At 42.8% G+C, this 114,669-nt stretch overlaps 5 protein-coding genes across 9 annotated transcripts; 3 read left to right on the forward strand and 2 right to left on the reverse strand.

Annotated features, from left to right (window-relative positions):
- Positions 1–16,567: 16,567 nt before the first annotated feature.
- LOC121541871 (polycomb group RING finger protein 3-like) lies at positions 16,568–52,713 on the reverse strand. Its single transcript, XM_041851221.1, has 10 exons — positions 52,610–52,713; positions 37,941–38,044; positions 36,307–36,424; positions 35,716–35,812; positions 29,998–30,053; positions 29,504–29,611; positions 27,040–27,128; positions 24,250–24,387; positions 22,630–22,710; positions 16,568–21,298 (listed from the first exon to the last, which is right to left on the reverse strand). The coding sequence occupies exons 2-10, from the start codon at positions 37,953–37,955 to the stop codon at positions 21,251–21,253; spliced, it is 750 nt and encodes a 249-aa protein (XP_041707155.1). The 5' UTR covers positions 37,956–38,044; positions 52,610–52,713; the 3' UTR covers positions 16,568–21,250.
- Positions 52,714–55,426: 2,713 nt separating this feature from the next.
- Positions 55,427–68,714, forward strand: LOC121541858 (solute carrier family 49 member A3). 2 transcript variants are annotated; one of them, XM_041851200.2, is made up of 10 exons: positions 55,427–55,744; positions 64,093–64,251; positions 64,895–65,111; positions 65,404–65,480; positions 65,605–65,742; positions 65,968–66,084; positions 66,251–66,403; positions 66,746–66,903; positions 67,010–67,122; positions 67,699–68,714. In XM_041851200.2, the coding sequence occupies exons 1-10, from the start codon at positions 55,586–55,588 to the stop codon at positions 67,869–67,871; spliced, it is 1,464 nt and encodes a 487-aa protein (XP_041707134.1). In that variant the 5' UTR covers positions 55,427–55,585; the 3' UTR covers positions 67,872–68,714. The 2 variants fall into 2 exon arrangements, with proteins under 2 accessions (XP_041707134.1, XP_041707143.1); XM_041851209.2 differs by having other exon boundaries at positions 55,602–55,744; positions 64,895–65,029.
- Positions 68,715–69,156: 442 nt separating this feature from the next.
- Positions 69,157–80,372, reverse strand: LOC121541847 (nuclear cap-binding protein subunit 1). Of its 2 annotated transcripts, none has more exons than XM_041851189.1 (22): positions 80,199–80,372; positions 77,088–77,176; positions 76,848–76,948; positions 76,586–76,742; positions 76,368–76,475; positions 75,325–75,446; positions 75,016–75,085; positions 74,552–74,767; positions 74,336–74,433; positions 74,158–74,221; positions 73,952–74,062; positions 73,578–73,705; positions 73,408–73,482; positions 73,165–73,268; positions 72,698–72,820; positions 72,501–72,603; positions 72,217–72,310; positions 70,965–71,068; positions 70,571–70,688; positions 70,024–70,164; positions 69,717–69,830; positions 69,157–69,610 (listed from the first exon to the last, which is right to left on the reverse strand). In XM_041851189.1, the coding sequence occupies exons 1-22, from the start codon at positions 80,230–80,232 to the stop codon at positions 69,497–69,499; spliced, it is 2,388 nt and encodes a 795-aa protein (XP_041707123.1). In that variant the 5' UTR covers positions 80,233–80,372; the 3' UTR covers positions 69,157–69,496. The 2 variants fall into 2 exon arrangements, with proteins under 2 accessions (XP_041707123.1, XP_041707114.1); XM_041851180.2 differs by having other exon boundaries at positions 70,024–70,167.
- Positions 80,373–83,022: 2,650 nt separating this feature from the next.
- Positions 83,023–84,030, forward strand: LOC121546355 (thiosulfate sulfurtransferase/rhodanese-like domain-containing protein 2). The gene is made up of 3 exons (XM_041857567.1): positions 83,023–83,149; positions 83,274–83,412; positions 83,591–84,030. The coding sequence occupies exons 1-3, from the start codon at positions 83,051–83,053 to the stop codon at positions 83,815–83,817; spliced, it is 465 nt and encodes a 154-aa protein (XP_041713501.1). The 5' UTR covers positions 83,023–83,050; the 3' UTR covers positions 83,818–84,030.
- A 461-nt stretch (positions 84,031–84,491) lies between these two features.
- On the forward strand, positions 84,492–107,883 carry LOC121541838 (protein transport protein Sec24B-like). Of its 3 annotated transcripts, none has more exons than XM_045207093.1 (24): positions 84,492–85,073; positions 85,817–86,491; positions 86,622–86,786; positions 89,381–89,485; positions 91,614–91,697; positions 91,904–92,067; positions 92,288–92,472; positions 92,753–92,855; positions 93,432–93,558; positions 93,666–93,775; positions 93,907–94,019; positions 94,738–94,856; positions 95,167–95,222; positions 95,467–95,673; positions 99,321–99,444; positions 99,570–99,728; positions 100,007–100,180; positions 100,477–100,587; positions 100,685–100,860; positions 103,852–103,989; positions 105,123–105,227; positions 105,528–105,620; positions 106,342–106,445; positions 106,935–107,883. In XM_045207093.1, exons 1-24 carry the CDS (start codon positions 84,980–84,982, stop codon positions 107,047–107,049), a joined length of 3,606 nt encoding a protein of 1,201 aa, XP_045063028.1. In that variant the 5' UTR covers positions 84,492–84,979; the 3' UTR covers positions 107,050–107,883. The 3 variants fall into 3 exon arrangements, with proteins under 3 accessions (XP_045063028.1, XP_045063027.1, XP_045063029.1); XM_045207092.1 differs by having other exon boundaries at positions 84,493–85,073; positions 85,817–86,500; XM_045207094.1 differs by lacking the exon at positions 89,381–89,485 and having other exon boundaries at positions 84,493–85,073; positions 85,817–86,500.
- The last annotated feature ends 6,786 nt before the right edge of the window (positions 107,884–114,669 follow it).

Here is a 114,669-nt window from a genome sequence, read left to right on the forward strand (position 1 = left end):
TTAACGACAATTTAATAATTTTTGAAAATAATTGATCGACTGTGTACAGTTGGTGTAGCTTGCAAACTGCAGTGCCTTCGTAGTAACTAAAGTGTCTTCATCTGGACTGGAACATATACCAGTTACAATCAGTGTGGTTTAATACGGCACTTGACATTTTCATGAGCAGTCAGGATGAGTGATGAGCCATTGACAGAATAGTGGCTGTCATAAGTGATGCTATTCATCCGTGCCACCCAGGAGGCTGACATAAGGGAAGAGTTCCGCTCTCTCAAACTCAAATGAGCTTTCATCCCCTCTTCCCAAATACCTCTTCTCATTAGAAAGCCAGAGAGACTGCCGGAGAGACTGCCTTTTCAACACTGTGTTTAATTCAAACTCTAAGTTAATTTCATTCTTCTGCTTTCTTACGCTCAGTAACACTTTGGTATATGGACCTTATAAACTACATATAAGCACTTTGTGATATCCACATAAGGAGCGCTTATTATAAATAGAAATACTTAATGTTAACAACCACAGAAACTGCATATCACAAGGGATCAGTATCAAAACACTTCAGTCGAGCTGGATATTTATCATGCAAAAAGGTCAAACGAAAAACTCAAGGCGAGGTTGTCTTTGCTTCCATATCAGGCATACTGTACGTGGGCTGTTAATTGGCCACGACGACATAAACTAAGGAACAAGCCAAGATCAAGGAAAAGTACATTCGGGCATGTCGAGATCCCTTCTCATCTGATGCCATCTTGAACCATAGTTCCAGTCCAAGGTGTTCCATTCAGTTGTAAGAAGAGAGTCCAATAGAGGAGAAGCCCTGGTCTTTTGAAGCTGTGGGTGGACACAGCACCATGCATAGTCACGTAGATACTCCCTTTGATCCAGCTGGCACAGGTTGATGGGATTCCAAGGAGGTATTAGATGACAAAGGAGCTGAGCGGAGACATGGGCATTAATATTTAGTTCTGAGGAGGCCACAGCTGATGGTACCATCTGGCCACTGAGGCAGTCTGGGCTGGGGGTCTTCGAAAGCTGCCATGAGTCCACCATGATCCACCATGATCCACCATGATCCAATTCTGTGCCAAATGTTTTTGATTCCTGGGCTTGATTGGGTTGGTGGCTGCTGGTGGGCTTACCTGTTGTTGATTACTAAACCAAGATCTTGGACATGAAAAGCTGAGGGTACAGGTGCAGCCTTGTAGGAAGAATATTTAACATGACATGTTTGTTTGTTTTAAAGCCACACTCTGTAAGATGTGCATATGATCAAACCACCAACACAAATATAAACAATGGAGTAAATGTATCCCATTCAATGTTTTTATGCAAATATATCACATATAAATATATAAATAGCACTTGATGTATATGATTATAGCATCTGATATAGGCATATTTTAAAACGACATCTATATCCTGACTAACTTCAACGTTAGAGGTTGTTTGCACAGTCATTTCAACTTGCCAAAAGCACTGAGGTATTTTTGCACCAATATTAGTAATAATATGCAACAATATGAAAGTAATAATTATGTCTTGGTCTTCGGTGGTGTATGTGGACTAAGTAGAGAGGGAGCCTTTTGATGTGGTGGAAAGTTTTCTGACAGCCGAGTGAGTGAGGCTTCCACATGTCGGAGTCTGCTGGAGGCGGAGTAATCCAAACACCCCACATGAAAAGAAAGTGCAATTATAAAGCCTTATTCCAGATCAATTGGAGGCTACCGCCATTACAGTGTTCTCTAGTCTCAGAGTGGGTGTTGTCACGTGTGGGCGGGGGATGGTGTCTGTGTGAAAGGGTAAAGTTGATGAGCTATACTGTAGCTGTGGAATACAAACTAGGTTTTATTCCTCCTTTTTTTTAAAGGACAGAAAGCAATGAATTCTACTGAAAATCACTGAACAATAGTCATTTTTCACAGCTAATTTATCTCTAGAAGTAACCTTTCTCTAAATATATCTACCCATTGGAACTTCTGTCTACCAGGTGATGAAAGCATGCATTCTGCCACTCAATCAATATGACATTGCAAGACAGGTTAGTTATTCCACTTGTCATTATTGGACTTATCCTCAGCCCAGTGAACGAAGAGGATTAAGTAAGTAAAGTAGGTCATCCCAGTGCTGTTCACGCATTGAATGAGAAAGTCTATTTTGAAGATATGAGAAATACGTAAGAAGCCAGTTGGGGCACATGCAGATATTTCAATGAAGAAATGGAAATCTAAAGATGCCCCCAAAAAATGTGTAGGAGAGGAATTTTACATATTCCTCACTTAAATCCATATTTCACTCTCACAACTGCAGTGTAAGAAACGCCTAAGAAATAATCCACCCACACTCCACTTAGTTAGCTCATGAAAAATAATCTTTGATGCACGGCAAATTCCACTGTCTAACTCTGAGATAGGCTGTGTTATGCTAGTTATTTAACAGTACTACTTCAGCTCTAGCTGAGCAGTGAACCTATAGTTTGCCATAAGACGTTTGCTTGTTTTCCTTTCTCCGATTTAAAATCAGTGATATCCACATGTATGATGATGTCCCAGATGTGCTCAATTGGATTCAGGTCTGGGGAATGGGCGGGCCAGTCCATAGCATCAATGCCTTCCTCTTGCAGGAACTGCTGACACACTCCAGCCACATGAGGTCTAGCATTGTCTTGCATTAGGAGGAACCCAGGGCCAACCGCACCAGCATATGGTCTCACAAGGGGTCTGAGGATCTCATCTCGGTACCTAATGGCAGTCAGGCTACCTCTGGCGAGCACATGGAGGGCTGTGCGGCCCCCCAAAGAAATGCCACCCCACACCATGACTGACCCACCGCCAAACCGGTCATGCTGGAGGGTGTTGCAGGCAGCAGAACGTTCTCCACGGCGTCTCCAGACTCTGTCACGTCTGTCACATGTGCTCAGTGTGAACCTGCTTTCATCTGTGAAGAGCACAGGGCGCCAGTGGCGAATTTGCCAATCTTGGTGTTCTCTGGCAAATGCCAAACGTCCTGCACGGTGTTGGGCTGTAAGCACAACCACCACCTGTGGATGTCGGGCCCTCATACCACCCTCATGGAGTCTGTTTCTGACCGTTTGAGCAGACACATGCACATTTGTGGCCTGCTGGAGGTCATTTTGCAGGGCTCTGGCAGTGCTCCTCCTGCTCCTCCTTGCACAAAGGCGGAGGTAGCAGTCCTGCTGCTGGGTTGTTGCCCTCCTACGGCCTCCTCCACATCTCCTGATGCACTGGCCTGTCTCCTGGTAGCGCCTCCATGCTCTGGATACTACGCTGACAGACACAGCAAACCTTCTTGCCACAGCTCGCATTGATGTGCCATCCTGGATGAGCTGCACTACCTGAGCCACTTGTGTGGGTTGTAGACTCTGTCTCATGCTACCACTAGAGTGAAAGCACCGCCAGCATTCAAAAGTGGCCAAAACATCAGCCAGGAAGCATAGGAACTGAGAAGTGGTCTGTGGTCACCACCTGCAAACCAGTCCTTTATTGGGGGTGTCTTGCTAATTGCCTATAATTTCCACCTGTTGTCTATTCCATTTGCACAACAGCATGTGAAATGTATTGTCAATCAGTGTTGCTTCCTAAGTGGACAGTTTGATTTCACAGAAGTGTGATTGACTTGGAGTTACATTGTGTTGTTTAAGTGTTCCCTTTATTTTTTTGAGCAGTGTATCTTGGAAATATGCCTTGGCTGCAGGAGGAGAACCCGCAGATCAAAGCATCAGCATGATGCAGACCGCCTTATTTCTCACAGCAAGAACGTATACAGAGGAAATCTAAGAATACATCCAAGTATGGATGCATATGATGCAACTCTATGGACAGCATTAAAAGCCTCAGCCCTTCCAGTAAAGGTAATGTGTTTCAAGGTAATGGAACCTCCAGAATCACTGCAGGAGTGGTGTGGTTTGTTTGGAATACGAGGCACTGTGATGATCAAACATGCAGTAGCAAAAGGGGAGTGTTTTTCTAGACACTGTTTGGCTATGGTAAGAGGTGATGCAACGTCAACAACTTATTGAAGATACCAGATGCACTAGACTTCAGTAGCCTAACTCCCTCATTCACTTGACATTGTGAGATATTGAATTATGTTGTTTTTGTACCATGATGGCAAGTATGTGATCCTTATAGGGTGGGATTGGAGTCTTTTAGTTTTGAGACTTGGAGCTCTACTCAAATCGTTATTTCACTGCTTTGATTTTACTACCCTAATACTGTATGTTCTTATGAACATCTTCATGCATTTTGCCATTTTAACTCTGGATTTGTTTTTGTCCATATTTGTCTTTCAACATAAGAGCTATTCAAAATTTTGGAGAAGAAGAAAGAGATTGGAAACATTGTTAAAAGATAACTGCAAATTCCAATAGAGCTCTGTGCTGATGGCTTTCTCTACTGAGAAACGAAACATAGGATAATTTAAATTATGACCTTTCTGTAGCTCAATATTCCTCTTCTGTTCACCTCGCTCTGTGTTAGTTCTTAATGTAAAAGGGTAGTCATGAAGAAAACCTTTAGAACTGACCAGGAAATACCTTAATTCAGCATTATGTTAGCATATCTTCCTATTTAGGTACGCTATTTATAATGAGGGATGCCTGGAGAAAATCTGACCTCTCTGAAATGAAAATGGATGACCCTCCCCTATACCCAAAATAATATAACACACATGCATACCGTTTACTCACTCCTAGGACAGACCACAGCCTTAGATATGCAGTTTTAGAAACTGTTCTTCATTTGTAAGCATTACATGGCAAAGTAGCCAGAAGGTTGTGGATGTGCAGACCACCATGGACAAGGGTACGGGTGAAAATATCTCCATTATATAAAAGCATTGCATGAATCTATCATCTTTTTTAAACGCATATTTCTTTGCAGAATCTTTTTTAATACCACAACAGAGCATGACAACGAATGAGCACTTGCTGCAGCACCGGAGATGTTTTGATTTCTATACAGACTATTGTTAAAAAAGAGGATAGTATGTTTGGAACAGTGCTAAAGTTATCTATCAACTGTATAAAAAAAAAAGGTGCTACAGAACCAGCTACAACTGAAGTATCTGATCATCAATGAATTCGAGAAAAATACATTTGTTTTAACACAGCAGCTGCATATCATCAGGTAGGCCTACATGTACTGGTACTTTTTTTCATTTGGGAAAGTATAATTTTCTAATTTATTCAAGGCCATGATTGGGAATGCCTATCCATTTCAGTGTGTAATGCAGTGTAGCCTAGTTTTATATACACCATCCCAGCAGCGCAAAAACTCGGGAAGGAAGTACATTTTCTTAGAAATATAACTTTGCCCTGTGCTTCTCCAAGCATGCTCTTTGTATAGCCTTTGTATAGGCTATGGGTCGTTTTATTGAGACCACATTAGGCACACTTGATATTGTGCGCCCAGCAGAGAATCAGGGTTTAAAGGCAGCACACATCGAGATACTATAATAAGCAACTAATTCTAAAACAAATTACATGAACCTCCCCTGGACTAAGTAAGTAAATGCTAAACCGTCCCCATGACTGAAATTGAAAAAGCATGACCGTCCCCCATCTTCCTCCGGGTAACAATTGTGTAAATTTCAACCGTTGCCTTAGAGGAGTTACTACACCCTGTCCATGTACAGGTCACAGGTCAATAAATGTCCTTTTGCCAATCTTCCTTTTTTGATTACATTTGTCGAAATGAATTCTGTAAACAAACATACATCATTTTCAAAGAGTGTCGCTGGTGGTTTTATTTAAATGTCAATTAGCAACATATTGAAATGCTTATTAGGTTCACAAGCACTCCCCTTTCTTTAGGCTGTTGAGAAATCAAACACTTTAATTTTCCTTCTTTGAAGAGAGGCTAAGTACATATTTTAATGATTATTATTATTGAATTCTTCATTTAAATTAACCTATAACTGTCAGATGTGCAAAAAGATAAAGTGACAGTGGCAACATGTTAACCCCACCCAAGTCTGAATCATACATTTATTGATAAATGCAAATGTTATGGATACTTCTTCCTCTTAATCTCAGTTATTTGAGCACTGATTCTCAACGGATTTACTGGAGCCAGCTTACTGGCTGTTTCTCAAATATATTAAGCTAATAAATGATGCATAATTTAATTTATATTTAAATAAACACTATTTCATTAAATCAAATCCAGTCAATATTTAATTGGACCATTCATTCATACAATTTCTAGAAAATAAATTAAAAGCATAAACACCCTTCCTGCCTGTGGATACATTTTAATTGTATGACTATGTTTGTATATTATCGTGTGATGCATCTCTTGAATCTCCCTTGAATAAAGGGCAAGGATACATAGCAGTGATGTGTTCCCAGATGAGAAACTAATGTAATTACAGTAATATGTTACAGTTACACCTAGTCAGTAAAGCGGACAGCAAGGTGGAACGTGTTCCTATCTGTTCACCAAGTCTATTCTGTCAACTTTGAAACCCGGGGAGCCTGTCTGGCTGCCATCGTACACGTGGCATACAAACACAGGCGTCAACATTATTTTTGGAAGAACGCTGAAACTTTGATGTTGTTCTGGAGACCCTGTGAGCTGTGCATGTGAGCTGAGCTGGATTTGAACACCAGACAAGCAGCACTTCCAAAGGTGTGTGGATCACACGTAGCCTAATGCTTGTCAGGTTGCTCCACTGTTTTTCTGAGACGGTAAACTCGATAGTTTCATGTCGACTTGTCCTCAATGTCATGTTGGAAATGGTCTTAATTAGGATTCGTCCCACACACAATGCAAATGGTGATTAGAATCTACAGAATCTGCATGCTTAGATTAGAATATGTTAAAACAAGGCACAGCCTGCTACATTTCTGTAAATTGCATGGCCCGAAGCGGTTTTGTTATACTTAGCCACGGAATTGGGAGAGTTGGCATTAGTTAGTGTTAGCCTTGTGATACCAAGAGAGTAAACAGGTCAACACATTTCCCATGGTTGCTATGCAACTACACTGGCAAGCTAAAAGTACTCTATTAAATAGATTTTACAGTGCATTTGTCATATGCCTATGCTCTGAAAGCATGTGAATCAAAACACACATAGATTAGAAAAATCCAAACAGAGTATTTAGGGTATGGTATGCAAGTGCATCGCAAAGTTGATGGGTTTATTGATTCCATTTAAACTCTCCACCTCAGCAACATGGAACAGTAATGGGCACTCCAATGGGGCCAGACTCTGGTTCACTGAGAGAAGGAACTAACTAAACGGACTGAGGTGAATAAACCTACAGCAGCCAAGGTTATAATGGCTAGGGTCATTTTTACTTGTTTTTGCTGTTCTCCAAATAGCATTTTAAAGTTTTTAATTGTATAGAAATGCAGAAAATGAGCTTCAACTTTCAAAAGACCCCCAGACCTCACAAATTTTTTTAACCCTGCTTACGGCCCTGCTAAACACCTAAATCAGAAGGTATCGGTTCCCAAAGCTATCTATGAGATATCAACCATCAAAATAAACTCTGAATGGCAGCGAATTGACTCGGCTACAACTGCATCTTCCAGGCCTGCTGTATGAAACGTCTGCTAATTACCATTTCTGTTGTGTGTGAATGCTGCCCTTTTCCCCTTTGCTGTGTTTATCTAGAGACTGCTTATGAAAAGAGCAGCTGCATACCTTCAAAATAATAAATCCCCAGGAGCCCTAGCACAACGAGGCAACGAGGCAAAGATGGGTCTCGCTGTGGAAAAGTACCTGAGTGCTCGGGGGTAATCATTGCTTTTGGATATTCCTTTAGCTTGTGCATGGCATTTCAGCTAGCAAGGAAATAAGTGACTTTTTCCAACAGTGGCTTATAAAAATATGTAATTTATTGGGCTAACGCATTCAGAGGGCTTCAAAATTAGGTGTGACCTTTCAGCCAAACTGATTAATGCCAGTCACCTTGCTCGACTATGTTTTAACCTGCAGAAGTATTTTCTATAGAGATATTAAACGGTGCAACAGATATTAAATGGCAAGCTTGTTCCTCTAATGATACAAAGATAGCCAGGCAATCTTTGTGTCATTAGAGGAACATTAGCCATGTTGATTAGTGATACCATGATTGGTCCATTTCCAGTGAAAGGTATTCTAGACATGTCTCCATTGACACAGCACGTACATGCAGTAATCTGAGGCGTTGAGCCTCATCCTTTTGGGAATTCCCATGGATGGCTGCCTCATTTTGTTGCGCACCTGGTTGGATAAATTCTATTACAATCGAGCCTCTGGTGATTTTAATGTGGAGTTGATGCTGACTTCTTTGTAAGCAAATAAATGCTTCTCATTATAGTCCCTTGTTTATCTAAGAAAGCAAGGCATTCAGTATGAGATCACAGCAAGGCAAAGATTACCCCCATAGAGGTAGGTACATGTTTCTTTGTTTTCCTTACAACTCCATCTTAGATTGTTACTACTGCTTGCCCCCATACAATAGAGGAGAAAATAGTCTTGATTGCTTTCCAAGAAAACCTTTTGATCAAAATCTTAAATCGATATGCCACCAGCCACAAAGCTCTAAACAGAAAAGAAAAATGGGACAGCTGAAAGTACCACCTGAGATAAATCTCAAGGATCTTTTCCGCATTATCATTTTCTCTATCAAAACAGATAGACAATTTAAGGACTATGTCCAGCCTTTTCGCTCTGCCTGCATTAGAGATCGGAGAGTACCAAAGTCTTGTTGGAGTGCAGCCAAAGAGTTGGACTTAGGCTCAGAGATTAAAGGAAGGGATGGCTGAAGATATGAGGGGGACTGACATGTAGTACATCTAAGTTAAATACAGATGGTTTTGCAGTTCTGGATCATAGTGATCACCTCCATCTTAAATAGATTTGGAGTAACAATAAAAATGGCTAGAGCCCTAAATTATGGTAGGTTTTGATATTCAGTCACAGGGACAATCAGACACATGTCGGCTTGGATCGAATTTACATTGATGGAAATGATTAGAGATGCAGAAGAATGACTGTCATCTGTGATATCTGTCAACATTACCATCTAATCTATCTCCACACCGGGAGGCACCTCTGGCAGATCATCAACATTACATCAAACATTACATGATCATCAACACCTTACTTCATGTCTATCCAAATACATAGTTCTGCAACATTTACACTCCCATTTCAATTATATTCCATTCTTTAGACACTGTTCACTATACACACTGTGATGTCACGAGAGGCTGTGTCCTGGAGGGACGTTACATCCCCCTGAGGTGGCTGCAAACCCAGACAGCTATGGCTCCATCTGCTGGTATGGTCGGGAACTCCACCCCTCTATGGCCAATCTTCCCACGCAGCTGAAACAAATGAGGAGCTGATGAGCTGAAGGTTTGGGAAGGGAAGAGACACACTGAGGGAGTGTGTGGGGGGTGAAGAGACACAGTCTCCAACCTGGGCTCGCTGGAGGACAAGAGTGCTGCACGTCCACTTCCATGAGGAATATAAGGATTTGGAGATACTTACCTTTGGGAAATACTCACCTTTGGATATATGCACCTGTGGAAATACGTGTGGGACATTTGGAAGGACGTTTTGCTGGGTTGGCCACTAGCTGCAACGTGGAATACAGTAAGACTGGGGAAAAGTTATTTGAGCGAGTGAGAGTTATGATTTTGGATGTGGAAGAGACATCCCTGAACTGTTAACCCTTAAAGAGCCACAAGAGAACATAATTGTGTTATACTTTCGTTAGTTTCCCAAGACCTTTAATAAAATCCTTGTTTTGATTGAACCTGGTCTCCTTGCACTACTTGAGCAATCCCGCTGAAAGCTGTGTAGCCTCTCGTGACATCACAACACAAAGATATGTTGGCAACTCTCTGATCAAAACTCTACAGTCGGAGGATTTGATGTTGTCTGATGTTATATAAATAGCCTCCATCATGGTTGATGCTCTTTGACATCACTATATAAACTACACTAAATCCTTATTGCAGTAGACAAAATTGAGCATTTTATTGTCTGGGTTGGCAGCTTGTCTTCTCGTACAATTGGGTCCTGGGCTGTCAAATAAATTGCTTTGGAGCCATTGTCTCTACTGTTGCAGGCAGCAGAAGTAGCCAAAGTATTTTAGTGTGGTGCAACAGCGTTAAATTGCTTTAAAACCAAAGTGTGGAAGTACAGGTCAGAAGATAGGGTCACTAACAGGTGGATCGATAAAGAGTTGTTAAGGTCACAGAATCAATAGAAGCAACAGAAAAGCTGATTCATTGCATTGATGTCTTGGCTAGCTCTGAGGAAATTATGGAGTTGAAAGGAAATGGCCGCCGTCGTTGGTGTGAGATGGAATGGTTCTCCTCCCTTGGGGAAATGAAGCTCATGGATTCAGGCATGCCTAGTGGTTGCTAATGAAATGTTAATTTAATGTTCCCCCACATTATAGTATGATGCTATTTAGTTATCTGAATACATAGCCTACATGTGATTATCTATAATGGCAATGTAATAACTCAGAGTTTGGAAAACATGCATCCTATTCTCATCGAAACTATATTGAACAAAAATATAAACGCAACATGTAAAGTGTCGGTCCCATGTTTCATGAGCTGAAATAGAAGATCCCAGAAATTTTCCATTAGCACAAAAAGCTTATTTCTCTCAAATGTTGTGCACAAATTTGTTTCCATCCCTGTTAGTGAGCATTTCTCCTTTGTCAAGATAATCCATCCACCTGACAGGTGTGGCATATCAAGAAGCTGATTGAACAGCATGATCATTACACAGGTGCAAGGGCCACTCTAAAATGTTTTGTAACACAACACAATGCCAAAGATGTCTCAAGTTTTGAGGGAGCATGCAATTGGAATACTGCCTGCAGGAATGTCTACCAGAGCTGTTGACAGATAATTTAATGTTCATTTCTCTACCATAAGCCGCCCCCAACGTCGTTTAGAGGATTTGGCAGTACGTCCAACCGGCCTCACAACCGCGTGTAACCACGCCAGCCCAGGACCTCCACATCCAGCTTCTTCACCTGCAGGATCGTCTGAGACCAGCCACCCGGACAGCTGATGAAACTGAGGAGTATTTCTGTCAGTAAAAGCCCTTTTATGGGGAAAAACTCATTCTGATTGGCTGGGCCTGGCTCCCCAGTGGGTGGGCCTGACTCCCAAGTGGCTGCGCCCCTGCCCAATCATGTGAAATCCATATATTAGGGGCTAATGAATTTATTTAAATGTACTGATTTCCTTATATGAACAGTAACTCAGTAAAATCGTTGAAATTGTTGCATGTTGCGTTTATACACTTAATATACATGAGTATGTGGACACCCCTTCAAATTTGTGGATTCGGCTATTTCAGCCACACCAGCTGCTGGCAGGTGTATAAAATCGACCACACCGCCATACAATCTCCATAGACAAACATTGACAATAGAATGGCCTTACTGAAGAGCTCAGTGACGTTCAATGTAACACCGTCATAGGATGCCACCTTTCTAACAAGTCAGTTCGTCACATTTCTGCCCTGCTAGAGCTGCTCCGGTCAACTGTAAGTGCTGTTTTTGTGAAGGGGAAATGTCTAAGAGCAACAACAGCTCAACCGCTAAGTGGTAGGCCACACAAGCTCACAGAATGGGACTGATGAGTGCTGAAGCGCGTAACGCGTAAAAATCGCCTGTCCTCGGTTGCAACACTCACTACCGAGTTCCAAACTGCCTCTGGAAGCAACATCAGCACAAAAACTATTAGTCGGGAGCATTATGAAATGGGTTTCGATGGCCGAGCAGCCGCACACAAGCCTAACATCACCATGTGCAATGCTCAGCATCGGATGGAGTGGTGTAAAGCTCACCGCCATTGGACTCTGCAGCAGTGGAAACGCGTTCTCTGGAGTGATGAATCACGCCTCATAATCTGGCAATCCGACGGATGAATCTGGGTTTTTTCAGGATGCCAGGAGAACACTACCTGCCCCAATGCATAGTGCCAACTGTAAAGTTTGGTGGAGGAGGAATAATGGTCTGGGACTGTTTTTCATGGTTCGAGCTAGGCCCCTCATTTCTAGTGAAGGGAAATCTTAACGCTACAATGACATTCTAGACGATTCTGTGTTTCCAACTTTGTGGCAACAGTTTGGGGAAGGACCTTTCCTGTTTCAGCATGACAATGCCCTGTGCACAAAGCGAGATCCATACAGAAATGGTGTTTCGCTATCAGTGTAGAAGAACTTGACGGGCCTGCACAGAGCCCTGACCTCAACTCCATCTAACACCTTTCGGATGAATTAGAACGGTGACTGCGAGCCAGGCGTAATCGCCCAACATCAGTGCCCGACCTCACTAATGCTCTTGTGGCTGAACGGAAGCAAGTCCCCGCAGCAATGTTCCAACATCTCGTGGAAAGCCTTCCCAGAAGAGTAGAGGCTGTTATAGCAGCAAAGGGGGGCCCAACTCCATATTAATGCCTATGATTTTGGAATGAGATGTTCGACGAGCAGATGTCCACATGTTTTTGTTCATTATATAAGCTACAGTTATGTGCTATGAACAGTAATTATAGTAGAGAATGGCGCCGGAGGGGATGGCTGCCGTTTTACGGACTCCTAACCAATTGTGCTATTTTGTGTGTTTTTTCACATTGTTTGTAACTTATTTTGTACATAATGTTGATGCTGCTGTCTCTTATGACCGAAAAGAGCTTCTGGATATCAGAACAGCGATAACTCACCTCGAACTGGACAAATATTTTTTCTTTAATGAGTCTGACGCGAAGGATATAATGTTGCTCCCGGACAAGTCCCAAATCCCCATCATTCACATGAAGAAAATAAGGAAATACAGGGGGCGGAGATCAGGGTGCCTTGTGAGAATTAGTCGGCGAGTGGGTAACCCGCCTCTACCATCCGTTCTATTGGCCAACGTGCAATCACTGGAGAATTAACTGGACAAGCTCAGTTCGAGACTATCGTACGAATGAGACATTAAAAACTGTAATATCTTATGTTTCACCGAGTCATGGTTGAACGACGACACGGATAATATACAGTTGGCTGGGTTTTCCATGCATCGGTAGGACAGAACAGCTACGTACGGTAAGACGAGGGGTGGGTGTCTATTTGTCAATAACAGCTGGTGCGCAATGTCTAATATTAATGTAGTCTCGAAGTATTGCTCGCCTGAGGTAGAGTACCTCATGATAAGCTGTAGACCACACTATCTACCAAGAGAGTTTTAATCTATACTTTTGTAGCCGTCTATTTACCACCACAAACTGACGCTGGCACTAAGACTGCACTCAACGAGCTGTGTAAGGCCATAAGCAAACAAGAAAATGCTCATCCAGAAGCGGCGCTCCTAGTGACCGGGGACTTTAATGCAGACAAACTTAAATCAGTTTTAACAACTTTCCAACAGCATGTCACGTGCAACCAGAGGGAAAAAAAACTCTAGAGCACCTTTACTCCACACACAGAGACTCATACAAAGCTCTCCCTCACCCTCCATTTGGTAAATCTGACCATAATTCTATCCTCCCAATTCCTTCTTACAAGCAAAAACTAAAGCAGGAAGTACCAGTGACTCGCTCAATACGGAAGTGGTCAGATGACGCGGATGCTACGCTACAGGACTGTTTCGCTAGCACAGACTGGAATATGTTCCGGGATTCATCCAATGGCATTGAGGAGTATACCACCTCAGTCACCGTCTTCATCAATAAGTGCATCGACGACGTCATCCCCACAGTGACCGTACGTACATATCCCAACCAGAAGCCATGGATTACAGGCAACATCCGCACCGAGCTAAAGGCTAGAGCTGCTGCTTTCAAGGACCGGGACACTAATCCGGACGCTTATAAGAAATGCCCTCAGATGAACCATCAAACAGGCAAAGTGTCAATACAGGACTAAGATTGAATCCTACCACACCTGCTCTGACGCTCGTCAGATGTGGGTGGCAGGGCTTGCAAACTATTACGGACTGCAAAGGGCAACCCAGCCACGAGCTGCCCAGTGACGCGAGCTTACCAGACGGGCTATACTCGCTTCGAGGCAAGCAACACTGAAGCATGCATGAGAACACCAGCTGTTCCGGACAAACACACCAAGAAAGTCATGAAGAGGGCACGACAATGCCTTTTCCCCCTCAGGAGACTGAAAAGATTTGGCATGGGTCCCCAGATCCCAAAAAAGTTATACAGCTGCACCATCGAGAGCATCCTGATCGGTTGCATCACCGCCTGGTATGGCAACTGCTCAGGATCAAACCGTAAGCCGCTACAGAGGGTAGTGTGTACGGCCCAGTACATCACTGGGGTCAAGCTTCCTGCCATCCAGGACCTCTATACTAGGCTGTGTCAGAGGAAGGCCCAAAAAATGGTCAGACTCCAGTCACCCAAGTCATAGACTGTTCTCTCTGCTACCGCATGGCAAGCGGTACCGGAGTGCCAAGTCTAGGTCCAAAAGGCTCCTTAACAGCTTCTACCCCCAAGCCATAAGACTGCTGAACAATTAATCAAATGGCCACCTGGACTATTTGCATTGACAACCCCCCCTTTTGTTTTTACACTGCTGCTACTCGCTGTTTATTTTCTATGCATAGTCACTTTACCCCTACCTACATGTACAAATTACCTCGACTAACCTGTATCCCTGCACATTGACTCGGTACCTGTACCCCCTGTATATAGCCTCATTATTGTTATTTTATTGTGTAATTTTTTTAATTATTTTTTAAAACTCTATTTAGCAAATATTTTCTTAACTCTATTTCTTTAACTGCATTGTTGGTTAAGGGCTTGTAAGTAAGCATTTCACGGTAAGGCTACACCTGTTGTATTGGGCGCATGTGACAAATTAAATTGGATTTGATTTCGATACAGTAATTGCAGAGAACAGCACATAAAACATGTAACACTAGTTACAGTCAACCTCTGTATGTCAAAAGAAACACCTACTGACAGCTTGGAATTCGATTGCTGTGGAAATCTATCAAGTGAGAGAGTGGAGACCAGCACCCATCACTGTAGCCTCAGGTAAGAAACACAGAAGTACAGTAATAACCTGCAGCACAGGATGGTCTCGGAGGGAATAGTAGATGTGTTGTATTCTATGTTTACTGAGATTTATGAGAGGTGTATGAGACTGGTAAACTGCACTGTGTGTCTTCCCACCGGTCCGGAGGTGTGTGAAGTGTTGCTGCCAGCTGGTGTGAGTGTTGACAGCCATTCCCGCAGGGAGACGTATGCCCAGGGCACTGAAGATGATCCACAACTCCCCTGGGTGTTTTTACCCAGAGTTCACCAGGACTGACACTGAACACAGATTTACATCCAGCACATTATTTTACACATCTCTTCCGTAACCACCACATAGAACTTAAAGCTTCCTTTATGTTTTTGCTGTCGTGCTATTTTTTATATTGGGTTTGGACATGTGTATATATTATATATTGAGTCATACACAATACATTCCATAAGTTGTGAAGATAGGCTGATTGAGGAAGTTGCTTATGGCAACCAGTTACTGTCGGTGTTGAACAATTGCATGACCATATGACAGGGCCAACAGAGCTTTGAGAATACTAACTGCACACAGATACTGTATTTATGTTAACATTCTAACATGACTGTGCATGAGAAAAGACAGCATCTCCTTCACATAATAACAGTGAAATGGATATTGATGTTGATGTCAAGATTTGTGTAAGATATTCGTATACATTTGTTCTGTTCCGTTTAATTATTTTAAAGTAGTCATTAGCAGTCAAGTAGGGAAAAACTCCCCAAAGCATCACTTACCAATGGGGAAACAGATAAGCCATATGCCCGTCCTTAGAATACTAACACTTCCATTTGCAATGAAGTGCTTTGTTTTTCTTCAATGGTTCATTAGATCCCACCGGTTCCAGTATGTCTAGATAAAATGGGCAGATATGAAATGAGATGGGGCATAACAACGTTATTGGATCATTAACCAAGTCCACATTGGAAAGACATGTCTGCAGACTTTAGGTTTTCCAAGTTTTTGGAGTGATATTGGTGTCAGCATTTAGTACAGATCTCTAAAACCGTAGTATTGGTATTTGGATGGATGGACATCCCTGTGAGCAATCTCTTAGGGATCAGACAGAGCAAAGACACCACGGCGTTACAGACACTTTTAAAGGCATTTATTGATGAAATACACACTAGTTTTCAACAAAAAGCGTCCTTAATATTGTGTGTAAGAAATTCCAGCCCAGTTCTCTACCCAAAACTCATTTAATGTGGCAATGGAAACCAATGTATTACATGTGCAATAAAGAATCATAATTCAAAAAAGAGGACAAGCAAAAAAGACACCTGAATAAGTGCCTGTGTTTAACCCGGAAAAACAACTCTGAGGACATTTCTGTCACAGAGACAACGGCAAAACAAGAGAAACAAGACCAAAACTAAATCCAGCCATTTCATATCCGGGTGCATTAGTGTAGTCTGAGATTCCTGGTCACCCCCAAGACCAGGAAGGCATTTTTGTGACCTGAGGAATTGACTGGAAAGCAAAACAAAACAAAGTTCAATTGAGTTTTTACGCTGAAGCCTGGAACCATCTGAGAAACGTATATTGTGTATATAACCACATTGCCAGTTTTACATTTCTTTTTCTTTTGCCAGACCTTGACCCAAGAAGGAGCACAGCTTGTGTTGGTTGTATACAGAGAGCATTGCGCAGAGGTGATCACTTAGAATAATACAAAAGAGGGAGGACAGTTACAAATGCATAATTTAAGCCATAAAATATTATGCATGAGAGTCTTGTATGTTTTAAACAAACAAAAAGGTAAATCATGAACACAGGGAAGGATATCAAATCTCTTGAAATTTTTCAAAAACAAATAAGCTACTGTAAGAGTCATAACTTTACAGTATAAATAAATAATAATAATAATAATAAAAATAATAACAATAATACAACATTCAGACAGATTATATTGATGACGACGGCATTTACGGCTCATGAGGGCCTGCCACTGTGAAGGTTGGTTACTGTGGTTACTGTGAGGGAAAATATCACTGTAACTAGTTAGTCTATATCGAACCAACATTTATCTGGCTAATTAACTCACTTTGACATACAGACCACATCCCATTCCTCTTTCCCAGTTTAGGGTCCTAGTTGCAGGTGGTAATTTGACACCTTTGAAATGGACAATTGAAATGGAAATGATGTTGAAATGAAAGCCCATTCCAGACAGTTGCCCCTCAATCGGCACCACCCGTGAGATTGTGATTCACTGCACTTAGGCATGGCACCGTCAAGAGCCAAGCTGCCTTTCTGAGTGGGTGCAGTGGTGCGGTGCCGCCTTGGCCAGACAATCCATATTTTTGGAGTGTTTCATCCAGACTAGCCGTCTGAGTGACCCCGATCACACGTAGGGGTGGCCTGGGTGATTACAGGGCTTTACAGGAGAGATCAGGGGCCAGAGTAAAAAAAGAGCCATCACACTCTCAGAGTGGAGACTGTTATTACAGGAACAAACATGGCCATTTTGAGACCACCTGGAATACTTTGGTGTCTATCCAGGGTATCCAGTCTAAAATGACTGCCACTGTTTTAAGAAAATATTCTGTTAAGACTTAATTGCTCTTAAAAAAAAATAGATTAAAAGCCTCCTCAAGTACCATGTCTGGTTCTGGTCTTCATAAGTAGCATTATGACAACTCAATTCGCTGGTAGTCAAGTTCAGGCATTTAGACTATTTATCAGTTGCTTACAGCTCACCCCAACCGCAGTGTGGATAATTCGGAGATAACAAGAGAAGAGGTCAAATTAGAAAACAGGAGTCAAGTTGAGGCCTTGACATGCTGTGGTTTCCACACTGGCAACGGTTCAGTCTGGATACGAACCCCGGTCTGTAGTGAGCACTGTGGGGAAGCCTGTAAGCCTCTTAGCCTGGCTGTCAAGTGTAGCAGCACTGATGTCTCAATGTTGGGCTGATAAAAGCGTGAAGATCGATCCAATCCACTGCTCCGAAGGTGGAACCTGCTCCCGCGTTACTCCACACACCTATCAAGGTCTCCTGGGTATGAGTTGACTTTGGAAACATTCTAACAGCAATACCTCTGCCGACTGAATGCACCCGACCAATGTCTAACAACTGCTAGAAGTCATAAAGGTGTAGTGAGTGATAAAGAAAACCAACTGTGGTATGAGCTTTCTGTACCAATTACATAGAGCAGAATGAACGACTACAGCTAGGACTGGGATCCCAATGCTTTTAACTGAGGTTACTGTGGCTCGCATGAAAATACCCCAAAATAAATACACTCGCTCTCTCTCTGAAGCAGAATCATTTGGGTTTATAGCTACCCCAGCTTCTCTGTATTTTCAATAACACCAACTCCTTCAAAGTCCACAACTTTATTTACCATTCTCTCTGTTCCGTTTCCAGAGCAAGCCCGGACCGCAGGGAAAAGCAAACAAACAAATCAACAAGAAAAAGCCAGCACCTTTTTAATCTGCACAGAGAGAGCGAGAGAGACAGTTTGGACAAGAAAAGACGGGACTCCAGCATGTAGGCAATAGGCAGGTTGTCAAGAAGCCAGACTAGTGAGTGACTGAACTACTACAGCACTCGGAATCCACAGCATTCATTTTAACCCTCTGAAGCTGATCTGAACGAGATTGAGTTAGAGAAAAGACGTTAGCACCACACTCAGCTCCAAGAAGAAAGAAAAGAAGCGCAAGCACCAGCCTTCACGGTGGCAAAGCCCCCAAAACAAGACCCCCTCACCGCCCCCCATTCTGTCCCAGAGATCACATCACAGGGTTCCTGAACAGTACTCACATACATACAAAACAAGTCGAGAAAACAAGATCTGAATCTGATAAAAACACCACGTAACATGCCTTTGTTCCAATTATACCAGTTCTTAAAGGAAAACTCACCCCAAAACTATGCAAAATGCATAATACGGGGATGATTTCTGTAATTTGAAAGTTACATATCTTGAAAACTTGAGTGTTGACAAGCAAAACATTTTGGGACTATATCAACAATGAACTAATGAAACAAATACCAAAAGATAGTTTTGGGGTGGAATTTTCCTTTAAGAAGCCATAGGTACTGCTGGGAAGTAGTTACCTCATTGTTTTCTCTAATAGCTTTTTTGCAATACGTAATGATTCCATGGCTAATTTGAGGGCGTACTGGCTAATATGCTGTTCAAACAAAGCTAATACACATGTATGGGGCCTTTAACACAAAATTCATATGTCATTCACACAGGAGACAAGGGGTCAATAATGACAAATAATGCATGATTAATACATGATTCGGCTCTTGGATGGGGTAAGCTAAGGTCAAAGGCAGAAGGTAGTGATAAAAACAACAGGGAATGAGCCAGACAGAACTTATGCATATTGTGTTGCCATATGCATACCAAAATTATCACAACAAATACCAAGGTGACCTGTGTATAGTAAAAGTATGGGGGGAAAAAAATAATACTTATGTCAATATATTTATGCATTTACTGATGGGGTGACTGTTAACCAAATACAAATACATTTTGGTTAAGCTGGTTTCGTAGAGACCTGTATGAAAGTATTTTTTTATATAGTATGCACCTATAGAAACTTATTTGGACTGTGTACAAGACCGACAGCTTTCCTTGCATAAATACAAGGAGGGGAACCAACAGTTATTGACAGAAATATTGACAGTGCAGTGAGGTAATGCTATGTGAGGTCTGAAATGTTTTTTTAGGGTCCAGTTCAAGGAAAGGATATTTCAGTTGCACTGAAGAAAAAGGTGGCCATGACTATGAATTAAGACTGTTCCGGTCCCTCCGTGCCTTGGTTACCATAATACACAGTTAAGCCATTAAGCTCTGAAGTACTTTCTCCCCCAACTCTCATTAGATACGCTCAAATAAGCACCAATATTAGAGCCACCTCCCAAAGGTCAAAAAGTAGATTTTGATAATATCATATCAAAAAATTTATTAATTTAATATGCTCAAAAGAGTATTACTCTTCAATATCTGAGTGTGCTTCTTTAACATAATGAAGAAACTCAAAGCTCTTGTCATATTAATAACATCTCAATTTCATATTTGAATATCTGTTCCAAACAGCTCTCTATCTCAGGTCACATACTGCTGTGAAATAGATGATACCTCATCGACTTTCATATAGCTCACCACGTGGAAATACAAGGGGAAGTCAAGTTTTTTTTTCAAGCCTTTGGCACTAAAGGTAGCGATGAGATAAGGATAGAAGAAGTGATGTGCTCTGTACATAAAGATAACCCAGTGGAATACATTCTACTAAGGAGTAGTACGCTAATGCTATCAGAAGCTGGCTGCTTTCATAGACTGTCTCAAATGTATATATTGCTCATATAGCAATGCAACGTCATTTCAGACCCTTTTCTTTTTTACACGGCAGAAGATTTGATATATTTGTTTTGTTTCTCTCTCAGACAAATATCGGATGTCCTTCTATATACTGACAAGGAGTCTGCTCTGCATTAAAACTGTAATGTATCCTCCAATGCTACATTCAAGTAGCCCAACAATATAGCACTTCTGGAACCCTTCCTAACAGTCTAAAGTCTCTCTCCTACTCCTTTCAATCTCTCTCATAATGACATTTTATGTACAATATTGTTATATAGAACATAAATTACTACACACATTTTTGCCTATTCACAATCAACGTTCAGCAAACCCCGAAGCAAATAAAAAAATCAAATAAAAAAATCAGAGGACAATTCAACAACTCAATAAACAGCTTAGAAACAGTCTTATCATGTAACTTTATATATTTTCTGTGCTCCCAAGACTCATCTGACTTTAACCTGAAAAAGGAAATGAATGGTTAAAAATCCACGTCCTCCCTTTTTTATCAGTCAATGAGGGTCCGAGGAGGGAAGTCTGTAGAAAACAAAAAAAATGGTCGCACGATCCCCCGACATCTTGTTAATGTGTAAACAGAGCACCAGTAGTGTCTTGGTTCCATGTCTCTCACCTGTACAAAAGTATAAATATATGCTTTTTCTCTCTCATTTTTCACATATCTAGGACGTATAGTGGACAAAAAAAGGTTGTTTTTGATCCAAACCCGCCAGTGGTGCAGTATCTGTGCTGGGGTTGTTTTGTTTGCTGGCTTGTGTGGACTTTTGCTCTGGTTTGTTGGTGTTGGGGTTGGGGTTGATCGTCTCTGCATAAATAGTACGTTGCACAGTCCTGGGCCACTGGGCCAAAACAACCGTTCTGTCCGACTACAGCAAATCCATTTTGGGCCTGTAATGCAGCAGGAGGGGGGATTTCTGGAATACAAACAAAACAAATGACAGATAAAGACTGACTGACTGAAAACCATGCAGTTGGAAAAATGTCCTTCTAAACACATAGATAGGCTACTACTTTGATTCTATCATAGCCTCTAGTATACGCCATCTGGATTTGAAATGACAAGCTTGGATCGTAACATACACTTCCATTTATCTTGGGCTTTTAAGTCACCATAGCACATAATGAGAGTAAGGGTCTCAAAATAGTTCTGGAGAGCAAGCTGTTTTCTCAACTGAGACCCCTGTGTCTTTGGGGCTTTCACCAAATTGTGCCGAAAAACGGCTCAATACTCTGAGCTATTAACACGATGCACATTAGTGACATCTGCTGGTCAACAATAAAAAGCAGCGTGTGACGTTCATTTGGAAGTCTTTTCCACAATATCAATCAAATCTCCGTGGCGCAGCAGATAGTCGTGGGTGTTAATAGCCTACACTCTTAGAAAATAAGGTGCTATTTAGAACCTAAAAGGGATCTTCTGCTGTCCCCATAGGAAAACCCTTTTGGGGTTCTACTGGAAACCAAAAAGGGTTCTACCGGAAAACAAGAAGGGTTATCTTATGGGGACACCCGAAGAACCCTTTTGGAACCCTTTTGTCTAAGAGTGTACAATTGTTCCATCATGCGTACCTTTTTTGCTGTGAATCCCTTTTTATGCTGTCAAAAACGGTGAATCTATGGCATTATTTAGGATGCTATAGACAGAAGCTTATTCTATACTAAATAAAACAAATTGTTTGAACAACAATGTGCAAAAAGTGTGGTGTCACATAAAATATTTTCTAAATAATATGTCTTTGCAGGGGTTTTGACCCCATTCCCTGTCATCTGTGAGTGTTCTGGTCCCCGAGACCACAACTCTATCTGCGGAGCTACTGTCCAGGTGACGCTGCAAGAAAAAATCCGAACTACATTGTAGGCCTAAGTACGGTGTCCAGTAGAGGTTGGTGTTTGAAAGCAACTTGGAATCGAAGAAAGCACTGGAACCACGGCAAAATCTGTGGCATTTTGCAACACACGGTTTGAAAAACGACATGATCAAACAAAGCTTCGGACATCATTGATCACGTGATAATGTTACTTTGAAACGAGCGTCGGTACATTGTGTCGGATCAGTAGTGCTTTGAAAATGGCATCGGAGCTCCGGTATCAATCGTCTCATCACTACCTGTGTGCACAGCTTTTCAGCATGCATATCTGTGGATGATCTATACAGAATACATACATTCAACAGAACCTGAAAAGCAATATTACAATTTGTCAGTAGACTTATCTTTCCCCATTCTCTTTTATAAGGAAGTATTACCTTAAATCTCCATCTCGTCACGACAACAAATTTCAAAGTGTGGTCCTTCCCCAAGATTTCCTCATTGCATAAAATGTCCAGCTGTGAATGGGAGATATAAGAATGCAACATTTATTACTATTTTCCTGGAAGGAAAATCCCCTGCGCTGCATTCAGAGAATAAATACCTCTTATCCTAGGGGTGTTTAATGCATGTGCTCTGACAACAACCGCATGACCAGAAACATGCACTGCTTTGGTAACATTTCATATGTTGTCCTTCTGAATCAGGCTTGTGTCTCCCTGTGCTGTGGAATTCTAAAACGAACCCTCCAAACACCCCAGCTATCCTTTTCCTCTCACTTTGAGTCAGCGTCAAAACATCTCCGTTTCTTGGAGAGGAAAGAAAGCTGGCAACGTTTATTTGACGGTGGGCCCTTAGCACCTTGCGCATGGAGGGCTTTTGGAAAAGCACAAATAGCATATTTGTAGCCAACACGAATCAAACGCCGCCTCGCCAATTCACTCATCCTCCTTGGATTAAAGATTGATATTCTGTGAGGCGGCTGCCCGCATCTGCATTCGGCCAATCAATACTCTCCCCAACACAGACGCTGAGGGGCTAAGGGGAAAGAGGAGAGGAAGCCAGTGTGAAGCAGCACTGCCATAGCAGCACCTACTGGTAGCTGGCTGTTCCATCTAACAGACAAACAATGTTTTTTCCTATATGTTTTTGCCTTGGTGCCAGTCTAAAACCATCTTGCCACATCAAGACTTACAGAAATAATAGACAGCATGTATTAGAGTATTGATTCAATTATTTATATTATCATAACATGAAAGAATGAACACAATATCCAGATGTGTGTTTGGGGGCTGGGGGACATGGCAACAAGTTTGAAAACTCATCTCAAATTATAAGACACATGGTGTGGATGACGCAACGCATTCAGCTCATGTGGGCTTCTGAAATATCAAGATGGATGCCACAATTATCTTATAGATATACCAATATAACCCATGGGAAAGTGACGCTCTGTGCTTTGACACAGCTGTTGACGCACACTTCCGCTGTGTGTTTACGGTTGAAAGTAGATTTTGTATGAACAATGACTCTTGATATTCAATAGACAACATTAGAGCAGCTGACAGCTGTATTGCGCCACGGACGTTGGTGATGGAAGCGTATGCCATGAAGACCACCCACACACACACATCTTCATGACAGAGAGATACGAGAGAGAAAAGGCTAATTGAACACCCAGGATCTCCCCCATACAGTTATGACAGGCCACTCACAATGACATGACAGAAAGCTAATTATATTACAAGAGCATATTTTCGCCAGAACATATGGTGGATGGCAAATGCTTTGTGAAGAATAATGACAGCAGAGAGGCTTTGATAGTGTATGTGATGAGGTATACAGCCTTCAGAAGACCAAGAATGCCTTGTTAAAAGTGATAATATTTCAGTTTAAAGTGCATGGGAAGGGCTTAAAGAGACAGCTAGTCAAAACTACATCTTGGGGCCTCCTTAAAAAGAGGTCCTTTATCACTGAACAAGTGTTACAGAGTCCAGGTCAGTATTAGCATGTAAACCAGGAAAATCCCCCCTTGCCTTAAAGTGTTTTAGCCGTACCTCATTAAATGATGTCAGGTTAAGCTTTTTGGCGATGAATTTCTTGAGGTGAAGGACCGTGGCTTGCGCCGAGCAGCGGATCCACTTGCGCTTCAGGTCGCGGAGCTTGCTGCTGTTGCACTCCAAACAGATGCTGACCTGCAGGAGGGAAGACAAATAAAATAAATGACTGAGGAGGAAGTTTAATTTTCCTTCCAGGCTTCTCAGTACTGTCATGAAGGCAGACCAGATGAACTATCTTAACTATCCTGTGCTGAAAATACTGTACATCAACCACTTTCCATCCTACATTGAAAATACCATTCCACATGAGACTTGCCATCAAAATGGAATAGGCATCTTTCATGGCGACTGTACACCAGGAGATGGAGAGTGGCACACTTTTGGAGCATGGCAAACGGAGACGGCACCACAGGTGGCTTGCCAAGGCTGTGCCTGAAGGAGTCACGTTGCATTACCAGCATCAGGCCTCTCCCTCTGCTACACAGACACAGGCAAAGTGCCCTGGTAAAGTGGCTTTCTCATGCCATTTTCAGATGGTTTCTGGGGACCCAGGGAAGGAGTAATAGAGACAGGTGGTATTAACACCACCATCTTTCTCCCTACTTAAACATCAACAGATCCAGTAAAAATAAGGCTCTCCATAGTTATGCTTAAACTTGAAAATCATCTCAACCTGCAAATAAATACTCAGCAGCAATGTAACGTATCGAAAGCAAAGACTGCTGTAAAGTGTAAAGACTGCTGTAAAGTGTAAAGACTGCAGTAAAGTGTAAAGACTGCTGTAAAGTGTAAATGGCTGGTTTTCAATGGAACAAGCAATGAAGGAAACATAATGATGCAAATAAAGGCTTTGCATTGAGAGAGTGAGAGACAGAGTTAATAGTAGTTCAGCAGCAGTATTCGGGGCCATTACATTAGTGGAATCATTAGAGAACTGCCAGGCTGTATGACTCGCAGCAAATTCACAGATATGACTGATGCAATAGCGTAGCGTATTGAGTAAAGGAAGGTCTTTGGAGCAGCAGAGCACACCTTTTCGCTCTTTTTTTTTAGCTGTGTAATGAACAGCAGTCATCGAATGTTTAAGGAGAAAACGTGAAATGACTTGATAGATTCAATGACTAGATTGTTAAATATTTTACATTTCAGTCAAATAGTTATGTCCATATTCAGCATCCCAAAACCACCATTCTGGAGTTAGATAGCATGGTGTCAGCCATTATGGTTTTTCAGTTGTCATGTCTTGTCTTTCTAAAAATGATTTATTATCACATAACCTATCAGAGTCCTTGTATCTTTTTTTAATTGGGAGCTCATTTGACTTGAAAAGAACAGACACCAAATACACTCTCTCCATTGTCTGGAAATCCTGGACGTGCAAATTCAATCTTTTGTGCCTTGGCCGACGTGAGCAGACATTGCTCTGATTAATTTGGCCTTTCAGTTTCAGTATGGTGCTGCTCTCATTAGCCTGCCTTGGCTTCCCTTCACACCCCAAGGTCAACCTTTAGAAGGTCAGCCAGCAAGACATGGCGGGAGAAGTCCAAAACCCAGCCATGCATGGCCCTCTCCTGCTGTTATTACCACTAGCAACTAGGGTTGAGATGCTGTTGAAAAAACTCACTTATAAGAAAATGTAGTTATCATCCTCTCCATCCTATTTTCTTCTGTTCTCTTTTCTGTTATCAACCCTTTCTGTATGACCTCTCTCCTCTCTGTCCTCTCTTTCACTCTCCATTAACCTGATCTTCTGTCTCTCTTTCCTCTCTTCACCTCCTTCCTTCCATCCTCTCTTTTTCACTCACAGTCTTTTTCCTCTCTTTCATAGGGTCCATATCATTTTAGCAGACTCTCACATCCACAGTAACTTATAGGCCTTCTATCTATCCTCCAAATATTTGTTTTCTTTTATCTTTTTCACATCCTCCCCTCAACTGTCTCCATTTCACCCTCTCCCTCTCTCCTTTGCCTCATGTGACACTTGACAGCAGTTCACCCCTCCCTGTATTCTGTCCACAGAGCCTAGCTACAGCTACCCTATTAGCTATTCTTTCCACACTCCATTCTTCTGCTGAATACCAAAAGAGCGGGACCTTGGACCCCTGGTGCAATCTCCCAGCCAAGCGTAGACGACGTGCCGCTTGGCTGGGTGTGGATGGGCATATTTTCAAAAACTGCCATGTTGCTCTTTTCTCTGTAGAGACAATACCTAAATGGTAAACAGCCAATCTCCTAAAGCTATACAGACGTGACGAGTGTGCAGCGGCTCCTTTATTGAAATTACTGTTTGTGAATACGACGGCGACATGCAGCGACAATAAAAGCTCTCTCTGCATTATTGCTATCATCCACAGGGCTGAGAAGGTACCTGAATACAAAAATACACAATTGGCCCAGCGTCGTCCAGGGTAGGGGAGGGAATGGCCGGCAGGGATGTAGCTCAGTTGACAGAGCATGGCGTTTGCAACGCCAGGATTGTGGGTTCGATTCCCACGGGGGGCCAGTATAATTTTTTTTTTTTTTAATTAAAAAAAATAAATAAAAGGGATTCACTAACTGTAAGTCGCTCTGGATAAGAGCGTCAACTAAATGGCTAAAATGTAAATGTACAAAAGAGGTAACCTATTACCCAGGGGAATGTTCATTAGATTACACTTTTCATCAGCAGAGAAAGTGGGGGCTCGTAATTTCATGCCACCTGGACATAGGAAATGAAAGATGAGCTTGGAGATGACTCCTTCCTGTCCTGCAGGAAATGAAGGGGGCGTGTGGCAGAAGGGCACCTACCTGCTCGTCGCTGCGGTGATAATCGTTATCCTCCTCCGGTTTCTCCTCCGACGTTTCCTTTTTGTCTGTGTCCTCTGTTTTCACCTCGCCTGTTGTCAACCAATGAGTGAAGTAACAGTTAGTGGTCATAGAGACTGTTAAGCCAATGTTCTTTAGTTTGGCTGTTGTCATCTACTAATTTCATAATTTGGATGTTTCAACAAATGAACAAATTTAACAGCCGTGGATCACTCAGAATGTGTGTTACCTTTAATCTAGTGGACTGAACATAATTGACTTTCATGCCTGCTCTCTTTGTTGGCTAAACACAAGCAATGCTCATTTGATGCCAGGAAACAGGGCATGCTTCTTTCTAATTAACCAAATGGCCTGTATCTATTCAACTGTAGTCTCCGTTCATACAGAAGCACATTTATTAGGCAATTATGTGGCCCAAAGTGTCAAGCAGTTTACTTGACTTGTCCACCGTCGAAGCATATCCCTCCAATACACAATACCTTTTAATCAAGGCAAACCGATTCATTCATTCACTAATTTGCCCTTGTGCCAGGGGGGGCTAACATCAGACCTTTCTTTGGTTTAATCGGCCTCAGGGAACCATTTGACCCTCTCCTCAAAAAGATGGAAGGAGATGGAGAGATGGAGAGTTGGAGCTGGAGAAAGGTCATTAGAGAGTAAGGGCTGATGGTCACTGGCAAGAGGAGAGAAAAGAGGCTTCTCCACACACCAGGGTAGCTAAACTGGGGAACATAGTCTCAGAGCGGTGAGAGGGGGGCCAGCTCCTGTTAAATAAACCATACTATTGTTGGCTCCAGCCATTTGGGTCACTGTGATGGAAAACACCTTGGCAGAGAGGGCCATGAGAATCTCCCAATCGGGGTCAATTGAGTCAGTTCCGTGACGGCAAAGCGAGGGCCGTTATCTGAGTTCAATTAGGTAGCCCCTTGTTTGTGGACAGCCATTTTCTCCCTCTCTCTGATTGGCGATGGGACTGGGGCCCATCTTCTATTGTTCTCCCTTTGCTCTCCACAGCCCATCCCAAAGGGGATTGGCGGTAAGGCTTGAGCGGACTCATGTACAGGCCCAGAGATAATCTTAAGTGTAAGCAGAGTGATTACCGTTCAAGTGAGGCCAAATTGGATACGATTCACCTTCAACCAACCTGAAAATAACTCAATGACACTAAGTATAAGGTGGACATTGTTTCCATTTTGGGAATAATTCTAGGAATCGGGCGATTGCACAGTGCTCTGATTGTAAACCCTGATGTTATCGAGTCTTACAGACAAGAAGTACTACATGTCACAGAGAAACTGGTGGGCTAATCTGAGAACTACATGTCACAGAGAAACTAGTGGGCTAATCTGAGTACTACATGTCACAGAGAAACTGGTGGGCTAATCTGAGTATTACATGTCACAGAGAAACTGGTGGGCTAATCTGAGTACTACATGTCACAGAGAAACTAGTGGGCTAATCTGAGTACTACATGTCACAGAGAAACTAGTGGGCTAATCTGAGTACTACATGTCACAGATAAACTAGTGGGCTAATCTGAGTACTACATGTCGCAGAGAAACTGTTGGGCTAATCTGAGTACTAACATGTCACAGAGAAACTGGTGGGCTAATCTGAGTAGTACATGTCACAGAGAAACTAGTGGGCTAATCTGAGTACTACATGTCACAGAGAAACTAGTGGGCTAATCTGAGTACAACATGTCACAGAGAATGTCTTTTTCTCAGTGAATTAGCTTTTACATAACTTGTTGACCATCTAAAAACACATTTGTCTTCATGGAGGACAGAGAGAGAGAGAGAGAGAGAGAGAGAGAGAGAGAGAGAGAGAGAGCGAGAGAGAGAGAGAGAGAGAGAGAGGAAACAAGAGATAACAAGCAAGAGAAAGAGAACACAAAAGCGAGAGAAAGACAGAACAAAAAGATGACAGCGAAAGCCTTTTTGAGCCCTTGAAGTGAAGGCCATTATAAATGCTGTCCATTAGCACGCTCATGTCGTTCCCCGCTGCGGGGTTTGGCCACGAGTTGCCCACGAGCTCCGCACTATCTCTGTTTTGCTGGGCAGTGAGTGCAGACAAGGGTTCCATTTCTGCCAGGATTCTGTCCTCGTAAGTGTGTTAGCCAAGGCTCAGCCCAACCTACAGTGACAGCGGGGGGTAGCGTGAAAGCAGTTCCACATCCATTTGAGCATTAATTACAAGAAATCAGAAAGTGTATTAAGCGAGCGATTAGGCCTGCTCTTTCACGACACTCTGAGCACGCGTTTACAAAAACCCTCAGTGTCAGGCTGGGATGGAACGCGGCCATGCATTACAGCCACCGCCACTTTCTCACACTGATTGGGTTGGGCTGAATCAAGGAACGAGGTGATAGTAAGTGGGGGGAAATAGAGGGGGGATATGATGAGATGTGTGTGCCTGGGTTCTGGCAAGGCGAGGTGGACCGTACCATTGCGTTGAGGATCTAGATGTTTCATGCTGCACAGCTCTCCTTTGATGTCCCCGGGCACTTCCATTCCCAGCTTCTGATAGAAGTCTCTTTGTTTTTTTATCTCCGCTGCAGAAGGGGGGAGGAGGGAATGAAAGAGAGAGAGAGAGAGAGAGAGAGAGAGAGAGAGAGAGAGACACAAAGGAGAATTAGGGCCTCGCTTTGGCTGAAGGTACCTGTCACTAGGGCTTCTTTAAGTCTGATATGGAGTAGGAGTTCTCTCATTACAGTCCCTCAGATACATCAATGAATGGCCCACATGTCAAATCTTTCATTGATATTCCAGGGCTATGTGCTTTGGGATGTTAGTTATTCAGTAATTCCGCCTCAATCTCACTGTAGAAACAGATTGTAGGGAAACAGGGTTGAGAGATGTGTATGGCCAGTGAATAATAGACAAAGTTGAATGTTATTGGTGAAGGGACGAGGAAGAGGAATCAATATGAGATACTTACCCTCTTGTAACCCCGGCACCAACTTGTAGACAATGTCTTGCATTGTTCGGTCATGGCTAGAGGAAAAGAGATATGATCAATTAGAAATCTAACAATTTATACTGATAGTTTATGATACGTTATACCCTGCTTATTCTGAATTGTTCTAAGGATTTTGCTTAATTGTGACTGATGTTGACGAGACCGATAAGATAATCAATTTTCAAAAATATGATATACATAAATGCTGATCATACACACCTCTTAAATGTCAGCAGCACTTGCTTGATACATGAACACCCTTTACCATAAACAGCAGGGTGACATCTAAACACAGCGCCTCAACCACTGCCCAGAACAGCAGTGACCATACTCTGCATTTCAACACCTGAAATGCATTGTGAATAGCGGGACCCAGTGGGGTGTGTTGCAATGTCACGAGGACCCTGGAAATATATGTGGTGTTCCTACCGTCTGGAGTGAAGGTCATTCTATCTATTTGCTGCTCAGGACCATAATTAGCTGATTCTCTCCCCGAGGCCGGTGAGAGCCAACCGCTTACCACAGCGGTAGCCAAACTTTGCCTCGCCCAAACACAGCAAGGTGCCGACACCTTTTTGACAGAGCCCTTGATGCACAGGGGCGTGGGGGTGGATGGAGACTCAATTAGCTTCCGCTTAAATATGCAATGTGCAAGACTTACTAATGCTCGATGATGACACATACCCCTCCTTTTTGGGAGAAAATAACTTATCTGGAACGTTTTATATATATATATACACACACACTACCGGTCAAAAGTTTTAGAACACCTACTCATTCAAGCGTTCTTTCTTTATTTTTACTAAACAAATCAAAATATATTTTATATTTGAGATTCTTCAAATAGCCACCCTTTGCCTTGATGACAGCTTTGCACACTCTTGGCATTCTCTCAACCAGCGTCATGAGGTAGTCACCTGGAATGCATTTCAATTAACAGGTGTGCATTTTTAAAAGTTAATTTGTGGAATTTCTTTCTTAATGCGTTTGAGCCAATCAGTTGTGTTGTGACAAGGTAGGGGTGTTATACAGAAGATAGCCCTATTTGGTAAAATACCAAGTCCATATTATGGCAAGAACAGCTCAAATAAGCAGAGAAACGACAGTCCATCATTACTATAAGACATGAAGGTCAGTCAATATACGAAACATTTCAAGAACTTTGAAAGTTTCTTCAAGTGCAGTCGCAAAAACCATCAAGCGCTATGATGAAACTGGCTCTCATGAGGACAGCCACAGGAATAGAAGACCCAGAGTTACCTCTGCTGCATAGGATAAGTTCATTAGAGTTACCAGCCTCAGAAATTGCAGCCCAAATATTTTTTTTATTTTTATTTTATTTTTTTATTTTTTTTATTTCACCTTTATTTAACCAGGTAAGCCAGTTGAGAACAGGTTCTCATTTACAACTGCGACCTGGCCAAGATAAAGCAAAGTAGTGCAATAAAAACAACACAGAGTTACATATGGGGTAAAAAAAAACATAAAGTCAGAAATACAACAGAAAATATATATACAGTGTGTGCAAATGTAGCAAGTTATGGAGGTAAGGCAATAAATAGGCTATAGTGCAGAATAATTACAATAGTATTAACACTGGAATGCTAGATGTGCAAGAGATTATGTGCAAATAGAGATACTGGGGTGCAAAAGAGCAAATTAAATAACAATATAGGGATGAGGTAGTTGGGTGGGCTAATTTCAGATGGGCTGTGTACAGGTGCAGTGATCGGTAAGGTGCTCTGACAACTGATGCTTAAAGTTATTGGGGGAGATAAGAGTCTCCAGCTTCAGAGATTTTTGCAATTCGTTCCAGTCATTGGCAGCAGAGAACTGGAAGGAATGGCGGCCAAAGGAGGTGTTGGCTTTGGGAATGACCAGTGAGATATACCTGCTGGAGCGCAGACTGCGGGTGGGTGCTGCTATGGTGACCAATGAGCTAAGATAAGGCGGGGATTTGCCTAGCAGTGATTTATAGATGGCCTGGAGCCAGTGGGTTTGACGACGAACATGTAGTGAGGACCAGCCAACAAGAGCGTACAGGTCACAGTGGTGGGTAGTGTATGGGGCTTTGGAGACAAAACGGATGGCACTGTGATAGACTACATCCAATTTGCTGAGTAGAGTGTTGGAGGCTATTTTGTAAATGACATCGCCGAAGTCAAGGATCGGTAGGATAGTCAGTTTCACAGAGTTCAAGTAACAGACACATCTCAACATCAACTGTTCAGAGGAGACTGTGTGAATTAGGCCTTCATGGTCAAATTGCTGCAAAGAAACCACTACTAAAGGACACCACTAATAACAAGAGACTTGCTTGGGCCAAGAAACACGAGCAATGGACATTAGACCGGTGGAAAGTTGTCCTTTGGTCTGGTCCAAATTTGAGATTTTTGGTTCCAACCGCCGTGTCTTTGTGATACGCGGTGTGGGTGAACGGATGATCTCTGCATGTGTATTTCCCACCATAAAGCATGGAGGAGGAGGTGTTATGGTGTGGGGGTGCTTTGCTGGAGAGCTACATTGGAGTGTCTAGTTTGAGAAACAGACACCTCACAGGTCCTCAACTGGCAGCTTCATTAAATAGTACCTGCAAAACACCAGTCTCAACGTCAACAGTGAAGAGGCGACTCCGGGATGCTGACCTTCTAGGCAGAGTTGCAAAGAAAAAGCCATATCTCAGACTGCCCATCTTAATCTTTTCTTTTTATTGGCCAGTCTGAGATATGCAACTCTGCCTAGAAGGTCAGCATCCCGGAGTCGCCTCTTCACTGTTGATGTTGAGACTGGTGTTTTGAGGGTACTATTTCATGAAGCTGCCAGTTGAGGACCTGTGAGGCGTCTGTTTCTCAAACTAGACACTCTAATGTATTTGTCCTCTTGCTCAGTTGTGCGCCGGGGCCTCCCACTCCTCTTTCTGTTCTGGTTAGAGCCAGTTTGCGCTGTTCTGTGAAGGGAGTAGTACAATTTCACACATGGAATAGCCTTCATTTCTCAGAACAAGAATAGACTGACGAGTTTCAGATGAAAGTTATTTGTTTCTGGCTATTTTGAGCCTGTAATCGAACCCACAATTGCTGATGCTCCAGATACTCAACTAGTCTCAAGAAGGCCAGTTTTATTGCTTCTTCAATCAGCACAACAGTTTTCAGCTGTGCTAACATAATTGCAAAAGGGTTTTCTAATGATCAATTAGCCTTTTTAAATGATAAACTTGGATTAGCAAACACAACGTGCCATTGGAACACAGGACTGATGGTTGCTGATAATGGGCCTCTGTACGCCTATGTAGATGTTCCATAACAATTATCAATTTCCAGCTACAATAGCCATTTACAACATTAATAATGTCTACACTGTATTTCTGATCAATTTGATGTTATTTTAATGGACCAGAAAATTGCTTTTCTTTCGAAAACAAGGACTTTTCTAAGTGACCCGAAACTTTTGAACGGTAGTATATATATATATATATATATATATATATATATATATATATATATATATATATATATATACAGTACCAGTCAAAAGTTTGGACACACCTACTCATTCAAGGGCTTTTCTTTATTTTAACTATTTTCTACATTGTAGAATAATAGTGAAGACATCAAAACTATGAAATAACACATGGAATCATGTAGTAACCAAAAAAGTGTTAAACAAATCAAAATATATATAAATATTTGAGATTCTTCAAAGTAGCCACCATTTGCCTTGATGACACTCTCTGCATTCTCTCAACCAGCTTCATGAGGAATGCTTTTCCAACAGTCTTGAAGGAGTTCCCACATTTGCTGAGCACTTGTTGGCTCCTTTTCCTTCACTCTACGGTCCAACTCATCCCAAACCATCTCAATTGGGTTGAGGTCGGGGGATTGTGGAGGCCAAGTAATCTGATGCAGCACTCATCACTCTCCATCTTTATCAAATAGGCCTTACACAGCCTGGAGGTGTGTTGGGTCATTGTCCTATTGAAAAACAAATGATAGTCCACTAAGCCCATACCAGATGGGATGGCGTATCGCTGCAGAATGCTGTGGTAGCCATGCTGGTTAAGTGTCCCTTGAATTCTAAATAAATCACAGACAGTGTCACCAGAAAAGCACCCCCACACCATCACACCTCCTCCTCCATGCTTCACAGTGGAAACCACACATGCAGAGATCATCCGTTCACCTACTCTGCGTCTCACAAAGACATGGCGGTTGGAACAAAAAATCTCAAATTTGGACTCCAGACCAAAGGACAGATTTCCACCAGTCTAATGTCCATTGCTCGTGTTTCTTGGCCCAAGCAAGTCTCTTTTTATTATTGGTGACCTTTAGTAGTGTTTTCTTTGCAGCAATTCGACCATGAAGGACTGATTCATTCATTCTCCTCTGAACAGTTGATGTTGAGCTGTGTCTGTTACTTGAACTCTGTGAAGCATTTATTTGGGCTGCAATTTCTGAGGCTGGTAACTCTAATGAACTCATCCTCTGCAGCAGAGGTAACTCTGGATCTTCCATTCCTGTGGCAGTCCTCATGAGAGCTAGTTTCATCATAGCGCTTGATGGTTTTTGCGACTGCACATGAAGAAACTTTCAAAGTTCTTGAAATTTTCCAGATTGACTGACCTTCATGTCTTAATGTAATGATGGACTGTCGTTTCTCTTTGCTTATTTGAGCTGTTCTTGCCATAATACGGACTTGGTCTTTTACCAAATAGGGCTATCTTCTGTATAACACCCCTACCTTGTCACAACACAACTGATTGGCTCAAACGCATTAAGAAGGAAAGAAATTCCACAAATTAACTTTTAACAAGGCACACCTGTTAATTTAAATGCATTCCAGGTGACTACCTCATGACGCTGATTGAGAGAATGCCAAGAGTGTGCAAAGCTGTCATCAAGGCAAAGGGTGGCTATTTGAAGAATCTCAAATATAAAATATATTTTGATTTGTTTAACACCTTTTTGGTTACTACATGATTCCATATGTGTTATTTCATAGTTTTAATGTCTTCACTATTATTCTACAATGTAGAAAATAGTAAAAATAAAGAACCCTGGAATGAGAAAGTGTGTCCACACTTTTGACTGGTAATGTATATATTAGCATAGTACAACTGTATCAGTTCATCATAAGCCCAAAAGTATTTACATGGACTAGAAATATGGTTAGAATGCTTGTGTTTTCATCCTCTCAGCACCCGTAGTAGTAGCAGTTGTTTTGATATCTGCCTCTCACACCTAGTTTGAACCTGTTCCTTGATTCGTGTTTTAGAAAATGATGCCCTGGCATTTATGAGCTTTTTATTTTTCATTTGAACAAACAACTACTCTGAGGGTAAATAGAGAGCAGTGCATATTATATGTGTTTGAAATAGGTATTGCCATTAAAACAGAGATATTTGCCTAATGACTAAATAGCTGGTAGACATTTAGACTGGCAAACATCCCAGTGGCTGCAATATTAATCAGAACCTATTGCCCCAGCACTGGACAACAGATAGACAACAGTCCCTTTAGTGTGTGTGTGTGCAAATATGCATGCATGTATTCTGTTGTTGTGTTTCCCCCTCCGCTCCCCTCTCCTTTGACACTATATTGTTTATTGGACAATGCTGCTGCCCGTGTGGTGGCACACTGATGAAACCCAACACTGAGCTAGTAATGGGAAGGTGGTTTGATGTCCAGGCTGCTCACTCACCCAATGTACTGCAGTGGATGGCTCTGGTGAATGACAATCCTGCATGTGGGACAGGTGTTGTTCTCCTCCAGGTACTTCACTAGACAGCTTCTGCAGACTGGAAGACACACAGCAAGACACGTCACTTCCATGATGAGCATTATGGGTATCTTGTTCTCCTATATTTTTATGTTCTAAAAAAGTGAAGCTTTTTGGAGAGAGCTTTTCTGACAATGTGAGTCTCTTTGCTTCATGTCTGAGTGGGGTGTGAGAGAAAGTCAATTTTCACCAGAGGATTATGATTAAAGATACTGTACACTCTACATTGACATTTGGTAAATGAAGACTTTCCACGCATGGTACAATGGCTCCCTCTAGGGCATGACTGACCTACTACATTACCTGCACTGCCACTGAAATTCACGCAAATACTTCTCCATCATTACTACAACTACTTTGTGGGGGAGGTTTGCTTGATTGTTGTGATAATTACACTTTCTTGAGACAGTGAAAATGTCTATTCTTGTATGAAACCTTATGCATGAAGCCCTAGATACAAGAGCAGTGTTACTATCTGAAGAATGTGTATGAGTGCCATCAGCAGGTACTCACAGGTGTGTAAGCACTCCGTGACAGTAGTGGCATCTATCAGGTACCCCTCACACAGGCGACAAGTGATGTGGGCGTTGATGTCCCACAACTTGATCTTCCTGGTTAGCATCTCTGGGTTCTGGGGAGAAGGACAAAAAAACATGCTGTCCAAACTCAAGTTGTTCTGTTTTGTTTATTTTGTTCATTCTAAGGGTAACCTCCCAATTCACTTTTGACAAAAGACCAAAAGATAAAGACATGTTAGAATCAATACATGTTGAATCACCTTTGGCAGCGATTACAGCTGTGAGACTTTCTGGGTTAGTCTCTAAGAGCTTTCCACACCTGGATTGTGCAACATTTGCACATTATTCTTTTTTAAATTCTTCAAGCTCTGTCAGGTTGGTTGTTGATCATTGCTAGACAGCCATTTTCAAGTCTTGCCATAGATTTTCAAGCCGATTTAAGTCAAAACTGTAACTAGGCCACACAGAAACGTCAATGTCGTCTTGGTAAGCAACTCCAGTGTATATTTGGCCTTGTGTTTTAGGTTATTGTTCTGCTGAAAGGACTGAACCAGGTTTTCCTCTATGATTTCCGTTTCTTTTCATTCTAAAAAAAACTCCCTTGCCGATGACAACCAAACCCATAACATGACGCACCCACCACCATGCTTGAAAATATGAAGAGTGGTACTCAGAGATGTGTTGTGTTACATTTGCCCCAAACATAACGTTTTGTATTCAGGACATAAAGTTAATTTCATTGCCACATCTTTTGCAGTTTTACTTTAGTGTCTTATTGCAAACAGGATGCATGTTTTGGAATATTTCTATTCTATACAGGCTTCCTTCTTTTCAGTTTTCTCCTATCACAGCCATTAAACTCTGTAACTGTTTTAAGGTCACCATTGGCCCCATGATGAAATCCCTGAGCGGTTTCCTTCCTCTCTGGCAACTAAGTTAGAAAGTACGCCTGTATCTTTGTAGTAACTGGGTGTATTGATACACCATCCAAAATGTAATTAATAACTTCACCCTGCTAAAAGGGATATTCAATGTCAGCTTTTTTTTTACCCATCTACCAATAGGGGCCCTTCTTTGCGAGGCATTGGAAATCCTCCCTGGTCTTTGTGGTTGAATATGTGTTTGAAATTCACTGCTCGACTGAGGGACCTTACAGATAATTGTATGTGTGGGGTACAGTCATTCAAAAATCATGTTAAACACTATTATTGCACACAGAGTGAGTTCATGCAACTTATTATGTGACTTGTTAAGCACATTTTTACTCCTGAACTTATTTAGGCTTGCCATAACAAAGGAGTTGAATACTTATTGACTCAAGACATTTCAGCTTTTCATTTTTTATTTATTAGTAAAAATGTCAACAACCATAATTCCACTTTGATATTATGGGCTATTGTGTGTAGGCCAGTGACACGAAATCTCAATCCATTTTAAATTCAGGCTGTAACAACAACATGTGGAAAAAGTCAAGGGGTGTGAACCCTTACTGAAGGCAGAGTAGAGAGATGGACAGACAGCCAGACAGCCAGACAGACATACAGACAGGCAGGCAGGCAACCAGTCAGTCAGACAGACAGAGGCAGAGAGATGAAACTCCTTTCATGGTGGGTGATTGTCTTGGTTTACCCCTAATGCCGCCATGTGTAGACTGGGGATGATTTGGCAGCCACGTCTCTTCCTGCAGTCACGATGTGGTGTTAGCTCCGCATCATGGATGCCCTTTCATGTGGCTAGGGGAGAACACAGAAAGACAACAACACGGTTAGAATTCTTTGTGCTCTACAGCAGTGGTGGTTCCCCAAAGTCCCTTGTGCCATGGGATAAAACAGAGTTTCTAGCCCAGGGTCCTCCAACTCCTATCCTTGAGAGCAGTGTTGGAATATTGATGTGTTACCGTTGGGCTACTCCCCCAGCAGCTCTCCCAGACTGGAGTTAGAGAGGCTTATTCTAGCCTTATCCCAATCATGAACTATGATACCAGACAAATATTGCAGCACAGAATATATCTGCCTGATATCAGGCTTATCTTGAACCGCAACCGCTTAAGAGTTGTCTGTGACCACCATTTTTGGGGAAACTGTTCTATAGACCTGAAATGAACCTGGGAAAGTGCTCAGACTATTGAAAGAACATTTATACAAAGATACCATTGTATGGAGTGGACACGTCCCTGAATTAATTTAACAAAATAAAAACCTTATTGAAAGTAACTTCAGGTCCAGCATCGCCTAAAAATAAACATAGGACCTATCATTTACAGGAGAAAAAGTGGTGTCCCCACATGACACGAGGACTGACATATTGCAGTACTTAGTCACTCTATTAGACATAGGCCTAGAGATTCACTACTCGTCTAAGCCAAACAGCTTTGAGTTGTGAGCTCAAAAAACCTCTTTGAATTGGCATGAGATGGACTCCCACCACTTTTTATAGCCTATTGATCCTAAATGTGAATTATCTTTTACTCGGTCTGGGACAATACAAGTCTGCCTGTGTGCTTTTGTCTGCTCACCAGACCATGATATTAGTCCACTTACTCCATTGAGGTGAGTGATGGATGGCTGCTGAGGATCTATTAGGGGTTCTCTATCACCTGGGCTGCATACAAAATCATGTAACACAGTTGTTGTAACAGTTGCCAGACTGTCAGAGTTGAACAAGTGCATTCAGTTGCAGAGCACTTGCAAGTGCGTCAACAGGACGTGTTTACCTCCCGCCGTATCAAAATGACCCAGTGTTGTAACCCTGTGTTTTTGTTTTACTACTGGGTTGTATTTACTACTTGCTTTCAATGAAATCTTTCTCAAGACCTGTTCGACTCCAGACCAAGCCTCTTACAGAGACAACTGAACAACAGTGCTTCATCAATGAATGTACGACAATTCAAAGTTGCTAAGCCGATAAGGGCAATTCCACAGTTCCGGAATTACGCTTTGACTCCGATTTTCACTTTAAAATGTATGCCAAACAAAAACCATTGATTTTCAAGTTTAACAAACTATACAACTCTATGCACAAGAACTTTCACAAAAACACATTTACTGGAAGAACTGTGTAGATGCAAAATTTGGTAACAGAATTATGGTAAAATCTCCGTTTTTTATGCAACCACGTTTTCCAAAAACTCTGTTAAATATCTGCTCCGAATTAAGATTCAAAGATGTCTGCAGAAAATATGACACCTTGAGTTAACAAAAAAATATTTAGGTTATTGAACTACAGTAGGTGAAGTGGATTTGCACCCGGTAACGGAATTACGGTAACGATATTACATCATGGGTCCCTGATCTGTACTATAAAGAAATGCATAATTATGGATATGAATGCCATTCTCTTCATGGTGATGTATCCTGAAATAGGTACACAAACGTAGTAATATGGAATATCCTTCTTTTGCATATTTGGGTATTATTCTAAACACTGGCCATTATTGTAATGGTCTCCACCCCCAAAAAAGAACACATTTGAAACAATCTGAACCAATCATAGACATCTACGTTTCACAAGTTTGGACATCACAGTAGAGCACAGTACAGTACAGCACTGAACAACACAGAACAGTAGAGTTCTGTACAATACAGTACATTATACTGTACTCTTCTCTAGTGTGCTCTACTGTACTGAAATATGCTGTACAGTACTGTAATGTACTCTACTTTCCTTTACTGTACTGTTCTGTACTGTTCTCTATGGTGCTCTACTGTAAGTGTACTGTGCTGTCCAAACTTGTGAAACATCGACGTCTATGATTGGTTCCGATTTGGTCCGGCCTGGGCGGACTGACCAAATTTAAACTACTTTTCAACATCCATGGATGTCTGATGTCGGTCTGTGCTCAGTGGGTGAGGCTGCTGGTTACAGTAAATGGAAAGATGGTAGGTGTCAGTAAGAGCCGGGAGAGGTGACATTAACTGGAGAGAGAGAGAGAGAGAGAGCAGCAGAGAGAGAGGGGAAAGTGAGAGGGAGGGGTTGTCCAGACTGTTTTCACAGTCTTGCTTTGACCACCAAACAGAAAGACAAAGAAAACAGTTATGAGCTGAACATAACAGTATGCCAGTGGAAGGAAGGACAGTAAAAGGTGACCCAACCGTGGTTTGTGACTACTATGATTTCCCATTGTAGCCAATTTCTTTGCAGTAATTCCGTTACTGATTTTTCGGTAATTCACTTAATAATTAATAAACAAACTTGATATCAGTAAAAACACTAACTTGTTACTTCTGTGAACTTCCACTTCCCATCCATCTCTGAGGGAGAGAAATAAATGAATATCTTAAAGATATGTGGGTTTTTGGTAACGGAATTACAAGGCAATGATTCTTGAACTTACAAAAGGTAAACAATTTCTCAAAAACTAAATATACGTGTTGATATTAGTTGACAGGGGTCTTTATTTTGTTTTTATGTATTTCTGATACCTTTTTAATACTTTTTCTGGTAGATGTTTTCTAAGACCCCTTTTCCATCTGTTTGACCAGAAATCAAAGCCTTTGCTTATTCCTAATTTTTAGGATGGAAAATGGTTGAAAAATGTAATTTCTCCAGAATATAGACTCTTAGCTTTTATTTGGCATCCAATTTGACATGCTCCTATGAACTTCACATGTATGAATTAAAGACCTACAGTGGGGAGAACAAGTATTTGAGACACTGCCGATTTTGCAGGTTTTCCTACTTACAAAGCATGTAGAGGTCTGTAATTTTTATCATAGGTACACTTCAACTGTGAGAGACGGAATCTAAAACAAAAATCCAGAAAATCACATTGTATGATTTTTAAGTAATTAATTAGCATTTTATTGCATGACATAAGTATTTGATCACCTACCAACCAGTAAGAATTCCGGCTCTCACAGACCTGTTAGTTTTTCTTTAAGAAGCCCTCCTGTTCTCCACTCATTACCTGTATTAACTGCACCTGTTTGAAATCGTTACCTGTATAAAAGACACCTGTCCACACACTCAATCAAACAGACTCCAACCTCTCCAAAATGGCCAAGACCAGAGAGCTGTGTAAGGACATCAGTGATACAATTGTAGACCTGCACAAGGCTGGGATGGGCTACAGGACAATAGGCAAGCAACTTGGTGAGAAGGCAACAACTGTTGGCGCAATTATTAGAAAATGGAAGAAGTTCAAGATGACGGTCAATCACCCTCGGTCTGGGGCTCCATGCAAGATCTCACCTCGTGGGGCATCAATGATCATGAGGAAGGTGAGGGATCAGCCCAGAACTACACGGCAGGACCTGGTCAATGACCTGAAGAGAGCTGGGACCACAGTCTCAAAGAAAACCATTAGTAACACACTACGCCGTCATGGATTAAAATCCTGCAGTGCACGCAAGGTCCCCCTGCTCAAGCCAGCGCATGTCCAGGCCCGTCTGAAGTTTGCCAATAACCATCTGGATGATCCAGAGGAGGAATTGGAGAAGGTCATGTGGTCTGATTAGACAAAAATAGAGCTTTCTGGTCTAAACTCCACTTGCCGTGTTTGGAGGAAGAAGAAGGATGAGTACAACCCCAAGAACACCATCCCAACCATGAAGCATGGAGGTGGAAACATCATTCTTTGGGGATGCTTTTCTGCAAAGGGGACAGGACGACTGCACCGTATTGAGGGGAGGATGGATGGGGCCATGTATCGCGAGATCTTGGCCAACAACCTCCTTTCCTCAGTAAGAGCATTGAAGATGGGTCGTGGCTGGGTCTTCCAGCATGACAATGACCCGAAACACACATCCAGGGCAACTAAGGAGTGGCTCCATAAGAAGCATCTCAAGGTCCTGGAGTGGCCTAGCCAGTCTCCAGACCTGAACCCAATAGAAAATCTTTGGAGGGAGCTGAAAGTCTGTATTGCCCAGCGACAGCCCCGAAACCTGAAGGATCTGGAGAAGGTCTGTATGGAGGAGTGGACCAAAATCCCTGCTGCAGTGTGTGCAAACCTGGTCAAGACCTACAGGAAATATATTATCTCTGTAATTGCAAACAAAGGTTTCTGTACCAAATATTAAGTTCTGCTTTTCTGATGTATCAAATACTTATGTCATGCAATAAAATGCAAATTAATTACTTAAAAATCATACAATGTGATTTTCTGGATTTTTGTTTTAGATTCCGTCTCTCACAGTTGAAGTGAACCTATGATAAAAATTACAGACCTCTACATGCTTTGTAAGTAGGAAAACCTGCAAAATCGGCAGTGTATCAAATACTTGTTCTCCCCACTGTACCTGCAGGTTCCTGATGGATTCACAGTCATTCAACACGACACTGGATGACTGAGAACATCACATTGACAGACCATTGACAAGTCAATATAGCCAATCTAGAGTGAAAGCTTGTCCAAACTGCTCTGAATGAACTAGGCATATAGCTAATGTCGTCCTCAATACACAGGCAATGTGATTGATGCTGAAATAGGTCTTCTTTATCCTCAGAAATGAGTGTGTTAGAGATGACTCATTGCGGATGTGCTATGGTGTTTCAAGCACGTCACAGCTTTTCAATTGCAGATTAAGAAGAAAACACTGCAGGTTGATTCAGAATGTTTACGCTGTATCGAAGGAGCTAATGCATAAAACAAACAAACTCTTTAAGCGATTCCTCTCAGGAAGTCACGTCATTGGATAAGGAGGCAAAACCACAGATGTCCTTAAAACACAGCGTTAACATCCTGAGTGAACCCTTTGTGATTTAGTCCTATCTGCAATTGATTGAATTTGGGCATTTCAGGACCAACCAACTCTGGTTGGGTAACAGTAAAACGTCAATATAGTCAAGGTAAGATAATGGATTCCGGAGACTTTTAGTGAATCTGAGAACATTAATCTTTCTTTATGACAAAACATCACTGTACTTTACACAGACAGTGATAAAAGTCACAACAGTCTACTATATTCTGAGACAGGAGTGTAAAGGAGCTTTGATATCTTGTTTTCCTCAGCTACAACATGAGGATCCTTGTTTTTGTAGATCTGTGTCTGGTGTCAAAGAGCCTCAAAGGTTCCGCAGCATGAAAGACGGCTGACTCATAGGAATATGCTGTAATCAGTTGAGTTACAGCATGTCAGATCTGTTATAGTAAGGGAAAGGTATAGCATTGTTGGACATTTTGAATGCACACATTACATGCCTACATTATAGACATAGGCGTACATTGAATCAGTCACATAAATGTTCCTGAGCTATAAGATGAGAACATCCACATATTGCAGTATTGAGTAAAACCAGAACTGCACAGTGCACAGCAACTTGTAGCTTGTATCAGAGTCTTCTATTTACAATATAATTTTCAAACAGAAGGCTTCTTTGTATCATGTGAAAATTCAATGAATGTGAGTTGCTAAACTCAAATGGTGTCCCTTAGAATAACCTATTTGATACAATGATAGAATAAATAAATCAAACAGAAAAATATTGGGTGAGAGGTTTTTCATAGAGTTAGGCTAGAGGACTAGACCACACTGTCTGCTAACAGAAATAGGCTAGCAGCGGTGGATGGAGGGTAAATCCATTTGAAATCAATCACTTTTTGACAGCATCCCTTTTGATTGAAACAAAACTTTCCATACATGTTTGCCCATGGAAGAAGTTGTGAGAAAGTGACTTTTTGAGATAGAGATGGAGATAGAGATAGAGGTGCTCAAAGTTGACCGATTTTGTATACCCCACCCTACCATGAGACATCCATGTCTTCATCACTGGAAAGGATAAACGGTTGAGTTTGATATCATTTAGTGTGTTGTCAAACAATTGTATTATTTCTTGAAAAAAACTATTGAATACAAATTAACATTTTTACATCTTTAACATCAATTATCTAAAAATGCGTAAACTCTATGTTGTAGCTTAGACCCTATTTCACATCATCCCTGGTTTTTGTGTTGTGCCAGCCATCGGTTGAGAGACAACATGCTCTTGAATACAGGTGGGTGTCATTTCAATCATAGAATTATAATTCATAGAATGGACCTTTCCCTTCAGACCACTGCAATCTGACTGGTACACCATTGAAATGGAAATGTAATTTAAATTTTAACTTCTAATTACTACCACAAAGATGACCGCCGGTCCACCCACCGTCGAATGTCAACTTAAATGGTAATGTCTGCAGTGGTGTGAAACAAAACTTTCCATACATGTTTGCCCATGGAAGAAGTTGTGAGAAAGTGACTTTTTGAGATAGAGATGGAGATAGAGATAGAGGTGCTCAAAGTTGACCGATTTTGTATACCCCACCCTACCATGAGACATCCATGTCTTCATCACTGGAAAGGATAAACGGTTGAGTTTGATATCATTTAGTGTGTTGTCAAACAATTGTATTATTTCTTGAAAAAAACTATTGAATACAAATTAACATTTTTACATCTTTAACATCAATTATCTAAAAATGCGTAAACTCTATGTTGTAGCTTAGACCCTATTTCACATCATCCCTGGTTTTTGTGTTGTGCCAGCCATCGGTTGAGAGACAACATGCTCTTGAATACAGGTGGGTGTCATTTCAATCATAGAATTATAATTCATAGAATGGACCTTTCCCTTCAGACCACTGCAATCTGACTGGTACACCATTGAAATGGAAATGTAATTTAAATTTTAACTTCTAATTACTACCACAAAGATGACCGCCGGTCCACCCACCGTCGAATGTCAACTTAAATGGTAATGTCTGCAGTGGTGTGAAACAAAACTTTCCATACATGTTTGCCCATGGAAGAAGTTGTGAGAAAGTGACTTTTTGAGATAGAGATGGAGATAGAGATAGAGGTGCTCAAAGTTGACCGATTTTGTATACCCCACCCTACCATGAGACATCCATGTCTTCATCACTGGAAAGGATAAACGGTTGAGTTTGATATCATTTAGTGTGTTGTCAAACAATTGTATTATTTCTTGAAAAAAACTATTGAATACAAATTAACATTTTTACATCTTTAACATCAATTATCTAAAAATGCGTAAACTCTATGTTGTAGCTTAGACCCTATTTCACATCATCCCTGGTTTTTGTGTTGTGCCAGCCATCGGTTGAGAGACAACATGCTCTTGAATACAGGTGGGTGTCATTTCAATCATAGAATTATAATTCATAGAATGGACCTTTCCCTTCAGACCACTGCAATCTGACTGGTACACCATTGAAATGGAAATGTAATTTAAATTTTAACTTCTAATTACTACCACAAAGATGACCGCCGGTCCACCCACCGTCGAATGTCAACTTAAATGGTAATGTCTGCAGTGGTGTAAAGTACTTAAGTAAAAATACTTGAAAGTACTACTTAAGTAGTTTTTTGGGGTATCTGTACTTTACTTGACTATTTATATTTTTGACAACTTTTACCTTTTCTTCACTACATTCCTAAAGAAAATGATGTACTTTTTACTCCATACATTTTCCCTGACACCCAAAAGTACTCATTACATTTTCAATGCTTAGCAGGACAATAAAATCGTATAATTCACACACTTATCAAAAGAACATCCCTGGTCATCCCTACTGCCTCTGATCTGGTGGACTCCTTAAACACATGCTTCGTTTTTTAAATTATGTCTGAGTGTTGGCTCGTGCCCCTTGCTATCCGGGAAAAAAAGAGAGAAAAAAATATGATGCCGTCTGGTTTGCTTAATATAAGGAATTTGAAATTACTTTTGATACTTAAGTATATTTTATAAATTACATTTACTTTTGCTACTTAAGTATCTTTAAAACCAAATACCTTTAGACTTTTACTCAAGTAGTATTTTACTGGGTGGCTTTCACTTTTACTTGAGTCATTTTCTTTTAAGGTATCTTTACTTTTACTCAAGTATGACAATTGTGTACTTTCCCACCACTGCATGTCTGTTGTATTATCTATAGTTCTATGATTTCTATAGGTTTCCTATGGAGGATTGACAGTATCCTTTAAAACAACAGATATTCCCATTCAAGTCAACATTCTCTGATGTGTGGACCTCCAACCATTTTTGTGGTACCATTTGAAAGTAGAAATGTCCATTTTATTCTCATTTTAGTACATCTATCAGCCAATACATTACACCCACCCTGTATTCAAGAGCATGTTGTATCTCAACCGATGGCAGGCACAACACAAAAACTTAACGATGTAAAATAGGATCTAAGCTACAACAAATGCGAATATGAAAAAAATCGCAGTTTATGCGTTTTTAGATAATTGACGTTAAATGTTTTTTTTAAAGTATGAATTGTTTTTATTTTATTTTAAATCACAGAAATGATACAATAGTTTGACAATGCTGTTTGTCATCTTTTAAATTATACCAATCTCAACCGTTTATCTCTTCCAGTGATGAAGACATGGATGTCTCATGGTAGGGCGGTGTATTACCATTTAAATTGACATTCGACGGTGGGTGGACCTGTGGTCATCTTTGTGGTAGTAATTAGAAGTTAAAATTTAAATTACATTTCCATTTCAATGGTGTACCAGTCAGATTGCAGTGGACTGAAGGGAAAGGTCCATTCTATGAATTATATATTCTATGATTGAAATGACACCCACCTGTATTCAAGAGCATGTTGTCTCTCAACCGATGGCTGGCACAACACAAAAACCAGGGATGATGTGAAATAGGGTCTAAGCTACAACATAGAGTTTACGCGTTTTTAGATAATTGACGTTAAAGATGTAAAAATGTTAAGTTTTATTCAATTGTTTTTTCAAGAAATAATACAATTGTTTGACAACACACTAAATGATATCAAGCTCAACCGTTTATCCTTTCCAGTGATGAAAACATGGATGTCTCGTGGTAGGGCGGTGTCTGCAAAATGGGTCAACTTTGAGCACTTTTATCTACTGAATGTTTTGGCTTTCAGGTCCAAAAACTCACTTTCTGACCACTTCTACAATGGGCAAATATGTATGGAATGTTTCGTTCAAATCAAAAGGGGTGCTGTCAAAAAGTTATTGAATTTTAATGGAAGAGAGTTCATTTCAGGCCACAACACCTTGAAGAGTTCACTTAAAGTGCCCTGACTTGACCCGACAGGGTGGATCATGTGTCATATCTAGGTTAATAGGACCCTCGTAAAGCATTGCCTGGTGCAGACCACGCTCATGCGGGATCACATACACACAATACTATAGATGTATTTCTCAGAAACAAATAAAGGCTAAGCCTGTAGGCCTACGAAAACACATGTGCACACACACACACACACACACACACACACACATGTTGTGAAGGGTTGCTGATGGCATTGGGCTAAGCTCCAGTCATTGATGGGTTGTGTGTCCACGCTGGTGATGGCACACACAGAGAAACAGACACACACACATGCAAATGCACACACACGCACACACTTTGGCATCACAAAGAGCCCCTGTTGGCAGCGGAGTGTTCGGGTCCAGTGTAGACTGGGTGCCAGCCTGAGAGTCGGACACTGAGGCCTGTTTCAACAGAGGGAGCCAGGATCCATTGGATTCACTTCAAAAACAAATGTGTGCATGCATGCGCACGCGCACACACACACTGTTTATTCTACCCTAAATACTCTGATGGTCTTGACTGACTCGTGAATGAGAGTTGGTGCCAGGAGGGACAGACAAGTGACCAAAAGTGAAGCAAACTGCACTAATGTAATGGGATGCCAGAAGGCCTTCTTGTATGTAGTGCATTCAGGCCCTAGCTGATTCCCTGGTCAGTTTAGGTATGGGGTAATGCAATGGACAGTGATTGCTGTAGATTGAGACAAATTTACCCCATCTCGGGTAGTGCACAGGACACAGACATAGTCAAGGAGATAGTGAATAAACCTTATTATCGTCATCAGACTACTGCAACAGGAGTGAGACAGGGGAGGAGATAAGGAACAAACAAGGAAATGTGGTTCCCTTGGGTTCTTCTGTTGAGCCATGTTGTTTTCTTTCATTAACTAAGTAGCACTGACCATCAGCTAAAAACATTTGTGGTCTAGTGGTTGGGTTTGCCTTGAATCACATTGCTAGTTAACCAGGGCCCTTTTCTGGGGTACTAGGCCAGAGTTCCCCAAATGGTGGCCCGCGGGGGTTTTATTTGTTTGTTTGAATTTTCATTGTTGGACATAAAAGACTGTAAGAACACCAGGAAATCAGTTGCAAGTATTCCCACACATAATAGAGAGACAGAAACATGATCGAATACAAATGTAAGCAAGGTTTGAAATGATTATGTTTTAGTTAAATATGATATCTGTTTGGGCTTCTTGCGGTCAATTTGCAGTCTACAAATGATTTGTAATTATGTTCCGGCCACCTGACCATCCGCTCCAGAAAAAAAAAGTTTATGATCCCTGCACTAGCCAATTTTTTTTTTTAATGTGTCTTGTAGAGGATGTCCAAGTTGTCAGTATAGTGCAATTTACACCTAGGCCTACATTTTCAATCTATAACACAGCTCTCTGTTTTCACCTTTGCGTTAACGAGAAGACAATGTCAACCTTTGAGTTGACCTGAAGTAAAGTTTGGGGGGGGGGGGGTATATTTCCACTTGTGAAGTCTAGCCTAAACCAATTGTTACTTCAAAGAATGGCTGGCATGACACAAACCATGGCTAAACCATGGCTAGTATTCCAGTTAAGGCTCTATGTTCAGATATATATGACGAGGCCAACTACTGTTATTTAAGCTAATGGAAGGCTATGGCCCTTCAGCATTAATGTAGCCTAACTAAATTATCTCCTTGAAACAAATGACAAAAACAGGATGAAAGATTGTTCATCAGTTAATTTCAAGGTGTGTTGTGTCTTTTGGACTGGTATAGGCTTGGTTGTAGGTGGACAGTGCATCAACCATCTCCAATTTGGAGATGCAGCCAAAAATCATATGAAAAGACAACTTTCACTCACTTTAAAAACAAGTAATTTGTGTGCCTTCTAGTATAAAACAGTAGTGTTTCGGCTGCCATGGCCTTCGTTTTAATTAGTAAATTACATGCCAGGCCTGATCCAGCTGAATTCAACCTGTCAGAGTGTCAGTCAGCCTCCTTAGGCTCAAGTGCCCTCTCTACTGAGCTCTTACCCTTTGACCCGGGGGAATGACACCACTGACCCATGAGTAAAGCAATAACCTGCTATAGAGTCTGGCACCTGAGAGTTCCCTTTAGGTCACTTCACCCTAAATGGGTACAGCAGTGCAAGGACCAGTGTGATGACACAGGGTGCTTGACTGTGGATAAAGGGTTTGAAGCAATGAGAACAGTGAGAGAGAAAGAGTAGCAAGCAGCCATTTGAAGGTTCTATAAAACCTTCTCGAGAGCAGGAAACAAAGAAATGTGTTATATGTAAATACTGTAATGATTTTGGGCAGTCCACGTCATTGTAGAAATAAAAAAAACAGCGCTATGTTAGACTTTAGACTTCAACACCTCCACAACAAGGCAGTTGAAGCTAACTCTTAAAACTGAACCTTCCATACAGACATTACACTATTGGCAGTGGCACTATATAAGCAAGTCACAACCTATTTGGTTCATGAACACAGCCTAAACATCCAATTTGAACATTTTAGCCCATCTGAAAGCTAACACACAGTTGAATCATCATTGAGTCAGTATTTGGTAGACTAGCCTTTGCCCCACAAGTTTGTCACAGATGTTTCTCAGAGAAATCGTATTTGTCTGTTACTTTCATAAATAAATGTAGCCTTTTACTGAAATTAAGGGAGCACTTTACACTGCAACACAGACTAAAGTGGGAATAACATGGCAATAGAGTGGTAACAAGTTAAAGTGACACACTGAAAACGTCTTCCTCTCAGACGTCCAGAAGACCATAGGATGTAGGGTCTAGTGGTTGATTTGGGATTGGGTTACTTGAATTTCTTCACGCAGCCTTCACATTACCAATCTCAAATTGGCTGAACTGACAAGTGTTTCTGGATTTAGTCCAGTGCCCATCACTAAGCTAGAATTCAGAGATGTAGCTAAATGCATGAATGATAGGCCATATTTCATGGCTTGGGGAAACATTAACAGGCTATAGGCCCATCTGTCAAACTCAGTAAGTAACAGCCAGTGGATCTAAAATCAGTAGTTTTTCCATGGCAAAAATGTAAACACGAAGCAGACCTAACTTTTCAGTCCTTTAAAAACCTGCTGGATATAAAATAGTGTGCTTTAACTTGGAAAATAAATAAATGTGACACTGGATGACAACATATTGATGTTTGTTTTCAACATTAGGGTTGTTTTCCTAAAGAAGTTAAATCCGCATTGTGTTTTGTTTCCTTGCCACGATACTAACGAGTACCGAGATACTGGTATCGTCCCGGCCCTAATGTTGACATACAACAGCAACAGTCAGGGAAGTAAACTGTTACAGTTAGGACCTACTTCCCTCTACGGGTGTAATCCTAATCCCCTCTACGGGTGTAATCCTAATCCCCTCATGAGTGTAGAAAAAGTGACAGGCCAACACAGTAGGTCTGGTCTTATTCTCAAAATGAATAGGCCTTGTACATTCACATTTTCACATTTATATTTTAGCAGACGCTCTTATCCAGAGCGATTTACAGGAGCAATTAGGGTTAAGTGCCTTGGGGCACATCGACAGATTTTTCACCTAGTCGGCTCAGGGATTAGAACCAGCGACCTTTCGGTTACTGCCACAACGCTCTTAACCACTAAGCTACCTGCCACCCCATCAGGTCTATAACAACATTGTGTGTTACTATTTTCTTGCTGGCATAATTTCAAGAAGGGATGTAGTGGGATATGGTTCAAGGGGGTGATGCCTGGTTTCTGGTTCATCTGTTGTTTTGCTCTGCTGATCACTGATTGGGATTCTCATTAACGACAGTCAACACACCTTGACAAATAAGGCGGTATGGAATGGAACTGAATGGAATTGACCCAAATCCCAAAATGTTGGTGGATTCCCCAAATTATTTGGATTTTGGCATTTCCGTAACATTTATTTAGGTGGTAGACCCTTGTATAATGACCAAAACCACTCAACTCCATTACAATGTAATAACTACAATGTAACAACAAGATTGATGTCATAGTAGGCTAATTACACCGTTACCACGGGTATAAGAGCAACTTTACATATGGACTATTCTATACACTGCTGGACATACTAGCCATAGCATCATGGACAGAGAGAACAACACAAAGCTGTAGCCTAATGGCCAGTAGTTAGACCACTGTCGAGGGGCAATCAACACCTTAATGTGGAATTTTTGTATGGCTACTGTGTTTCTTTGTAAAGTGTGAGTGGATTTGTTAGAAAAGCCTGTTCATAACAATGGCTGTTATGAGAAGACATACAGCTTTCTTTATTGCTCTAATGATACTGTCTCATTGATTGAGTAGACTAGAGATCCTGACCAACAACACTCAACATAGCCAATGAATGGCTCTCTGCAATTCTTCCCTGATTTGCATAACCTATGTCAACCAGGAATGAAGAAGCTGTTCATGTTGAGATAGATTTATGATTTACAGGTTAAATAACATAGAGCATATTGGCTAGTAATATACAAAGTAGTTAATTCTACAATGAAAGTTGAGGATTTTTTTGCCCGCCTGCCTTTGTGATCTGCCTTGTGTTATTATGCAACAGTCATAAAACATTGAATCCCTATAAATGCTGAAGCCAGGAAAACCCACCGATGTTTACCTTGTTATAGCCACTTGGCTATTGTGGCTTGTCCCTCAGAGCAATTGACATATTGCTGTCCCTTATTACAAAACATCAATCTAGCTACCAAAAGAGGGAGACTTGTTGGCTCGATCCTTCACCAAAATCCCACAATGTCACAGTTCCATACAGTTAGACGGGGGCGAAATAGCCCCTAAAGAGCATGAACTTTCTTTTGTCTAGATTTAATCAGGTGGCTACAACTACACCCTCGTGCATTAACACCGAACTTTCGAAGCCCGAAGGGGTTAATGGTGGACCATGGTTTTTCAAGAACATTCCAGGCAATGGGAAAGATTGGTTTGTCGCTCCAAACAACACACACATTATGGGAGACATGTGAGCGTCTACGAGAGCTCCCGTCGTATAGAACAAAAAGAGTGCTTCACTGCTATCCACACCCTCCCTTCTAATGCACTTTTCCTTGAAAAGGATCCTGGTGTCTAACTGCAGGGCCCGGCGCCGCCATACACTACCACATAGGCACATAAAACAACACGTATAGCATGCCCATACCACCAAGCGGAAAAGACACAGACAAAAATGAATAAGAACAATACAAATCGCATCCATAAATCACCAATAGACGCATTAATGCGTTAATACGCCTAAAATCTTTCAAGTCAAACGAACTAACCTGTTTAGGAACAGTACAGTCCGCTGGACATTGGGTTGAATCCGATTTAAATCCACTATCAGTAAAACAAAGAGGCGAAAATGTCCGGCCAATCCCGAAACAGGCCGAAACACCACTTGGAGCTTTGCTGAGCATGCGCTGATTAGTCGAGGGGGTGGAGGGTTAGTCGAGGGGGAGGAGGGTTGAACGAGAGTAGGCGAATAGGCAACAATGTATCGAGCTCCCCATTCATTAAAAAAAAAACAATTATTGTGATACATTTTGATATATTTTAGAATTCCGCGAAATTCTAAAGAGGGAAACTCTCAGAAAAAAAACAATACTCAGATATAACGGTTTAGAAAATTGGGGACCAAAACCACAATTAAATAAATGTTGGTTTTTGGGCAAGACATGAGGAGAATCTTGCTGTAGGCCTAATGTTAGATTTATATTATGCCCTTACAGTCAACCTACATTTGATGCCTGAAATGTAGCTCATTGCTTATAGGTTACAGTAGGATCTCAAAAGTCAAAATGCTTATGTGCTAAAACGTACACTAATGTTGAATTGATGTTGACAAATAGAGCAATATTTTTGACGTTAGGATTTTTTATTATTACTGTGTAATATGGTGTTTATAAATGGCCCTGGGGTCATTCTTACAAGGTCACACTTCCAATATGTTTGAGATGTGTTCAATGGATTGAGTTTCAAAGTACAAGTACAGGATCTTAATTTGATCACTCTGAGAATTTTCCTGCCCTGCAGGAAATTCAGATGAGTGTCGTGATTTACACTACATGACCAAAAGTATGTGGACACCTGCTCGTCGAACATCTCATTCCAAAATCATGGGCATTAATATGGAGTTGGTCCCCCATTTGCTGCTATAGCAGCCTCCAATCTTCTGGGAAGGCTTTCCACTAAATGTTGGAACATTGCTGCGGGGACTTTCTTCCATTCAGCCACAAGAGCATTAGTGAGGTCGGGCACTGATGTTGGGCGATTAGGCCTGACTCACAGTCGGCGTTCCAATTCATTCAAAAGGTGTTCAATGAGGTTGAGGTCAGGGCTCTGTGCAGGCCAGTCAAGTTCTTCCACACCGATCTCAACAAACCATTTCTGTATGGACCTCGCTTTGTGCATGGGGGCATTGACATGCTGAAACAGGAAAGCGCCTTCCCAAAACTGTTGCCACAAAGTTGGAAGCACAGAATCATCTAGAATGTCGTTGTATGCTGTTGCGTTGATTTCCCTTCACTGGAACTAAGGGGCCTAGCCGAACCATGAAAAACAGCCCCAGACCATTATTCCTCCTCCACCAAACTTTACAGTTGGCACTATGCATTGGGGCAGGTGGCGTTCTCCTGGCATCTGCCAAACCCAGATTCGTCCGTCGGACTGCCAGATGATGAAGCATGATTCATCACTCCAGAGAACGCGTTTCCACTGTTCCAGAGTCCAATGACAGCAAGCTTTACACCACTCCAACCGACACTTGGCATTGCACATGCTCAGCCATGGCAACCCTTTTCATGAAGCTCCCAATGAACAGTTCTTGTGCTGACGTTGCTTCCAGAGGCAGTTTGGAACTCGGTAGTGAGTGTTGCAACCAAGGACAGACAATTTTTAGGCACTACACGCTTCAGCACTCGGCGGTCCCGTTCTGTGAGCTTGTGTGGCCTACCACTTCGCGACTGAGCCGTTGTTGCTCCTAGATGTTTCCACTTCACAATAACAGCACTTACAGTTGACCGGGGCAGCTCTAGCAGGGCAGACATTTGACAAACTGACTTGTTGGAAAGGTGGCATTCTGTGACGGTGCCACATTGAAAGTCACTGAGCTCTTTAGTAAGGCCATTCTACTGCCAATGTATGTCTATGGAGATTGCATGGCTGTGTGCTCGATTTTATACACCTGTCAGCAACAGATGTGGCTGAAATAGCCAAATCCACTCATTTGAAGGGGTGTCCACATACACTGAAAACCAGCAGTAACACACGCTTGTAATAACATTATTGCACTTTTCATGTATCCTAATTTTGTCCAGCTAATAGCCTAACCACAGATCAAGCCACATGATGGACTAAACATTCAAATCCAGTTGCTGCACGATGATTATGTTACGAAAATACTGGTCAAATTAAGATCCTACACCTGTAGGTCAAACTCCAGGTCAAACGTAATCAATGGCACAATATTTGCTTTTTCAATATGTTGGACTGGAGAAACATGTTGCATCACTGAATTTGGGGTGCACAGTTCACAGGTAGGCCTCCACACATCCTTCACATGAAAGAGCGAGCACCAAAATGAAAAGTTTCAAGTAATCAATTGTGCAACCCTGACAAGCCACTTCAAGATGCCTGCCCTACACATTGACCACAGGAGGTTGGTGGCACCTTAATTGAGGAGGACGGGCTTGTGGTAATGGCTGGAGCGGAATTGGTGGAATGGTATCAAACACATAGTTTCTATGTGTTTGATTCCATTGCATTCGCTCTGTTCCAGCCATTATTATGAACCGTCCTCCCCTCAGCAGGCTCCACTGACATTGACATAAACAATCCACATTGATCTCATATCCTTTATCTGATGGTAACTCCTCAAATTCAGCATGAACATGAATTGTGTAGCTTATAATAATTGAACACTTGAATAATAGAATTAGGTGTGTTAGTGCTGGGCTAGAACAGAAAACTGCACATCCCCGTAGCGCTCCAAAGCCGAATGAGCATTGAATTCGACTAGCACTAGGACTCAATTTGTAGGGCGAGAAAAAGGGAGGGGAATCTGAATGACTATACAGTATCCTTATTGTCCTCACCGAAATATTGGACCAGACCGGCCGGTTGGGTTTCTTTTTCAGAAGGACAAGACAATGTATGTTTATGATAAGCGTTTTAAATCCACACAACCCTTTAACAATATGCTCGTTTGAGATTTATTTAAAAACATTTTAAAGTCTATTGCATCTGTCTGGATACTACTCATGGAAAATGAAGATAATATCTCGGATGAATTTCGGGTGCCTGTTGTCGTTCCGAGTAAACACAATCCAATACTCGAAAAACTTCTTGTATTCAAAGTATACAAGAGGAGATGGTTCATTTTGTTCGTGCTGTGCTTGCTGAATTGCTCGAACTCTATGGTAAGCAGCCTACTTGTCATTTGCTGTCTCACATATGAAGTTGGCTGTTATCTGTCAAGGAATGAATTATGTGATTTTGTAACTTTTTGTAGCAATGTAACATTTCTGTAGCTAGGTTTCCATCCAATTCGCGACAGATGTTCATGCGAATATTCTCAAATCTGTATAAAGAAAATATGCATATTTTCCCACCAGTGGTGTTTCCACCAAACTGACTTGCTGATAAAAAGCAGTGCGTGATGACCAATGATTTATATATACACTAGATGACTGACAGGGGGTGCTGTTTTGAAGCCACCGTGCCTCCAGCTTGGCACTCCCTCCCCATCGTAAAACATATTTTAGAAGCCAAATTCTATTACAGACACATTAATACATACTTTTAAATTCTATTATGTGAGCTAAACATAAAAATAAAATATATACAAATATTTTCCTTAAAGTATCATTTTTAGAAAGTACTAATATTACTGTCCCCACAAAAAAAATAAAAAAACGTAAATACATGTCATTTTGGCATTGAAACGTTTAATTGAAATACTGTAGAATTCCATTCATTCTGTGGAGGACTGCTCCACAGAGTTTTTAAACCGAGAGGCGCAACATCGCAAGACTTCTGGGAACGCTTGAGAAACAGACCAAACAGACCTGGCCAGGGTTTGGGAAGTCAATGAAAGAAGTCAACAATTCTTCCTTGGTTGTTCATTTTATCGAAATCTAAAGGCATAACGTAGATTCTAGCCAATGTATTAAGGAGCTGAACATGTTATTACTCCAACCTCATGAAAGTGACACTGAAACGTTTTCATTTTCGTCAAAAACAACTTTATATCGAAGGAGTGCCTTTGATTTGAAGGCCTGCACATGTACAGTTCGGCCCGAGACAACCGTTATGCCTGGATCACACCGACAGTGTCATTGCATTTCGGTACACCAGAAGTACACTAATTTCCAATGGAACGCTGCATTTGCCTTGCAGCATTGCAGAGGCAGTTGCAGTATGTTCTGTGTGGTGCATACATTGGATTTATCGAATGTATGCGTCAAACTGTATGCGTAGACTGCTTGACACTTTGAACACACCGACTGCGTCATTGCATAAAATAGTATGCAGCATCATCTAGATATGTGTGCAACAAAAGTTCTTCTGCTACCATTTCTGTCACCCCGTTTACGCATACAGTTTGACGCATACGTTCGATAAATTCAACGTATGCACCACACAGAATACACTACAACTGCCTCTGCAACGCAATGCTGCAAGGCAAACGCAGCGTTCTATTGGAAATGAATGTACTTCTGGTGTACCAAAACGCAAAAACGCAGTCGGTGTGTTCAAAGCGTTACACCTAAATCTAACGTATGCACCACACAGAACCAGTCGCGGTGTGTGGGTAAAATCACTGGGGAAGCCAAGCCATATATGCCCTGCGAACGTGATATATAGGCCTAAAGGCCGAGACAATAAGAAGACACTGTGGCAGAATCAATTCAACCACACCTTTGTTTTTTGCATGTACGGTAACAGACAGTTACATGACCTACAGCATGGTCAAGCAAGTTCATGTTTCCGACACTTTTGGACCACTAAACAACTATTGATTTAGAACCACAGAGAGTTACCACAAGTCGCAAAAAAAACAGGAGCTGCCTCCACTATTCCAGCACCATTTCAACTTCAACATCATCAGATCACCTCTGCTTAGTCTAATACAGTGACAACTAAAAGATACCAAAAACAATTTAGTCCAATCAACGTAAGCTAAATATGATGTGGCTGTCCATGGTTCTCATTTGTGTGTGTGTGTGTGTGTGTGTGTGTGTGTGTGTGTGTGTGTGTGCCGTCCACGTTCGTGCAAGTAGAAAAAACACGTTGACTCACCCTACCTGTATAGAAACACCAATGCCATCCTCCTCTCTTTCATGTTGAGGAAACAGTCTATCACTCTGTCATACAGTACACACTTTTATTTTTTGTTGTCCCAGGCTACCTGGCTAAAATGCTTGCTTGCTAGCCTAACTTCCATTCATGGGCAACATTAGCTAGTTAACATTAACCTTCTACATCTAGCTACATATTGAACTTCCATCCTCTCAGGCCAGGGGCACAACAATGTATGAATTAATGGTTGGATCAGAATCGCCGTTATAATCATTGGCCAGTACGGAGAATTAAGTAAAACCACAAGTCCAAATCCCTATCTCCATCCATGGCTAATTTAGGAAAGTGCCCATTTTAGCTATCTGGCTAGCTAGCCACCGGAGGACAACAACACAACGAGATGCATCAATTCAAGTTTTTCTTTCAATGATGTATGCTCTCAATGGGATTTGATAGGAGTGATGCCAAAATCCAAGCTGGCTTCCCTTGACACTTTTTTTTGGTGCGCCAGGACCATTCACAGTTGAGCTCATTCAGCTTAGCTCAACGCTTATTGGATAATTTTCTATACTGGGTAATTTTTTATACTTTTTTTGTCAAGAGAGGCCAGATGCTCGTTGGCTTCCCTTGCCTTCAATGCTGCAGGAGTCAACAATGTCATACTCCTTTGGACCAGACAGCATCAGATAGATGGCCTACACGTTGAGAGACAGAGGGGCGCTGTTTCGCTCGCTCAGATGCTTTCTCCTGTGAGATACATTCAGCCCCCTGTGAATTGAAGGACAATTATGAAACAGAGAGACGAAACCTGGCTTCCCTTGGCATCCATGAATACACGCCACTGCACAGAACGCACTGCAACTGCCTCTGCAACGCAATGCTGCAAGGCAAACACAGCATTCCATTGGAAATTAATGTACCAAAATGGTGTACCAAAATGCAATGACGCTGTCGGTGTGATCGAGCCGTTAGACCCGATGACGTGAGGTGTCATGCCTTGATCACACCGACATCGTCATTGCGCAAAATGGTACGTAGCATCATCTGGATATGTGTGCAACAAAAGTTCAACATTCCCCTTCTGCTACATTTACATTTACATCATTTAGCAGACGCTCTTATCCAGAGCGACTTACAAATTGGTGCATTCAACTTATGATAGCCAGTGGGACAACCACTTTTTTTTTGTGGGGGGGGGTAGAAGGATTACTTTTATATTATTCCAGGTATTCCTTAAAGAGGTAGGGTTTCAAGTGTCTCTGGAAGGTGGTCAGTGACTCCGCTGTCCTGGCGTCGTGGGGGAGCTTGTTCCACCATTGGGGTGCCAGAGCAGCGAATAGCTTTGACTGGGCTGAGCGGGAACTGTGCTTCCATAGAGGTAGGGAGGCTAGCAGGCCAGAGGTGGATGAACGTATTGCCCTCGTTTGGGTGTAGGGTCTGATCAGAGCCTGAAGTTAAGGAGGTGCCGTTCCCCTCACAGCTCCGTAGGCAAGCACCATGGTCTTGTAGTAGATGCAAGCCTCAACTGGAAGCCAGTGGAGTGTGCGAGAGGAGCGGGCTGACATGAGAGAACTTGGGAAGGTTGAACACCAGACGGGCTGCAGCGTTCTGGATAAATTGTAGGGGTTTAATGACACAGACAGGGAGCCCAGCCAACAGCGAGTTGCAGTAATCCAGACGGAAGATGACAAGTGCCTGGATTAGGACCTGTGCCGCTTTCTGTGTAAGGTAGGGTCGTACTCTGCAAATGTTGTAGAGCATGAACCTGCAGGATCGGGTCACCGCTTTGATGTTAGCGGAGAACGACAGGGTGTTGTCCAGGGTCACGCCAAGGTTCTTTGCACTCTGGGAGGAGGACACAATGGAGTTGTCAACTGTGATGGCGAGATCATGGAGCGGGCAGTCCTTCCCCGGGAGGAAGGGCAGCTCCGTCTTGCCGAGGTTCAGCTTGAGGTGGTGATCCGACATCCACACTGCCAGACATGTGGAGGTGCGATTCGCCACCTGGTTATCAGAAGGGGGAAAGGAGAGAATTAATTGTGTGTCATCTGCGTAGCAATGATAGGAGAGACCATGTGAGGATATGACAGAGCCAAGTGACTTGGTGTATAGAGAGATTAGGAGAGGGCCTAGAACTGAGCCCTGGGGGACACCAGTGGTGAGAGCACGTGGTGCGGAGACAGATTCTCGCCACGCCACCTGGTAGGAGCAACCTGTCAGGTAGGACGCAATCCAAGAGTGAGCAGCGCCGGAGATGCCCAACTCCCGGGGAAGGGTGGAGAGGAGGATCTGATGGTTCACAGTATCAAAGGCAGCAGATAGGTCTAGAAGGATAAGAGCAGAGGAGAGAGAGTTAGCTTTAGCAGTGCGGAGAGCCTCCGTGACAAAGAGAAGAGCAGTCTCAGTTGAATGACCAGTCTTGAAACCTGACTGGTTTGGATCAAGAAGGTCATTCTGAGAGAGATAGCAGGAGAGTTGGCTAGAGATGGCACGCTCAAGAGTTTTGGAGAGAAAAGAAAGAAGGGATACTGGTCTGTAGTTGTTGACATCGGAGGGATCGAGTGTAGGTTTTTTGAGGAGGGGTGCAACTCTCGCTCTCTTGAAGACGGAAGGGACATGGCCAGCGGTCAAGGATAAGTTGATGAGCGAGGTGAGGTAAGGGAGAAGGTCTCCGGAAATGGTCTGGAGAAGAGAGGAGGGGATAGAGTCAAGCGGGCAGGTTGTTGGGCGGCCGGTCATCACAAGTCGCAAGATTTCATCTGGAGAGAGAGGGGAGAAAGAAGTTAAAGCATAGGGTAGGGCAGTGTGAGCAGGACCAGCGGTGTCGACTTAATAAATGAGGATTGGATGTCGTCAACCTTCTTTTCAAAATGGCTGATGAAGTCATCCACAGAGAGGGAGGAGGGAGGGGGAGGAGAAGGAGGATTCAGCAGGGAGGAGAAGGTGGCAAAGAGCTTCCTAGGGTTAGAGGCAGAGGCTTGACATTTTGAGTGGTAGAAAGTGGCTTTAGCAGCAGAAACAGAGGAAGAGAATGTAGAGAGAAGGGAGTGAAAAGATGACAGGTCCGTAGGGAGTCTAGTTTTCCTCCATTTCCGGAGCCCTGTTCTGTGAATTCGCAATGAGTCGTCAAGCCACGGAGCAGGAGGGGAGGACCGAGCCGGCCGGGAGGATAGGGGACATAGAGAGTCAAAAGATGCAGAAAGGGAGGAGAGGAGGGTTGAGGAGGCAGAATCAGGAGTTCGGAGGGAGAAGGATTTAGCAGAGGAAAGAGATGATAGGATGGAAGAGGAGAGAGTAGCAGGAGAGAGAGAGCGAAGGTTGCGACGGCACATTACCATCTGAGTAGGGGCAGAGTTAGTAGTGTTGGAGGAGAGCGAGAGAGAAAAGGATACAAAGTAGTGGTCGGAGACTTGGAGGGGAATTGCAGTGAGATTAGTAGAGGAACAGCATCTAGTAAAGATGAGGTCAAGTGTATTGCCTGCCTTGTGAGTAGGGGGGGACGGTGAGAGGGTGAGGTCAAAAGAGGAAAAGAGTGGAAAGAAGGAGGCAGAGAGAAATGAGTCAAAGGCAGACGTAGGGAGGTTAAAGTCACCCAGAACTGTGAGGGGTGAGCCATCCTCAGGAAAGGAACTTATCAAGGCGTCAAGCTCATTGATGAACTCTCCAAGGGAACCTGGAGGGCGATAAATGATAAGGATGTTAAGCTTGAACGGGCTAGTGACTGTGACAGCATGGAATTCAAATGAGGAGATAGACAGATGGGTCAGGAGGAAAAGAGAGAATGTCCACTTGGGAGAGATGAGGATTTCTGTGCCACCGCCGCGCTGACCAGATGCTCTCGGGGTATGCGAGAACACATGATCAGATGAGGAAAGAGAAGTAGGAGTAGCAGTGTTTTCTGTGGTAATCCATGTTTTCGTCAGCGCCAAGAAGTCCATTTCTGTCAAGCCGTCTACATTTACATTTTAGTCATTTAGCAGACGCTCTTATCCAGAGCGACTTACATGAGCAATTAGGGTTAAGTGCCTTGCTCAAGGGCACATCGACAGATTTTTCACCTAGTCGGCTAGGGGATTAGAACCAGCGACCTTTCGGTTACTGGCACAACGCTCTTAACCACTAAGCTACCTGCTGATAAATCCAACATATGCACCACACAGAACGCACTGCAACTGCCTCTCCAATGCAATGCTGCAAGGCAAACGCAGTGTTCCATTGGAAATGAATGTACTTCTGGTGTACCGAAATGCAAAAACGCTGTCGGTGTGATCGAGGCATTACACCCGATGACGTGTTTCTACGCATGAGCTTTGCTATCCAACGTTGCTATGACAAGGAGCATCAAACTCATCATTGTAAACTTTCACCACCATCCTGTGAAGTTCATCGTAACTTATTTGATCTTTAGCCTAATAAACTGCACGCTTTCCTGAGTCGGAGTGATTTAATAGGGGATGTGTGCCTTAGGGCAAATACCTCCTAAAACCATACATGATGAGGACCAAATCAACATTCCATCTTATTATCTGTCATGTCAACAGAGTTGTTTCCGTGCATCATTACAGAACATGTTCCTCATTGTAAGTTAGAATCTAAGAAACAGATGTAAAAAAAAATAATAATAATAATACTTTAACCCACACTGTAATTACACTATACCTGTATGTACTACCATCTATACAGTATATGGATTGAGGACACTTTGAATTCTACATCCATTCATAGAGGTTATATGTAACAACAAAGGTGGAAACCTACAGTGGAATGCTGTGCTCACATATGCAGCAGACAGTGGTGACATTGTGTGCCCGTGTCAGCTGACCTACTCCTTCATCTCGGCTGCATAAATGTGATTTTCTTGAATGTCAACAAAAGAGAGAATTGTACAGAGTCCCTTTTTGTTGTTGCAGTGTCTGCGAACAATTCACTTCCATCCAATTGGTTATGCCTCTTGTCAAGGCACTGTGTATTGTGTGCTGTCACACAATCACTCAATGGCACGCTTTGGTTTTCCCCAGAAAACCTCAGTTATTCAAGTTGAAATGCAGGAGAGTTTTATTTGGTCCTCTTTTAAAGTAAAAAAAAAATGTTATATTTGAAAGAGAAGGCACAGGGGTCAAACTGTATATGGTTAACCTGCTATGGTTGTATAGGCCTGTCACTCTTCATTTGGCTGGGATGGTTGGTCTCACTTCTCAGTATAGGAATTCTCCATGTTCATTTTGACCAGTGAATGCCAATATAAATAGGCCTATGTAAACGCTTTATAGTAGCCACTGATTTGATTAGATCAGCATAAAGCTGGGTCATGTGCAAAAGCCTTGTGAGTCATAACTTCTGTTTTCACGTGACTTGGCGTTCCACAAGGAAAGGCTGTGATTTACTTCCTGCTCAGTGATGTATCTTTTAATCACATTATCACATACAATGGGGTCCAAAATCATTGACACCCTTGATAAAGATGGGTAAAAATGACTGTATAAATAATAAAATATACTAAGCTATGTTGTATGCTCAAAAATGGAGAAATTATATTATTTTATACTAATACTATTGCTCAGAGAAATAGATTTTGTTAAACAAGTATACATTTTTTTCTCAAAAAGTTAGGGGTCTAAATGATTGACATCCCTGTTTTCAATACCTTTCAATACCTCACCCTGCGAGGATAACTGGTTTGAGTGGCCAGATAGCTCTATTTTCATGTCATCCAACAAATGTAAACCCCTGGAGTTTGCTAAACGGCATTGGCATTTGGATTGGAACCGGTGCTTTGGTCAGAGGTATTGAAAACAGGGGTGTCAATAGTTTTGATCCTTACCTTTTTGAGATTTTTTAACTAAATCTCTTTCTCTGAGCAATTGTAGTAATAAGAATATACTGTAGCAGGTAGCTAACAAGTGGTGGCTATTCAGCAGCCTGATGGTCTGGGGGTAGAAAGTATGGCCTCCACCATGTAGATGATGGGCAGCCAGTTGATTTGGTCCAGGGTGACACCAATGAACTGGGCTGACTGGTCCGCCACTGGAGCAATTGGTCAGTCTGACAGTTTTGACCATGATGGTCCTATACTGCCGGCGTCTGAGTGATGGAAGCAGGGAGATCAGGCTGTGGCTCGGGTGGCTGAGGTCCCTGATGATCTTCTTGGCCTTCTTGCGACACCTGGTGTTGTAGATGTCCTGGAGGGCAGGCAGTGTGCACCCAATGGTGCGTTCGGTTGAATGTACCACCCTTTGTAGAGCTTTGCGGTCAGCGGCGGTGGAGTTGCCGTACCAGGCTGTGGTGCAGCCCGACAGTATGCCCTCTGCATTGTAACTTTGGACAGATAGAACGATTGAGGAAATGAAGCACAGATGTGTGTACAAGCAGCACTAAAGAAAGATGTAGATTAGATCATGTAATAACCCATTTATTGTATGTTATCAAATTATCCTAAATGTGTTTGTGCCTGTGCTTGTATCCCCAGTTATGGCTGACCTTTGCTCCAGTGGCGGACCAGTCAGCCCAGTTCATGGGTATCACCCTGGACCAGATCAACTGGCTGTCCATCATCTACATGGTGGTAGCCATACCTCTCAGCTTTGGGACCACATGGATGCTGGACACCTTAGGGCTCCGAATCACGGTATGTACAGACTGGTCAAGGTAGAACCCACACAGGTCTCCCTTGTAAAAGAGGTCTCCTGACCTCAATGGGACTTCGTGGATAAATAAAGGTCAAATAAATAAAACAGACCATTAGACCTGCCTTGGTCTTGGTTTACAAGTCTGTGCACACACGTGTCTGTTTCTGAAAACAGAATCTGTCTACTGTGAGGAGAGTCAATATCCAGTACTTGAAATGAAAGTTTGTTGCCTTCATGATATCCATGAAAGAGGTGTATGTGGGAAATTTAGTGAAGTGTGAATGTTTGAGTCAGAAACATTTCAGATAGTAAGAAAGTAAGCGTGTGTGCGTGCTTTGGATAGGAAGTCTGCTGTCAGTGATAGAGGAAGCCGCCACGTGCAGATGGCACTTTTTTTAAGCAGTTGTACAAGTTTGCACCTGCACAGAGGAGATAAAACATGATAGGTAGAACAAAAAGTAAAATATATGTTAAGAGAATGAATGATATCATAAGATAACGTAAACAAATATCCACACAAGTGTATCATGTTTTATTTGTCTTTTGTCCTTTCTTCCAATTGAGGAAAAACACGTACAAAGCCAATGCGAACTGGTGTTGAATCATGCATTCTGTTCCCTCCCTTGCCTGTTTCCCATGTAGCTGGTGCTGGGTTCCTGGCTCAACATGTTGGGCGCTGTGCTGCGTTTCGTGGGCGTCCTGGGGAGCATTCCCAGTGCGGCCAAATTCCCCGTGGTGATGGGGGGCCAAACCCTGTGTGCCCTGGCTCAGCCCCTGGTAATTTTCACCCCCACCAAGCTGGCAGCGCTCTGGTTCCCAGAGCACCAGCGGGCCACCGCCAATATGATAGCCTCCATGTGTGAGTGAGTTACGGTTGCTGTCCTGTACAGGACTATTTTTCCCATCAGGCCTCAAGTTACTCTGTTAAAACCACCTGTGTCAAGTCGAACATTATTGGTCAAGTTACCACTTGTTTAGTATTGTCAGTTGCTCCTCTTGGGTTTTTTGATTTTTCAGTTACAGGAACTGAGATTCCTGAAAGTAGGAATAGAATGTCAGATGTCTGGTAGTGTTGGCTTCAAATACAGGACAATACCATGCCGGCCTATTTTAAAATATATTCGGTGGCATTTTTCTTTTTCTCCTTTCAGCAAATCCCCTTGGGATTCTTGTTGCTAGCATCTTTTCCCCTATGATTGTGGGGACCACCAACAACATCCCTTCATTGGTGAGCTAAGAAAAAGGAGAATGTTTAGCTAGCACCATATGAAGATAAATTGCCTTTGACTTTAAATTACCAATACATTTATCAATCTATTACAAACTTTTTCCTCATCCACTGATCTTCCCAGCTGTTCATATATGCTGTACCAGCAGCCATCATCTGTTTCCTCGCAACAGTGGGGATCCGTGATAGTGCCCCCCCAACGCCCCCCTCAGCCAGTGCAGAAAGCTCCAACTCAGAGCCCTTCCTGGGGGGAATCAAGCTAGTGAGTAGTAGTCATACGCACACAATGACAATACTGTACTACTTGATAATATCTTTGGTTACCCCTCAACATTTCCACATTCACTCCTCATTATACATAGGTTCAGTTTTAATCATACTACATTTGAGAGGGGTAGTGGCCTACATCTTGCATTGAATGATCCCTGACTGCAATCCTATAACAGGAGCATCTCTAACCCCCAGTCTGCCTCCTGTTCCTTTGTAGTTGCTGAAGAACAAGGCTTACATGATTCTCCTGCTGTGCTTCGGCTCGGGGATCGCTGTGTTCACCTGCTTCTCTACACTGCTGGAGCAGATCATGTGTGTCCGAGGATACACTAATGTAAGCACCCACTTATGATCCCAAATTACCAACAAGATTAGTTTTTCATTGCAAAAGAATGAATGAGATTATGGCCCACGATTGTTTTCTGAACAATATTTTCACCATCTCGCCAAAATAACGAATGAAACAATGTGAAACATAACCTTAATGTGTGTTGTGTTAGGACTTTGCAGGACTGTGCGGGGGTCTCTTCATTGTGTTCGGTATTGTCGGGGCTGGTTTCCTGGGACTGTACGTCGACAAAACCAAGAAGTTCACAGAGGCCACCAAGGTTAACATGTGCCTTTCAGCACTGGCCTGCATTGCCTTTTCAGTGGTGAGCCTGGGTCAAAGGTCAGGGTTATCAGTCTTGTACTTCATGAAGCACTGTGATGACAAAACAGTTTTCTTCTAAGGTGGAAGAAAATAGGATATATTTGCAGTTTATTTTTTTTTGTCATTTAGCAGATGCTCTTATCCAGAGCGACTTACAGGAGCAATTAGGGTTACGTGCCTTGCTTAAGGGCACGTCGACAGATTTTTCACCTAGTCGGCTCGGGGATTAGAACCAGCGACCTTTCGCACAACGCACTTACCCACTAAGCTACCTGCCGCCCGTTCTGTGTGTATGTGTGGTGTAGACAACACCTTCTCATCCCCATGTGTTTCCCCCTACCAGGTATCTCAGATGCGGAACCAGGGAATAGCCGTGGCCGTTGTTTGTTCGTTATTCGGCTTTTTCGGCTTCTCCATTTACCCGGTTGCCATGGAGTTGTCTGTGGAGTGCTCCTACCCGGTTGGAGAGGCCACCTCAGCCGGCCTCATCTTCATATCAGGGTACATATGTCTGATACTGGTTCATACAAGGACAACACACACTGAAGAGCAAGACTGTAAATACAGGCTTATGTGTTAATACGCATGTGCTTGTTTTGTTCCCCAGACAGATCCAGTCAGTTATCTATATACTGCTTCTTCAGGGGTTGACCAAACAAATGGCCGACTCGCCCTTCTCTACCTGTTCTGCAGGAGGAGATGCAGCCTTGAGTTGGAGGGGTAAGTCAAGAACTGCCATATGTATCAGAGGGAGAAATTAATTCAATTTCTGCAGGCAATTACAGCTATTAGTTGTTTTGTTAGCAGTTTAGACAACATTTTGGCTGAAATTGAAACAGCGTTTTAAACCACACATGCTTTGCCACAGCTAAAAATACTAGTAGCAGATGCATCATGCCCATTGAAATTGAGGGGACAGGTGACCCCACAAGCTATAGTTTGTGACATAGTATACATTAAAAATATATAGAATTTTGCTATTACTTCCCCTTCCAAAAAGAAGTGACGTGCATGATGCCTCTGGTAAAGGAAGCAGATCCACTTTTTAGACATCCCAAGGCCAAAACACAGTGATGATGGATGTTAAGTTGCTGCTCTCACTTCTGTTTATGATATAATGAAATCCTCTCAGGCCTTGATGTCATTGATATGAAGGAACAAGCTTGGATTGTTTTGATCTGGGGCTTTCCTGTGGCTCTAACGGTGTGATTCTCTCTAGAACACACACTGTGATTAGTTGCTGGTGGTAATGGGCTTAGCGCACCATTGACTCTTTTTCTGTGTGTTTCTCCACAGTGCCCGTGCTGGTGATGGCAGGTCTGTGCAGTGTCTTTACCTGCTGCTTCGCTATCTTCTTCCACACAGAGTACAGGAGACTGGACGCTGAGGCACAGGCTGGTGGAAAAAAGCCAACTCTGACAACCTGTAACAACTCCAACAAGCCAAACTCTGATGACCCGCCAAACTGACAACACACAAGACTCTGACCAAAAGGAGGAACAGGCCAGTGGTTAACTGAACTGCTATTGAGATGACCACCTCAATGGCATCGTTTCGGAAGCACGCCAACTCTCACAGGAGGCCAAGTGTATTGACTTAACAATACATTCCTTTATATATTTATAGACAATTTCACTTTATAGTACAAGTATAGTCTCTATAGACAGACTGGTTGCCTCCCATAATGTACCAATGCTCCAGCTTACACGTCTGAAGAAGTTCTGGCGTCAGCTGGGACAGAGGACGAGTCGGAAATGGGATGCACAACACCTAGTGCTCTTGCTCCTAGGTCTGGGTTTCCGAGACTAGTACAAATACCCTATAAAATGTCTGATTACTATTGTAAGTCAATGGTAAGGAAGGCATTTAGAATGTAACTGAAAGGTTATTTCTCCCTTTGCCATATGGCTTCATTCTCTCATCTCAAGTGAATGATTACATTTTTACATAGTGATATTTTATTTTACAGTGATGGTAAACTGGGCTTTCCTTTTAATACAGGTATGCACTGAATAGCACCTTTGTACTGAGGCGGAGCAGAGTTGAGGTCATTTCTGCTCTGTAAAATTGGACATATTTTGCATGCAAAAGGAATTTCAATGGAATTAAACGGATGTTGATGGGCATATATGCTTTTGGGGTGTTAAAAAGGTACAGACTAGTTCATGAAAAAATCCAGATACATAAATTATGTCTGTTCCACTTTCTTTTATACATTCAATTGTGTAAATTGTGTGTTAAGTGCTGTTTTAAACTACTCCTGTAAATATACAAAAACAATAGTTATTAAATCACCCACTTTTGACTTCCAAGTCAGTCATTGGTTTTCTTTCCTTGAAGAGGTGGCTAAGAGGAAAGGGATAAGGGCAGGAAATGTAAAGGTTCCAAAGTGTTACACAGTGGCCAACATAAGACTCTACAGTTTTAATCATTTCCCAATTTCAATTCGCATAAAACACATAAAAAAGAGCACTCTGGATTCAGGCTCGCCCACTGCTTTTTGCCCAGTTGAAACCTCAGGTTTTTAAAAGATCCACTTTAATAGAGCCCCACAGTGGAAGTGTCATAATACCCATAAAACCTAGCGGTCAAACAGGGAAATGGTTCCAATCGTTTTTCCACCATTCATTTTTCCCATAGGGAATCTTAGAAACACTTAAAATAAAGGCTGTGTTTCGTGTAGGCTGACCCTGGCATGACGTTTCGATAACCATGTAAATCTCTCTCGGACAAGGTGACTTATCAATAGATTCGGCTCTATTTACGCTCAGATTTGAAAATGCTAACTAGCATCAAAGTAGACAGGTTTTATGGGTATTATGACTCATACGGTGGTACTCTATAGGAATAGGAGTAATATGTGGTAAAAATGAACAACAAAATGGAGGAAAAAAATAAAAAATGGCGAAGGACCCAAAAGACAGATTGCAACATCTGTCAAAGTTACTACTTAAAAAGTATGGTATTTTACAGTTAATACCTTGAACGGCACTCACTACACAAAGTCGAAATAACAAAAAGGTCTAATGAGGAAATCTTGATGCAAGAGCTGTCTGTGTGTGTAGTATGGCGTGTTGTGTATGTAAAGTATGGTTCAGAGCTGAAGGGCACAGAACTGCTGGTACACAGCTAGGATGTGGTGGTCGAGCTCGGCGGTGAATAGCAGGTTCTCCAGGGTCCCCATGTACTGGTGGATTGTCACATGGTGCTGCAGAAGGAAAACACAAATAACTAAATTAACATCAATTGAACTTGAATTACATGGAATAGAATTGACAGGACTCATGACAGACTGAAGAAGGAGTAGCTGCTACCATGAGGAAGATTTGCTGCAGCCTCTCGATGCAGTTCTTGTACCAGGGCGTGCTGAAGTCCACACTGCCTGTCTCGCAGCGCACCAGGTGCTCCGTCAGCATCATGATGAAGCGCTACGGGGACAGAAGAGAGGGAATAGAAGTTAGAGAAAAAAAGAATGGTAGAATTTAAAGGTTGAAATTGGTCTGTAATCATACAGAATGTCATCACTGAAAGGGCTGAACAGTTGAGAACAATACAGGCAACCATGTTGCTGACATAATCTATTCAAATTCACAAAGCTTTATTGTCCATCCAGACCCGTACCTGGAAGATGACCAGGAAGAGGTTCTTCTGCTCACTCTGGGCCGACTCCACCTTCTCCTGCAGACGCTCGATCTGCTCCTCCAGCTGACCATCCTCATCCTCACTGTTCTTCTCCATGTCTTCCTCGTCTCCACTGTCCTTCTGCTGAGAGATGAGGGAGAGAGAGACATGAGAGAGAGTCCTATTTGCTTGTTTTTTGTATGTTTGGCTCCTCTAGTTCCTTTAATATGGTAATAGCCTTTAATATGGTAATAGCGCTGACATGTACTAATAAAAATGTTTTAATATGTTTGAAAGGGACAGTATGTCCATTCAAGTCCAAATTCAATTAGTTGGGTTTAGACAGCAAAACTAGGGCACTATCTAAAAGGTCACTACATAATCAAGAAGGGAACATTCTGCTTTGTGCAAACCTTGGGTAAAAAAAACTACTGGCACAATCAGTACAATATTCAGAGCAATATTGTCGGTTAATTCTTGGCTTTAAAGATTTTATAAGAGGCTCTGCTTACAGCAGTGGTTGCTAGGACACCCTGCTGCTGCTTACCTTCTTATGCTGTTGCCTCTCCAGCTTATCCTTGGCCTCCTCCAGCTCTTTCTGAATCTTCTGGACGTGTTTGTTCATCTTACGGATGGTGGAGTGCAGAATCTCCCACACGTAAAACCTGCCAGCCACAAGGCCACGCATGGATTATCCATGAGTTAATTCATTTCAAAACAGTACAAAAAAATGTCATACTGTATTAGGATAACTGAAAACTTTACTTACATTTTCATTTGACATTTTAGTCATTTAGCAGACGCTCTTATCCAGAGCGACTTACAGTTAGTGAGTGCATACATACTTCATACTTGATCGAGATATCCGCATTATTTAATTTACAGCAAGGGAAGACACAGCAAACGTGAGCACGTGCACATGCAGAGGGTTTAAGGCCTACCTGGTAAACTCATGAGCCATGTTAGGGGAGAAGAGCCAGTTGGCTACGGCTGCACAGTCCACAATCTGTGTACGGATCAACTTGTCCACCAGCACAGAGACCATCTGCACAGACAGACAGGTCGACCACACTGAGTTACACCACAGACTCTCACCTTTCTCCATTCAACCTATGGTCACGGCACAATTCACAACATTATATTAAAGGAGAAGTTGTTTTTTACATTTTAGTCATTTAGCAGACGCTCTTATCCAGAGCGAATTACAGTTAGTGAGTGCATACATTTTCATACCGGCCCCCCGTGGGAAACGAACCCACAACCCTGGCGTTGCAAGCGCCATGCTCTACCAACTGAGTTATTTTTGATGTAAATGGTATGTTTTGTGACGTTAACGTTTTAGAGAAACTTACCCCAAACAGCAAATCACTTCCTCGTCCTCATTGTTTAGTATGGGGGCCCTGAAAAAACTTAAACCTCCCCAAAAACGTCATTTTAGAAAAGGGCAAAGCTCTCAGTATAGTGGTGCAGGTCTTTAGATGTTGTATTGTATTGTACACATGAAATTGTGTCATTCCCAACTTTATCCTCAATGTTATATTCCCTTTTGCGCGACTCGAGCAATCTCGAGCAGTTCCATTTTCCATGTAGCCTGCTGCTACAGGTAAATGCCAAAATAAAGGAAACAACAACATGGTGACTTAATAGGGCATTGGGCCACCACGAGCCAGAACAACTTCAATGCGCCTTCTACAAGTGTCTGGAACTTCCTGTGTGGAAGCACCCCATGCTTCAATATACATTGTATCCCTCATTTACTCAAGTGTTTCCTTTATTTTGGCAGTTACCTGTAAAATGGACGGAGAGACATTGCTCGAGCCGCAACAAAATGGAATATAACGTTGCGGATAAAGTTTGGAATGACACAATTTCATGTGTACAACATCTAAAGACCTGCATCACTATACTGAGAGCTTTGACATTTCTAAAATGACGTATTTGAGGTGTTTATTATTTATTGGAGACTTTGTTCATGTTTTTTCATGGCCCCCATACTACACAACGAGGATGAGGAAGTTATTTGCTGTTAGGGGTAAGTTTCTCTAAAAAGTGAAATCCCCAAAAAGGTGTCTGGACTCTTCAATAACATTCCATTTACATCAAAAATCGAGATTTGGTTGTAAAAAAGAAACATCTTTCTTATAACTCTGTGGAAACGAGTGTTTTAGTGTAGGTGGATGAGGTGGGTCTAACCTGTGGGTGGTTCCTCCAGACCTCGTAGACCACCCGGAGGATATGCAGCTTGCCCTCGTCACAGTCCGTCAGGGCCTTCAGGATCTCATGGAACCTGGGAGATAGAAACAGGACACTTTAGGTGTTGTACACACAGACACAACACGTGTGTTCATTCAACTGCCTGGTATCATAGCAATGCTACACTAAGCCTCAAGACTGAACAATGCCACCCTTTTCTGTGGCACACAACAGAGGAGGGCACAGGAAGGGAGGGTGTGGGTTGGAACAACAGGCACACTCACTTGGCCAGGGCACTGAAGGAGTGGCTGAAGGACTTGGCAGCCAGATGGAGGAGGGTCTGCAGGAACACCTCTATCTTCAGGGGGTTGAAGCCCTCGCCCTCATCTGGAAACAGACAAAGGAGGAGTGAGTGAGAAGAAGTAGTAGAACATATCCCTATAGGAACACGGAAGAGGAGTGTGTTAGGGGGCTAACTGACCGTCGTCATCTTCCTGGTTGGGGTTTGGCACGTCTTTGAGCACGGTGAGGATCTCCTCGTTGGAGGCCCGGTTCTTGATGGCGTTGCCCACCGCTATGGCCACGGCATAGCCTGGCAGCGCACCTGGACAAAGGCAGTGGTGTATTCATGTTGTATTTCTGATGGTGCTTACGTCAAAGAGTTCAACAGAAAAAGAAGAATGTGCACACCGTATTTAGTTCACTGGGATAACAACACTAATGTGCAGTGATACCCCTGGGGCTTCGAGGTTGACATTCAAAAGGCACCACTTCTACAATACAACAGGAAACCAAATGGCAGACCAATACTTTTCTATAAACCAGGCTCAAAAAAGACGAGCACATTTGAGTCGTCTTAGTCCCCAGGCTATGATGAACCAACAGAGACAGCATCTTACAGAAATAAATGCATGAATAAATAAACCCTTGGAGAGGCGGTGTACTTACTGTTGGCCTCATCTTGGTATTTGTAAAAGAAGATGGGGTCAGCTGGGATGAGGGCTGAGAAAGTGGGAGGGACGATGTCCACTATCCGCTGATGATAAGAGAGCCTGGAGGTGAAGAGCAGAAGCTCATTGGTCACTTTCTAGAGACAGACTAAGGAGAGCCATCTCTATACCTATCCCTCCCTATGTATGATCTAAAACAAGCTGGGTGCAACACAGGAGTAGTGGATCTGAATGGAAATACCTCATGCATTTCTCCAGAACCTCCTTGACAAACTTGGGCTTGGGCTTGTCTGCATCCAGCGCCAAACAGTCCACCCTTTGGAGATGAATGTGAACAGATAAGCGTTGCCATAATAAGGAGTGATTTCAACTACATCAAATAATTCAGTTGAGGAAGACAGCTGATCTTACCAGTCGTCCCAGCTCCATCGGAACTGAAAGTTGCTCAGATGGTGGGAGAACCAGTTGAGGAGTCGGTCTATGCAAGTAGTGTTCATGGTGTCCAGCCTCACGTACATCATCTCTGTGGCTTGGGCCAACTGGGAGGAGGCTGTTAAGGGGTTAACTCTCACTATTGATGTGATGTAAAACAAGTATCCAAGCCTGATAAAAAACCTATTATGGTTTTTGATCTAAAAAAGTAGGATCTCTGAAAAACGTATTTCTGTATTTTCCCATGGTATTTTGTGTACCTTAGTTTCCCCGTACTCAAATGTTTTGCATAGAAGAAAAATGAATTTCTGAAGTAGTCAAACATTGTGTCCCAGTAGTGGGGTGAAGGATACAACTTGGGGCAGGGAGCCTGGCTGCAGCTTGCAGAGCTCGATGAGCAGCGTGGTGTACATGACGTCGATGTGGGGGGGACAGGGCAGCTGGAAGAGCTCTCCAAAGATCACCTGGCAGAAGAAAGACGAAGCGGAATGGAAGTGTTAACTAAGGTCCTGTTCCCCTATTGATAAAACTCATTGATATGAAGTCGTAATGGGCTTACCTCCACAATGTGATAGTTGAGCGGGATCTTGTTTTTCCCTGGATAGCTTAGCAACTGTGCAGCACTGATATAAGAAGTGTTTAGTCACATTTGCTCAATCACAAGTCAGAAATTCAGAAACTCACTCTCACAAAAAGAGGACACATAAACAAGTCCATTAGAATGTACAACAGCTCACCAGGTCTTCCTTTCTTTCCAGTGGGACTTGATGATGTTGTGAAGGTTATCCTCAATCACAAACCTCTCCACAGAATGGCTGCCTGGCATGACAGGACCCTGTGGTCAGGGAGAGGGAGAAAGGCTAGTCAGAGCATTCCAAATGGCAACCCTATTCCCAAACGTTCCTCTTTCTCTGTATTCTGACTGGTCTGAGAGAGGGAGTGCTACACGGTACCTCGGGGGCATCGGTGTAGTCGAACATGCGGAAGATGACGCGGGGCATGGGGTACTGGCAGTCGGGCATGTGGGCGGGCGGGGTGAAGGGTGGCAGGTTGTGCTGCAGGGCCTCGCACAGCACGCTGTCAAAGGCGATGTATGGCCGCAGGATGTGGCGCTCCTGCCAGCGGTCCTTCTTCAGCTTCTGGATCTGAGCGAACAGACAGTCCAGATACTGAGGGAGAGAGAGGAGGTGGTGAATGAATATAACACTTCTCAAAACTGGTATCTCCTACTTCAAATCAAAGTGTATTTGTCTCTTGCACGGGATAGAATGCTTACTTACAAGCTCTTCCTCAACAATGCAGTGTTCAATATCAAAGGTAAGAAATAGAAAATCCAGAATAGGATCTTAAAATAACACTGAATCAATACTTGGTCAGACAAATACAAATAAAAACACAATAAATAAAAACAACTTACCTCCTCTTGTGGGTGTGGCTTCTCTGCCGTCCAAACCTGAAGCATGGGGACATGAGTCTTCAGTCGCCTCCTGAAAAACAATAGATCGGTGTCACCATGAGCGTCTCACCACTATTGAATGCAGTTGACAAAGTCGTCTCCCTCAAAATACGCATGAATTTAAATTGCATTACGTCATGCACAGTTCCTCAACAAAAGAGCCAGAAAGACACTACTGTAAGTTTCTCTGGATAAGAGCATCTGCTAAATGACAAAAATGTAAAGATATGTAAATACCAAACTATAGTAGAAGACAGAAAGAAAGTGTACTTGAGATAACCGTCAATCTGGTTTAGGAGCCGGTCCATCTCCGCGTCCTTCTTCTCATAAAGCTCCTTCCCAACCCAGGGGAGACTGGAGAGTACAGCATAGACAAACCAGTCGGAACGCACCTGGAAAGAGAGAAACAGTCAAAATGCACCAATAGTCAAACTAAACTGTATATCTACTCAGTGGCCAGATTATTAGGTACACCACCCCGTTCACGAAATGGTTCGCTCCTACAGACAGTGTGTCACATGGCCGTGGCTTGCTATATGAAGCATGCATAGAGGCATCCAGTTACTGTTCAAATGAACTTTAGAATGGGCAAAATGAGTAACCTAAGTGACTTTGAGCATGGTATGATCGTCTGTGCCAGGTGCGCCGGTTCCAGTATCTCAGATACAGCCAGCCTCCTGGGCTTTTCAAACACAACAGTGTCTAGGGTTTACCGAGAATGGTGCGACAAACAAAAAACATCCAGTCAGCGGCAGCCCTGTGGGTGAACACAGCTCGTTGAATGGCAAGAATCGTGCAAGCTAAAAGCTGCAGTAAAACAGTGGTGTTCAGAAAGGCATCTCAGAGCGCACAACTTGTCGGTCCTTGTCACGGATGGGCTATTGCAGACGACGATCACACTGTGTTCCACTCCTATCAGCTAAAAACAAGAAGAAGCGGCTCCAGTGGGCACACGATCACCAACACTAGACAATTGAGGAGTGGATAAAACATCGCCTGCTCCGACGAATCCCGGTTCCTGTTGCGTCATGCTGATGGCAGTCTCAGCATTTGGCATAAGCAGCAGGAGTTCATGGTCCCATCCTGCCTAGTGTAAACGGTACAGGCTGGTGGTGGTGGTGTAATGGTATGGGGAATGTTTTCCTGGCACACATTAGATCCCTTGATACCAACTGAGCTATGTTTAAATGCCCCAGCTGTTGTGGAGGCAAAAGGGCGTACGACCCAGTAGTAGATGGCCGTACCTAATAAACTGGCCACAGAGCGTACTTGCATACAATTCATGAGTTTAAAATATATCAATAACATGTAACCTGTGGCACATCCTCCTCCTGAGTGACGCTAACAAAGTTCTCAAACATGGCCACCATGGAGGGGGCAGCGATCACGTGGCAGTTCACCAGGTCACAGAGGAAGCGCACCTGGAGAGAAAAGTGTGTCAAACATTATTGTAATGCATCTGTAATTGTTTTGAGAGACCCTTGCTAAATTTGCCTGGTGAACCAATTATTTCATCGCACCAAACACTTACCAGGTAAAGAGCTTCGGTGTACAGGTTGGCCTTCAAGGTCTCTTTGAGTTGTCTGATCATGGCCTCCACAAACTCCCCGCCAAAGTTGTAGTTCCTGGCATTGAGAAGGCCCACTAGTGTTGTGTAAACAGTCAGTTTCTCGGGTAGAAGTCGAGCCCTGTCAAAACAAGACACACAATTATAACATGGAACCTTTTTGTACTGTACCTACGACTGCACTAAAAGTGTTTAAAATGCATTAGAATAACTTGGAATAGCTTACACAGCACACAAGATGCGCAGGATTTTGTTTTTGTAATTGGGGAGGTCCGCTTCCAATACACCTGCGAGACCTTCCAAGTTACTTTCCAGGGAAGAGGTACTCTGCAAATGAATGAAGAAATTATTGGAAAACAGCATCTGCTGATTTCAGGGCTCAAATCAGACAAACAGTATAGTGACAAAATGCACACATGGGTATCATCCAGAAAACATACCCACACTTACTGCAAAGCCCTATTACCTTTTCTCCCACTCGACATATTAGTGATTCCAGGCGATCCTCAATCTCAACTGGCTCAGACGTTCTCCTTCTTTTGTGAGACTGGCCACCTAGAATGAGATGGATACATGATGGTGAGATGGAAGAGATTGCCTGAGATGAATCCTTCCTTCAATTGAATATTTTGTGCTAACTCACTGATAGAGGAAATTCTTCTCTGTTTAAAAACATTATCCTACAGTAGTGTAACTGGCTACTAGTTCTTCTTCTATGAGGTTTAACGGCAGTTGACATCCAATAAATGTTGCATTACCGCCACCTACTACACTGGAGTATAACTCCCTTATACTTTGCTTACATTTTTAAAATTACAAATAATACCCTACCATCTAACACTAATCTCACAAAAATAAAAAACACCATACTCCACTATTTAAATCTATTTAGTCCTACTTCAGGCTAACGAAAGGATGGGACGCCACCACTTAACACACCCTGTAACTCTTCTGATGTCAAGTCTCGCACACCCAAATACCTCTCTGCAGCTGCCACCACAACCTCAATTTTCTGCGACTTACGTTCCATCCCTGCAGTACAGTTGATAAAAATCAAATCTTACTGAAACATATCACTTGTTGGTTTATCCCTCTGTACTGGTACAGATCTACTACTCACACCACTCCTCTCAGGATCCCTCCCCCTTGACCCATATTCCTCTACTTTCTTCACTGCCTCAGCATTGAACAACTTCTGCACTACTCTAACTGGAAACCTCAACCTGCTTCTCTCGCACTGGACATTTCTGATCCCCAGCCCCATGGGCACCCCTACAATTAATACATACAGCACTTTCCCCAATGTCTCATGCCCTTCTGCACACTTCTCACACCTAGGAACCTCCCCCCTACACACTGCTGCCACATGCCCATAAGCTTGACACCTGTAACAACGTAATGTATTCGGCACAAAAGCTTGTACAGGATAACTCAAAAGAACAGACAATGACTCTTCTGTTTCACCAGTCACGCCACCCTGTCTGCGTCGCACCAAACGACGAGCATCACAAACACCGGGAATCTTCCCCTTCAGTTGGTCAGCTTTCACATTTACCGCTACCCCAGTAATCACTCCTTTCAATGGCACCCTTTTCTTGAGAGCAAAACAATTCACATCTCTTGCCCCCATTCGTATAATGCGGAGCGCCTGCTCCCTCTAACCAGCAGAAACACAAATAATTATCACAAGACCACTTCTGGTTACCCTCCCCGATTCCACAGCACCCAACTCTGTTTTCACCCACCCTGAAACCACAAATGGATCAGCCAAAAGGCAAGGGTCCACTTTTTCCAAAGACTTCACTTCTACTGTCACAGACTCATCTTTATCCTGACCCTCGGTGCAAGCCTCGGGCTCCGAGAACTTTACCACACCTACCACCTCCAATACTTCGCCCTCATTCACTTCCATTTCTCCTCCTGTCTTCAGCTCACTGCTTACACTTTCTACCATTCTTCTTTAACAAACCATCTCCTTTTCCCCCACCATTTTTAACCGACTCAAGCTCACCCTCTTCCTCCCTCTCTCTCTTAGACCTCCTCTGCCTCTCTTTTTCCCTCAATTCGTCCTCCGTATTCCAAGTCTACGTCTCCTTATGATAATACTGCACTTCTCCTGACATACATCTTGTTCTTGCCTTCTCAAGGGACGCCATTTAACTGGCTGTCACAATCTCCATACAATCAGCACGAACCCCTCGGGATGTCGCCCTCAACAGCGCATCCCACTTGTAAAGCAGCTGCTTCGTCTTGATGTTCTTCTTTATCAAGATACCGCGACGCTTTCCCATTTCAAACAAGCGCGCTCTTCCAACCACATCCACCGTCACCCGTTCCTAGCAAGCTCCCGGACCACATGCCGTTCCCCCTGGCTACTAGTTAATTTCACAAATAATTATTTTGCAGATCCATTGTGGGGTAAATGGCAGAGGCTACAAGCCTGCTAGCGAGGCAACTTTTTGACATCACTGGTTGCCGGCACCCCCAGGGTCTGAAATGTGCCCCAAAATAACATGTAGTTAAAAGGGGCAATCTGCAGTTGCTACATCCATTTGTGGACTTATAAATTAATGATACGTACCCATTCATTCTTGACGAATATAACTTATAAATGCCTCATGAGCTTAGTTCAACTGTCATAACCCATCAGAACCCAAAATACAAGCTTGTTTTACTCCAATGTTTGTAAACAAACTAAATGTAAACAAACTAAAATGCTGATATCATGGATGGTCCTTGCATCCTTAGCTATGTCTATGAATTTGAGAGTGGTTACATTTCTCCAGCCCCATCTCTCAGCGTTTGATCGAAACAGGGGCGTTTGATCGAAACAGGGGCGGGGGAAACTCTTATTGTTTCAACTACTGACTAGCGCTTTAAGGTTACAGTGGTTAACAACAACACAATAGATCAATTATTTGTAGGACAAATATATAATAATAACAATAATAAATTAGGTGGGGGCTTACATTTGTCCCATTTCAAATTGTAAATGTGTTTTTTTTTGCATATCCCACTCCCCCTGAGACACCCTCGAAGAGTGGGGTCACGGCCAGGGATCAGGTTAAGGGTGTTGCTCAAGGGCACATCGACCGATGTTTCACCTAGGCAACTCGGGGATTCGAACCAGCGACCTTTCGGTTATTAGCCCAACAAGCTTAACCGCTACACTACCACTTGCCACTGGTAGTATATGGCTGTGATTTTGCTGCATACGATGAACGACGGGTAGCTAGGTAGCTAACTAGTTAGCCAATTTCTAGCTAACCGGCAAGGCTATGTTAACCCATCAGGCTAGTTAATCATGGGGTGTTGGAAAACTGCCAATGACTTGCAAAATACCTGGTTTGGTGTTTCACATTGATGTATGAACCGATAGTCAAATAACTCCTTACGTTAGCTAATTGAACTGACTATGGAGATTTAGCTAGTACACAAGGTAACTAGCTAACTATTTGGCTAACTTAGCATGCTGCACATTGACTACAGTCAGACCGAGCAGCATCAACTCACGCTGGCTTCAGCGAACGTTAGCTAACTACTTTAGCCTCGAATTAGCTAGCTAACGACCACTTACCATCATCTCCGTCACTGTGCCGTCTTCTCGACATTTTATTATTGACACCGTTGGATTATTAACTGTATGCTGCTTCTTTTTGAATATGGTAACAGTACTTTTAGAGATAAGAAGATGAGTTATCAAGTTTAGAGCTTTTCAATAGTGGTCAGATTCAAGTGAGGCATATCCGGAGCGGAGGTTAACCGGAAGTACTTGGTTGTGCACTTCGTTTGTCTCCTTCTTCTTCGGTGGGGTTTATCGGCGGTTGGCATCCATCGTTATGGTGCATTACCGCCGACTACTGTACTGGAGTGTGGGCCAGAGACGGAGAAACTAAATCCTACCTGCCATCCCCGTTGCTCTTAAAAAAGATAACAAAATATTTGAGACTATATCCAATGACGTTCTACTCAATATACTTCATTTGTCTTCCTACATTCTTGTGTTTTGTTCCTCATCACTGGTGTGGCCTAGCTAGCTAGCAACTGTTACTTTTCAGCGAAATTTATGTTGGTTTTAATGGAAGGTAAACTGGGTTTCTATGGCAATCTGTTTTGCTTCGTTAAATGTTTTAATTCCTGACATAATTAAAGTAAAATGGTGTGGCTAGCTATCCACTAAGTAGTCTGGCTAACGTTCGCTAGCAAACTAGAACATATATTTTCAGTCTAGGAAAAGTATAGCTGGCTAGTTTCTTGTTTTAGCACACCATTGACATGACAACCGATGTTATGGCTTGTGATGAGTTAATTAACATAGATGTTGACACCATTGCACCCCATGTTTTTAAACAAGAGAAACCCCAACTTTCTGCAACTTTACGAAGGTACTACTCATTCTGTAAGAGGAGGGTTAGTGTAACAAACGTAACGCTAGCTATCGTTTCTTTTCTTAGTAGCTATGTCATAATGAAAACATCTCTTATCTTGCAGACATTTGGTACATTCGTGGCATCCAAAATAGCATTATGTCATGAGGCAGAGTCTCCAACAACAGTTTGGTATTGCTGTGGCCAGACCTTTAAGGAACCTCCTTCTATCCACAAACCTGTGGCAAGGAATCATGACACTGACATTCAGAAGCTTACCCAGTCCACATTAGAGATTTTACTGAGCCAGATTGAGAAAGAAGCCGCTTCACAACAACAATCAACAGAGAAAGAGCCAGTTGACATTTTCTCCTGGATACCTGACACCAGTCACATCACCGATGGCCAACTACACAAGTAGGGCTTACTCGTGGGATCTTTCAGTGTTGAATCATTACAGTGGATCTTATAGTACTCCGAAATTAATACCTTCTCATGCTCTGTTTCTTTTCATCTGTAAAGTGGCCCAGGTGAGGTTCTTCTGCTCTACTGCTACTGTCCGCTGGCAGATCCACAGCTCATCTGTGCTTGGCAGAAGAACCTCACCTCAACTCCAGTTAACTGGCAAGGTAATGGAATGACAGAATCCTGGCTTATAAAAATATGATGATTTTCATTTTTATAATTCAGTACTTCATTCAGTTATCATACCATTTCTACAGGTGAGGGTGGCAACAGAGGGGATCAATGGTATAGTTAGAGGCAGAAAAGTGGCGACGGACTTGTACATCAAGGCAATGTGCTCCCATCCCATCTTTAAGATAATGGAAAAATAAGACTTTAAGGTAGAAACAACAACATCAAATCAAATGATTTGTCACATGCGCTGAATAAAACATGTGTAGACTTTACAATGAAATGCTTACTTGTGAGCCCTTTCCCAACAATGCAGAGTTCAAAAGTAAGAAAAATTAACAAAAAAAGAAATAGTAATACAATAAAATAACAATAACGAGGCTATATACAAGGAGTATCGGTGCCAAGTCAATGTGCAGGGGTACGACGTAATTGAGGTAATAAGTACATGCAGGTAGGGGTAAAAGTGACTAGGCAATCAGGACGGATAATAAACAGAGTAGTAGCATCGTATGTGAAGAGTGTGTCTGTGTGAGGGTATGTGTGTGGCGTCAATATGCGTGTGTGTGTGTTTTGGGTGCGTTGGAGTGTCAGTGTAGTATGTGTGGGAAGAGTCCGGTGAGTGTGCATAGAGCCAGTGCAAGAATGTCAGTGGAAAAAAAAAAAGGGGGTCAATGCAAATAGTCCGGGTAGCCATTAGATTAACTGTTTAGCATTCTTATGGCTTGGGGGTAGAAGCTGTTCAGGAGCCTTTTGGTCCCAGACTTGGCACTCTGCTACCGCTTGCCATGCAGTAGCAGAGAGAACAGTCTATGACTTGGCTGTAGTCTTTGACAACAGAGAAAGGCTTGGGGTAAGGTTTACAAATGTTTCTCTGTGATCCATTCACTATCGTTTTCAATGTCTCCTTAGACCAGTGATGGGGGCGCAGAATGTTTCTCTGACCATCGAGTTGAGTCTACAAGGAAATAGTGCCAATGGGAATGGACCCTGATGCCCTCTCCTACAGACTAGCAGGTAGGCATATAACATTTGTCTCGTGTATGTCTGCGTTGGATATGTTATTTGACGTAATGGAACCAGTAACTGGTAATGGTTGAATATGGCCCTGAGTTAAGCCTCTGTTTTTTCCACTTAGGTACTCACCTGGAACCTGAAGAATTCCACAAAGAAGTGGAGGCTCTTTTGTCTAAAGGTGACTCTTGCAATGATACAATACTGCTGGACTGCCGGAACTTCTACAAGAGTAAAATTGTAAGTATTGGATTTGACTGCATATGTCCACTGTGTTCTGTATGTATATTTGTATTTATCATATAGAGTAATAATAATGTCAGTTTAATATAGCAAATCTTTTTTGCCTTTGAGGGGCAGTTCAGCCAATGTTTGGCCCCCAACATCCGAAAATTCAGTTATTTCCCCGATTATGTTGACCAGAACCTTGACCTCTTTCGAGACGAAGGTCCTGATGTACTGTACCGGTGGCATTCGCTGTGAACACGGCTCAGCCTATCTCTGCTCAAAAGTAAGCTTACCTTTCAGGTTTTGCACAGTGACAGTATCTCATTGAAACATGACAAATATGCTTCATCCAACCCAAAAGCTCAACCTAAACAAATGTTTAAAAGTATGTTCGATCCTACTTCCAGGATTTGTGTAAGGATGTTTATCAGCTGAAAGGTGGCATTCATAAGTACGTGGAACAATTCCCTGAGGGCATCTATCGCGGCAAACTTTTTGTGTTTGACGAGCGCTATGCCATCTCCTCCAACAGTGACATCATCTCAGGTCGGTATAAACTGTGAATTGCCCTTAGGACTTTCTGATTAGCACAATGCTTTTTTATGCAAGAAGTAGTCTAGTTTATGTGCTTATTATGTGCCAACCCAAAGAAAAGGTTAATTCCTGTTAGAACGAGAGACCTGTTCATCAACATTCCTCTCCCCTTCCTCTTCTCTGTGTGCAGAGTGCAGATATTGCAGCTCACCGTGGGACCAGTACCAGCTGTGCTCCACCCATTTCTGCTGCCAGCTGGTCATTTCCTGCACTCACTGCAGACAGGTGGGCCACACTGCCTGCTGCCCCACCTGCCAGACCAAGGGCCAGGGAGAAGAGCCCTCCACCACACCTACACAGAAAGAGGAGTGCGAGTGCACAGACGGGCAGCCCAGGATCCCCCAGGATGCATTGTGATGTTTTAAAACATTAAACAGCGCTAAGCAGAGACCTTACCTGGAACTTTACCCTCATGGTTTTGACAATCCTGGTTCAACAGACCCAAATGTGGTTGTGGTGACAAACAGCTCGTGTCTATTTCAATTAAAGGAATCCTCAACATCTGTTATTTTATGAGCTTGCCTTGAATGGGTCTTGAATGGCTCAAGTAAAAAATGCACTAACATTATAAACTATATATTACATGTGACATGATCAGAGGCATCATGTATGTCCCTGATATTATGACCTTGTATATTGTTCAATAAAAACCTATATTCAATATTTAGAGATTACATATTCAATATTTATAACAGAAAAAAATAGGTGCTGATTTAGCTAGAAGTATACTCTGGTTATTCAACACTGATCCATCCATCTAATCTGTATCTCTTGCACTTCTGCCTACAAACAGTTGGCGCCATTATGCCAGCTCTAGCTAGTCGCATAGAAACGGCAGCTTCACTTAGGGTGCGTTCGTAAATTAACTCTATATACTCCGATATCAGAGAGTTCCAGAGCGCAGAATAACCGATGAATTTAAGAACGCGAAACACCTGTTGAATATGACCGCTGTCAGTAAATGTTGGCAAAAAAATAATTTAATTGTTGCCAGCAGCACAGTTACAGTCACTAACGCTGTATATAACATGAAAACAGGCTAACCAACTCTGCTTCGGCGAGTAAAATGGTTCTCTCATTTGTGTCTGGAAGTAGCTAGCAAGCTAGACAACTTTAGCCAGTTAGCTTAGGTGCTTGATTGCCGTTGTGAGGTCAGAACTCTCGGATCAACCCTTCTTCTCGGCCAGAGCCTCCAGTGTGCGCTCTGAACGCTCCGAGAGCGAAACGCTCTGAATTTACGAACAGACAATTTAACAGCTCACTGTATTTACGCACTCTGAATTTACGCACTCTGACAGACTGGAGACAATTTACAAACGCACCCAAAATCGGCTCTATTGGGATGAACCTCATCATAGCTAGACAGCAAGCCGAGTAGGGGGTAACTACGGCTGGGGGTTTACAAACATCATCAGACGGACACCTAGCTAATGGGAATAGTACTGCCCTTGGTGACAACCTTTCATATGTCTTTGTCACCCTGTACATTTGTGTTGAGAAAGGACAGCGGGCAGAAGAGATGTCTGCGCCGGGTTGTACGAGCATTGACACCTCTCTCGGTTACAGCTTGAATTCAACGCCGAATGGTGGAGTAGCACCCCCCTATCAGAATGGTAAAACAGGCCGTGGAGATTACGGACGCTAGTTAAACTAGCCAGTGGTTGAAATAACTAGCTAACTAATGTGGCTGTGTGAAAGGCTGTTGCTTGGGTATTTGTTGCGTTTGGTAATTAGCTTAGCTAGCTAGCTGCGTAAATTATGACGTTATTACTAAAACGGACAATTCCGTTTGTTAAAGAGACATCGATAATTGCTACCTAGCTAACGTTAGCTAGTATCCATTCAAGCTTGCCAGCTAGCAAGCTATCTTGAACAACCACTCAACACGTTTATTTGTGGTAATATTGGTTATGTTCACAAATTGATTTAGCCAACAGTCATCTATCTTCTAAGTATTCTTTGCTTATTTCACTAATGCAGCCGGGGTCCATGGCTGGAGGACCTTTGGCTAGTTAGCTACGGTAGCTAGATAGCTTGCTAGGGCATTTGAAATCTGTTACTAGCTAGTAACGTTAGGGCATCATCATTACACCGGCAGCTAGTCTGCCAGATCTAAAATATTTTACTCTTGGGTTGACAAAGTCAGTTGCTGCTTAGATGACATTGACAGGTTTGACCCTTTCTATAGAATATTTAGTATGTAGCTAGTAATATTAGCTAGTAATATATGTAGTTAATACTTTTGATAATAGCTGATCACACAATATGTATGATAATCATCAATCCTCCTTGTCAATAATCTGCATCAATATTTAATTTACCCCCAACCCCTTTGTTCAACTGTCATTGTCTCCAGGTCCAGAAGGACAGACTTACCCATCCACATATCCTTCGACAGGGTACTGTGGAGCCGGGCCTCAACAGCAGGGCTACCCTACCATTCCAGGACACTGTGCCCCTGCCCCCCAAAAAGCTCACATCACGAACAATGACCACAGTGCTTACTACCACCAGAACAGCCACCAGCAGTTGCTGCAGCCCACTGCTGCACCCACTGTAGCCCCCTCTGCATACGGAGCAACCCAAGGCTCCCACCCTCCCTCTCAGCCCTATGGCACCACCACAACCCTTCCCACCTCCGCTGCCCTTCCAAACCCCCAACATGCACCTTCATTCCAACAACCAGCCTCCTACGCACAACCTGGGGCCTACTATGGACAGCAGCAGTACCCCACCTCCCAAGCGCAACACCACCCCCAGCAGCCAAACTTGGTGTTGGCACCCCCCAGCGGCCCAGGTGCTCCCCTGTATCCCATTGTCTCGTACCCCTCTGTTCCTGGAAGCAGCCAGTACGGCACGTTGCGTTCCTCCCAGGCTCCCACCGGCCCAGCAGCTGTTCCCAACCTGATGGGCGCTCCCCTCCACCAGTATCCCCCAGGAAATTACACCAGTCACCCAGCATCTACTGCAGCGGTTCCCCTTGGTTATAGAATGGCTCCACCCGGCCAACCAGCCACAGTCAACGGCCAGGGTAATGCAGGTACGGTCGACTCCTCTGCACTGTTGAGGATGTCCGTACAGAATACATTTTGAGACACTTTTCTTGTCAATTTGTGTAATTGATATACTTGCCTCTGCCTTAATTGGTTTCTTCTCCCCAGTTCAAGCCTCAGTCCTCCAGCACTATGACCAAAGTCACCAGGCACCCATGACACATGACCACTGCGGATTAGGAGTCACACACAACACTGGGGGTGCTGATGGCGACATACCACCTTTAGGAATCCCCTCCACTTCAGTTAATTCCTCCCCGGGGCATCAGCAAGGTAAATGGAGAGAGAAGAGAGGCTTGTAAACTATTGAGTTAGCATGCATCTCTCTACAGTATCTGTATAGGTCATCAGCATTGATGTCATCAATGGCAGGCCCATGTCGGCCATTTTGATGCAAGTTTGAGAGGATCCTGCAGCATTACATTTGTGTGTTTCTCCGTCCTCACCTTGATTAAATGATTGATGAAGGGATCTGTTTTTCATCTTTCAAACTTTTTCTAGGCCTAGTCTAACTAAGTAAATTGAATAGGGGCATTTCCATCGAAAAGGACCGATGAGCACCAACATGTGAAGTTAATAGGAGCATAACAAATTGGGTGTCAAATGAAAGTTAAGAGTATGTTTTGCGGAAGTGAAGGCATAGATACATTTTTCAACCATTTTCCATCTAAAAAATTAGGCATAAGCAAAGGCTTTGATTTCTGGATAAAAATATGTAAAAGGGGTCTTAGAAAACATCTACCAGAAAAATACTTAAAAGGTATCAGAAATGCATCAAAACACACTAATGTTGACATAAAGACCCCTGCCAACTAATATCAGCACTTGTATTTAGTTTTGGATAAATTGTTTACCTTCTGTTAGTTTAAGAAATATTGCCTTGTGCCTTGTAATTCCATTGCCAAAAACCCACAAATGTAAGATATTTTCAATTTTTTCTCCCTCATGACGAGGGAGGATAGTAAAAGTTTACAGAAGTAACAAGTAATGATAGACTTACCAATTAGTTATAGTGATTTTACCCATATACATTTTGTTTATGCATTATTAAGTGATTAAAACTCGTAGTTCTGTTACGGTATTGGTAACGGAGATACCATAGAAATCAGTAACAGAATTATGCAATTGAATTGGCTACACTGGGAAATCATAATAGTCACAAACCACAGTAGGGTCACCTGCTACTGTCCTCCCTTCCACTGGCATACTGTTATGTTCAGCTCATAACTGTTTTCTTTGTCTTTCTGTTGTCTGGTGGTCAAACCAAGAGTGTTAAAACAGTCTGAGTCTGGACAACCCCTTCCTCTCTCCCTCTCCCTCTCTCTCTCTGCCTCTCTCACTCTCCAGTTAATGTCACCTCTCAGCTCTTACTGACACCTACCCATGAGAACACTATGTTTCCATTTACTTTAACCAGCATCCTCACCCACTGAGCACCGACCGACACCGGACGTCCATGGATGTTGAAAAGTAGTTGCAATTTGTTCAGTCCATCCTGGCTTTGATGTTAACGTCCACGGACGGATCGTACTGGACCAAATCTAAACCTATCTTAGACGTATGTTTCACAAGTTTGGATAGTACAATACATTGAGTAGAGCACAATAGAGTACAATACAGTAGTACAATACAGTAAATAAAAGTATAGTACAGTATATTGTACTGTATTCTACTGTGCTGTATTGTACTCTACTGTTCTCTACCATGCTGTGCTGTCCAAACTTGTGAAACTTGAGGAGAATGACATTCATATCCATAATTAGACATTTCTGTATAGTACAGATCAGGGACCCATGATGGAATTTTGTTACCGTAATTCCGTTACCGGTTGTAATTTCACTTCACTTACTGTAGTTTAATAACCAAAAGCAAAAAGAAATGTCAAACTCAAGGTGCCATGTCATAGCTGACACCCCATTCTCTCTGCAGACATCTTTGAATCTTAATTCGGAGTAGATATAGTTTTTGGAAAACATGGTCGCATAAAAAACTGAGGGAGATTTTACTGTAATTCTGCACAGTTCTTCCACTAAATTAGTTTTAGTAAATTCTTCAGTGGAAATTGTTGAAATGTGTCTTTGTGCATAGTTGTATAGTTTGTTACACTTTGAAATCAATGTTTTTTATTATATAGTGAGCGTGCCCACTCTGGTATTGGCACGTGCGCTCAAGCCAACAGCTCGCAGATACAGTGTTGGTATAGCCTACATGATGAGATTATTATGGACAAAAGAGCAAGATTATTTGTATTTGTCAAACGGCAGCCAAGCATCGATCATTATGTCACCAGAATAAGACCCTCGATATTTATTGGAAAGGAGCACCAAGCTCGTCACTGTGCACTTTCACCACCCTGTGAAGTTCAACATAATTTATTTAATCTGTAGCCTAAGAAACTGCATGTTTTCCCGAGTCGTAGTGGGAGGACCACACAACATGTCATCGCGTGACAAGTTTACCTCCGATATAATGGTTATATCAATATTTGTGGATAAAAGCGTTTCCATCACCATTTCTCACATAATTCATTTTACGACACAAAAAGATCCCACCTTGTCTAGAGTGTTTTGTTTTGTTGACATTTGGAAAGTTTACCACCAAATTTGCTGTTTCCATCAGGCCTGTCGTGACACTTTTTTTTGCTTGTACTTTACTCGTATAAAAAGGTCGTACGGAAACCTGGTTTGTGTGGTAGAAGCTAGTGAGTAGTGACGTTTTTGCAGGAGAATGGCAAGCATCCTCACCAACGTGCCCACCACACAGACACAGATTTTCTGGACTCAGTCCTCTGGCTCCGTCCTCGCCCTCTCCTCCCCTCCACATAGTTGATGGTTGTTTTGTTTTGTACCCTCTCCCACCCCCCACAGGCATGCACTACGGATATGTAGCCAATAGTGGCGCTAGCTCTTCCAACGCCGCCGCCAACGTTGCCCCCTCGTCATCCAGCTCCGATGATGATGATGAGGAAGCAGGTCTGCTTATAGCTTTTATTCCCCAACCCAACTCCAATAACCATCAACTAACCCGACCCTCACATCAACCCATGTGGCACTTACTTTCCTTTCAACCCCAGGCACTTTGCATGCATACTCATGTCTCAAAGCCACCTCCGCCCATCTCTAGCAGCTTCTCTGCCCCCCACTTGCAGATCCATCTCTCTCTACTGCCCACCTGACGGCCTCCACGCACTCAACAGCTACGCCATATCTTCTCCCAGCATTAACACTGTGTTCCCAATAGATATTGTATGTTAGTGATGAGAGCTCATTGTAACTGAAACCACTGTGAAGCTGATCAGCTAACCTCTTCTTGATTAAGTTAGGATAAGCCTCGATTAAGCTTAATTCGATCCATCAGTTAAATCATATGAGTAGGGTGTAGTATTTGAGAGCAAATGAGATGTGTTTGAGAGCAAATGAGTTGTTTTAGGATCTGTTTTGTCTTCTTGACATGCAGGCTACTCACTCGTTCTTGTGATGTCCTCAGTTATCCTCTCAGCTCTCACCCACTAACCCTTTAGTAATGATTGTGTGTCTGAATTTCAATTACAGGCACTGATCCAACTGGATTCTGAACAAAAAGCTGATTTTTCTTCCCATTGCAATTTCAGAATGACATCGTCCTGAAAAACAATTGATTTTGCATGATTGGTTTTGCATTTAGAAAAGGAAACAAACATGTATAGAGCACATAATTTAACCATTTTCTGTAGCTCCCTATCTGGGCCAGTCACTAGCCTACACTATGTTTGGAACCTGAAATCTTAACACCTTCCATAGTTATGCTATGCTGATAACGATGTTATTATACTACATTTCCATTTGGTTATCAGCATGCACTGTACATGCAGTGTTTCAATGAGAAGGTGTTGAGTGTCCTAGGGGTGCTGGTGGGTCCCACCCTTGGGTTGTGTGTCATTGGCTAGAGGTTAACAGCTTTTTAAATATAGCAGGTCCCTTGTTGCTGCGGACCAGCAGGCAGCAGCCTCTGCTGCTCACTGGTCTCCACTGGGAGAAGGGTAGAGGCCGAGGCATGTCAGCACTAGCTCTCGCTAGCACCTCTGCTAAAAGTGTGCTCCTCCTTCCCCTCTTACACTCCAAACACACTCTATCATTCTACAATTTTCATTGTCATTTTCAAGTCGCAGATGTTTCTCTTTTATGTTTGTCCCATTTTAATTTATTTTCCAAAGCATGATCATGTCGCTTATCATTCTGTCTCTGTTGCTTGGCCAACATTTTGTTTAGGACAATTTTTTTTGCTGTTTTGTGTTATGACACAAATTCATATGAGAACAAGGACATGTCCGTTGTCAGTCATATCATCCTTGTGTCCCCAGCCAGCCAGGTTCACTAATATCCAGAGTACTTAATCCAGTGGGGTCACAGTCAGATTTAGCTGCCTGGGATAATTGGAGCTCATCCAATGAGTTCTTGGCCTGCACAGGCAGTGCTATCTTGGTTCACTGTCACAGCCCTCCATTTGGCCCAATTGGATTAATCAACTCAGTCAAAACCTGCCTCCGATGTGCGTGTGGCTGAGACTTAAAAGCACCCTCTCATAGTGCCCCAGAGCGCCTCTATCCAATTACTCAGATGGAAGGAAAGGCTGTATGTGCACGGCCTAGGAGGATGATGATGATTTTGATAACTGCTATCTGCCTCTCTATAAGTAAGTAGCCTAGCACAAGCCTTGGCTTGTGCGAGCCGGAATGGCTCATAGGAGCAGGAGCCTATCTCCTGTTTCTGCAGCGTGAGGAAACGTGATGTACAAGTACACCCCCTGACAGGATGCTAGTCTATCTGGGGCCTTACCCCCAATCTATCTCCTTTAATGCTGAGTGTCATGCAAAGTCTCATTGAGAGTCCCATTTTTACAGTTTTTGGTATGACTAGGCCGGGGATCCAACTCCCAATCTCAGGGCGGACACTACCCAAAAGGCCACGGACTTGATTTGTCTGTCTGTGGCTTCACCTATTTTCCCATTTCAGCAGCTTTCATGTGTTATTTTTCTTCCGCCAGCATGTCCAAGGCCCTGCAGAGTTAAAGAGAACAGCTCCTTACGACTCTGTTTTGTTCTTCACCTCCCCCCTCTCTCAGGCGGTGATAGTTCCTCAACCACCACCGGCAGTGCGTCCCCGGTTCCCAACAGCTATGACTCCCTGGAAGGCGGCAGCTACCCAGGTACATACTGTACTCCGCTCTTAACATCCAATGCTACATTTACTTTGCATTTACATTTTTTGACACAACCCATCTTGACGACAGCTCCATCGTCCAATTGAAAATGTCTTCTGCCACATATCGCCACTCAACCACAACCCCAAATGCACTCAGCGGGCAGCTGTCCATTGGTACATGCAACTTAATGTTTCTCTCTTTATTTCCAGAGTTCTCCAATCCTCCCTCCGCCGACATGCCCAAACAGGCCCCGCCCTTTGGCTACGGCTACCCCAGCATGCAGCCAGCCTATCAGCAGAGGCCGGTCTCCAGGACAGACTCCTCCCCCTCCCACAGCGGGTACAACCAAACTGGCTACCAGCATTTGCCACAGGTAAGATGTTCTGGTACAACCCACCTGGTTGTGTATGACAAAAATTATAAAAAATTATATGTTCCCTCATAAATACATGAAAAGGAGTTAGCCTACTAAGTCAATACATTTCTCTGAAGGCATGTTAGTGTTGTGGGCATCGATTCCTTTCTATCATGTGGTAATGATCTACCTATCTCTAGTGACTGTGTGACTAACTGCCTCCTGTTTGTCTGTGCAGCCCTTCCCTAACATGTCCCAGCTGTCTGCGGCCCTGGGGGGGCTGAGCGGTGTACCAGAGCTGGAGGTGGAGGCGCTGCGGCCCGTCAACCTGCTGCAGGAGAGGAACCTGCTGCCCCACCGGCCCCTGGACGCCCCAGAACCCAACCTCAGCGCTGACCTCAAGAAGGCCAACTGCAGCCCGGAGTAAGAGGGAGGGAGAGTTTGTGGGTTTGAGAATATGCTGGTATCTGAACACAACACTCACTGACAATATGCAGCATAAACTGAAACACTTTGAATGACAGGTCTCCCAAGTCTATTGATAGGATCAAGCAAAACACATATTGGAAACATTGTTGATTTCAAACGTACTTCTCCTCGATCTCCACACTGCATTGTTCCTCCAGTCTCCGCTCACTCAATGAAACATATTAGCTCATGCCTGGCAAGGCTGTGCTAAATGCTGTTCTCTCTCCCTCCACAGCACATTCAGGTGTACCCTGAACAACATCCCCCAAACCCAGGCCCTGCTGAATAAAGCCCGGCTGCCCCTGGGCCTGCTCCTGCACCCCTTCAGAGACCTCGCAGTAAGACACCCAACCCTAACACAACCAGGGTCCTGCCCACAAACATCCCCTAACTCCTGGTATAGATCTGAGAGGATTGGATAGGTGTAAGGAACTGACATTTCAGGGAGCTACTAACTTGGAAGGGCAATTTGCTACATTGGAACATAACACACAACAAATGTTGTGGAATTGAGTGAATATCCTAGAATAAAACTATTCAGTGGATATTTATATTGACTGTGGTTTTCAGTGTTGATCTATACTATGTCCCCTAAATAACACCCCGTCAATCTGTCATAGGAAGTTAAACTGAGCACAGAACAGCAGGAGGCAAGGCAGGTTGAGGTGGAGGATGAGGAGGTGCAAAAATACATTGTTTTAGGTTCAGTGAAAGTGGTAAAAGTACAAAATGCCGGTCAGTGTTGATATAAGGAGTTTTAAAAAAAGGATTCCACTCTTACAGATGCATATTGCAGACACAGGTTAGATCAAATATAGAGGTTAGATGACATTTTCAGAAATAACTTTGTAACAAACCACAGATGAACAAAAAGTCATCTTCATCACAGAATCTCACTCTCTCTCTATCCATAGCAACTCCCGGTGATCACATCCAACACCATAGTGAGATGTCGCTCCTGTCGTACCTACATTAACCCCTTTGTCTCCTTCCTGGACCAAAAGAGATGGAAATGCAACCTCTGTTACAGGGTCAACGATGGTACGGATCCCTCTATTAAATATGTGTACTAGGGCAGCACTGTCCAAATGATAATGTTAAATAACATCTGCTAAATCACCTAAATGTAAATATTCTCCCCCTCACAGTTCCTGATGAGTTCATGTATAACCCAGTGACCCGCTCATATGGAGAGCCCCAGAAGAGGCCAGAGGTACAGAACTCCACTGTGGAGTTCATAGCCTCTTCAGATTACATGGTTAGTATTCATTCATCCATCCAGAAGCAGTTTGCCCTCAGTCCACTGGTGTGCAGGTCTCCATCAGACACATGTCAGACTGCAGATGTCAACTGGTTGAATGTTTTGAGTAAAGCATGTGTTCTCCCCAGCTGCGGCCCCCTCAGCCTGCAGTGTACCTGTTTTTGCTGGATGTGTCTCACAACGCGGTGGAGGGAGGCTACCTGAACGTCTTCTGTCACACCCTACTGGAAAACCTGGACAAGTGAGTCGGTTGGCCTCTGGAGTCCATACATAGTATTTGGCAACCTTTAGTTCTCAAAATCAGACTCTTTTAGTTTGTGCTCCATTTCAAAGAGGGGGGAAAAAAAGGAACAAATAGAAGGAGAAATGTAAAACATGGCCACGCCCTCCTACAAAGGCGTACTTGCGTTGGCCTGCTTGCAAGTGTGTAAGAACTGGAGGCATATTGAAATGAATGGTGAGATCTCTGGTGCGTTCTGCTTTAGCAGTTAAGTCCATCAGCATTCATACACATGGTGAACAATAGGATTTGGGCAACCCAGAGGGATAGTTTGAAGTTGATACGTTTGAAGTTGATACGCTTCAACTATGAAGTAAGAATTGTTTTTCTCGCCAGGAAAAGAGACATGGAATACTTGAGCAGGACTGTCATTCCATTTCTTCCCAGGAAATTATCTTGTTCTTTGTCGTAACCATACAAAACTAGCTCTGATAACTGTTCTCTGCTTGTTTCGATGTCTGGGAAATCTGTCACGTCAACTCCATAATGCCAAGTCCATAATCCCACTTTTTGACATGGAAATTAGTTCACCAGAATTCCATGACACACACACACACACACTGGCGTTGTCAAAGCCGAGAAAGATTCTGCAATTTCCCGACCTTTGTTCCATTGTCCAGTACTGTTATACGCTGGAGACTAGGTTGACTCTCCAGGGGGGGTCTGTTCTGTGTCTCAGGATGCCCGGGGATACGCGCACTCGAGTGGGCTTCATCACCTTCAACAGCACCATCCACTTCTACAACCTCCACGAGAGCCTCTCACAGCCCCAGATGCTGGTTGTCTCCGACATAGACGGTGTGTGTTCTTTCAGTCAGCTCCCCTCTTCCATCTTCAGGTCCACTGCCTAGAAATCCCCAGCCTGGGTGTCAGTCGGTTTGTGCTCTAGCCAACATGTCGTTGTCTTGCCAAACAACTCTTGGCAAGGCAACAGTGTAGTGTTGACGGCAGCAGACTGACTGCACCCCCCCTCTCCCTCAAACTCACTTATTTACTAATGGTGGAATTTTGTTTTGTTGTTGTGGCATTTCTCCAAGTGAAATATCCCAGGACATTGAATTGGAGCTGTGGTACATTAAATGATTCCGTCTTGGTTCTGTTTTTGTAGATATCTTCATTCCAACCCACGACAGTCTCCTGGTGAACCTGAAGGAAAGCAGAGCGGTAAAGGTTTTTATTTGACTGAGAATGTGTGGAACTATTTGTGTTTACCAGTGTCATCACAGGCTGGTTTTCTTGACTGGCGTGTGAGAGTGTGTGTTTTTGACCATGTGTGATTGCTTTAGTGTGAAAGTGTTTTTCGCTTGTGTGTGTGCCTTTTTTAGTCATTTTAACTGCTCTTTCTCTCCCTCTCTCCTTTTCTCTTTCTTTCTCTCAATCCTCCTCTCTCCCCACCCCCCTCTCCCAGCTGGTGAGGGTACTGTTGACCTCCCTACACAGCATGTTTAGCCAGACCAGGGAGACCCACAATGCCCTGGGCCCAGCACTGCAGGCTGCCTACAAGCTCATGTCCCCCACGGGGGGCCGCGTCTCCGTGTTCCAGACCCAGCTACCCACGCTGGGCGCCGGCCTGCTGCAGTCCCGGGAGGACCCCAACCAGAGGTCCAGCGCCAAGGTATGAGTGCTGAGTCACACACACACACATATATGTGTGTGTATATGTATGTGCATTCGGAAAGTATTCACTTTTTCCACATTTTATTACATTACAGCCTTATTCTAAAATTGATAAAATAGTTTTTTTCTCTCATCGATCTACACACTACCTTATTTACATACGTATTCAGACTCGTTGCTATGAGACTCAAAATTGACCTCCGGTGCATCCTGCTTCCGTTGATCATCCTTGAGATGTTTCTACAACTTTATTGGAGTCCACCTGTGGTAAATGAAATTGATTGGACATGATTTGGAAAGGCACACACCTGTCTATATAAGGTCAAGAACCCGATGGCCACTCTGAAAGAGCTCCGGAGTTCCTCTGTGGAGAATGGAGAACCTTCCAGAAGGACAACCATCTCTGCAGCACTCCACCAATCAGGCCTTTATGGTAGAGTGGCCAGACGGAAACCACTCCTCAGTAAAAGGCACATGACAGCCCGCTTGGAGTTTGCCAAAAGGCACCTAAAGGACTCTTAGACCATGAGAAACAAGATTCTCTGGTTTGATGAAACCAAGATTGAACTCGTTGGCCTGAATGCCAAGCGTCACGTCTGGAGGAAACCTGGCACCATCCCTACGGTGAAGCATGGTGGTGGCAGCATCATGCTGTGGGGATGTTTTTCAGTGGCAGGGACTGGGAGACTAGTCAGGATTGAGGGAAAGATGAATGGAGCAAGGTACAGAGAGATGCTTGATGAAAATCTGCTCCAGAGTGCTCAGGACCTCAGACTGGGGCGAAGATTCACCTTCCAACAGGACAACGACCCTAAGCACACAGCCAAGACAACGCAGGAGTGGCTTTGGGACAAGTCTCTGAATGTTCTTGAGTGGCCCAGCCAGAGCCCAGACTTGAACCCAATCGAACATCTCTGGAGAGACCTGAAAATAGCTGGGCAGTGACGCTCCCCATCCAACCTGACAGAGCTTGAGAGGATCTGTACAGAAGAATGGGAGAAACTCCACAAATACAGGTGTGCCAAGCTTGTAGCGTCATACTCAAGAAGACTTGATGCTGTAATCGCTGCCAAAGGTGCTTCAACAAAGTACTGAGTAAAGGGTCTGAATACTTAAAGTACCAGTCAAAAGTTTGGACACACATACTCATTACAGGGTTTTTCTTTACTTTTACTATTTTCTACATTGTAGAGTAATAGTGAAGACATCCAAACTATGAAATAACACATATGTAATCATGTAGTAACCAAAAAAGTGTTAAACAAATCAAAATATATTTTATATTTTGAGATTCTTCAAATAGCCACCCTTTGCCTTGATGACAGCTTTGCACACTTGGCATTTTCTCAACCAGCTTCATGAGGTAGTCACCTGGAATGCATTTCAATTAGCAGGTGTGCCTTATTAAAAGTTAATTTGTGGAATTTCTTACCTTAATGCGTTTGAGCCAATCAGTTGTGCTGTGACAAGGTAGGGGGGTATACAGAAGATAGCCCTATTTGGTAAAAGACCAGGTCCATATTATGGCAAGAACAGCTCAAATAAGCAAAGAGAAACGACAGTCCATCATTACTTTAAGACATGAAGGTCAGTCGATAGGAAAAATTTCATGAACTTTGAAAGTTTATTCAAGTGCAGTCACAAAAACCATCAAGCGCTATGATGAAACTGGCTCTCATGAGGACCGCCACAGGAATGGAAGACCCAGAGTTATGTGTTATTTTATAGTTTTGTTGTCTTCACTATTATTCTACGATGTAAAAAATAGTATGTGTGCCCAAACCTTTGACTGGTAGTGTATGTAAATGTGATATTTCAGATGTTTATTTTTAATACATTTGCTAAAACTGTTTTTGCTTTGTCATTATGGGGTATTGTGTGTAGATTGATGAGTGGGAAAAAACTATTTATTCCATTTTAGAATAAGGCTGTAACGTAACAAAATGTGGAAAAAGTCTAGGGGTCTGAACTTTCCGAATGCACTGTGTGTGTGTGTGTGTGTGTATATAGATAGATAGATAGATAGATAGATATCTCTATCTCACACACACCCTACCGTTCAAAAGTTTAGGGTCACTTAGAAATGTCCTTGTATTCGAAAGAAAAGCAATTTTTTTTATCTATTAAAATAACATAACATCAAATTGATCAGAAATACAGTGTAGACATTGTTAATGTTGTAAATGGCTATTGTAGCTGGAAACGGCTGATCTTTAAAAAAAATTGAATATCTACATAGGCGTACAGAGGCCCATTATCAGCAACCATCAGTCCTGTGTTCCAATGGCACGTTGTGTTTGCTAATCCAAGTTTATCATTTTAAAAGGCTAATTGATCATTAGAAAACCATTATGCAATTATGTTAGCACAGCTGAAAACTGTTGTGCTGATTAAAGAAGCAATAAAACTGGCCTCCTTGAGACTAGTTGAGTATCTGGAGCATCAGCAATTGTGGGTTCGATTACAGGCTCAAAATGGCCAGAAACAAATAACTTTCTTCTGAAACGCGTCAGTCTATTCTTGTTCTGAGAAATGAAGGCTATTCCATGCGAGAAATTGCCAAGAAACTGAAGATCTCATACAACGCTGTGTACTACTTCCTTCACAGAACAGCGCAAACTGTCTCTAACCAGAATAGAAAGAGGAGTGGGAGGCCCCGGTGCACAACTGAGCAAGAGGACAAATACATTAGTGTCTAGTTTGAGAAACAGACGCCTCACAGGTCCTCAACTGGCAGCTTCATTAAATAGTACCCGCAAAACACCAGTCTCCACGTCAACAGTGAAGAGGCGACTCCGGGATGCTGACCTTCTAGGCAGAGTTGCAAAGAAAAAGCTTATCTCAGACTGGCCAATAAAAAGAAAATATTAAGATGGGCAAAAGAACACAGACACTGGACAGAGGAAGATTGGAAAAAAGTGTTATGGACAGACGAATCGAAGTTTGAGGTGTTCGATCATAAAGTAGAACATTTGTGAGACTCAGACCAAATGAAAAGATGCTGGAGGAGTGCTTGATGCCATCTGTCAAGCATTGTGGAGGCAATGTGAATGTCTGTGGGTATTTGTTGGTGGTAAAGTGGGAGATTTGTACAGGGTAAAAGGGATCTTGAAGAAGGAAGGCTATCACTCCATTTTGCAACGCCATGCCATACCCTGTGGATGGCGCTTGATTGGAGCCAATTCCCTCCTACAACAGGACAATGACCCAAAGCACAGCTCCAAACTATGCAAGAACTATTTAGGGAAGAAGCAGTCCGCTGGTATTCTGTCTATAATGGAGTGGCCAGCACAGTCACCGGATCTCAACCCTATTGAGCTGTTGTGGGAGCAGCTTGACCGCATGGTACATAAGAAGTGCCCATCAAGCCAATCCAACTTGTTGGGTGGTGCTTCAGGAAGCATGGGGTGACATCTCTTCAGATTACCTCAACAAATTGACAACTAGAATGCCAACGGTCTGCAAGGCTGTAATTGCTGCAAATGGAGGATTATTTGACGAAAGCAAAGTTTGAATATATATTAGTATTATTATTATTTCTAACACACACACATACACACTGTCAGGCCAAATGCCTGGGTATGGTTCTGTAATGTAAGGTTCCAGTTGTCTAAGAAGTCTGTTCTCCGTGTTATGTTGTGACAGGGAGTCAAACACTTGGGCCCAGCCACAGACTTCTACAAGAAGCTGGCCCTGGACTGTTCTGGCCAACAGATAGGTGTGGACCTCTTCCTCCTCAGCTCCCAGTACTCTGACCTGGCCTCACTAGGTAAGACGTGACCGCCCATTCTTTAGCTGAAAAAATAAAACACAAAATAGAATATAGCAGTCCTTTAGAGTAAACATTAAACATAAGGCTGACCACAGCATCCTATGTCCCCCTCCTCGGTCCAGCCTGTGTGTCTAAATACTCAGCGGGCAGTATCTTCTACTACCCCTCGTTGCACCACGTTCACAACCCGGCCCAGCTGGACAAGTTCCAGAAGGATCTGGAGCGCTACCTCACCAGGAAGATCGGCTTCGAGGCCGTCATGCGGATACGCTGCACCAAAGGTAGGGCTCAAAGGTTTTGGACAAGTATGTAGTCTGCCCCCCAGACACTGGGCTAAGTTTTAGTTGGTGTTTTCTTCCTTGAAATGGTTATGATTTTGCAACAGTAAACTACTCCTAGATTATTTCTTGTGTATTGTCTTTTAGTAGTTTTATTTTCTTTCTGAAAGGTACTGTTGTCACTCGCTAAAATGAACAGTATACATTTATTGACCATTTCTAGATCAATTTAGTGGTTATCATTACTAAGTATGTCGGTCACCTCTCTCCTTGGTTGACAGGCTTGTCCATCCACACGTTCCACGGGAACTTCTTTGTGCGCTCGACGGACTTGCTGTCCCTGGCCAACGTCAACCCAGACTCGGGCTTTGCCATGCAGATGTCTATAGAAGAGAGCCTGGCCGACACCTCACTGGCCTGCTTCCAGGCTGCGCTGCTGTACACCTCCAGCAAAGGTACGCGCGCACACACACACACACACACACACACACACACACACACACACACACACACACACACACACACACACACACACACACACACACACACACACACAGTTTAATCTCTTAAACACCTTCTCACCATTTCATTCATTGTGGAAATATTTTGTAGAAAAGGCATTCCACATTTTTTACTTTTACCAAAATGAATAATTTGTCCTAGTTCTAGGACACAGTTGTTATTTTAGTATCATCTAATGAGCCTACCCTCATCTCTCATTCTTTCTGTCCCCCTCCCTCCGTCCTCCTAGGGAAGAGGCGGATCAGGGTCCATACTCTGTGTCTGCCAGTGGTGAGCCAGCTTAGTGATGTATATGCCGGGGCTGATGTTCAGGCCATCACCTGCCTCCTAGCCAACATGGGTGAGTGTGTGTATATATCTCACACACACACACTATTTGTTCATGGGACCTGAATTTGTATTTATTCATTAATTTCTATTTTAATTTCTATGAACAGCCATTGACCGGTCGATATCGTCAAGTCTGGCGGATGCCCGGGATGCCCTGGTGAATGCGGTGGTGGACTCTCTGAGTGCGTACAAGAACACTGTATCAAATATCCAGCAGTCTGGTCTCATCGCCCCTGCTGCCCTGTGTCTCTTCCCCCTCTACGTGCTGGCACTACTCAAACAGGTCAGTCTGTGCGCCACACACACAGCCTGCAGACAGGACTGTACACACAAACACATCCCGGGTTTTTGTATATACAGTTGTAGTTGGAAGTTTACATATACCTTATCCAAATACATTTAAACTCAGTTATTCACAATTCCTGACATTTAATCCTAGTAAAAATTCCCTGTCTTAGGTTAGTTAGGATCACCACTTTATTTTAAGAATGTGAAATGTCAGAATAATAGTAGAGTGATTTTATTTCAGCTTTTATTTCTTTCATCACATTCCCAGTGGGTCAGAAGTTTACATACACTCAATTAGTATTTGGTAGCATTGCCTTTAAATTGTTTAACTTGGGTCAATCATTTCGGGTAGCCTTCCACAAGCTTCCCACAGGAAGTTGGGTGAATTTTAGCCCATTCCTCCTGACAGAGCTGGTGTAACTGAGTCAGATTTGTAGGCCTCCTTGCTCGCACACGCTTTTTCAGTTCTGCCCACAAATGTTCTATAGGATTGAGGTCAGGGCTTTGGGATGGCCACTCCAATACCTTGACTTTGTTGTCCTTAAGCCATTTTGCCACAACTTTGGAAGTATGCTTGGGGTCATTGTTCATTTGGAAGACCCATTTCTTGTCTTGAGATGTTGCTTCAATATATCCACATAATTTCCCTTCCTCATGATGCCATCTATTTTGTGAAGTGCACCAGTTCCTCCTGCAGCAAAGCACCCCCACAGCATGATGCTGCCACCCCCGTGCTTCATGGTTGGGATGGTGTTCTTCGGCTTGCAAGCAACCCCCAGAGTTTTTTATGGCTGTTTTGGAGCAGTGGCTTCTTCCTTGTTGAGCAGCCTTTCAGGTTGACTTTGTTGTCCTTAAGCCATTTTGCCACAACTTTGGAAGTATGCTTGGGGTCATTGTCCATTTGGAAGACCCATATCCACATAATTTCCCTTCCTCATGATGCCATCTATTTTGTGAAGTGCACCAGTCCCTCCTGCAGCAAAGCACCCCCACAGCATGATGCTGCCACCCCTGTGCTTCATGGTTGGGATGGTGTTCTTCGGCTTGCAAGCAACCCCCTTTTCCTCCAAACATGGTCATTATGGCCAAACAGTTCTATTTTTGTTTCATCAGACCAGAGGACATTTCTCCAAAAAGTATGATCTTTGTCCCCATGTGCAGTTGCAAACCGTAGTCAGAGATTTTTATGGCTGTTTTGGAGCAGTGGCTTCTTCCTTGCTGAGCAGCCTTTCAGGTTATGTTGATATAGGACTCGTTTAACTGTGGATATAGATACTTTTGTACCTGTTTCCTCCAGCATCTTCACAAGGTCCTTTGCTGTTGTTCTGGGATTGATTTGCACTTTTCGCGCCAAAGTACGTTCATCTCTAGGAGACAGAACGCGTCTCCTTCCTGAGCGGTATGATGGCTGCATGGTCCCATGGTGTTTATACTTGCTTACTATTGTTTGTACAGATGAACGTGGTGCCTTCAGGCGTTTGGAAATTGCTCCCAAGGATGAACCCGACTTGTGGAGGTCTACAATTTTTTTTCTGAGGTCTTAGCTGATTTCTTTTGATTTTCCCATGATGTCAAGCAAAGAGGCACTGAGTTTGAAGGTAGGCCTTGAAATTCATCCAAAGGTACACCTCCAATTGACTCAACTGATGTCAATTAGCCAATCAGAACCTTCTAAAGCCATGAAATCATTTTCTGGAATTTTCCAAGCTGTTTAAAGGCACAGTCAACTTAGTGTATGTAAACTTCTGACCCACTGGAATTGTGATACAGTGAATTATAAGTGAAATAATCTGTCTGTAAACAATTGTTGGAAAAAATACTTGTCATGCACAAAGTTTGTTAACAAGAAATTAGTAGAGTGGTTGAAAAACAAGTTTTTAATGACTCCAACCTAAGTGTATGTAAACTTCCGACTTCAACTGAATACCCATGCCCCAACACACACACACACTTTCCTATCCAAGGCCGTCCCGGGGACAATAAAAAATAGACTCTGGACTCTGGGACAGTTCTGGAACGATAGATCCAAAATTCATACAACCCCAAAAATCATTTAACCAATGATGCAACATATCAGAAAGCTTAACATGTTGGTCAACTATTATTTATTCACATTACAGGGCACTGGTGCCACTAACTTTTTCAGTTGGTGGCACCAGCCCATTATTTGGTTGCACCCCCAAAAAAATTATTCAGTAAATAAGTTATAAATATAATAAGTTATTACATCTAACAATTAAGTTATTACATTTTAAATAAGTACGTTTATGGTTAAATATAAAAACAAAATGCGCTCAGATTGCAAGGTGGATGGTGTGAAACAGGCACTGTCCTTTCTCTCCACTCTTGACCATTTGATCTGAACGAACTGTGCCTCGTGTCAACGGAGTCAAGCCTTTAGAGAATGTTAATTAGCCTACATTGTATTTGTCAAACATGACTGGCGTTGAGCCTATATTTATGTAATTAAAAGTCATTTCCTGGAGCCTCCCTCATGTCAGCATCGGTGTGGACATGAGGCTGTGGCCAATACGCATATCACCGACACTTTGACATGTAGGGTAATTTATTGATGTTTTGTACATTTATGCAAAGTAGATTTGAATATTATTCCAATGTTGGCTTTTTTAGAGGCAAATATTTGAATGTGAGTTTCTGGCTAAGTTGATCTATTTCAGTAGTACACATATTAGCCTTTCAAATCACTGTGAATGACCTAGGTCCTAGAGTAGAGCCATGTTGGCATATTACTTTTTTACAAAAATAATTACAAGTGGGCCTATTTTCATTTGGGATGCTTCATCTTCAGTTTTGGACAGTTGAAATTGCCTTTACACATACCTAGTCCTTTTGGCCAGAGGAGATTTTGAATGTACTGTTTATCTCAGTCACTAGTTAAGTTAGAAGGAAGCTGTCAATGCCATCCCTTCTCATGAATCTGTGTTCCTCTTCTCCTCCTCCTTTCCCCTTCCTCTCCACCCAACAGAAAGCACTGCGCATAGGGACCAGCACGAAGCTAGACGAGCGCGTCTTCGCCATGTGTGAGTTCAAGAGCCAGCCGCTGCAGCAGATCATGCGCATGGTCCACCCCGACCTCTACCGCCTGGACACCATGTCAGACCAGGTGAGAGATCACACCGACACTCTGCTTTTAACAACTGATCCAAGAGCAACTCTCCACTGACCTCTGGTGTTATGAGCTACACAGGTGGGAAAGCTACACAGGTGGGACTTTTTGGTCCACCAGCAACTGTGGCAGGTAGATGAAAAATCCAGCCCACATATGTTTTCGCCTTTATTATACCAAAAATCACAAATAACGGATGATCATGCTTTGTAATGTTTCTAAAACAAGAAATGTATTACTAGTTAGAAGTAATGTGGTATATTGCCTGAGTCTTCTATCCATGATGATGACCTACACACTGAAGAAGGCTGCAAGCCGAAACGTCTGTGTTCACAATCCCTGATGCAGTGAAAATAATGAAGAAAACATTTGTAGTAAGCTTTATGCGATATCTTTTGGAGTGCGGACCAATCACACTTTTAGGCTTATCTAAATGTACAGGTTTTACGAGCAACCGAACTTCTGGGAGAGCGCGATGGTCCCCTTTTTGTGTTTGGTGTTTTAATTATAAGAAATTACTAAAAGTTCATGATTAAACGTTTTTGGGAGCGTTTCATGCTCAATCAAGCACAATGTACCCCCAAATATTTGAGTCATTATGTGCATTTTTTTATAACAAATCTACTTTAAAGGGCGGGCCGTTAACGTGGTAAGGGGACACTCAATGTCTGTCAGAGATGAGAATCTCTGCTAGCACCAGACAGTTGCAGCAAACTCTAACTAATATTGAAAAACAATCTAGCATGTGAACAAAACTATGTAACTAACCAAGAAGCACAAGGACAAAGGCACACTTCGACCAACTTCTACATTTGGGCTTTGGATTGAAAAATACTGTTCCCAAATGCTCTGTAGCCAACGTGGCTGGTGAAATAGACATTGTTACCTTCCAATGCCAAAATCGACCCTTGGGTGGCAGGTGTTTATTTCCCACCCTGCATATAGCAAATGAGTGAAAACAGTTTGTGGTTCAGTTCTTAGATACAGTGATTCCATAATGGAGCACCGATACTGATTTGTTATGTATTTGCAGCATTAGACTGGTTCACAGCTAGAAACATTGGTTTTGTTTACCTGGGATGGTCACGAGTATACTAATACGTATACTGCCTTACCTTTTCTGTCCACAGGGGGCGCTCCACCTGAATGACTGCATAGTGCCCCAGCCCCATCTGCTGCACCTCACGGCTGAGAAGCTGACCAGAGAAGGAGCTTTCCTCATGGACTGTGGCAGTGTAAGTCCTGCTATGCTCGCACTCATATGACCAAAGTCCCTGTAAAACGTACCTTGTCTCTGTTTGAAGACTTTAGCAATGCATTCTTCCATCCGTTCCTCCATGATAATAACAGATCTGACTAGGTTGGATAGGTGAAGGCAGTATTGGTAGTAACTCCACTTTCACATATCCAATCACGTATGGATCAGTTATTACTTCAAAGAAGGGAATGGTGGAAAGAATAATGTATTTTAACAAAGATCCTAGTTACTGTCCCAATGTATACTACATTGACTGCCTTTCTGCTCTCTTCTCCAGGTTTTTTACTTGTGGATTGGGAAATGCTGTAATGATATGTTCATTCGGGAGGTGTTGGGATGCCCAAACCATGCTTCTATACCCCCTAACATGGTTAGTGAGGCACAAACATTCATTAGACACAACGTGACATATCTATTGCTGTGTATAACTCAGTGTTTTATCTCCAGCTGGTGCTTCACAATGAGAGAGTACTGTACATTTACATTTTTAGTTATTTAGCAGACGCTCTTATCCAGAGCGACTTACAGTTAGTGAGTGCATACATTATTTTTTAATTTTTCATACTGGCCCCCCGTGGGAATCGAACCCACAACCCTGGCGTTGCAAACGCCATGCTCTACCAACTGAGCTACATCTCTGCCGGCCATTCCCTCCCCTACCCTGGACGACGCTGGGCCAATTGTGTGTACTCAGTCAGTTCAGCTAGGGAGTCATTCAACATTCAATAATTTGTTTGGTTCTACTTTTTGACGAATAGCCGTGGCTACCTCAAATAATGTATCATACCACACAACGTGGGTGTGTTACAACAACCGACCACGGGTATTAATTATCAAGGTTTTGTTTTTGATTCCATATTTCAGGAAGGAAGCAAAACATCCCAAAACCATGTACAAACTTCACATTCCAAACCACACATACATATTTCACTAAACCACACACACACGAGACGTGAAGATCTAGCATTGAAACCAACCACTAGTTCTCTGGAGTCTGTACACACACACACACACACAGTCTTTCATTAGGGTGCAGCAGTAGTAAAAACAATGAGGTGGATCTTTTTTCCGCTTCTCTTTATGAATAACAGACCCAAATTCCTGAGCTGGAAACCCCTCTGTCTGAACGACTGCGAGCACTCCTCGCCTGGCTACAGGACTCGAGAACCTTCAGCTCAACTCTTCACGTCGTGAAGTAAGTCAAGTGCCCCTGGTCTGATTTAATTGGTGTGTGCGTTGCAAATTAAGTGCCTTGGTCCATGTCATGTAGCAAGCCATCAGTTTTCTCATGTGGTAAAAAAGGTACTGTATGTTCAATGTAAACATGCAGCCACTGCGAAGGTCATTGATGGACGGCTAGGATTGAGGCCCCCTATAGTGAGCGTTTGTTTGGGTTTTAGTTCATTCTAACATCATGCTGGTGCATCGTTGCACTATGACAGGTTGCTGTGAGGATCTGTTTCCTACCAATGTCTAAGGACCATAGGACAATCCTTCATACCAAAAGGAAGTCTTATGAACACGAAGAGGCCATTTGAGAATAGTTTTATTCCAAAAGGAAGTCTTACAAATTCAAATAAGCTTTTAGAGCATCAAAGTAATTTCAATAGACTGTACATTTTATGCAGACTATGGTCTCATTCTTATTGCACATGCTCATTCATTTAATTACTTCTCCCTATAGGGACGATGCTTCAGCTAAGACCAGCTTTTTCCAGCACTTGGTAGAGGACCGGTCAGAGTCGGCCCTCTCCTACTACGAGTTCCTGCTCCACATCCAGCAACAGATGTCTAAGTAGAACACATTGAGCAGAAGGCCCCTTGAACGTGGCACATGATAAACCGAACACTACTGACTGTAGTGAGGTAGTAGGACCACCGAGGGACAACGCCACCACCCCAACACCAACGAACCCCTAGCTCTCTGGTCAACCACGGCATATGACCGTGGGAGGGGGAGGCTGGTGGAAGGACCAGAAAGAAAAGGAAAAACAGTGACAGTGAAGATGACTTCCGGAGTTGAAGTGAAGGAATCGGCCGTTGGACTCGCAGATCAAGTTGTGCGCTCTGAACAAGCTGATTTTTCAACCAGCTCGATCCCTTGAAGCCTTCCCCTATCGTCTCTCAGCCGCTTTCGTAGCTCCACGTTGCGTCTCTGCCCAATGGTAAAGCCAAGGAGATGCTGCTACTTCATCTGATGAAATCTTCTCTGACTCTTCTCCGATACGCCCCCGCATGTTGTGGTGTCATAGTTTTTTGTCATACATCCTCCCCATCCATTTCCCATTTTCTCTTATTTTCAAACACATTGACATACGAGTACAGCACCCCCCCCTCTTTGTTTTCACTGTGTGGTTTGGAGCCGCATCTTTCACCATTGTGTTTGCTGCTGCTAGTCGGGTGATTGGCTACCCTCTGCTTAACAGGATGCTAGTCAACAGTGTTTGAAGACCCCCCCCCTCCCCCCAGCTGTTCAAACCCTGTGTTGTCAGATGAAACTGAAACTCCTGAAAACTACCCCCCTCTTGTTTTTTGAGCCGCTACCAGAAGTTGGTGTCCACTTTGTAACTATTGAAAATAATATTTTATGTGCGATAATTTATGACCAGCTTATTAAATAAAATGAAACAGTATTTTGCTTGATGATTATTTTTCCCTCTTATAACAGTAGTCCATTTACATATTTTGCAGATGTTGTCTGCTCTAGTATTGCACTACAGGGTTTCTCAAACTTGGTCCTCGGGACCCCAAGGGGTGAACGTTTTGTTTTTTGCCCTAGCACTACACAGCTGATTCAAATAATCAACTAAACATCAAGTTTTGATCATTTGAATCAGCTGTAGTTTTAGGGCAAAAACGAAAACGTGCACCCCTTGGGGTCCCAAGGACAGAGTTTGGGAAACGTTGGACTAGAGGATGTTCATCTGCTAAAATATGTTTCATTCATGGTGTGTGGAGAATATGAATAGTTGTATCATGTGACAGGAAGGGTTTTGCTTTGGTTGTGGGGACACCACTATGGTCAAGTGATTGGCAGGAACTTTGCATTTTTTTTCATCTTGGCTAAACACATCTACGTTCCCATACTGATTTCTTTAAGATGCTTATCACAGAGAAATTAAAGGCATATCGAAGTTATGTTTATTAAGGAAATGGAATGACTGTTTCCTAAATGAAAAGGATAGGAATACAATACCTTTTACATATTCAATGAACCACTTCGCTAATTACTAGTAATTATTGGTATCTATCTGCACTGTATACTTTAAAAAGCACTTATGTTAGTAAGTTCCCAGCTATACTGTCTCACTGTCAATAGTATAAAACTCAAGGAATCATTTTTGCTTCATCCCTGAAAAGGAAACTGTATTAACATCCATCACTTTGTGTTCTCTGAAATTAGACCAATGTTTTGGAAGACATTCTGCCATTTTACTCACCATATCTTCTCTAGTAAACACCACATTTTCTAAGTTAGTGTATTTTCTAAGATTAGGTTGACTAACTTGAAAAGGGGGCATACCTCAGATGTACTCATTTAAAATAATCTGTAGATATACACATAATAAATGAACCATCCTGCCTCTCTGGTCCATTTGCAAACATCTCTGGTTCCCACATGGTGAACTTGTTATTTTCAAGGGAAATTGCTTTGGACCTCAAATATTCCATCCAATCATGCTTTTAATGTCCGCCAAGCAGGACAATGTGAAGGAGGGAATATGTTGTACTCCAAGGTTTTCATTTACTCCATTTTCTTTTCTACCTTTGGTTTAGATAAATCATTTGATACTGTCTAGACTAGCAAGCCATAAAAGCACATGCTATACTGTTTCTTTATCACCATCCAACTGGAAATAAACATGTTTTACTCCAACGTTTAACTTTTGAGACAAACCACCAATGCCACAAATCATTTTACATAGAACCTACTTGTTGCTTTTCACACATCGGAAAGATGGCCAAAAGTAATTAGACCATTGACTCAGTACACATTGACCCTGCAGTGTTACACACACAGGCCTTGAAAAAGCAATTAAAGTCAAAGGGTATTTCCTTTACTTTTAAACTCCACCCTGACTGTACGCAGTGAGGTGTCTCAGCACAGTTCATGAGCCCCTCACCAACAAACAAACTGATATTTAAACACCCTGCCCTATATACACAGACATGGAATCACTAGACACTTTAATAATGTTTACATACTGCATTACTAATCTCATATGTATATACTGTATTCTATTCTACTGTATTTTAGTCAATGCCACTCCGACATTGCTCGTCCTAATATTTATATATTTCTTAATTCCATTATTTTACTTTTAGATTTGTGCATTTTTGTGAATCGTTAGATACTACTGCACTGTTGGAGCTAGGAACACAAGCATTTCGCTACTCCCGCAATAACATCTGCTAAATATGTGTATGTGACCAATAAAATGTTATCTTTACTTTTACTCAAGTATGACAGTTCAGTAGTTTTTACACCACTGCAAACAAACTTCTTTACAACACTCTTTTAATTCAGAAAGGTATCTTTACAACACACAATGTTTGCATTACCATGAACAAAGGAAAGCTCATGGTGCTCTGTTATCGAGGTCATCAGACTCATGTTTTGCAAGTCATATCACCTCCATCGCTATGGTTTTATGTGCAGAACGAATAACATTGTTTGTTCAGTTTTCCCGCAGCTTGACACAACACACGAACAAACTAACAACTAGCTAACACCCCCTCCTTCCTCAAACTCTCCAACTATCAGAGAGAGAAAGAGAGAGTCGGCTGGGAGTTTATTTTGATGAGCATTCCTTCTTGAACAGGCCTGACTTGAACTTGAACCATATGCAGAACGACTTGTGAGAGACTCCCATAGAGACATAGGGCCCCACAGTTTATCAAGTCTGTTGCTTACTCAGTCAATACAATATTTTCCTCACGAACGGCAGCTTGGGTAAATCAAATAGGGTTGAATTTTTGGAATAGAGAGCCTACCAAGATTATTTGAATTTCAAAGCCTTTTCATTGGGCTAAAACACTACATTGTTTCTTTGTTTTGGAAATGCAGCGAAGGAATGACAGTGGCTCTGTGTGACTGAAGCTATTGTTGTACTTGGCCAGCAGAGTAAGTAATAGTAAAATACTCAACACTGTCCCTTCCCTGGGGCCTAGAATGGTAGCCTATAGTGGCCCCAACTTGATGTCACAATGAATAAATCTGCCAAATTACATAAGACATCCTGCCTTTGCGCTGTATGAAAAAAAAAAAAAGCTACTCCACCCTTCTACACATCCTCTTCATTGGCCAGCTGACTGAGCTCACAGGAAGTCTTGGCTTCCCCGCTTGCCGGTTTATTAGAGCCTTCTTTAGTGCTTCCTCTATGAAGGAGCTGAGTGTGACACCCCCGAGAGCTGGCCAAATGGGCACTCTCTGATGCTTCTCTCTCTGTCCCCAGCCCAACACTAATCCATAACCCAGCAGCTTCATTTCCTCCTCCAGGTCCAGGCGAATTTGATTCCTAATTTCCAGATGTTTCTGTTTCTGGAGGGAGGAGACAGGAGGGGAGTTGGAGGGGAGGATCAGACTACAAGACTGTCATGTAAGGCCCATGTGATACGGCTCGGCCTCCTTAAATAACTAACTTGTGCAGGAGCTCCTTCCAGGTCGACTCCGAGGCCGTTACAGATGCTCTCTAATGGAAACAAGACGTTTGGCTCCTGTGGAAATCAGGGAGTTAAAGCCAGGGGGAGACGAGCAGGGCTCTGTTTTTTCAACCTGCCAGAGGCCTTAGAGATTTAGTAGTGGTATGGCCTACTACATATCAGTCCATATATAGATTTATTGGGCTTTTTTTGCATACTGTACAGCCACATTTCCTTTTCTGGAAATAGATTTGGGTGTTTTGTTTTAGGCTTCCTTTATTCTTAAAAAAATACGGTAAAAAAAATACTTCGGTAACTCAAGAGACCTGTCAATACCATTGGGCTGTCATAACAGTAGAATGATGCAACACATCTCTGGAGTGACTAGTGACAGGCCTACTATAACCCTGTCATAAGACTGTTATGAGAATAAATAATTTTATCATGCACTCATCAACAGGAAGTCTTACAGCTGGTAGTAATTGTCATTGAATGTTATGACACAAGCATTGTTTTTCTAACCACAGTATAATGCGTACATCATGTCAGAGTCAAACCGAATAGCGTGTTACCAAACATGGTGACTTAGTTGTGTCTTGTGACATCACCCTCTCATTCACTAGAAAATACCCATATCCACAATATATACAAAAGTATGTGGACACCCCTTCAAATTAGTGGATTTGGCTATTTCAGCCACACCCTTTCCTGACAGGTGTATAAAATCGAGTGCACTGCCATGCAATCTCCATAGACAAACATTGGCAGTAGAATGGCCTTACTGAAGAGCTCAGTGACCTTCAACGTGGCACCGTCATAGGATGCCACCTTTCCCACAAGTCAGTTTGTCAAATTTCTGCCCTGCTAGAGCTGCCCCGTTCAACTGTAAGTGCTGTTATTGTGAAGTGGAAACGTCTAGGAGCAACAACGTCTCAGCCGCAAAGTGGTAGGCCACACAAGCTCACAGAACAGGACCTCCTAGGTTGCAACACTCACTACCGATTTCCATACTGCCTCTGGAAGCAACATCAGCACAATAACTGTTCGTTGGGAGCTTCATGACATGGGTTTCCATGGCCAAGCAGCCGCACACAAGCCTAAGATCACCATGCGCAATGCCAAGCGTTGGCTGGAGTGGTGTAAAGCTTGACACCATTGGACTCTGGAGCAGTGGAAACACGTTCTCTGGAGTGATGAATCACGCTTCACCATCTGGCAGTCCGACGGACGAAACTGGGTTTGGCGGATCCCAGGAAAACACTACATGCCCCAATGTATAGTGACAACTGTAAAGTTTGGTGGAGGAGGAATAATGGTCTGGGGCTGTTATTCATGGTTCGGGCTAGCCCCCTTAGTTCCAGTGAAGGGAAATCTTAACGCTACAGCATATAATGACATTCTAGACGATTCTGTGCTTCAAACTTTGTGGCAACAGTTTGGGGAAGGCTCTTTCCTGTTTCAGCATGACAATGCCCCCATGCAGAAAGCGAGGTCCACACAGAAATGGTTTGTTGAGATCGGTGTGGAAGGACTTGACTGGCCTGCACAGAGCCCTGACCTCAACCTCATCGAACACCTTTGGGATGAATTGGAACGACGACTGCGAGCCAGGCCTAATCGCTCAACATCAGTGCTCGACCTCACTAATGCTCTTGTGGCTGAATGCAAGCAAGTCCCTGCAGCAATGTTCCAACATCTAGTGGAAAGCCTTCCCAGAAGAGTGGAGGCTGTTATAGCAGAAAAGGGGGGACCAACTCCATATTAATACCCATGATTTTGGAATGAGATGTTCAACAAGCAGGTGTCCAGATACTTTTGGTCATGTAGTGTATCTACCAAAGGGCTCTCCTGTTTGTCATAATTCTATATCAGTGATGGGTGATTGTCTTAGGAATTTGCCACCCAATATATAATTATGATGTGTCAAAACAACACCTTACCTCTTACCTACATGTAGCAATAGTCTCACTCTGAGCCATAAATATATGACTCTGGTCCCAGCTAAAGCAGCAACTCATCTTCCTGGGGTCCACACAAAACATGCCATAAAACAGAACATTAATAGTCAAGAACAGCTCAAGGACATAACTACATACATTTAAAATATGACATACACTTTCACTGCTCAGTTCCCCTGATGTGAACAGAGCCGTTTCTCAAGAATCATGTGGAGTTTTACCGAAGTTCACTCCTGGTTCAGTTCCCCTGACGTGAACAGAGCCACATACACTGAGTCTACAAAACACTAAGAACACCTTCCTAATATTGAGTTGTACTCTGCCTTTTGTCCTCAGAACATCCTCAATTAGTTGGGGCTTGGACTCTACAAGATGTCCAAAGTGTTCCACAGGGATGCTGGCCCATGTTGACTCCAATGCTTCCCACAGTGTCGAGTTGGCTGGATGTCCTTTGGGTGGTGGACCATTCATGATACACACGGGAAACTGTTGAACGTGAAAAACCCAGCAGCGTTGCAGTTCTTGACACAAACTGGTGCGCCTGGCACCTACTACCATACCCCGTTCGAAGGCACTTAAATATTTTGTCTTGCCCATTCACCCTCTAAATGGCGCACATACACAATCCATGTCTCAATTTTCTCAAGGCTTAAAAATCCTTATTTTTACCTGTTTCCTCCCCCTTCATCTAAACTTATTAAAGTGGATTTAACAGGTGACCTCAATAAGGGATCATAGCTTTCACCTGGATTCACCTGGTCAGTCTATCTCATGGAAAGAGCAGGTGTTCATAATGTTTTGTCCACTCAGTGCAGGTGCTAAGTTCCTATAGGTGTAATGCCTATAGGGGGCACAGGGGCATGTGCCCCATCAGATTTGTCCTGTAAAAAAATTGTTTTGGGTTGTTTCTTAGTTTTTTCTCTGTAATACTACTAGCCACTTAGCAATTTTATGAAGTTGACTTTAGCTAGCCCAGATAGGTTCCCAAGCTCCCAACCTCATAACTAGCTACCAAGAAGCCATTTCAGGCTACCAATCAAGTTAGAGTAGCTAGCTTGTCTAACTATCTTAGCTGGCATGCCGGCTGGCAAGGTTGGTAGACTTTAGAAATGCAAGCAGATTTTAGCAGAGATGCAGAGATGCATATTTAGTTTAATTAAAAAAATAACCACCAGTCAGGAAGATACAGACAGCTCAGTAGGTATGCTTAGATATGCAGAAAAATAGACATATATATTTTTTTACATAGAATTAAGCATAATGATTATGGCTCTGGATTGCAGGAAAAATCTGTTTCAGGTGTTTGAAAAATGCAAAATTCTCCAATTTACTGAGCCTCCCTATGGACCAACCGCCAGCCATGCTTGCGTACTTTGGGGTGCATGACAACCCTATATGTTCTCCTGACGTGAACAGAGCACGAATCATACAAACTAATAATCTCACATGTAAAAGACGGTAATGAGTGATGATGAGTCACTCAACCTCTCTCTGTATGTGGACTAAGCATAACCAGAGGATCAAGACAATGTTATTAATTTAATTAACTTTGATTTGATTAATTTGGTCTCAGTTAATAATTTTCATTATGATACATTCAACTATACATAAATTATATTGTAACTATTGTCCCATAGCTCAGGAGAGGATATGCTGAGTAGTCACACGCACACAACTCATTCTACTGACTGGGTGGGGTCCTGACCACAGATATATTTAGACAGGCCTCACATAAATTTTGAACTCAAAAGCACTCACCACATCTTTGCATATCTACAGTAGGCCTGCCGCCTATATGAGGCAAGGCTGAAGTGGACA

This window comes from Coregonus clupeaformis, chromosome 3, assembly GCF_020615455.1.
Source record: "Coregonus clupeaformis isolate EN_2021a chromosome 3, ASM2061545v1, whole genome shotgun sequence".
Taxonomy (NCBI): domain Eukaryota; kingdom Metazoa; phylum Chordata; class Actinopteri; order Salmoniformes; family Salmonidae; genus Coregonus; species Coregonus clupeaformis.

Excerpts from the sequence above, each read along its gene's own strand:
- LOC121541871 (XM_041851221.1), bottom strand. Across the intron at positions 22,711-24,249 it reads ACCTGACATCATTTAATGAG|CTGGACATTTTATGCAATGA; the intron begins GTACGGCTAAAA and ends TCCCATTCACAG. Across the intron at positions 21,299-22,629 it reads TGACGAGATGGAGATTTAAG|AAATCCCCCCTCCTGCTGCA; the intron begins GTAATACTTCCT and ends TTTGTATTCCAG.
- LOC121541858 (XM_041851200.2), top strand. The coding sequence starts at position 55,586 with ATGGAAAATGAAGATAATATCTCGGATGAATTTCGGGTGCCTGTTGTC. Across the intron at positions 64,252-64,894 it reads CCTTAGGGCTCCGAATCACG|CTGGTGCTGGGTTCCTGGCT; the intron begins GTATGTACAGAC and ends TTTCCCATGTAG. Across the intron at positions 65,112-65,403 it reads CAATATGATAGCCTCCATGT|CAAATCCCCTTGGGATTCTT; the intron begins GTGAGTGAGTTA and ends TTCTCCTTTCAG.
- LOC121541847 (XM_041851180.2), bottom strand. The coding sequence starts at position 80,232 with ATGTCGAGAAGACGGCACAGTGACGGAGATGATG. Across the intron at positions 76,949-77,087 it reads TATGTCGAGTGGGAGAAAAG|AGTACCTCTTCCCTGGAAAG; the intron begins GTAATAGGGCTT and ends ATTCATTTGCAG. Across the intron at positions 70,168-70,570 it reads AGAGGCAACAGCATAAGAAG|CAGAAGGACAGTGGAGACGA; the intron begins GTAAGCAGCAGC and ends CTCATCTCTCAG.
- LOC121546355 (XM_041857567.1), top strand. The coding sequence starts at position 83,051 with ATGTTGACCAGAACCTTGACCTCTTTCGAGACGAAGGTCCTGATGTAC. Across the intron at positions 83,150-83,273 it reads CAGCCTATCTCTGCTCAAAA|GATTTGTGTAAGGATGTTTA; the intron begins GTAAGCTTACCT and ends TCCTACTTCCAG. Across the intron at positions 83,413-83,590 it reads CAACAGTGACATCATCTCAG|AGTGCAGATATTGCAGCTCA; the intron begins GTCGGTATAAAC and ends CTCTGTGTGCAG.
- LOC121541838 (XM_045207092.1), top strand. The coding sequence starts at position 84,980 with ATGTCTGCGCCGGGTTGTACGAGCATTGACACCTCTCTCGGTTACAGC. Across the intron at positions 92,068-92,287 it reads GCTACCAGCATTTGCCACAG|CCCTTCCCTAACATGTCCCA; the intron begins GTAAGATGTTCT and ends TTGTCTGTGCAG. Across the intron at positions 100,181-100,476 it reads GCTGTACACCTCCAGCAAAG|GGAAGAGGCGGATCAGGGTC; the intron begins GTACGCGCGCAC and ends CCGTCCTCCTAG.